This window comes from Aquarana catesbeiana, linkage group LG01 (genome assembly GCF_042186555.1).
Source record: "Aquarana catesbeiana isolate 2022-GZ linkage group LG01, ASM4218655v1, whole genome shotgun sequence".
Taxonomy (NCBI): Eukaryota; Metazoa; Chordata; class Amphibia; order Anura; family Ranidae; genus Aquarana; species Aquarana catesbeiana.
In genome coordinates this window covers 758,096,488-758,240,666 of record NC_133324.1, presented here as the reverse complement: position 1 = coordinate 758,240,666, position 144,179 = coordinate 758,096,488, and the positions used below count along the sequence as shown (strand labels likewise).

At 43.7% G+C, this 144,179-nt stretch overlaps 1 protein-coding gene across 1 annotated transcript; it reads left to right on the top strand.

Moving 5' to 3' along the window:
- Nucleotides 1–31,244: 31,244 nt before the first annotated feature.
- Nucleotides 31,245–138,986, top strand: NAF1 (nuclear assembly factor 1 ribonucleoprotein). The gene is made up of 9 exons (XM_073606032.1): nt 31,245–31,397; nt 34,790–35,246; nt 81,154–81,295; nt 90,219–90,312; nt 94,457–94,539; nt 112,225–112,385; nt 121,401–121,452; nt 125,283–125,385; nt 138,271–138,986. The coding sequence occupies exons 2-9, from the start codon at nt 34,801–34,803 to the stop codon at nt 138,723–138,725; spliced, it is 1,536 nt and encodes a 511-aa protein (XP_073462133.1). The 5' UTR covers nt 31,245–31,397; nt 34,790–34,800; the 3' UTR covers nt 138,726–138,986.
- The last annotated feature ends 5,193 nt before the right edge of the window (nt 138,987–144,179 follow it).

Below are 144,179 nucleotides of genomic sequence, written 5' to 3'. Positions count from 1 at the left end.
GCAGTGCAGAAACACACTACACAGGTCTCGCATTCCAACCTCCTGCACAAGATCCGGACTCTAGAACTATCTCACAAGCAGACACGGGCTCAACAGACTTATCATGAACTGACTAAAGCCAGACACCAACTTATGGAAGAGCTGGGTCGTAAAGTTCAACGCAAGTTTGTCCTATCACAGAAACTCTTTTATGAACAAGGAAATACTATAACCTTCTAGCGAGAGCCCTACAGGCTAGAAAAGCTTCTGCCATGATCCATCATATTCACACCCCTCAGAACAATGTAGTGACCACCACCATGGAGATAGCTACCCAATTCGAAAGATACTACTCTGAACTATATCACTTACCTCCAGCTGATCGCCCCTCAGGCAAAGACAAATCCCACTCAAATGCGTTACATGATTTTCTTACTCAGTACTGCCCTATGCCCATCTCCAGCTCGGTAGCCCTAATGATGGATGGCCCACTCACTCCTGAAGAATTTCACGTGGCTATCAAGCCTCTTAAACTAGGTAAAAGTCTGGGACCAGATGGGTTTACGACAGCTTACTACAAAACCTACTCGGACATCCTTGCGGAACCTTTCTTACATGCTTTCAACTCCTTGTCTACTGGTACACCTTCAATACATAACTTACTAGAAGCTCATATCACGGTCATCCCGAAAGCCAGGAAGGATCCCACATCTGTAGTTAATTATAGGCCGAAGTCTCTACTAAATGTAGATTCTCCACCATAGGCTTACTACTTCAAATCAGCAAGGCTTCTTCCTGTCCCTAGATATGGAGATAGCATTTGACAGGCTGGCCTGGAACTACATGGCAGCAGATCTTCATGCCATAGGACTCCGAGACCATTATTCAACTTTATCATGACTCTATATGCCGCCCCAGTGGCTAGAGTACGAGTACGAGTCAATGGCCACCTGTCGAACGCCTTCCCCATCCATAACAGAACGAGACAGCAGGGCTGTGCCTTATTTTGTACTCATGTTAGAACCCTTCCTGTGTCCAGTGGTGGCTGGTGTTTTTTTTTGGGGGGGGGGGCGGCAAACATAAATCCCACCCCCACTCCCGGAGCGGCACCCCGCTCCGCCGCTGTTTGCTGGTCAGTCCGGCACTTACCCCACTGGCAGCAGCGGGCAGTAGGCAGCGTGGTGCAGCGGCTCCGTGTCCTCGCCTCTATTTCTGCTCCTCCCCCCCTCCTCCTTGGCATCCAAAAGGATCGCCTGTCCTTTCAGCCAATCGGGTGACCGGTGTCAAAACCAGCTTTCTGATTGGCTGGGAGGAGGATCAGTGTTACAACAGCGAATATTTATTTGCTGTTGTAACACACCTGGGTGGGATCGGAGCGTACTCTTTGAGACCCAAACCCACCCTACATTGGAGTCTATTATAGCCTCTGGCTCTATTCGGTGCTTCAAAAAAACAGCCCCCCACATTGGAATCCATGTGCCGGTGTCCTGAAAAGGGACGGACGCATGGATGGGGGGGCAATGGACAGGGGGGGCTCCGCCCGTGCGGCCTAAATGGATGGACCCTGCCTGTGCCATATTCGAGTAAATGGTGATGTTAAAGGACTGACCATTAAGGGCCATACATGCAAGTTTGCGGCATTCGCTGACGATATCTTGCTATTTCTGTCACGATTCCCAATATACTGAAAGACTTCACCTTGTTCCAGTACATCTCCAACTTTAAGATCAACTTCAACAAATCTCATGGTCTCAAAATTTTCCTACCTGCTACTACAGTCTTGCAATGTCGGGATAATTTCCCCTTAGCATGGCAGTCAGAGGCTATCACTAACCTGGGTATCCATCTACCAGCTGAACTTTCCGAACTAAATGCCAGGAATTACCTGCCTATTCTTCGTACTGTGGCTGCTGATCCCGGTAAATTGGACAAACTTATGTTCTCCTGGTTCGGAAGAGCTGCTATTCTCAAGATGAATGCTGTGCCTCGCTTACTCTGTGTACTGGAGACAGTCCCCATCTGTCTTCCTCCTATATTTTCAACTCATACAAACAACTCTGTACTTCTTTTTTGTGGCGCCGGGGTCGCCTGCGAATTAGCTATGATCAACTAGCCTTGCCCAAACAGAAGGGAGGGCTAGGGCTCCCGGACGTGCACAACTAATATTGTAAAAAAAAATAAAAAACAGAGTGGGTGCAGCGCTAATGTTGATATAAAATAAAATATGATATCCTTATGGTAATAAAAATTATAAAGTAATCAACGAACTAGTGATACATACAATAATGAGTGAAACCATAAACCACTACGTTGAAAGAAGAAAAGAAGAAAAAAATATTCAAAAAAGAAAAAAAGGGAAAACTAAGGCAATGTCCCATAGTGATCAAATAAGAAAATCCATGTATATTGAGCCTCCAGAGGAGAAAAGATGAATTGCAAGAAACAAAAGCATTGACACCAATCTTCCCAAAGCAAACGTGTGTTCAGGTCAACACCCAAAATTGAGGTAGCTTGCTTACCAAAAAGCCATGACTGCTGCTAACAATCTCGCCCAGCACAGGGAATTTATAAGTCTCCCCAAAACTTAAGGTCATCCGGACCAGCTGATCTACTAATGATGAGATTATTGTAGAATATGTAGCCGTATCTGTGCGTGTTTCACAGTTTTGAGTTCTGCGACCTAATGAGAAAAAAATAATCATCACTGATCTTCAAAACACAAACCACAGCCACAGCAACCAGTATAAACAATTTCCTTTTCTCCTGAAGCCTGACTGGAAATCTCCTGGGGTGTTACCAAGACAGTCCCAGCTGTTATTGCTCAGAGCTACTGCATCAGAGGAGAAAGAGCATGTGAGGGGGTTTGAATCAAGAGAAAGAGATGGTGAACAGTAACAGCTAAGTGCATACCTCCCAACATTTTGAGACGGGCAACTAATATTGGGCTTATCACCTAGCCAGGATTGTAGACCGAAACGTTCATGATAGAGCTAAAGATTAGGTGGGACTTGAAGACTCCTTTTCGGACCTATCTCTGAGCTCATATTCCAACTGCCCTTCAAAACCACCTGATTATAGGGCACACTCTTTTCTGCTTTCGGGAAATCTGTACAAAGCTTGAGATCTCATTGATCCCAGGTCCCTTAACAGCAGTTCAGATGAATCCAGAATTTCTACCCGGTTTGACTAGTTCCTCTGTGAAGGACCCCAAACCTAGCCCCGCACTACGCACCCACCACTTCTATTGTGCTGGTAGTTTCATGAACTATAACCAATTCACCGCACAATGGCCAGATACCCGACTAACCTCTTGGACCTATATGCAAATGCGGAATTTCCTCTGATTTTCAGAATGCTCTTCTGCGGTATCTTGACCCCTTACCCCTTTTGAGAGCCTGTGCTCCAGGTCCTCGCCTCAACAACATGTCATCTCTACAGACCATAACTTTTTCTCTTTGAACAAGTCCCCAGGTGATGGGAAAGCATGCTCAGCCTGGGAGAAAGACTTACAAATCGACTTACCTCCGGAAGAGTTGGGACGTGTTCATTGCAACACTCACAAGGGTTCCATCAATTTCTCGGTTCAGGAAAATAGCTGCAAACTCTTGTCCAGATGGTACCGGACACCTGCTCTACTGCATAAATTTGACTCATCCACATCTAAATGCTGCTGGCGGTGCCACAAAGACATCAAGACACCGTTAAACACTCTAAATCGCTTCCAAAGCACATGGTCAGGAGCATACCTGTTCACTGGGGCTCCACCCATACCTCATCTGTGACAGAATGGTTTACTCTCCTACACAAAGTTGCGGATATGGAGGAACTAATTTGCATGGCAAAAGACTCCCCTTCCAAATCTGCTAATATGCTGGCATACTCGCTCCACTTTCAAACAACCGATAGCTACAACCTTTTCAATACCAGCACTTAACCAAATGGAGATTCTTCTCAACCTGCGTTATAATCACCTTACCATGATCACTACACCATGCTCTCTTTCCAGGAAAGAAATGGATGGGCTAGACTCCTGTCAGCGGGATCCTCTAGCCCCTTAAACCTCCTCTGTATTCACCCATGCACCCCCCTCCAACGCCCCTTCCTGTCTTCTCTCTTTTTTTTTATACTTGTATGTTTATTGAAGTTTTCAACAAAACAGGAAAAAACAAACACAATACAGAGAAATATCACTGTTATCTTATATTGAGAGGAAAAAGCATCTCTTAGTGAACGTCATAGTCAGAAAAAGAAAAAAAAAAAAAGAAACAAGGGGAGGGAGAGTACACCATGGATCCTGTCACATCATATATATAATAATAGTGGATATAAAAATAATAATATTCAGGTTAATCATTCGAATATGAAAGAGCTAGTGGCCTTGGGGACACTTGACAGCAGTTTAGGTTAATGATTCAGGATTGAAAGAGGAGTTATCCCAAGCATCCCATATCTTTAAGAATTGAGGCAAAGAATCATGTATTACCGCTGTCATATGTTCCATTCTACGTATCTGTGCTATAGCCAAGATCAATTGAGCTTGTGTGGGAGTGTTGGGAGACAGCCAGTGAATAGGTATTACTCTTTTGGCGGCTAAGAGAATATATGACAGCAGCTTATTGGCATGTTTAGGTATTCCAGGGACTGGAAGGCCTAGCAAGTAATGAACCGGGTCCTTTGGAAGGTCCATCTCCAACACAGATTGAAGCACTGATTGGATCGAGGACCAAAATGGCAAGATTAACGGGCATTCCCAAAAAATATGGTAGTGTGTTCCCATATCTCATGAACATCTCCAGCATTTCTGGGATATAGAGGGGTCGTATTTATGGATAACCTCCGGGGTCCTATACCAGAACATAAGGACTTTGTAAGCTGTCTCTCTCTGCTCCACGCATCTGGAAACTTTAGATATAGAAGTCCAGATCTTCTGCCATTGAGGGAGGGATATAGAGGTAGGAAGTAACTTGGCCCATTTTCGCATGTAAACATGAGAATCCATCATAAGCATTTTGGAATCATGGAGGATCTTATATATACAAGAAATGAGACCAGGTTGGTATGGACCTTGGGCACATATACTGTAGCTTCAAAAGCATTGGGTTTTTCTAAGGTCAAGGCAGGTGATATAGAATGGAAGTAGTGTTTAAATTGAACATAAGAAAAAAAGAGCTTTTTGGGTATATCAAATTTGGTTTGGAGTTCTTGGAAAGAAAGTAATTTGCGAGTTACAGGATGTACTAGGTGACAAAGCTGAAAAATGCCTACCTGGGACCATGGATATATATTATTATAGGAAAGACTATCCGGAATTTCTGGGTTGAAAATAACATTCAAGAGAGGTGGACATGGAGAAGAGAGAGAGAACCCCTTGTTACATTTTTTTCCAGATGGAGACAGTAAACAACATTGGTCCTAAACAAATATGTCTGAGCTGAGATAAAGAAGTAGTTAAGTTAGCCCATAGCATTGAACAAGGATGTACAGGGCTAGTAACACTCAATTCCAATTCCGACCATCTGCTTGTTGCAAAACGCGATGACCAAGAGATGATTGCTGTAAGATGGGTAGCATAATAGTATTTGCTAATATCAGGTGCTCCCAACCCCATCTGAGAAAGAGGAGCAAATACCACTGTGCCAGCAATCCTGTGTGCTTTATTGCCCCAAATAAATTTAGTGAAGGCCGTTGAATATTTTGAAGTTGTAACATAGGGAGTGCAATTGGCAGTGTTTCAAAAAGATACAAGAACTTCGGGAGTATAGCCATCTTGAGGACATTTATCCTACCCAGAAGAGACAGAGGACATTTCGTTCATTGATGGAGTAAGCCATGTGTTTCCCGAAATTAGGGAGGGGAAGTTAGCTTGATATAGATTGGAATAAGATGCTGTCAAATGTATAGCTAAATATTTAAGGGAAGTAGAGCACCAATGGTAAGGGAAGTTATTTTGTAACGTGTTAAGGAGCGTAGGGAAAATATGTATAGGAAGAGCTTCTGTCTTGGCTTTATTAACTTTATAACCAGAAAGTTTACTGAATGTATCTAATAAAGCATGGAGGTTGGGAAGAGAAATATGCGGTTTTGTTAGAGTAAGCAAGATATCGTCTGCAAAAAGAGACAGTTTGTATTCTCTCTGTCGCAAGAAGACCCTGCTTATATCTGGGTGTATTCGGACGGCTTCAGCTAGGGGTTCAAGGCATAATATGAACAATAAGGGAGATAGGGGGCATCCTTGCCTAGTGCCATTACTATGCGAAAAGGATGGGGACATAAACGACGCTAATTGAATTTGGGATGTGGGATGAGAGTATAAGGTCTGAAGAGCTGATATAAAGGAGCCTGTGAACCCAAAGCGCGTAAGTATGGCAAACATATATGGCCAGCCGAGCCTATCAAACGCTTTCTGAGCATCTAAGCTCAAAATAAGAGCAGAGAGGAAAGTTTTATCAAGTAAGTCTATCAGATCAATGGTGTGTCTAGTGTTGTCGCCTGCACGTCTGCCTGTGACAAAGCCTACCTGATCGTTATGGATAAGGCTAGGTATTATAGGAGAAAGCCTATTAGCTAAAATTTTTGTGAAAATTTTATAATCCGAATTAAGTAAGGCTATGGGCCTCTAGTTATCTGGTAACAACGGGGATTTGCCAGGTTTCGGGAGGACTGTAATATGGGCATGTAAAAATTGAGAATGAGGGATATCGCCTCTTTGCAGAGAAGTAAAAAGATCTATTAAATATGGGCTTAAAATTGGGAGAAAGGTTTTGTAATAGATATAGGGTAAACCATCTGGTCCTGGGGATTTATGCAAAGGCAGCTCCTTGACGACTGCAGCTAGCTCTTCTGGTGTTATAGCAGCGTTAAGGGTATCTACTTGAGATGATGACAGTTTGGGCAATTTCAAAGAGTTACAGAAGGAGTTAAATTCCTCTTGGGAGAATAGGTGTTTGGGGTCTGTGTTTAAGCAATTATATAGCTTATCATAGAATATCCCAAAGACTTTAGACATTGTTTGTGGACAGTGGGTTGGAGTTACATCAGCTTGGATAAGAAATTCGGGGTAAGAGTGAAACGGACACGGTTTAAGCTTATTTACTAGCATCCTATGGAGGTTTGTTAGCGAATTCGTAGAATTTCTGTTTAGCCCAAAGTAAGGATTTGAAGCATTTATTCATATCAATAGATTTTAACCATTCGCGTAAAGAAATGACTGTGTGCAGACGTGCCACCGTGGGAGGGGCAAGTAGCAGACCTTCTGCTTTTCATAGCTGGGAGAGAATATCGGATCTCTGAGCCGCAGAATCCCTCTTTAAGCGAGAGCCTGCTGAGATACACAGGCCTCTAAAGTATGCTTTGTGGGCCTCCCACAGGGTAGACACGTCCGCCACAGAACTGTCATTTAGTTGGAAGAATTCAGTTAAATTCTGGGCTAATTGAGTTTCAATGATAGGGTTTCGAAGGAGAGAGTCATTAAGGCCCCTTTCACATGATCGGACCGTTCAGGTCCGCCTGTCAGTTTTGACGGCGGACCTGAACGGGCGCTCCATGTTAGCCTATCCGACCTGGTCCGATCCGCAAAAAGCAGACGGATGGCCCTACGTCCAGATCCGTCGCTGGTGGATCGGATCGGGTGAGATCTGATGAAAAGGGACATGCTGTCCCTTTTCATCCGATCCCTACATAGGCGGCAGCGGCGCCTGACAAGCCACTCCCCGCTCAGTGAGCAGAGAGGGACCTGTCATCCGCCGGCTCAGCGGAGATCAACGGACTGATCTCCCACTGGGCCGGCGGACCGAGGCGGGCTCCGTGGAAACGGAGTCCACCTCATGTGAATGAGGGCTTAGTCTCCAATGGCAGGTTCCAGGTGTAGATGAGGAGAGTGTGAGATCAAGCTGGACAGAAGCATGATCTGACCAACTTATAGGGTTTAGTTCTGAGGCTACAGAGGATGTCAGTAAAGAGGCCGTGACAAACAAATAATCCAATCTGGAATACATCTTATGTGGAGGGGAGAAAAAGGAAAATTGTTTGTGGGTGGGATGTTTGATTCTCCAGATATCCAGTAAGTTATGTGATCTGATGAGTCTGCGGAAAGAGGTAGATTAACGTTCTACTTTAGCCGAAGGGGTGGAGGAGAATAGTGTGTGTCTGTCTCTTCTAGGGGACAGGGTCATATTGAAATCTCCCCCAACAATCATAAAAGGCTGAGTATATTTGCCTAGTTTCCCAAATACATCAGTGAGAAATTATAGTTGACCGGAATTGGGGACATAAACATTGATCAAGGTGAAAGAGAGTGAGAGATAATCGCAGTCCAGGAAAATATACCTGCCCTGAGGGTCCCTAAATGAGGATTTTACTCTTAAAGGGCAAGATTTTCTAATCAATATAGCCACCCCTGCTTTGCCAGAGGGGTCAGAAGCCATAAATGAAATAGGAAAATGTTTTGCAGCAAATTTAAAGGATCCCCCTGATCGGAAATGCGTCTCCTGGACTAGGATTATATCCGCCTTTGAAGATTTGAACTCCTTCAAGGCTAACCAGCGTTTATGAACAGAGTTCAAACCTTTCACATTATAAGTAAGGACTCATAAAGCCATCACTGTGAAGCATGGTTAAGCTATGGTGACCATAAAAGAAAAGCATCATCCACAAAAACATACATACAAAATGAGCAAAAAAGTCCATGGTATATCTTAAGAAGGGAAGGCATGACATAGAAATTATCAGTAGTGAGGATTGACAAGGTTAAAAGACATAAGTAAAACAAGTAAGAGGTGAAAAATAGGTCAAAAAAAGACTTAAAAAAATTGAAGTATAGCCTGGGGGGTGAAAACCACCCAGGAGTCCACAGAAGTGGCCGTGGATCAAAAGGAGGCACATGAGGAGCTCCAATTTCTCTGTAGTGATCCCCGCCGTCTTCTGACATAGTATAAAAAAAGAAAAAGAACAAACTCGGCAGAAAAATTGAACCATAGTTCACAGAAAAGTCATCCCATGTATATGGGTATAAACTCCCCAATTTAGGGGAAACTCAGTGAGGTAAGGGCCGAAGCCAAATTGAACAAACTGCAGAAAGGATATCTTTCAAGGTGAGAGTCTAGAGAAAGGGTGGCGCTGAGGTATGGAGTAGGTCTTCTGTAACTTCTGGCGAGCAGGGGTCCTAATCCGGCCTGGGATGTATGCGGGTTTAGGTGTTGTCGGGAGTGGCATGGGGTCTTCATCTGGTAGCGGTGGAAGACCAAGATTGCGTATGAATGCCTCACTCTCCTGAAGATCCCTCATGGAATATTGGACACTATCCTTTGAGGCAGACAGGCGGAAGGGGAATCCCCAGGGGTATGGAAGATGGTGGTTTTGCAAGTGTGTGGTCACTGGACGAAGGCTGCGGCATTTAGCAAGGGTTATAGGAGACAAGTCACTAAAAATGTTTATTTTAGCCACTTTGAATTCCAGCTGAGATCTATTACGGGTGGCCATGGTCAAAGCTTCCTTGCTATCGTAATAATGAAAGCGTACTATAATGTCCCTGGGGTTTGCTCCTGCTGGAGGTTTAGGAGCTAGTGACTTATGTGCTCTATCTAGTCTCCAATCAATGTCCGGTATCACAGGGGCCAAGGTGTTAAAGAGACTTTATAGATATGGTCGGATCTCTCCGTCTCCTATGGCTTCAGGGACACCTCTAATACGCAGATTTTGGCGGTGTTCCCTATTCTCCAAATCCTCTTGTTGGGACTGGAGATGGGAAATTGATTGTTTTAAACCAGCACTGTCTTCTTCCAAGACATGTACGTACTGTGTCAAGTCATCAAATTTGCTTTCTAGAACATCAGTGCGCTCACCAATATAAGCAATCTCCCCCCCTCAGTTCATGCGCCAGCTTCCCCATCTCCCTGGCGACATTACTGGTCAAATCCTGTAAAAGGGCTTGTAACTTGTTGTCCAGTATGTCTACTATAACGAGAGCAGGCGTTTCTGTGGATGGGTTAGGTATAGAGATCTGAGAAGTGTCCCTTATCTCACCACGAGTGTCTGCGAGTGCTGATGCGGTGCCGGGCATAGTCTGTGCTGGAGATTCAGGCCTACTCAAGAAACGGTCTAGTGTCTGTGAAGGCCGCAGCTCCAGTGCGTGAGATTGAGCAGATTGCTTCGGCCCGTATTTCACCATGGGATGCCCAGATAAGTTAGCGTTCAATTGTGGAGTCTTCTGTGATTGATGCAGTAGTCATCTACCGTGTAGAAGCGATGGAGGTGCCAGGGATCAGGGTGTAAGTTTACATAACCTCTGTCATCAGGCACCCCCAATGTGTCTCCCTCAACAGCAGCCGCGTCGTAAAGATCCCGGGGGGGCCCGCGGGGGCTCGTAAGGTATGTAGCTGTACACGGTCCAACAAGAGGGACCAGATAGTAAAGAGATGTGTAGATCAGGCCAGGGAAGGAGATGTGGAGGCCGCGGTCATAACCCACACGCTGGGACCAGGGGCAGGTCAGAGATCAGTTTATGCTGATGGTTTAATAGGTGGTTAACAGTCTGATCTTCTTATTGTGATGTGTGTGGGGGGAGCAAGGTGACCTAAGTACTGGGAACAGGGACCAGCCAGGAATCTGGGTATCTGAGCTGTCTGTGCAGGTTCAGGGCTTGCTTCAGAACCCAGTTGTAACAAGGATGGAGGAACAGGGGTGGAGGTATACCTTATATAGTAGGCCGCAAGATGGCGGAGTGCTGTGGGTGCCTGGATATCTCCTTTTATATATCTTCTGGTGACCTCTCTGGAGTTAGCTACAGTCCAGCTACATCCACTGAGGATATAGCTTAATTAGTTGTCCCCTTTTCCGCCAGTCGTGGTATATGAGCCCAGGGATGCTGGAGGCTGTATAGGCCGCAAGATGGCGGCAGGCCGCCGGTGTTCGGAGCTTGCCGCCGTGGACCCTCCTGTGGTCTCTCTGGTCTCCACGCAGCTCAGCCTCCTCCTGGGGATAATCCCCACAGACGTGGATGGGTCTGCCTTCCTCCGCTCTGCCGATCGCGGCACTCGAGCCCGGGGACGGAGGAGATCTCACAGGCCGCAAGATGGTGGTGGGTCTCTGTGAGTGTCTCCTCTCTTTCAACCCCCCCCTTTTTTCTCTTTTTCTTTTTGTTCCTCTTCTCTCATTTATACCCAATCTCGATTTTCCTGCTGGGCCTGATGGGCTTTACTCCTGGAAAAGTAGCATAGTAGGAGGACTACATTGGCAACAGCATGTCTATTTTTCCTCTGCCACCACTTCATACTCCCACAATCCCTTCACAAGTACCCTTTCCTCTCCTAGAGTAGAATGATGAGAGCCAGTCCATTAGTAGAATTACAAAGCTGCAATACTGCAATTGCATTACCCCCTAGGCTTTTGTTTCACTATCAGCCTATGAGCGTTTAGGTACACTAATGTATAATGAGAGTTTCTCTTTTCCTCATCCCCTTTCCTTGCAGCTACGCATTGTGTCTTACCCGCCCTTCCTTTTTTTTTCCATTATATTTCTGATTTTGCAAATGTATAATTATACTATACAAACTACGCTTCTTTGTATTGTACATGATATATATTTTCAAAAAAACATGTTTGGAACAGAAAATAAATAAAAAATACTGTCTAGAAATTATCTGAAGAGACATTATCCCTCAAAGATCAAAGGGTTCAGAACAAACCCTTTTAATACAAATGTCTGCAGCTTAACACCATAGCCAGGATACCCACTCATGAGTACTGTCAGGAGAACCATGCAATATCAAACTAGAAAGCTTTTAGCACAGCTGAAAATTAAAAATGACAACTAGTTGTCCATGCATACTTCATGGTTCAACAACGCATAATCACAAGCAGGAGCTGTCAATGCTACTAGTTTAAAGGATAAATCTGACAGTCACAAAAAGGAGAAAATCAATTCTCAGATGTGCGTTTAATACTTGTATCTGCAGAACAAAATCCTTCTGAATTATTGTTTTTTCAGGAAGGGCATACAGTCTACTTTAAACCACAGATTCATAGAGGGAATCTGATCTGAACCAGAGAAGCCCAGCTTTAAACTGGGTTCACACAATTGTGAATTTAGAAGCGGGTTCCCCGCATAGAATTCGCAATAGCAGGAGATTTTGACCGGCTCTCTATGGAGCCAGTTCACATATCTCTGCTGTGGCTCCGGTGAGAATTTGCACAGGAGCCCTGTGCCTCTTTTGGTCCGTTTCAGGTCCAAATTCAGCCAGAAATTTGGGCTGAAATCGGACCTGAAACTGTGAACCAGGACACACAGGACTCCTGCTGTGAGCTGCATGCAACGATGGTGTGAACCCAGCCTCCGAGTTGGATTTAGCAAAGGAGGAGGGAAAGTGGATGATAATGCCCCATAGGTCAGAAGCAGTCAGCTGAACCAGACCATAAGAAGCCTCCTTTACACAAAAGTCAAATGTGACTAAGTTCTGCAGTAAACAAATGGATTCAGTCAGTGCAAAAAAGCAATAATACTCCCATCATAAGCAGCTGAACACTTAAGGTCAATATGTTCTTTATTGCAATCCTTATAGAAATTATATCCTTTTAGAAATATGGTTTTTTATTTTTAGCGCGCACTATTTAGTATTTTTAAGTTCTGCAGTGGTTTGCATAAACGGAGTGACCACATTTCTCTTCCACAGACATAGAAGTGAAGGCCTAAACAAACAAACTAAAGGTTTGCCCAAATGTACTACAATACCAAAGGCAATGGGGAGGCTTGTAACAGGACTCCGACTAGTACCATACCCACTAAAAAATACAAAGTGGTCATAGAGAAAGCTGGGGGGAAAGGCAGTGGTTGCTCAGAAACAGGGTGAGCACTGGTAGCATTTTAATTGGGGCATGTAGTGTTGCAGGGGAACAAATGCACACTATAATCCACAATGGCAGTTGTATATTCCACTTTATGGAATATACACTGATTGGGACGCTCCTTTTGCCAGCAATGGGCTCTGATTTGACGTGCGATTTGACCTGTCAAATCGCATGTCAAATCGTGCTGATGTGAACGGGGACTTAATCCACGTCTATGTTCCCATTTAAAGGGGTTGTATACCCTTTACAACTGCTTTTTGCTACAGGTAAGCCTATAATAAGGCTTACCCGTAGCTACTGCGGATATCTCCTAAACCTGCACGGTTTAGGGTTTAGGAGATATCCCCTATATCAGTATGTGCCGTCATCAGGAGAAATTGCTGGTGCCAGCAATGGTCTTTGCGTGCATCGGACCGTTGAACAGAGGTAAGCATGTCAAACTTTAGTTCTGCTTTAGCAGAAGAATCTCAAACACAGCATTAAGAGGAGTGTTTAAAAAAACAGCCGAAGTGGAAAAAATGGCTGGCTGGAACTCAACCTGAAGAAACCCGAGCACCATGAAGAAGATGGTAAATGAGCCCACTGTAAATTTATCAGTAAAATCCTGCGCTCATCTGAATGGAGAAAATTTCAAGATTTAATATATCCAGCATGAATCTACCATTACTTCTTAACTAACCAGAGGGACATCCAGGAATTTAATACATCCAGATGGCATTGTCCAGAGATTTACTGCATTGGCTCTCCCATTTGCATAAAAGCTGCACCTACAATTGGCCAGGGTAGCTTTGGCATTCTTGAGGCAGAGTGCTTTTGGTTGGTTTCTATGGAGGGTAAGATACGTGAAAGTGCAGCCTTCTTTTATGGGTCTCCAGTTTGTTCATTTGGAATAGAAGTCCTGCTTTGCTTTTCAGTTTTTAGTGTAAGAGCCATTTATTGAGTATCCCACTTAGGTACGACTTACAGTGGAGACGGAAAGTATTCAGACCCCCTTACATTTTTCACTCTTTGTTATATTGCAGCCATTTGCTAAAATCATTTACGTTCATTTTTTTTCCTCATTAATGTACACACAGCACCCCATATTGACACAGAATTGTTGACATTTTTGCAGATTTATTAAAAAAGAAAAACTGAAATATCACATGGTCCTAAGTATTCAGACCCTTTGCTGTGACACTCATATATTTAACTCAATAAATAACCTTTATTTATCTATAATAGCCACATGTTGGAGAGTAGCATGCTGTTAGCCAATGACATCCGACTGAAAGACATCTGAACAGTCAGCATAGGGTTATGTAGAATGTCTATTAAGCAACTCTGTCATAATAAATTTGGGATGGAACAGACAGATAAATGGTTTCTAAAAGATTAGTTTGAATGTTTCTTCACGTATGTCTTTGACAGTTTCTTCCTGACATGATTATGTCTATCTGCTTCCTTGCATGTATTCATTCTTTCTAGAGTTTATGTTGGAATATGTGTATTTGACAGGTGATCTTGATATCTGCAGGAGGTATATTGCATATATGTACCTAACTGATTGAATCATAACCATGAACATGTTGTTTGTGGCTGAAAGTTTGGTCTGCATGCAATTATCTGGTCTTTTTTGTCATGGGGTTAATAGCAGTGTTTTCATGCTGTGCTGTGTGATGGGAATCCTGATTGCCTGTGGGGTTTTCTGACAGAATTTGGGTTTACCTACCCGTGCATGCGCAAGAGCAATATTTTTATATATATATTTTTCTTCTTATATATTTATATGTTTACATGAGAATTCTAATGCTAGGCATGCACGAGTGCTTCTGCTGGGAAACTCTACAGGCACTTTTATCAAAGTACAAAGAAAGCACCCACCCCCCCACGTTGAGGGCATGCGGCCTGGTACGGTTCAGGAGGGGGGCGCTCGCTCATCCTCACCCCCTTTCCTGACCGACCGGGCTGCATGCTCGGATAAGGGTCTGGTATGGTATTTGGGGGACCCCCACGGCGTTTTTTTCAGCGTGGGTCTTCCCCTGAAAATCCATACCAGAACGAAGGGCCTGGTATGCTCCAAGAGGGGGGAACTCATGCCGTTTTTTTTTTAATTTGGCGTGGAGTTCTTCCTAAAGATTCATACCAGATACAGTGCCTAGTATTGTCGGGGATCAAAGTTGGATCCCTGTTCCTTGAAGTCGGACGCATGGCGGACTTCAAGTCACAGGGCAAAGTCGGATCCAAAGTAGGATGACTGTCGTGTCGTACCAGTGTGAACCTGGCCTTAAAGCTTAATTGAACAGCTAAAAGATACCAATGTACAGATGCACCAGATTCTGAGTGCCTCAGTAGTAAATCTACTCCAGTGTGTTTTAGGTAGAGTCAAAAAAATTGTTTCCTGACGCCAACATGGCAGCATACTAGTGATAGAGCTCCGCCTCTTGACCACTCCCTCAGGAACAGTGAATAGCATAAATAAAGGCTAAGTTTGCCGCCACCCCATTCTTCTTTCTTTCCCTCAAACCTCATTGCACCAGTGATGATGTAAGCGATGTTATGTCCAAACCACTGCCTTCGCGCAGCATCCGGCTGGGTTGAGCCTCTCTCAGTAAGCTGCTAAATGCACTATAGCCTAGGAAGCCCCTTCTGTGGGTCTTGATGGGGCCTGCAGTGTTTCCTCACTAGGAATGAAATCTGCCATTTACTAAGTGACTGTGGGCAGAGGTGTGGGGGGGCCAGCTATTGAGTTTATTTCATTTGTTTTGGCCACGTGTGCTATTTAGGGTATGCTGTCCCTTTTTTTCTTTTGTTCCCCTTTTATCTTACCGTTTGTCTTTACCTTTCTTTTTCTTTCCCTCTCTGGTCCCTGGCAGGGGCTCAGCATTTGTGCCATCCTGGAGGATGGAGCCCGTTTTATTTGGCTGCTCCATCCACCCTATAGGGCCAGCGTGGCCATCCTGTGCTCCTTTACTTACTAGGGGGCCCTGTGATGACATCATCGGGCCGCGCGGGTCAAGCATGCTCAATGGCCGGTGGAGGCTTTCTTCACCAACTTAAGTGTGGGCAAAAACTTGGTATTTTGCCAGGAAGTGGGCGTATGGGTCTGGGGGGAGGTCCTTTGCCTTCCCCAGGTCTATTAATCAGCTTAGTCTGCTTAGAATGGCAGGCAGACAACTAGCCTTTGTCTGTTAGGCAGACTTCTCTCCTGTGGATTGTTCCCTACAGAAAAACTTCATTTGAGCGCCCACAGGTACTACAAAAAAAAAAAATCATTTTTTATTTTCTTTCATCTCAAGTATTTTTTATATTCTTGTGTGTTCTCTAAATGCTGTCCTTCTCTTCCTAGCTTTCCCTTTTTCAGCTGGCCGCCCCACTTACCCTTCAGCCATGAGTCAGTCACCATTTACACCCTCAAATGTTAAGGTAGGGGACCACTGTATTGGGTAAGTTTGCAGGTTGTTGCAAAAGGGGAAAAAAAAAGAGTGCATTCTTATAGCGGTTTGCTTTGATTCTTTCAGTCCCGCACGCTCATGCTCTCAAAGATTTAAAGGCAGAGAAGAAAGAGACTCCTCAGAAGAGCGCAGCCAAAGGCACTGCTCCCATTCCAAAAGGAAGTAAAAAAAGAGGCGGCACGCCTCCTCTTCTCCTGAGCAATACCAGCGCCCTAATAAAAAGACCTGCTGGGCCTGTGGAGCAGCCCCAATGCCCAACAATCTAGTGTGCAGGGGTTGCCTGGAAGAATTTGTTGTGGACAGAGAGCAGGAGACTGCACAAGTGTCAACCTTACTGAAGAAGGTGGTGCGAGACTCCATCTCTGAGGTCACGTCCTTTATTCCAGCCAGAAAGCACGTTAGTGGCCCCAGCCAGGGAGCTCTGATAGAGGATCAACCAGGAACCTCAGCAGGTAGCGCTCCTCATTTCAGCGCTCTCTCGGCAGAGTCTGCACAACAGGCGGAAGACAGCAGTTCCTCCTCTTTGGAGAGTGATCCGGAACAGCTCGGATTTAGCTTCTCCCTGGTGGATCCATGTATCTAAGCAATCACGCAAGCCCCCAAGAAGGTGAAATCTTATTTTCCTTTACTCCAAAAGCGCCAATCCTTCTTTCCTTTCATGGAGGAAATTAAAGGCGTCATTGAGCAGAACACTGAGAAAAGGTTCTCATTCAACAGGCTGCATCCTCTGCAGGAGGCAGATGTAGACCCTCTTGACTCCCCTCCTGCGGTGGACGCAGCAGTCGTCAGGTTGGCCAAAAATGTTACCCTCCCAATGGAGAATTCAACCTCCTTTAAAGATGCAATGGACAGGAGGATAGATCTAGATTTGAAGAGAATCTATCAAGCGGTGGGGCAGCCTGTCGTCCAGCTATAGCCCTCACCTCGGTGACCAGCACCTTGAAGATTTGGATTCAAAATGTTGAGTTAGCCATAAAAGAAGGGGTTCCAAGAGCTGATATTATTCAGTCTTTAGAAGAACTCAAGGTGTCAGCCGATTTCATTGGTGAAGCGGCTATAGACACAAGGGCTATGCTACACCCTGTCACACCTGAAAGGGCCCTATGGTTAAAACCTCGGCCGCTGATGCATCATTGAAACAGAATTGGTGCAAGATCCCTTTTGACAACAAGGCCTTATTCGGCAGTAAGATCGAAACTGCCATCTCAAGAATATCGGGGGGCAAGTCAGGCATACTTCCACAGGACAGGAAGCAGAGGCGAGCAAGATATTTTCCTAACCGATCTCATTCCTCCAGGTTCAAGGAGCAGAGACCCAACAGACAAAGCAGAGCATCAGGTGGTGGATGGAAGGATACCCAATCTACCTTCCTCAGGGCACAGACAAAAAGCCATGAAAGTCCCGCAAGAGTCTACCAAACCCTTTTGACAGTACGCAACCCCAGACAATCACAGTAGGATCCAGGCTGGCGGATTTTGCAGATGTCTGGGCGGAGAATTGCACAGATCTATGGGTGAAGGCAACAGTCACCCAGGACCATTTCTGGCAGTTTCACAGTGCCCCTTCTTCCGGATCATTTCTCCCACGCCAAGATCCTGGGGGCTTCACAGAAGGCAGCAGTTCTGCTACAATATGTACAAACCTTGCAAGCGCAGAAAGCCGTGATACAGGTTCCATCTTCAGAAAGATATACCAGGTTTTACTCCACCCTGTACATGGTCCACAAAAAGGATGGAGGCTGGCGTCCAGTCATAGGTCTAAAAAGGCTAAACTGCTTTATCCTTCTGGAAATATTCAAGATGGAATCCAGCCACACAATCATCCAGGTAGTACAACCAGGCAACTGGATGCTTTCCTTGGATCTACAGGACACCTATCTGCATGTCCCGATCCTGCCCTCTTTTCAGAAGTATCTTAGGTTTGCCATTGGTCGCACACATCTGCAATTTACCAGTCTGCCCTTTGGCCTATGCACGCCCCCCCAGAACATTTACGAAGGTTCTCATTGCAGTATTAGCCCCGCTCATAGTGCAGGGTCTTCGGGTCTATCATTATTTAGACAATGTCCTTCTATTGGCCAGGGACCGGAGAGAACTCCTGACACACAGGGAGATCCTTTATGGACACCTTACAGAAGTTTGGTTGGATGATCAACATCAAGAAGAGCAAGCTTGCCCCAACCCAGCAATTGGTATACCTGGGGGCACTCTTCAATACGTCCAATGCCTCGGTCTCAATCCCGCCAGCAAAAGCTTTGACAGTCACGAACAGGATCCTGAGAGTGGCAACATCCACCCACCTGTCAGCATCCCAGTGTCTCAGCCTGTTGGGCACCATGTCCTTGTGCATTCCCATGCTCCATTGGGCACATTGGCACACGCGGAAGTTTCAGCAAGGGTTCCTTGCACAGTGGAGGAAACCGTTCCTAACACAACTGATAACAGTATCTTTCAGCATGAGGAGGAGCCTACAGTGGTGGCTGAAGGAGACCCTGAAGAACCTGTGCCCCTTAGGTCCATTGGACTGGACCATTGTTACAACAGATGCCAGCGAGGTCGGCTGGGGGGCACACTGCAAAGGACAGTCCGTTCAGGGCAGGTGGAGATTTCCAGCCATAGGCATAGTCTCGAATGTACTAGAAGTCTGAGCAGCATTCTTGGCTCTCAAGGCCTTACAGCACAAGATCCAGGGCAAACCGGTCACGATGCAAATGGACAACAGGGCGGCGGTTGCTTATATACAACACCAAAGAGGAACCCACAGCAGCGTCTTGCTGGAGGTAGAGCCCATAATGTCCTGGGCAGACAATCACGTTCAGGCTCTAAGGGCAATCTATCTCCCTGGGAAGCTGAATCTGCAGGCAGACCATCTCTCGCGCGCATTTCCGGACCACAACAAGTGGGCTCTATACGCCTGAGTTTTTACCCAAATGGTTCATATGTGGGGAAAACTCCAAATGGATCTCTTTGCTTCTCCCAGCAACTGCAAACTCCTGAGATTTTTATCCTGGTTCCCGCATCCTCAGGCGGAGGGGGCGGATGCTCTAGTTGCGCCTTGGAACTGTGCCCCAGGTAGGAGAGTTTCTGAACTTCAGGCCCTGGGAGCATCAGATAGGAATATTACCTTTTTCCCAGATGGAGTGGAACTTCATCCAGTAGACCATTTTGTGCCAAAAGTAGCCACTACATTTCATCAAACAGGCATCTGGACTTTACCAAACTTCCCAGAAGAAGATTCGGGCAGACTACATGAGCTGGATGTTTCAAGAACCTTAAGGAAATACCTGTCAGCCACGCTCCCTTCAGATGCTCAGATAAGCTCTTCATAATTCCAGTGGGAAAACACAAAGGAAAGGAGGCTACCTCAAGAATCTTGGCGAGCTGGATCGTCAAGCTTAATCACAAGGCGTACAGGGCAAGAGGGTGTGAACTCTCTTCAAAGGTGACTGCACACTCTACCAGGGTGGTAGCAGCCTCTTGGGAGGCCCTTTAAAATGTGTTGATGGAGACCATCTTCAGAGCAGCTTCATGGTCCTCTCAAAATACCTTCTTAAGGCATTATGGGGTAGATCCGGGTGCCTTATCTGTAAAATTTGGGAAAAGAACAAACAAATCTTCTCTTACATTGTAAATAAAACTAAAATTGTTTAAGCGTACCCACCCTGTCAGCTAGTTATTTATCACTAGTACGCTGCCATGTTGGCATCAGGAAAATGGAAAATTGTATTAAATACTTACCATGATTTTTCCTTTTCTGACGCCAAACCATGGCAGCATACAGACCTTATACAGTACCTTTCGGTGTGCGGCTTGTTACAAAGAATGTGGTGGCGGCTAACTATGCCTTTGTTTATGCTATTCACTGGTCCTGAGGGAGTGGTCAAGAGGCGGAGCTCTATCACTAGTATGCTGCCATGGTTTGGCATCAGTCAAGGAAAATTACGGTAAGTATTTGATACAATTTTCCATACTATGGGTCCAAACAACAAATAACGTACACATATGTGGTATTGCTGCGATCATTAGGTGCAGAACAATTTATTTTGTATTATTCTTGCAAGCTAAATTATAGTAGTAGCAAGAAATATACAGTTAACTTTTTCTTTTTTTTTTTAAATGCTTTTTTTTTTCTATGTTGGTCCCATTTTCCTTTGATAATAAAAATAAATCAGGAGAAGTCCATTACCCTTTGCTACCAAAAGTAGGCCCAATTTGTGCTGAAATAAAGATATAATTCACCTGGATTAACACATATCAAAGTAGCAAAATTGTGTTCAGGCACTACAGTGATTCTAAAGGTTGCAAATGAACCCTGATCCTCCTCTTTGGGTCCCCAAAGCTAGGTCCTAGCTCCTTTCCCCTGCCATTGCCCCCATTAGCAAGCCTCTTGCTAAGGGGACACTCAAGCTGCTTACTCTATTCACACACAGAGCGTGGCTCGCCCCCCCCTCCCCACTCTCTCCTCATTGGCTCATTGGCTGTGACTGACAGCAGCAGGAGCGAATGGCTCCAGATGTTGTGTCTGAGCCAATAAGGAGAGAGAGACCTGGGAGAGCTGCTGTACTCATGCACATTGCTGGATTGAGATGGGTCTCAGGTAAGTATAAGAGGGGGCTGGAGGGAGCTGCACCCAGAAGGTTTTGTACCTTAATGCATAGAACGCATTTAAAATAAAAAAATATTACCTGCTCTATGCAGTGGTTTTGCACACAGCCCCCCCGATCCTGCTCTTCTTGAGTCCCTCGCCGGTGATCTGGACCCCTCCCCCTTGCCGAGTGCCACCATAGTAATCTACTTGCTATGTAGGGACTTGTGCGTGCTCACTCCTGAGCCATAAGATACAGAGAGCACAGCTCTGCCTCGCCCCACGCCTCACTTGCTGTGATTGACAGCAGTGGGAGCCAATGGCTCCGGCTGCTGCATCTCAGCCAATGAGGAGGGAGAAACTTGGGAGAGCCTCAGCTCTTGTGCACATCGCTGGATCGAGATCAGATTTAGGTAAGTATTACGGGGGCTGAGGGGAGAGCTGCACACTGTCACGGGAGTCACTTTGGGCGGGGGGGGGCTTGTGGAACCCAGGTTTCCTTGGAGAGCACTGGAAGCTCCTTGTCCAGCTCCCCCAGCCCCTCCTATGTGTAACTCATCCTGTGTCTATTAGGGGCACAGGGTGACCGAGAACCCCAGTCTGACCTCAAGAATATATGAAGATAAAGTCCACCGTTCATCAGAGACCATTGCTAGATGGTTTGAAGTTGGGTGGGGGTTGCTATGTGTTAGATCTTGCTGTATCCCATTGTTCTATTGTGTCTGTCTGGCTTGGGGGCAACCTATTATGGGATGTACATGTCTATGTAGATTCGCTGTGAGAGGGGAGCGGAGGGGGGAAATTCCTTCTTCCAAGCAGTAAGACCTGATATCTATATTCAGACTGGAGAGAAGCGGTATGAGGAAAGCACTCAAGCGGAGTGTGGAACGTTTCGTTACTATCACGTACCTGATCGGAGGCTGAAGTGCTGGGAGAGCTTCCCTTGCGACTAAGTGCAGAGCGCCCCCTGGAGGTGGTACAGGGGGAGCTATACTCAAAGCGGCAGGGGTTGCTGGCTGCGGCAAGCTGAGATGAAGCAGAGAAGTCCACTGGTGGGCAGCTGACGAGCAGGGTAGACTGCTAGGCAGGGGTACCTCGGAAGTACCAGATGAGATCGTACAGCAGGAAGTACCAGGAGCAGTGTCAGGAGCCAGGCCGGGGTTCATACACAGGACAGCAAACAGTAGCAAAGTCTATAGAACAAGCCAGGGGTCATACACGGTGCAGCGGATCAAACAGTAGCAAAGTCCATAAAACAAGCCAGGGGTCATACACAGTGCAGCAGATCAAACAGTAGCAAAGTCCATAAAACAAGCCAGGGGTCATACACGGTGCAGCAGATCAGAGCGGAGTAACAGGAATGAGCCAAGGGTCAAGCCGGGGTAAGTACAGATCAGATAGGTCAAGACAAGCCGGGTCGTTTAGCAGATAATCCAAGACAACAGGAACAGGAACTGAGGAATACACAGGAAGCTGAAGATCATGCAGCAGTTGGTGACTGCTGCAACATGCTTTAAATAGTATGCTTGGTGCCTGGAGTCTCTCCCGTGGTGTGTGTGCTTTGGCGTGCAGGTGTTCGCATTAGTGCTGGAGAATTTGTGTTAATTGATACAGGATTCTGCTGGCCATAGATGTTAGTTCTCCTGCGGGTTAGTCCCTGACAGTTACATTGGTGGCAAGCAGTGGGACATTTCCTGCAATCTGGAACATCCAAACCTCCACCTGGATCCAAGATCAGGATAGCAGACTTCAGACACCCCAGCAGAAATATGGATCTGGCATCAGAGTTCCCGGGGCTGCTGCGGATCGTCCTTTCAGCATACTCCAGGACTGTGTCTGGGGATGAATATCTGGAGCTCGCGCAGCAGATTCGGGTAGGACTCTGGATTGGAGCCTTCCAGGTTGCTGATATGCAACAGGGCAAGTGCTTTCCAACCCTAGAGCAACAGGAAAGTGACCAGCAGGCATTGCGGATGGCATTCCTGGGAGAGCGGCCCCAGGTGACTGAGTTGGACAGGCTGGTCTAGCAGGAGATGTAGCTGGACAATCGTTATCGGGCTCTGCAATGGCACACCGAGCAGGAATATTTAGGGGAGACAACATAATGGCGGCCCTGGATTGCTGTGGAAGAGCCTTATGCCCCGTACACACGGTCGGATTTTCCGACGGAAAATGTGTGATAGGACCTTGTTGTCGGAAATTCCGACCGTGTGTAGGGTCCATCACAAATTTTCCATTGGATTTTCCGACCCACAAAGTTTGAGAGCAGGATATAAAATTTTCCGACAACAAAATCCATTGTCAGAAATTCCGATCGTGTGTACACAAATCCGACGGACAAAGTGCCACGCATGCTCAGAATAAATAAAGGGATGAAAGCTATTGGCCACTGCCCCGTTTATAGTCCCGACGTACGTGTTTTACGTCACCGCGTTTAGAATGATCGGATTTTCCGACAACTTTGTGTGACCGTGTGTATGCAAGACAAGTTTGAGCCAACATCCGTCGGAAAAAAATCCTAGGATTTTGTTGTCGGAATGTCCGAACAAAGTCCGACCGTGTGTAAGGGGCATAACAGATCGTTTTGTGTTTGGCGATGAAGGGGAACCTACCCTTCAGGACCTGCGAGAATACAGAGAGGCTATGCTTAGTCTTGCCGGGGTCTCAGAGCTTAAACCTGATCTGGACTATTTGCTAAGGATGGAACAGCATCTGGAAAGGGTATACAAGAAACTGCTAGAACACGTTTAGCAGCTTGCCAGAAAATCGGCAGTGGAAACTCCGGTGATTGCTGTCTCCAAAGCTGAACTGCTGACAACAGGGTGCTGGGAAGAGATCTGCTAACCTCTGTCCAGCACCGATAACATCATCTGGGTTCTACGGACAGAAGATGGTGAACCTCTATCCCCAGACACCAGTTCCAGAGACTGGGGATTTAATAGACTTCTTTGATGAGGAAGGACAACCTGGTGAGCCTCCAGCAGAAGAGCTGGCATTAGGGTCAAACTTCACTGAGCTCTGCCCAGAACAAACAGCAGCTTCAGCCTCCCTGAGAGAAGAGGCAGTCGGCCTTTCTTCCACAATACTGACAGACACATGGGATTTTCTGCCAGCAGCATCTGTGAAGTTACCAGAAACTTCTCCAGCTGAAGCGCTGACACCTGGACAGAGTCCAAGACCTCTGCCCCACACCTGTGGCAGTTCCAGAGGCCCAGGGTGAGAAGGAGATGGTCACTTCCTAGCAGCATATTAAGATCCAGGGGGAGAAGGGAGAGGAGGTGTTTCCAACAGTTGACCTCGTTGGAGGAAGCAATCTTTCCTCCCTAGCAAAGATCAATGCACCTGGGAGACAGCACCAGAGACATGTTGTCCCAGCAGCCAGATGAGGGTAAGGGAGATTAAGCAGCCAGCTTCCCTTCCCAGCAGCAGATGGCACCCCAGAATGATGCCAACAACACAGCAGAAGGGCTGGCAACAGGGCAGAGTGCTGCTGGCCTCTGCCCTCAACTAACAGAAGATGGAATTCCTGTGGTATTGGATAGGATTTCGGTCTACACTGACCCAACCCCAGAAAAAGGTCTGGCATTGGGACAGGATGACAGCCTAGCTCTGCAAACATTGGGGGATGTTCATCTATTAACAGTGGAGGGGACGTCAGTCTCCACCTGTATACCCCAGGGATGCTGGGCAGTCGGCCCAGATCCCCAACATCCTGACAGAGTGAGCCCAGTCACCCCGTCTTCTCTCGAGCGGCTGAAAGGACTCCAGGGAGAAGGACTAGTCCGCCATTCTCCCCAATGGCAGGTATGTTCTATGAGAGAGGCAGAGATTGGCTGGGTGAGTAATGTTCTGTTTGGGACAATGTGTTTGGGGCACTGTGTGGGTATGGGCATTGGGGGACTGGAACTATGGACTAACTTCAAAGTCAACCCATTTGGGGTCTCCTCCTGTGCTAGTCTTCTGTCGAAAAGGGAGATGTGTGACGGGAGTCACTTTGGACGGGGGGACTTGTGGAACCCAGGTTACCTTGGAGAGCACTGGAAAGTCCTTATCCAGCTCCCCCCCTCCTATGTGTAAGTCATATCCTGTGTCTATTAGAGGCACAGGGTGACCGAGAACCCCAGTCTGACCTCAAGAATATATGAAGATAAAGTCCACTGTTCAACAGAGACCATTGCTAGAGGGTTTGAGGTGAGGTGGGGGTTGCTATGTGTTTGTTAGGTGTTGCTGTATCCCATTGTTCTAATGTGTTTGTCTGGCTTGGGAGCAACCTATTATGGGATGTGCATGTCTATGTAGATTAGCAGTGAGAGGGGAGGGGGGGAATTCCTCCAACAGCTCTCCCTACTGATTGGACAGTGTACTGATGAGAAGTTTGAATATCTCTCTGTGCCTGTGTTCAAATAAACAGGTCATGTTCAGCAGCCAAAACGAATACTGCCTAGTTTGTGCTTGCAAGCTGTTGGAAGATCTGATATCTATATTCAGACTGGAAGGAAGCGGCATATGACGAAAGCACACAAGGAGAGTGTGGGACGTTTCGTTACACACACTGAACATTTTTTTTACCTCCATGCATAGAATATATAAAGGTGGAGCTGCACGATTCTAGCCAAAATGAGAATCACATTTTTTTTGGCTTACAATAAAGATCATATATGCACTGTCACTGTACTGACACTGGCTGGGAAGGGGTTAAACATCAGGGGCGATCAAAGGGTTAACTGTGTGCCTAGCCAGTGTTTTTTCTGCAAACTGTGTGCTGCTTTTACTAAGGGAAGTGATGGATTTTATTCCCGGCTTTGCAGGCAGGAACACAAAGTCGATCCCTTCCCCCCTGTCAGAACAGAGATCTGTCTTGTTTACAGAGACAGAGCTTGTTCTGTGTCTCTGCCTGATGATCGACGGGCATCAGTGGACATCCAGTGCCCGGCACCCAGAGATAGGCTTCTGCTGTGAGTAAAGCATGTGTGCCTCCTAGGCGAAAGTGCAGAATCAGGTATATATACCAATAGGTAGGAAATAATAGCAGGAAATAACAGAAGTGCATTGTTAGTAAACTTATGAAAAAAAATAAAATCTTTCTCCCTGTAAGGTAAAGCCATAATGTGCTAATATGCATTGCATATTAGCAGATTTGAAAATACTTATCTTGAAACAAAGCCCTCCAGCGGCACGCTGTCAACGCTTTACCTGGTCTTCCTTCCAGGTTTGCGGGTTGCGGCTGCTTGAATGGCCGGCATTTTATCAGATTACCGCTACCCATCAGATTGTGCAACAGAAGTGACATTATGACGAAAAAATACTTACTTGCGCGATGCTTCCACCATGCGTTCCACAGTGCGATGCGTTCCACACATTTTATGATCTGACAGGTAGCAGTATTCTGATAGAACACCACCCCTCCTGCATTGAAGACACATTCTCCTCTCACAGGGGACATAGTGGTGGTTCTAACTCCGCACTGCAATAGACACCGTGCGGACACCTTACTACATCCAGTTACGTCTTGAATTTCAGAGTAATTTTAGCAATGGGTGAGCGTATATAAATCAATATAGTATATTGACATCTGTAATATTGATTTATATATGCTCACTTTATTGCTAAAATTACTCAGCAAATCAAGACGTAGCTGAGTGTACTAATGTCATGGTTATGCAGTAATGTTTGTCAGCTTACCTCTCTATGTGTTCAAATTAAGAGGCCAGCCACTCTCACCTGGCTGGAGAGGTCTTGGATCACTGCATCTGAGGTCTTTGAGCCTCATCTGTTGAGGAGGTTTCATCTGAAGTTTCCCTTTACGCCTGGGCCCAGGCGGGGGAGGGGGAGGCCTCGTAAGAGGGGGGTACTGTCATTGTTATGCAGTAATGTTTGTCTGTCAGCTTACCTCTCCATGTGTTCAGATTAAGAGGCCAGCCACTCTCACCTGGCTGCTTAAATAATCTCTCCTCAGAACATGGCTCCACCCCAGCCCCTATCAGGGAACTCTATATTAACCTGTGCACTGCAAGCCAGCTCTGCTGATCAATATTGTGATTTTCTCTTCCGTGTGCTCATTGCTCTGTGTCCTACGTCTGATTCTGTTTACCGATCTTGTTCTTGGCTATCCCTGCTTGCTTGTGACCCTGACCTTTTGGCATTTTCTCTGTCTATTTCTGTCTGCTAGTCACCCTGACCTTCGGCTTATCTCCTTACTATCCCTTGTTGTCCTGGACTGCTGTTTCCTCTCTGTCCTCCTGTAGCCTACCGTGAGCGTGAGCTGGGAGACCCTGGGGGCTGCGACCTGGAGCCAGTTGCAGCGCAGTCCATCCTCACCACTAGAGGCTCTGGTGAACACCTGCTGGCTCTTAGACTCCGCGCCCTGGGGAATCTTATGCTCTAGCTCCCAGTGGGATCTGTGTTGTTGCTCTAGTGGACTTGCCTTCCTGAACCACCCAGAGTTTCATCCGCAGCAGTCAGCCGTAGGGTCCACTACCTTGCGGTGCACTCCAGACCCCAATGGGGTGTATCTGTCACCTGAACTCAGGTGACTTGACAGTTTGATCAGCCATGGACCTGGCTGATGTGCCGCTTCCCGCAGATGATCCATTGCAGGGCATATTCTGCAGACTTGAGACCCAGGAATCGAATCAAACTCGGGTGATGCGATTCCTCCAGGATCTGCCTTCCCGCATCGAGCAGCTTCAGGCCTCCTTGGGAACCCCAAGTCAGCAACCTCAAGTACAATCAGCTGCAACTGCACCTATTCCAGTCGCAGTTGCAGCCACACATTCACTACAACTGCCAGCTCCGTCACGTTACTCCGGGAGCCCCAAGGCCTGCAGGGGGTTCCTTAGTCAGTGCACAATTCATTTTGAACTCCAGCCCCAAAACTTCCTGTCCAATCGGGCAAAGGTAGCCTATATTATATCCCTCCTGTCTGGCGAGGCGTTAGCCTGGGCTGCCCCTCTGTGGGAACTGAATGATCCAGTGGTATCTAGCCTGTCTGACTTCTTGAAACTTTTTCGGAATATCTTCGAGGAACTGGGTTGTGTCTCCTTAGCAGCCAGCGCCCTTTTACGTCTCCGTCAAGAGTCTGCTTCTGTGGGACAGTACGCTTTTCATTTACGTACTTTGACTGCTGAGCTGAGCTGGAATAATGAGGCCTTAGTTGCAACCTTTTTACAGCGCCTCTCTGATAGAGTGAAGGATAAATTAGTGGGAAGAACCATTCCTGCTGATCTGGACGGTGTCATCACTTTGTGTAACCAGATCGATATTCGCTTTCAGGAGAGGACCCTGGAAAAAAAAAAGAAGCCAGCACTCTCCGTTCTTTAGGCAGCCTGAGCTCCCTGTTCCCTCTCTTCGACCCGAGGAGCACCTCCTGCCACCTGAGGAACCTATGCAGCTGGGTCGGACCAAGCTATCTCCTGAAGAATGCGCTAGGCGCAGAACTCTGGGCCTGTGCCTCTATTGTGGGGCCAAAGGATCTTTTTCTTGACACTTGCTCTCTTTGTCCAGAAAGACGCTTGGGGCTAACACATCTGGAAGGTGGAGTATTGGACGCTGAAATATCACCTTCACCTTCTCGTCTTCTTCTTTCTGTGTTCCTTCATGTCGACGCTTCCTCTCATTCAGTCTCGGCATATCTGGATTCCGGAGCCGCTGGCAATTTCATGGACTGGAGCACTGCATCTTCTATAAGACTTACCCTTTTGCCCCTCACTACGCCATTGGTGGTCTTGGCAATTCATGGCACTGTTCTCCCAGGAGGCCCTATGCGCTTCCAGACCCTCCCTGTTAAGATGTCGGTAGGGACACTCCACCAGGAGTGGATATCCTTCCTTATCTTACCAAAGGCCTCATCTCATATCATATTAGGTCTTCCTTGGTTACGGCTCCATTCTCCACAAATTGACTGGACTGCTGGACAGATCTTGGCTTGGGGTTCCTCCTGTCCCTCATCCTGCCTACTCAAGGTTGCCCCAAAAGAAAAACTTCCTGTTGCCACCATCCCAGTATCTTCTGCACTTCCCGCTGCATATAGCGATTTCTGGGATGTGTCCTGCAATAGTCGGGCTGATGCACTCTCTAGGCCATGTGGCACTCTTGATGAGGAGCCCACCTGTGAACCTGAGCCGATCATTCACTCCAGTTTGCATAACCATTTACCTTTGCCTGTCCCTAAACTTCCTTGGACGCACAGCCAGGCTAACTTGTTCCTCAAGTTCCACAGTCGCTATGCCCTGTGATGCAATTGAGGTAGTCGCTACACCTGGTGATGTTATTCAGTCGGTCTCTGCACCAGCTATGGCAGTCCAGCCCATGCTCAGTGAGCTTCCTGCTTTTTCTTATTCAGGACCTTCTGTAACCTGGCTCATCTTTAAGGGTCTGGGGGACCCTGCTCAGACTCCTGATGGTCTTCTCATGTCCTTACCCATTCCTAAAAAGCCTTTAGTGCTCAATAAGTCCTCTCGTCCTCTCCCTACCTTGGTTCCGGTCTCTGAGGATAATCTAAAGTACGAGATTAGTCAAGTTCTGGATTCCCGGCTCAGTAAAGGCATTCTTCAGTACCTTGTACATTGGAAAGGGTTTGGTCCTGAGGAGAGGTCTTGGATCACTGCATCTGAGGTCTTTGTGCCTCGTCCGTTGAGGAGGTTTCATTTGAAGTTTCCCTTTAAGCCTGGGCCCAGGCGGGGGGGCCTCATAAGTGGGGGGGGGTACTGTCATGGTTATGCAGTAATGTTTGTCTGTCAGCTTACCTCTCCATGTGTTCAGATTAAGAGGCCAACCACTCTCTCCTCAGAGCATGGCTCCACCCCAGCCCCTATCAGGGAACTCTATATTAACCTGTGCACTGCAAGCCAGCTCTGCTGATCAATATTGTGATTTGGCTTCCGTGTGCTCATTGCTCTGTGTCCTACGTCTGATTCTGTTTACCGATCTTGGCTTGTTCTTGGCTATCCCTGTCTGCTAGTCGGCCTGACCTTCGGCTTATCTCCTTACTATCCCGTGTTGACCCGGACTGCCGCTTCCTCTCTGTCCCCCTGTAGCCTACTGTGAGCGTGAGCTGGGAGACCCTGGGGGCTGCGACCTGGAGCCAGTTGCAACTCAGTCCATCCTCACCACTAGAGGCTCTGGTGAACACCTGCTGGCTCTTAGACTCCGCGCCCTGGGGAATCTTATGTTCTAGCTCCCAGTGGGATCTGTGTTGTTGCTCTAGTGGACCTGCCTTCCTGAACCACCCAGAGTTCCATCCGCAGCAGTCAGTCGTAGGGTCCACTACCTTGCGGTGCACTCTAGACGCCAACGGGGTGCATCTGTCACCTGGACTCAGGTGACCTGACAACTAAGATGTCTGCACAGGTGTTCTATCTGAATACCGCTACCCGTCAGATCATAAAGTGTGAGGAACGCATCGCACATGTTCAGTATTTTTTCGTTGGAATGTAACTTCCGTTGCACAATCTGATGTGTGTATTCCTGGACTCTCTCTTAAGCCCCATGTCCAATCACTGATTAGACACAGCCGATCACATGGTTAAAGAGCCGCGGACGTGGCTCTTTACACAGATCGGGGTTGCGCCGTGTCCTAGCAACACGGTGCAGCCGCGATCGGCGCACGAGAACAGCCGTTCTGGGACACCGTCATATGACGGCATCCCAAAACAAGAGCCACACCGCCCTGCCGTCATTAATGTATCTTAAATAGAAAACAATCTTTAGATTTTTATCCACCCTGGTTTCCAATGGCATAGTTTACACCAGTGCAGTCAGTTCTGTAAAAAGAACATGCTGCATTTTATCTACACTGGACTGTACTGGAACGCAGTAAAACGCATCAAAAAAGCACTGAAACACACTGGAATGCATCAAAAACCCACTGGATCCTAATATACTTAAAAAAAAAAAAAAAAACAGGAAAAAAGAGCACCTGGAAATGAAAAAAAAAAAAAAATGCATTAAAATTGCACATGCAGTAACACATCCAAAACGGATCTGGAGTGCGTTTTTGTGCTGTGAACCGGCCCTCAGAGCGCATTTTTTGGTGACGTCCCTGGCTGCTGCTCACTGCAATATCTTCCAAATGGTAAATGGTACACGTTTAGGAGATATTCATTTTACCTACAGAAGAGCTTTATTATAAGCTATCTTGAAGATAAAAATCACATGCAGGAGTTTACTCCCACTTTACCCATCCTGCTCTCCTCAGTGGTGGTTTTATATTCACTAAGCTTACGGTGCCTAGAAACGTTCACCAGTAAATAGTGGAGATACAGAGAGGAGATGTGATCTGATGCTCTCCACATGCATGCGGGTGACCGACTGATATAGTAATCGGTGCCTATGTGAGCAGCACAGCACAGCACAGTACAGTTCTGGGTGAGGTCACCGGAGAAAAACAGTCCAATCATAGAAAAACATGGAACAAACTTCCGGCAAGTTCAACCAACCAGCAGACGAGAAAACAACTGGTTGAGAACGAGGCTTGGACCGCAAAACTGAGCGGCGTGGAGTGCACGCATGGAGTCAGAGAGTAGCCGGGCAGAGCAATGACGGACTGATCGCCGCTGTGTGGTGAGTGTTGTGCCGGTGTGTGCTCATTGTCATTGGGGGTCTATAATCACCCGTGCACGGGTCAGAGTGGGTAGACTATGGGATTACAATGTCTTTTACTCCCTATAGTATAATAACCAATTTAATGGAGGTTACATGTGAAGTTGTCCTTCCTTCATGAGAAGGTGTAGGCCATGTTTTTCCCTCTTTTAGATCTAATTTTGGGGATAGACATGACTTGTCATAACCTATGGGATTGTAATCCTATCACCTGTGTATTCTGAGCTTTTAAGGTGGACCGACTGTGCAAATGTCCTTTCCATACTCCCTAATCAGAGTTCAAGAGGAACTCCGCTTTGTGTTTACAAATCATGGCTCTTTCTGACTAAGGGACATTCCAGTCTCTGGAGTCCAGCACTGCCTTCCCACAGTGGCTTCCCTGTTCTGCCATATTGGGTATGTGAGCTGCTTGTGGTGCCCTAAAGAACCACAGCTGGCACCATGCTGCACATGTGCACACTTCTGTCAGTGATCCTGCCGCCTCCTGGGACATTTCATGTGTTTTCAAGGAGGGGGCGGGGCAAGCGGCATCATTCTCACCTAAGTGAAGATTGCAAAAGTGGCATTAGATACTGATTAGATTCTGTTGTAAAATGGTTACCTTTTTCTTGCTCTAAAAGTTTTGAAAAGAAGTAATTTCTATTCACCGATTGAGGCGGCACTGATGGGGCTGCACTGATGATCGGTGCCCAGATTATCAGTGTAAATACCCCTGTCCAGACAGGAAAGTCAGTTATCTGCTTTCCTTTCCTCAAACACTCACAGTGCTGAGGAAAGGAAATGCTGAAACCGGCATTTGTTTACACGTGATCAGATGTGATTGGACACAGCTGGTCACATATTAAAAAGCCCACATCAACGGCTCTTTACCACGACGGGTGATGTGCTGTCTCCTAGAGACACAGCGCATCGCTGATTGCTGCGCACCAAGAGGGGCAGGCGCGCGCAGTGGGAAAGGGCAGTCCCCCTGTCAAGACGCAGTAGCTCAGTGGGGAGATTACTGCACTAACTAACCCAGCATTACATAAATCCGTGAACTGACTGACCTAAGGTGATTCATAGAGATGAAACAAATCCTCCTACATAAGTTGTACCTTTTTATCTGCAGTCTTCTCTACATCAGTTAAAATTGCTGAATTTATACAGCATGTCTGAGCTTTTAGAAAGCAGGGGCCATGGAGCTAAAGGTACACTCTGCAGAGCTCAGAGAAAGCTGATTGCAGGGTAGGGACACCCCCTCCCCTTCACACAGCACACAGGAACAGAGCTGACACTGTCAATCAGGTGTGCTGGAGTTTCTTCTTCGTCTTTTTTTCTCTTGTTGTCAGGAAAGCTTGTCAGAAGTGACTCAAACAGATAACAGAAGAATGAGACAGCAGAGAGAAATTACACTTAGAGCTCTGAATTGAGGGATATGCTTTGTTCATATTTCATGTCAGATGGTACCAGCCACTTTAATAATTTTTATTTATTCTGATAGATAGGGCAGTATCAAAGTGTATCTTGTTCTATTGTATCCCTACCATTAAAGAATAACTTCACCTTTTAAAAAAAAAAATAAAAATAAATGCACATCTTTTTACCGGTAAAAAAAATGTGCATTCATTTTTTTTTTTTTTTTTACTTGGAGCCTGGAAAGCATTGCACCTGCGGGTGCCATGCAGGATCCCTGCAGACTTCTCAGTGTATCTGTCTGCTTGTGCCTCATACGGGCAGACAGATACACACTGAACAGCGCCATGGTAGTTCATTGAAACTACAAGCCGAAAGCCCCAAAGACTGTCGGGACTTGTCGTTTCCCATTCAGAGGACTGTGAATGAATAATGTGGCTGGGCGAGCAGAGCCCTGTGTGGCCATGTTATTTTGAAATGGTGACAATGGGCGCCCAGAGAAGATGCCCGCCAGCTGTTACTAGAGGGGAGGGGCTACAGCTGCTAGAACATGTTCCAAAGGTGAACTAATGGAGGCAGGTGTGTTGCTTTTGCACAAAGGAAAAAAAATTCTTTCCTAATTTTATAACTGTCAGACATGCCTTAAAGGGATTGTAAAGTGTTTTTATTTTTTTTTATCTTAATGCATTCTATGCATTAAGATAAAAAGCCTTCTGTGTGCAGCAACCCCCCTTAAGACTTACCTGAGGTCCCTCTCTGTCCAGCGATGTCCAGGAGTGTCTCCGCTTTCTGAGATTCTCCCTCCTGATTGGCTGAGACTCAGTAGCGGTGTCATTGGCTGCTGTCAATCAGTCGGCTAGCCAATCCAGAGAGACAGAGAGAGGGGCCGGGGCTGGGTCAGGGCTCCGTGTCTGAATAGACACAGGAAGCTGTGACTCTGCTCGGGCACCCCATAGCAAGTTGCTTGCTGTGGGGGTACTCAGCGGGAGGGAGGGGCCAGGAGCACAGAAGGGGGACCCGAGAAGAGAAGGATCTGGGCTGCTCCATGCAAATCCACTGCAACAGAGCAGGTAAGTATAACGTTGTTATTTTTATGGGAAAAAACATAGACATTACAGTTAATTTAATCACTTGCCCACCTCAATACAGCGCGGCTCTCTAGTTCTGGGGCACACATCGGGAAGTGTCTGTGATTGTTGTGTCCCTTGGACACAGCAAATCACAGATTGGGGCAGAGGGCCTATTACAGCGGCCTTTTACCATGTGATCAGCTGTGTCCAATCACAGCTGGTCACATGTAAACAGACTTGCTGGCTATCGGCTCTCCTTTCCTCACACAGATGGCGTGTGAGGAAAAATGAGCCAATCTGACAGGGCACAGTGAAGACATTATTTACACTGGAAATCAGGGCACTGATGATCGGTGCACATTCATGAAGAAGACAAATTACTTATATGCAACGTTTTGAAACCGAAACTAAATTTTCTCAATGTTTGGTCTTTTTTCATTTAGCAAGTAATATAAAAAACCCAGTGGGGATTAAATACTACCAAAAGAAAGCTCTGTGTCTCAAAAAATGATAAAAATGTCATATGGGTACAGTATTGCATGACCGCACAATTGTCATTCAAAGTGTGACAGCTCTGAAAAAATTGGCCTGGGCAGAAGGGGGTGAAAGTGCCCGGTATTGAAGTGGTTAAAATACAACAGACTCCCATTTCTGTTCTTTTAGCTGTGAGTACAGTAATCTTTGGAACATTGTCGGATCTTGTTTAGTCAGTCCAGCTTACCACCTAACATTAAGAAGCAATGGAATATTGACTGTATGTGGTGGATGCAAGTTTGTAGGGATCATGGTGTTAACAGCATTTAGTTGTTGCCCACTACAAGTTTACTGTCATTAAAGATAACTGCTGAATACAATGTACACTCATTTTAATGGCATTCTTTTATAATACAGAGCAGAATACTATGGATACACAGGAAGAAATTGCTGTAGCTGAAGTGGCTGTCAACACTCAAGAGAGCAATACCAGCAATTCTGATGTTAAAGTGGAAGAAGCAGCCATGGCAGGTTTAGATCCCGGAGAAGAAGGTCCATTGTCTGGATGTGGAATTGATGCTGAAGAACCTATAAATAATAATAAGGAAGGAATGCAGACCTCTTCCTCAGCAGCTGGAATCCCTAGGATTGAAGATAAGCCTGGTTCCTGTCAGTCTTGTGAAGTACAGCCAGAAGAACAAATGGAACTCGGTGAAACCTTGCATTTTGAAAACCATACAGTAGCTATGCATAATGGAAATCCTGGGGAATCTCAGCATATATCCGTCTCATTTCCACAAACGTCTGGTGAAATACTATCTGTATGTGATGACGAAGTGGAGGAAAGTTCTTCAGCAGACTCTTCTTCAGACAGGTAAGGTGTTCTTTTCGAATAAAGTGATCTTGGTGAAGTTATTCACTCTAAAGTGATGCGAAAGAAATTAAAAATATAACAAAAATGTCATGTTTGCTTGCTCTGTGCAGTAGTTCTGCACAGAGCAGCCCTGACCCTCCTCTTCTCGGGTCCCCTGCCGGCGCTCTTAGCTCCTGCCCCCTGCTGAGTGCCCCATAGCAAGCCTCTTGCTATGGGGCACTCGTGCTTGTTTGCTTCCTAGCCCTGCTCTGTGTGTCCATAGACACGCAGAACGGGGCTCAGCCCCACTCCTGCTCCCCCCTCCTGGCTGTGATTGAGTCAGTGAGGAGGGAGAGAGTCGGGAGAGCAGTGCTGTTGTGCACATCGCTGGAACGAGTTCAGGCTCAGGTAAGCATTGGGGGAGCTGCATACAGATGGAATGGACACAGAAGCAGGACACGCCCGCACGTGGGTCCACTGAAAGAGAGCGATTCTCCGACATGGTCACTCGATTCGGGGAGGAGCTACTAGTGCCACTGAGGGACCCCAGAAGAGGAGGATCGGGGCCACTCTGTGCAGAACGAACTGCACAGTGGAGGTAAGTATGACATGTTAGTTAAAAAAAAAAAAAAAAATGTGAGGGTTTAGTAACCCTTTAAACTTTGACAAAATCTATGCAGAACTACACCAGATTTTGCACACTCCAGTTTTAGTAAATCTCCCTGGGGAAGAGAAGTTTATTTGCATATATGGAAAGGCTTCTTCACAGTAAGAGCTGTGAAAATATGGAATAGACTACCCCAGGAACTAGTTGTAGCCAGCTCAGTCAATTATGGTAATAAAAAAAAAAAAAAATGCATTCCTTATTGCGCAGAATATAACTGCATATTTAACATTTAGACATAATAACACCAGAGATAGGTGATCAAGGTAAATCACATGCTGTTGGAGCAAATTGGATCATGCCTTAGGCCCCTTTTACACATGCGGACAGTATGTCCGTATTTCATCCATCCGTTTTCGGATGAAATACGGACATACATGCATCCCTATGGGATAGCGGGTGTCAACGGATGTACATCCGATAACACCCGATTCTGCGGACGGAAGAAAATCCTATTTTTCTATCCCTCTGCAGAGCGGATCGGAGGAACACGGACAGACGGTCCGTGTTCCTCCGATCCCCCATAGGGGAGAGCGGAGATCTGACAGGGCGGTCCCTGCACAGTGTGCGGGTCCCGCCCTGTCATCTGCCTGCTCAGCTGGGGAAAGCGAAGCGATCCCCGCTGAGCAGCGGATAAACACGGGGCGGATCAACACGGATCCGTCCCGTGTGAAAGGGGCCTTACACAAGTGTTTTTGCACTCCTCTGGATCAACTGTTGGTAAAGATTTCTGTTATGGAGTTTTTTTTAATTTGTTGAGCCTAAAGCGGTAATAAACCCAAAACAAAAATGTAATATATATTGCTGCTTAACAATCATTAGATGTGATGGCTGCATCATTGTGTTTTTATTTTTTTCTTCTACGGTGATCTGGTCAGTAACACACCTCCTGTATTGGAGTGCTTCCCCACTCTGGACGAATGAGCACAGGGGCACCTTTAGACAGCATTTGTTAGTCTGGGGGGGGGTTAGATGGACTAGCTGATCTAGATACACTAACAAATTAAAGTCAAACTTTGTAAGCAGTTATAGCAAACTTTTTTTTCCCTTTTGGGATGAAGATAAAGCCACACATTTTAAGCACCCCTGTCAATGGTAAATAGTTTGTTTCAGCCCTTGAACTGCTACCTCTGCGGGACAGCTTTTTCTGTGGTAAAGCAGCAGAGTGAGTGGCCAGATCACCAAATTAAAATAGTTGAAACGGAACCTAAAAAAGAAAGCTAATGCAGCTGCCACATCTAAGAATTGATAAGCTGCAATATAATTAATCTTTGTATTAAGGTAAAAAACCTGCGATTAGCTGCTCTCCTCAGCCATCCCTTCATACTTACTTACCCTGATCTCAATCTAGCTCTGCGCCTGAAAGCAGCAGCACTACTTTCACTTCCTACTCACAGGACACCGATGTAGCAGTGCGAGCCATTGGTTCCTGCTGCTGTCACACAGCCTGTGAGAAGGGAGCAGGAGCGGAGCCACATTGTGTGTCAACAAAAGCACACAGATTAAGCCCGCATGAGTGTCCCCCCCCATAGCAAGCATTTTGCTATAGGGGCTTTTTGAAGGCAGGGGGAGCCAGAAGTACTAGAGGGGTAACCCAGAAGAGGGAGATCGGGGCTGCTCTGTGTAAAACCATTGCACAGAGCAAGTAAGTATGACATATTTGTTTATTTAAAAAGAAAAAATCCAACATTTGCAATCACTTTAAGGGCTCTGTGCAGGGAAGATCAGCATCTGAACCCAGAGAAGCTGGAGGCTGATAGACTGGATGGTAATATAAGGCATTACCATTATATTTAAACTGAAAGTTTACCAGCATTGTGCATTATATTTAAAATGATAATATCCATACAAAAAAGTCTTGGCCTTGAGTACTAATTAAAAGTAGTACTGTAGTCAAAACTTTTTTTTTTTTTTTTCATTTGCGATAGAACAAGGGAGGGTTATAACCCCTGTCAGATCTTTTTTTTTTGTGTGGAGACTACTTCACTTTCTGTCCCAAGCCAAGGAAGGAAGTAAGAGAAAAGCCCTTCAAATTAAGGGAATCCCTTGGGGGTGGGGGATGGGGCAGGTAACCAGAACTAGGGTCCACATTGGAAGATTTCCCTTCTATTACTTTTCTAGGGACAAGCCAAAATTTGGGATCTTTTATTCCTTGCTGACAGATGTTCTAACTCTATCCAACACACACCCCTACCTACTACTGTCTTCAAGCTACCTGCCTATGACAAGGGAGTCTGTAATGCAGAATATTATAGTCCTGTCTGAAAATCTGCAAAATAGTGTTTTAGATGTGGTGTGTGGTGGATTTTTTTTTTTTTTTTTTCCTTAAATTTTTTTTTATCTCTGAGTCTATGTACCAGATTCAAGCTCTAATAGTATATACTGTACATCTCTTCTGTCTGTTGTTCTCAGAGTGAATTTGATATTTTCTTCCCCAACCATATAGCTGGCTATTTGTTTTATTACTGCATATAGAGGTTGAAGAAAAAAATGTGTGTGTGTGTGTATATATATTTTTTATATAGTTCACAATAACTAAATTACACCACACCTTTTTCTGAGGTTTTTATTCAATTATTCAAAACCATAACTGGCTAACTATTTGATTATAAAAATAATTGTTTGTCGCAGCCCTACATTTTGGTAATTCTGTCAGTGGCGGTATCTTCTGAAGAAGAAATGTCTGTGCCTGTGTGCATGGTCCCTGCATTAGGTGATTCTAATGGCAAATGTATTTATTCTTTTTTAATTAACCACTTGCTGACCGCCTCACGGCGATTATATGCACAATGGCAGCGGTGGGCAAATAGGCGTACAGGTACATCCCCCTTTAATTTGTGGGCTAGTGGGCGTGCGCCTGCCGTGTACTGCGTGCCCGTGGGTCCCGCGGACTCTGTCAGCCGGCGTCCCGCAATCATGTCACAGAGCGGCAGAACTATGTAAACAAGGCACTTTCCTGTTCTGCCTAGCAACATGATAGGGATCTACTGCTCCCTGTCATCGGGAGCAGTGATCTCTGTCATGTTGTAGTGAGCCCACCCCCCCCCCCCGTTAGAATCACTCCCTAGGACACACTTAACCCCTTGATTGCCCCCTAGCGTTTAACCCCTTCCCTGCCAGTGGCCATTTACACAGTAATTCATGCATTTTTATAGCGCTGATCGCTGTATAAATGACAATGGTCCCAAAATAGTGTCAAAAGTGTCCGATGCAATGTCGCAGTCACGATCATTTTTTATTTTTATATTTTACCAAAAATATGTAGAATATATATTGGCCTAAACTGAGGAAAAAATTTTTTATTTTTTTTTATTTTTTGGGAGATATTTATTATAGAAAAAAAGTAAAAAATACTGCTTTTTGTTATGTTTTGTTTTATAGTGCAAAAAATAAAAACCACAGAGATGATCAAATACCACCAAAACAAAGCTCTATTTTGTGGGAAGAAAAGGACGTCAATTTTGTTTTGGTGAAACGTCGCACGACCGCGCAATTGTCAGTCAGGAAGGGGGTAAATCCTTCCGGGGCTGCAATGGTTAAAATAATCGTGTTATACTTACCTGCTCTGTGCAATGTTATGGTCCCCTGCTGGCACTGTCTGTTCCTTCTCTTCTGTGTGCCACCTCAGCAAACTGTGTGCTATGGGGGTTCACATGCAGGTATGCTGCTGAGCCAGGCTGTGTGCATCCATAGACCCACACAGCTTGGCATCGCTTCCTCCTCACAAGATTTGACGAATAGCAGCAGGAGCCACTGTAGTGAGAGCAGGTAGAGAAGACCTGTAGACGGCACAGTGCCCGATAAGAGGATTCAACGTTTTTCACCTTATTGCAGGTAATACATTAAGGTAAAAAAGCATTTTAGCTTTAGAACCACTTTTAGGGGCTGATTCTCACCACATGCAGGCCAATGCATTTTTTTTCCTTCTGCATCAAAAACGTCAGGATAGTAGGTTACATGGATTACAATGGCACAGTTCTCACCATGGCAGTGCATTCCAGTACAGTCAACAGTCAAGTAGAACATGCTGCCTTTTTTCTGCATTGAACTGTACTGGAACATACCAAAATGCACATGTCACTAGTTGGCTTCCTTCACATTCTTTTCAATTGTGTCCTGGGATTTCAGCCCCATAGACTTCTATATTAAAGATGAACAGAAGTCGCATCACATTAGATAAGCCAATCCTATGCAACTTTGGTAAGATATGTGTTTTGTGTGTGTGTTTTCATTTTTTCTCCTTGTCTCTCCTTTCAGGTCAACCTTGCTGCCTCCTCCCAAGCACATTCCGTTCACACCCAAGCGTATCAGAAACACGCGTTACCTTGCCTGTTTTTTTTACATGTAGAACACCATCATGCATAGGGCAGCCCATTCACATGCATGGACTGACCTACGTGCAACAGATGCTCTAAAGTATTGATTTTTTTTGCTTACCTGCCAGGTAAAGCCATAATGCGCTTGTATAAATCGCATACTAACACGTTATGTGAAACTCACCTGAAACAAAGCATTCCAGTGGTGTGATGTCATCGCTGGAGGCCGCTTTTATCTTCACCCGTCTTGCTTCCAGGCTTGCAGACTCTGGCTCTTTGACTGGCCGGAGCCACAAAGACGTCACTACCGCGCATGAGCCCATTCACAGCACAGGGCTCTGAAGGAATGGCACATGCCATTGATGTCACCTGTTGAAAGTACACTAAATATCTCCTAAATGGCACATGTTTAGGAGATATTTTCACTACCTATAGGTAAGCCGTATTCTAGGCTTTCCTATAGGTAAAATTTAATGTTGGAAGTTTACTTTTACTTTAATAATTAGGCTGCATTCACATCTGCATGTTTCCGAAGGTGCAGCATCCCTCAAAGAAAAAGCACGCTTTGCCAATTTTTGTAAAAACGATACAAACGGGCATCACCCTTCCATTTCCATTATGGCAGACCATCTGCAATATGGATTTGCAGCACATTTCTGAAACACACAGCAAAGTGTGCCTTTTCTGTGCAGGTTGCCATGCATTTGGAAACACGCAGATGCAACCTTTGCCTAAATGGCAATGCAAGAGCTACACACGTTTGTGGCACATTTTCTGTGCGAGTTGCCATGTATTTGAAAACATGCGGATGCGAACACACCCTAAATGGCAAAGCAAGTGAGACCCACTTATGCAGCGCATTTCCGTGCAGGTTGCCGCGCATTCGGAAACGCCAAGATATGAATGCAGCCTATTCGTTAATGACACCCCAATCATAGTTTACAGACGTGCTACAAGTGAGCCTAAACCGTGATGCTCCATAGCTGGAAAGCATCTTTGGGGTGTGTGTGGTGCATAGGGCAGCCCATTCAAGTGAAAGAGCTGCCCTATGTGCCATGCGTGTATGCACATAAAAACGTGCAAAAAAACCAGAGCAGGAATGTGTGTTTCTGCTACTCTCAGGTGTGAATAGTATGTGCTTGGGAGGAGAGTTTTTAGCACGCAAGGATAACCTAGGAGGAGAGGTGAGGGTTAAGGAAAAAGCCACTCTTCCATCAGTCGCCTAGGAATCGCTATGTGAGAGAACACAGACGACCCTTTATCGAAGTTGCATTGATCAGGGAAGGCACCGTTTAAAATAATGTAATTTCCCTTGAGGGGAAAAACATGTAAAAAATGCACATGCAGAAAAGCATCTGGACTGCGTTTCTGTGGTGTGAACCAGCCCTCTAATTATACCCTGATTGTGCTAAAGTCAGACTGTGCACTCAGTTCACCTTATCCGAATGCTGAAACACAAATAAAGAGGCAATACTGTATGATGGAAGGGTATCTGCACTGTGAGTATTCTGGCCAATTGTTTAATTGGAGTTGCCCAGCCCTCTTGTAACGAATACGGTCTTTTTTTTTTTTTTAATGTTGGCCAAACGAATACATTGTTGCACTGCTCATACAGAATTTCACTTATTGGTAAAGGAAAGTTTTATGATTACATAGTATCAAGATGATTCCTTTCAACATTCTCTGATGTTTCAAGAACAGCGATAGCAGGAATCTGTTTGCTAAGGGCAAGTTACATATTTTCGTGCGCTTTTAAGCCTGACGTGCCCAAGGTCATATCTCTGTGCAAGAGTACAGAAGCACAAATGGTAACGTTGATGATGAGTAAAACCATATGAATGCTTGGGCAGCTTTGTTAGAAAACGTTCTCTTTTTGGTGGCTTGTTAATGTACACAGAACAATTCTTTTTAGCGCAGCATTAAATTTAGAGTTGTTATTGAACTCTTCGTGCTTCAATAATAGTGGTGTGGCATCCAGTACACAATCCTTTTTATATCTTTTTGTGAGCCGGAAATTTGTTTTTAATAACCACAGTTGTTTTTTGATTTTTTTTTTTTTTTCATTTTTATAAAGGAAAAACCCCAAAAAAGAAAAAAAAAATGACAGTTTTACTTTTTTTTTTTTTTTTTTTTTTTTTTTATGTTTAAAAACGTAGCAAACAAAAATTCCAGGACAGTACAAATACCCCAGGAATTATCCCATTTTGAAATGTAGACTCCATTCTCAATTTTTTTTATTTCCAACTTTTTAAAAATGAAGCAACATGGCTGTATTGAGAGGGTTAAAACATGACGTCTGTGGCGCTGTGATGGCTCTAAATTGTAGTTCAGAGCTATTCTTTTTGGCTCTGTATCTATTACCTGTGATTAGATGTGTCCAATCACAGCTTGATCACAGGGTTGTAGGTGTGCACAGGAGGTTAGTGCCCAGAAGACATACTGGTACATCCTCCCAGCACAATAGGTGAGGGCACCAATGTACAGTGGGCAGTCCACAAGAGGTTGAGTAAGGTCATCTGTAAGAGTCTCCGTATTCGATTTAACCACTCGTAGACCAGGCATTTTCTGGCACTTTTTGTTGTACATGTGAAAATCTGTGTGGTGTGTGTTTTTTTTTTTTTTTTTGCTAGTAACTTTTGCAGGCCATACATTGTCGAATTTCGAAATAATTTTTTTGTGATTCAATGGTGCTACCATTGATTTCGGAATTCAACCAACCAAGCCTTCAATTTCACCTCATGATGCTACAGAAAATAATTTCTCTCAGCCTCTTCCAGGACTGCCATGAGACCTAGGGCTCCTCCTACCAGGACAGGAAACATGTTAACCCCCATCCAGATAAAAGGGCGGTCCTCCAGGCTCCAGTATTAGTGTTTCCTCCGGACTGTGTGTGTGTGTGTGTGTGTGTGTGTGGGGGACCATGTTTCCTGGAACTGGTTCCCCTAGGTCTCATGAGCATGGCTCCTGTGGCGTTTCGGGGTTGTATTCCTACCTTCTTCTTGGTTCCAGGGTGGCACATCCACTGCACAGGGTGTTATGGAGTGTATGTGGCATAAAATTCATTGGGGTAATTTGTTCTCTTGCAGGCCACGACTCCGGACAAGGCCCAAGCGCAGCCACCATAAAGGCAATGTGCGGTTTGCGGAAACAAATTGGGCTTCTCATGGCACCTGTATAGATAGCCTAGTTAAGGATCACCCAGTAGTCTCCCTTCAGGAAATGCCGACTTCTGTTAGAGATGAGCTTGCGTCTACGTTTTAGCTCGTTTAAAACTCTAATTGACAAGTTTCAATTCCCCTCAGAGGGTCAGTCTCCAGTTAGGACTTCATCCGGTCCTAGCGATCCACAGCAGAGTGCAGAGAGTGAAGACTGAGGCTGAAGCCGGTTCTGCCCATTCTTTGCCGGAAGAATCGGGGTCAGATACAGGGCCCAGGGATAGAGAATCCATAAGGGGCTCGAGGTATAAGTTATCATTGGAAGATGTAGGTGACTTATTAGAGGCTATCTATACAACACTTGATATAGAAGAGAAGGTATTGAAGAATTGTCTAAACATGACCTTATGTACAAGGGTTTGCATAAGAAAAAGGCTAGAGTGTTTTTTTTTTTTTTTGTTTTTTTTTCCCGTGCATAGTTCCCTTCTTGATACTATCAAGCTGGAGTGTGAAAATCCAGAGAGAAAACCCTTCTTTTCCAGTAACCTAAAAAGGTTTCCATTTGAAGAGGACACAGCGCAGCCATGGAGCAAAAATTGCAAGTTAGATGCACCTCTTTCAAAAGTTTAAAAAAACTCAGACCTAGCGTTTGATGATATGGGCACGCTTAGGGTTCCGATGGATAAAAGAGGAGATATCCTTCTTCACAGAGCCTGGGACTCAGCCATTGGGAATCTTAAACCAGCTCTGGCCTCCACTTGTGTAGCCAGAAATTTAGAATTATGGTTGACACAAATACAAACACACTTGTTGGCAGGTACCTCTAGAGAACAGATTCTGAAATCTTTCCCTCTCCTCTCTCGTGCAGTGGGGTTTTTGGCTGATTCTTCCACGGAATCGGTAAGAATGACAGCTAGGACCTCGGCCAGAAGAAGCCTATGGCCTAAAACCTGGTCAGGTGACGCTGCCTCAAAGTTACGCCTATGTGGTCTTCTCTTAACAGGCGATCATCTTTTTGGCCCAGGTCTGCAAGAGGTGCTGGAACGGCCGATAGAAAAAAGGCCTTTACAGAGAATAAAAAAAGATGACAGCCAGAACGTTTTTTCATGGCCAAAGTAGGCAGCAAGGTCCTAGAGAAAGGGACAATAGGCCCAAAAAGCATTGGACAGGGCACAATGGCAGAGGTAGAGGGGCCGTCTTGTTTAACCCTCCAACAACCTGCCAAGCTCATGTCTCCCAGTGGGAGGAAGATTGAGGGTTTTTCTCCCACAGTGGGCAGCAGTCACCTCAAGTCCATTCATCCTGCACCTAGTGACCAATGGGTACAGGCTGTAATTTTCTTGCCAGCCACCAGAACGCTTATTGGTCACCTTTCCTCCCCAAGATCGGGTAAAAGCAAGGGCCCTGGGTCTCCAAATTGGAGACTTGATAAATCAAAAGGTCCTGATCCCAGTTCCCCGGTCGGACCAGGGCAAGGGATTTTATCCCCATATATTTGTCATCAGAAAGCCGTCAGGAAAATATCGGCTTATCCTGAATCTCCAGTAGGGTTCTCCCGATACCACTTTTTTAGGACCGAGTACAAGTACCGATACTTTTTTTCAAGTACTCGCTGATACCGATTACCGATACTTTTTTTTTAATGTCACGTGACAGTGTTTTTGTTTTTGTTTTTTTTTTTTTTTTTTTTTTTCTTTTTTTTTTGGGGGGGGGGGGGGAGGGGGTGAACGGTGTGTGTGTGTGTGTGTGTGTGTGTGTGTGTGTGTGTGTGTTTTTTAATCAGCCCTGTTGGGGGGCTTTGGTGAGATATCAGGGGTCTTAACAGACCTCTGATATCTCCCCCTTGAGACAAAGAGACAGAGGATAGAGATTCCCCAGTCCCTTTCTCTGCAGCCTCAGCTGCACTGAGAATGAATGGAGAGAAGACAGCGGCTCCTCTCCATTCATAAACTGACACATCGTAATCACAGGAGATTACAATGTATCAGTTATGTGAATGGACAGAGTCAGCTGACTCTGTCCATTCACACAGCGGAGAGAGACAGCAGAACGGAGGGGACAGAGAAGGAGAGGGGAACGGAGGGGACAGCGGAGAGACACAGGGAAGGAGAGAGGAACGGAGAGGGACAGCGGAGAGACACAGGGAAGGAAAGAGGAACGGAGGGGGACAGCGGAGAGACACAGGGAAGGAAAGAGGAACGGAGGGGGACAGCGGAGAGACACAGCAGAACGGAGGGGACAGCGGAGGGGGACAGAAAAGGAGAGAGGAACGGAGGGGGACAGAGGAACGGAGGGGGCATGGAGGAGGATGCAGTGACAGTCAGCGGTGACCGATCACCGCTGTATGTCACTAAAGCTGCTGAAAGCCGCTGGGGGAGAATCTTGTAACTCCCCCACGCGCCAATCACAGCTGACTTCCAGGTATCGGGGGAAGCATCGGGAGCATTTGCCCGAGTACAAGTACTTGGGCAAATGCTCGGTATCGGTGCCGATACCGATACTGGTATCGGTATCGGGACAACCCTAATCTCCAGTCTGAACCGTTAGATCAGGTACAAGCACTTTCATATGGAGACGATATTCTCAAAAACCTGCTTTACCCAAACTGCTTAATGGCCACTTTGGATTTGAGGGATGCCTATCTGCACATCCCTATTTATCCAGCCTTCTAAAGATTATTGAGACTAGGGGTCAAGATGGGAACAGAGATCCGGCCCTTTCAATTTCAAGGTATCCCTTACCTGGACGACCTCTTAGTGGTGGTGGAATCATGCCAAAAGTTATTAGCGGATCTCCAGACCGTACAGGACTTCCTTCAATCTCTAGGCTGGTTAATAAACAAAGAGAGGTCTTCCTTAATTCCGGCCTAGAAGGTGACATATCTGGGATACGAATTTTGCTCAGTAGATCAAAAAGTTTTTCTCCCGTAGGAAAAGGTCTCAAGAATGTTCCAATAATGTCAGCCTTACAGACCAATCAGTCGGTCTTGCTGAGGGAAGTTTCAAGAGCAGTGGGTTTGATGACCTCTTGCTTTTCCACAGTGCCATGGACAACATTTCTTCAATGCCCATTACAGCTGTTTCTACTAAGGAACTGGGATGGAGACGCAAGTTCCCTGAAGTCAAGGGTCTTGTTACCCTCCAGGGTAAAAAGAAGCTTGTGGTGGTGGAGGATGCACCTTCACCTAACAAGAGGTCTACCATGGCCCATTCCTATATCCCAGAGGATCACAACGGATGCGAGTTCCTGGGGATGGGGGGGCCCATCTCAGCAACACATTGGCACAGGGAGAGTGGTCCTCAAGGGAAGCAAGAGCTTCATCGAATCAGAGAGCTTCTAGCTGTTCAGAGACCTTTGCAGGCATTTCAGATGGAAATCAGGGGTCACAATCTACAGATTCTATCCGACAATATCGCTACTGTTGCGCACCTCAACAAACAGGGAGGTACGAGGAGTCAAATATTTCAATCTATTGCCCAGGAGATTTTATCATGGGTAAAAGGGAATCTAGCCTCAATTACAGCAGTGCACCTAAAGGGGACACAATTGTCTGGCAGATTATCTCAGCCGCTACCGAGTATGTCGAGACAATTGGTCCCTTCATCCCGAAATCTTTGCGGGTCTCACTGACAGATGGGGATGTCCCGAAGCGCACCTGTTTGCGGATCGGAACAATTGCAAGACAGAAATTCACACATTCACATCTATGCTTTTTTCAGTCACTGCGTATTTAAGGGTCAGGGAATTTTTTTTTTTAAACGCAAAACGGTGCTTTTTTTGGTTCAATATACTTCAATAGAGAAGCTGCAGAAAAGCATGTAATGCGTTTTTGCAGCAACTTGTGTTTTTTAATCAGCTCAACAAGAAATTGGCCAAAAAAAATGCAAAAACGCAAATCGCAGCAAAATGACGTACACAAAAATCAAAACGCACAGCAAAAAGCACTGCAGAAACAGATCAAAAGCAAACTGCATAGGTGTATACCAAGCCTTATGCTGGCCAAACGGATCAATTTTCAGATGAGAATATTCAGATGGAAAAAAAAGGAAGACATTGTTTTTTTTTTTTAAATAAAAAAATTTGATCTCTGAGTCTGATATTTACCAGATTCACCCTTTAATAGTATATACAGTATATCTCTTCTAATAGTATATACAGTATATCTCTTCTAATCGTATATACAGTATATAGAATAAATTGCCTTTTTTTTTTTTTTTTTTTTGAAACTTTACATATTAACTAAATTATACACCACACTTTTTTTAAGGTTATTAATCAAAATGATCGGCCAACATCATCAATTATGAAAAAAATCGTTCGTTGCAGCCCTAGAGCTAACCATCGGCTCTAACACTACTGGGGTAATGGCTGCAGCTGCAGGCATCACCCTGGTACAACCACCTAAAATCAAATGATGTACCAGGTACGCGATTTGGTGTCAAATGGTTAAAGGTTTTCTTTTAAGGTAGCCACAGGTAACCTTAATTAATTTTTATTTTATTTTATTTTTTGCAATATCCTGAGTGTCTGATAATATATGTGTCCTGCACTCAGTCTCGTGCTGAGTCCTGTTAGTTTGAGTCATATCTGTCCTGGCCCTAAAGGGGATAGTGCGTGTGATTGACCTTTTATAATTTAAAGACTAACACCACTTCTGTTGAGGGGGAAAAAAAACATTCCCCCCTGGGTGATCTATGTACATTACAGGGATTTTAACAAACTTTGTTGCAGATTCCAACCTTTTGTTCTGAAGATATCACTATGTGTTTTGTCTGTGTCCATGTTGAAAGTAGGTCTAATGGGAGTGGTTTCATAATTCTCAAGTTGCTGCTACACTTGCAGGGCTCTGGGGAAAGTGGCAGGGTCTTTTTTTTTTTTTACCTTCAGTGTAGACTTCTGGTCAGCCAATTAGTCACGAAATGATGTTTCTGGGGGGCGTTGCCTCCAGGTTGCCATATTGCATTTTACAGAAAATTTACAGGGCTGCAGATTGGAAAGGTAATTTTTGAGTCACAATCGTATAAACTACAGTATATTATTGTTTTTAATCTATTTCCCCCCCCCCCCCCACAAAAATGGAGTTACCCTTTAGGCCTCTTTCACACGAGGGATCCGTATGTCCGTTTTTCATCCTTCCGTTCTCGGATGAAAAACAGACATACATGTATCCCTATGGAGCGTCGGATGTCAGCGGTGACCTGTCCACTGACATCCGACCCGCTCCGATCCGAAAAGTGTAACGGAGGAAAACCCTACTTTTCCATCCGTTATCGGATCGGGTGACGATGGACACTACGGTCCGTCGTCACCCAATTCCCCATAGGGGAGAGCGGCGTTCTGACAGGTCAGTCGCTGCACAGTGTGCAGCGATGGACCTGTCATCTTCCTGCTCAGCGGGGATCGGCGGTGCGTGTGAAAGAGCCCTTAAAGGGGTTGTAAAGGTAAAATTTTTTTTTTTTTTGAAAAATAACAAACATGTTATACTTACCTTCACTGTGCAGCTCGTTCTGCACAGAGTGGCCCCGAACCTGGTCTTCTGGGGTCCCTCGGCGGCTGTTTCAGCTCCTCCCCGCAAGCATTAACCACCTTAATGCGAGCTCCCTCGCATGGTGGTGAGTGCTTGCGGGCGCGCTCCCGTGATACAGCCGGCGGCTATAGCCGCTCGCTGTATCACTCGACCCCGCCCCCGGCGCGCCGCGTCATCGGATGTGATTGACAGCAGCGCGAGCCAATGGCTGCGCTGCTTTCAATCCATCCACTGCAGCCAATCAGCGACCAGGCTGAGCTGCAATGGAGATGACGAGAACGAGCAGCGGAGATTCGAGGCGTCAGGTAAGTAAAACGGGGGGGCTGGGGGCGGCGGTATTGTCAAAAGTTTTTTCACCTTAATGCATAGAATGCATTAAGGTGAAAAAATTTTTACCTTTACAACCCCTTTTAAAGGTCCAACAAGTTAACACTTCAGCCCCGGAAGAATTTACCCCCTTCCTGACCAGGCCATGTTTTGCGATACGGCACTGCGTCGCTTTAACTGACAATTGTGCGGTCATGCGACGTTGTACCCAAACAAAATTGACGTCCTTTTTTTGGGGGGAGTTTGCTTTAAATATAAAAAATGAATGAATTAGTGTTTTTGGTTTGTGGTGTTCATATGCAGTGAAGATTCGCTTTAAGCTGAGCAATGGTCCAAGTAGGTAGGTGGTGGTTCCGCACATTGACTTGTCGTTCACAAGCACCAATCAAGTGAAGTATTGTGGCAGTGGAATATTTTATTAGGAATTATGTACATTGCATTATATAAGCGCTGATATTTTGAGACTTTTTTTACTAAATATTTTAATTTTGTGCGCTGTGAGGACTTTTTTTATATTGGTATTGTAGCGAGGTGGTCCATTTTTGTATAAAAATGTTTGTGCTGTGATTGTGGAGGCAGGTGGGGAGGGCCATTCTTAAAGTGGTTGTTTACCCACATATATAAAATCATCTTATCCACGCTGTAATATACCAATAAGTGTCCCTGTGTTTTATATGAAAAAATGTGATTATCTGTAACTATATCAGCGCAGCTCCCAGCGCTCAGATGACTCTTCGGCTCTCATCGCTTTCCGGCTCACAGTTCCAGGGGGCGGGACCAAGCACTTCCGCTGACGTCAGCAGAGAGAGAGACACATACGTGTCAGCTGATTGCTATATGAAATATGAGCGCAGCAGGAGCAGGCACTGACATGCAGAGAGGGGAGGAGGACAGAGGAGACAGATGGAGGTAAGTAAACAGACCACGGGTTCAGCCCTGATCATCGTGGTCAGGGGGGAGGGCATAGCCAGGCAGGATCAGCCAGGTTTTACAGGGGGCCAAATTACACAGCACAAGCACTGTGCTGTATAACATGCTTTAAAGGAACAGAATCTATTTTTTTTTTTTTTTTTTGGGGGGTTAACAAACACTTTAAGATCCCTATGTTATTTTTATCAGTTTAATAAAAAGTATTTGTTAATTCATCAAAAGTAATACAAATAATGCCTCTTCATTCATGCAATTCATAGATATTTTGTTTGCTGTAGGAATTTTTAATATGGTCTCTGACAGGTGTGGAAATATTAATGATGCCAGCCTAATCAAATCTAGTACTTAGAAGGATATTTTAATGAGCAAAGGAAGTTTTGAACATTTTATTGGCATCAGCATAAAAATTTGGGCATGTGGAATAATTGGCTCTTGAGATTTGTTGTGTGGTGTTTTTTTTTTTTCTCTGTGCTTTAATTTTCCCATATTCCCTTTGAATGCTGCTGCCCATGAACTGTGAGTTAGAAGGTGAAATGAAGTGTAACAAAAGGGGAAGGGCTCTCAGCTGAGCTGGTTGCTTTTGGACGAAATGTTATTTTATTTATATATATTTATTTTGTGCTCATAAGTTTGCATACCCTAGCAGAATTTTATGATTTCTTGGCCATTTTTCAGAGAATATGAATAACACAAAAACAGTTCTTTCACTCGTGGTTAGTGTTTGGCTGAAGCCATTTACTATCATTCAACTGTGTTTACTCTTTTTTAAATTATAATGGCAACAGAAACTACCCAAATGACCCTGATCAAAAGTTTACATACCCTGGTGATTTTGGCCTTATAACATGCACACACGTTGACACAAAAGGGTTTGCATGGCTATTAGATAACCATCCTCACCTGTGAACTGTTTGCTTGTAATTGGTGTGTGTGTGTGTGTGTGTGTGTGTGTGTGTGTGTGTGTGTGTGTGTATAAAAGGTCAATGTGTTTCTGGACTCCTGACAGACCCTTGCATCTTTCATCCAGTGCTGCACTGACATTTCTGTATTCTGAGTCCATGGGGAAAGCAAAAGAATTGTAAAAGGACCTGCGGGAAAAGGTAGTTGAACTGTATAAAACAGGAAAGGGATATAAAAAGATAACCAAGGAATTGAGAATGCCAATCAGCAGTGTTCAAACCCTAATCAAGAAGTGGAAAATGAAACCAAACCATGGTCAGGTAGACCAACTAAAATTTCAGCCACAACTGCCAGGAAAATTGTTCGGGATGACAAGAAAAACCCACAAATAACTTCAGATGAAATACAGGACTCTCTGAAAACATGCGGTGTGGCTGTTTCAAGATTCACAATAAGGAGGCACTTCAAGAAAGATGGACTGCATGGTCGAGTCGCCAGAAGAACAGAAGAAAGCCATTACTACGCAAATGCCACAACGTATTCCGCTTACAATACACCAAACAGCACAGAGACAAGCCTCAAATCTTCTGGCACAAAGTCATTTGGAGTGATGAGACCAAAATTGAGCTTTTTGGCCACAACCATAAACGCTACATTTGGAGAGGAGTCAACAAGGCCTATTATGAAAGGTACGGAGGAGGATCGCTAATGTTTTGGCGATGTGTGAGCTAAAAAGGCACAGGAAATTTGGTCAAAATTGTTGGCAAGATGAATGCAGTATGTTATCAAAAAATACTGGAGGAACATTTTGCATTCATCAGCCAGGAAGCTGCGCATTGGACGTACTCGGACATTCCAACATGACAATGATCCAAAACACAAGGCCAAGTCGACCTATCATTGGCTACAGCAGAATAAAGTGAAGGTTCTGGAGTGGCCATCTCCGTCTCCTGATCTCAATATCATTGAGCCACTCTGGGGAGATCTCAAACGTACAGTTCATGCAAGACAGCCCAAGAATTTACAGGAACTGGAGGCTTTTTGCCAAGAGGAATGGGCAACTTTACCATCTGAGAAGATAAAGAGCCTCATCCACAAATACCACAAGACTTCAAGCAGTCATTGATGTTAAAGGGGGAAATACACGGTATTAAGAACTGTGATATATAATGAAGGTTGTGGTTATAATACATTTATAAATTGGAACTAGTGCTTACATTGCGTTTGCATAGGCTGCCTAGTCATCTGCTTTTTACCTTGTTCACATTAGTGTGATTTCAGACACGACTTGATTCGCACTGAATCACATGACAATTGAAATCACATTGATTTCAATAGTACCCATTTGCATCAATGCAATGCAACTGCGATGTGACTTTGGACAAGGTACCTGTGCCATTTTGGTGCAATGCAGCACGATTTGATGGCCAATAAACTTTAATGAAGATGCACCAAAAACGTACAATTGTACATGCATTTTTTGCCTGCAATTTGTGTTAGTTGTCAACCCCTAGGTGCCGATGGTACACAATTATGCGGCCTCCTGGAGGCCTTGGCGCAGAGCAGCCACATATTTGTGTGCCAATTTGCAGACGTAGCTGTGCTGAGAGCGCTTGCCCTGCGCACTCCTGGCACAGTTACCGGAAGCTAACGGAAAGCTCCGGATCGCTTCTAGCTTTTTGATCATGTGACAGCCAATCACGGCGGTCACATGATCATAAACACCGCGTCACCTCCCATCATCTGAAACCTCTTAAAGGACCGGGAGGTGCTAGCGCAGAGGGGTTAAGGAGCTGGCACCCGCTGGTGTACTGACAACCAGTGACTCATCTTTGCTGTCAGCCAGGGATTTCTCGTTTGATGGCAGAATGTAAACAAATGAGCTATGGATATGGAAAGGACCTTGCACCAAAAAAAACAAATGGTTTGAGGGTACCCCCCCCAATCCCCAGACCTATACTGGACCCTTATCCGAGCATGCAGCCCTGCATGGGGGGGTGGGGTGGGGTACACTCCATTTTTGTGTGTGGGTTTTTTTCCTGATGGCTGACGGCTCCTTTGTGTACATCCCTCTGTCAGCATGCCAGTATCTTAACCAGTGACAATGACCAGTGTCAATAGAGTAGCATCAAAAATGCAACCACAAACACACTACACAATGGCACTGAATCGGATCAAATCACAGCCAAACTAGTGTGAATCTATCCTTAAAGTCAATGTGTTGCTTTTCACATTTTGGGAGCAAAGTGACCAGTTGCACCCTGAGGCCTGTTCACATGGACCCATAGTCCGTGAATAGGTCATGTGTATATGTGGCCTGAGCGGCCAGGTGTTTTGTGCAGACAACCCATTTGTCTGTGGGAATGCAGCAGTTGCATAGACACTGGGTCCACATTCAGGCCACCCACCTGCTTGGCTGTAAAATTGAAACAAGTGTCTGTGTAGCCGCTGCCTCCAAATCGGCATGAATAGGCTACCTGCACACAGTACCTGGTGTCTTGAGCCACATAAACATGGCTCATTCACGGGCTATGGGTGTCAGTACCCATATGAATGAGGCCTTAAAATAGTTTTCTTGATAATTGCAATTCGTAGCAGTGGAGGTGGGTTTTCTCCCCTGCTATCAGTAGTTGCCTTCCATGAGCTGTTCCACTAGGCCATTTGTCTGCCAGAGCCTTGTGTGGAAAGCCACTTCCGGAGGTCAGCGTTAAAGTGACTCTAAGGCCCCTTTTACACTGGGGCAGTGGGTGCGTTGGCGATAAAGCACCCTTATTTTTAGCGACACTTTGCCGTCAATTTTGCGACGCTATTCGGCCGCTAGCAGGGTGCTTTTAAACCCCCCCCCCCCGCTAGCGGCCGAGAAAGTGTTAAAAGCGCTGCTGCAGCAGCGTTATAGCGCCTGCAAAGCGCCCCAGTGTGAAAGGGGTCTAAATTATTGTTTAGTGCTCCTTGGTGCACAACACTACTTGTATAGACTATTTTCTAGTTGAAAAGTGGGCAATTCTGACATGGAAGCCATAACTTGGTCTGACCATGCTCCCGTCAGTATTACCGTAACCAACCTATTTTCCCCTCCACCCTTCAAAGTGTGGAGAGCAAATACCAACATAATGAAAACATCCCCATATGTTGACCTCTTGAAAAGCCAACTAGAGCAGTTTTTTTCACAACTATGTGGGTTCTGTGTCGGCCTCGACCACGCTATGGAATGCTCACAAGGCATTCATACAAGGTGTTTTAATACAGCTGAGCTTCCAAGCCAAAAAGAGGTAGACGCAGCTTATAGAACAAATTACGAAATTAATTTTCGTCACTTGTTTCCCAAAACCAATCTAACCCTTGCCAGACAAAATTACGTAAACTCTTGGCATTACGCCAAGAACTGGGAGCCCAGTTATTAGATTAATTTGATAAACTGTAGCGTAGACTGAAGGCCACATACTATGCAACTAATAACAAAGCTGGTAAAGCGATGGCACTTAGCATTTGAGGCCATCACATTAAATCAAAAATTCCCTTTATCCTGCATCCGACCACCAAAGTGAAATTGACTGACCCAAAAGCAATTGCTGATCCATTCAGTAGCTATTATGATTCCCTTTATACCATCAAAAATGACACAACTACACCACAACCCTCCTCTGGAGATAGGCAAATCAGTGTCACGTTTGGCACCTTTCAGGGGGGAGCAGATACCTGTCCAATCCAGGCATTTGCCCCCACTTCTGGCGAAAGAGCGCTGCAGAATCCGTGTTGAATTACGCCATGGCCGCTCCCGCTGTCTTCTGGAAGACAATAGGGACCATTCAGAATGCGCAGTACAACATTTCTATTTAGCAGTAACTTCGTCCCATTTAAACAATCTCTAATCAAATTCGAGCCTTCCTGGGCAGACCGCCTAGCGGCATTTAAAATGTTAGTCCTCCCAAAATTACTGTATCTTTTTAGAACTCTCCCTATCCACATTCCAAAATCCTACCTTTAAAACACTACAAGCTAGCTTAAATAAATACATATGGCAAGGGAAAAAACCCAGGAGCGCTCACGATATCTTAATCGTACACAGATCTATAGGGGGCTCCACAATGACAAATCTACAAGACTGCTATCCGTGCATCAATACTGGCACAACTAAAGGATTGGTTCAGGCCGTTCCCAACTACACTCTGGAGAGATATTAGAATGTGACACAGTTCTGTTCCACAACTTGCAACTTTTGGCTTTGTAGTATACGTTCTGGCTCTACTATCCCTTCGCACTATTCACCTACTATTAGGCATCAGCACGGGCATGGTGGAGAATCGCAACAAATACATGGACTGAAACTCCATTAATAAAATTTAAATCACCCAATCGTTATCCTAAAAAACCTAATCCCGGATGCCAGCGTAGCTAACTCGTCTAAGGAGTCCAATACATCATTAACAGTTTAAAGACCAGCCTCCATCATGGTACGTCGGGCGCTTTAAGACCACTAGGGGCATGTGCCCGTGGCGCAGCGCCAGAGCCGATGCCCGTGGCCAGCGACCGCAATGTCCGCCGGCCACCCGCGATCGCTCTTTACACTGACAGATCCCCGTTCTGTCTCTCTTAACACAGATCCCTGTTTTGTCAGGGGAGGATAGACCGATTGTCTGTTCCTAGTGATTAGGAACCACGATCTGTCTCCTCCCCCCAGTCACTACACTGTCCCCACAGAAACACCTCCCTAGGGAACACAACCCCTTAATCCCCCCTACTGTTATCCCCGTCCCTCCCAATGACATTTATACAGTAATCCTGGGCTATTTTTAGCTCTGATCGCTGTATAAATCCCAAAAAGGTGTCAAGTTACTGATCTTTCTGCCGTAAGGTCGCAGTTCCGCTAAAAATCGCCGTTCACCGCCATTACTAGTAAAAAAAAAAAAAGAAAATTTTAAATGCCATAAATCCCCTATTTAGTAGACGCTATAACTGTTGCGCAAACCAATCAATATACGCTTATTGCGATTTTATTTAAATTTTTTTCAAAAAATATGTAGAATGGATATTGGCCTAAACTGATGAAGAATTTTTTTTTTATTTAGTTATTAGATATTTTATTATAGCAAAAAGTAAAAAATATATATATATATATTTTTTTTTTTTTTCAAAATTTAAATTTTGTTTGGGTACAGCGTCGCACAACCGCGCAATTGGTAGTTAAAGCGACACAGTGCCATATCGCAAAGAATAACTGGTCATTAAGGGGACAAATTCTTCCATCCTTAAGTGGTTAAACATGCTATTTGATAAATTGGTCTTGAACCATAACTTACCCCCCCCCCTCAGATTACTACCAAAATATTTAAATACACAACTGTATTAGACGTCAACATTCACAAAGATTCCCCCCCCCCATGCTTAAATGGGAGAGAGATCTACAATGTCAGTATCCAGTAGACCAATGGAAGAAGGCACTAAACGCTCTATATACAAAGCCACATCATGTACGGCCTTGTGGGAGTTAACCCAAAAGCTAACCCAAAGCTGGTACCTAAAACACCTGAAAACTGCCTTAGTGTGAAAGGGGTCTAATAGTGTGAGTGTAGACCAGCGAGTAGGGGGAGGAGTGAACAGTTCAGGTAAAACTGTCCCATTGTTGAGCACACAATAAAAATAAGCAGAAAAGCGCAGTTTGAAAGAATTTAATGAGAAATCGATTACAGGGCCATTAAGTAGTAAATGCGTATGCATTACTTTTGAATAAGGATCTTGATTAAGGTCCCTTTTTAATGTTCTTTTGTGGTAAGTGTTTGCCTGGTTATTTTTAGGTAGCTTTAGAAAAAAGTCCAGATTTAATCACCATTACCAATTGCAGCTAGCAACACAACTGTGCACAATGAATGAATGGCCTGAAAGGAAGCCATTCATTGTTTACAATTGTCATGCGATCTTCTGTGGTCACAGCGATCGCAGCGGGCCGGTACACTAATCAGTCACCCGCGATTTCCGGTGGGCACAGCGGGTAAAAGATTGCGCCGGAGCACGCCGGCATGCTTTCTGGGGAGGACATCCCAGGAAAATTAGGGTTCCCACTCAACCGTCATTTTAAATTGCCCAGGCGGGAAGCAGTTAAAGGGGAACTACACCGCATCTGAGCACCACAAACCATAAATGTTATTCTATTTTTAATATTCAAAGCAAACTCCCCCATCCATCCATCCATCCATCCATCCATGTCTCCATGCTTTATTTTGTTGAGAAACCACTTTTGAAAAACACCCCCCTAGCAATTTTGGCTGTGGCCATCTTGAGTAAGGGCAGATAATTCATGTAGCATTTACTTCCTGAAATCCATCTGCCCTTAGCTCAGGCATGCAGGCAGGTGGGTGTGCTTAGCTGAGAAAACCCCTCCTCTTCTCTTGAAGACTCCTGGTATGTATGATATAATTTGCATAGACCAGATAAGCAGGAAGTAACTGAGTAAATCTATTTACTAATACTAGTAATATAAGGCTTAAAAATTGTCAATGTTGGCTGAGAGAGTGAAGTTCTGTTTTCCGGACCGCCCACCGTCGTTATGCGTCAGTACTTTGAAGGAGGATATCGTTGTTATGGCAGCAGCTAGCTGCCATAACCCCAGTATCCTCCTTTTCAGCGGGTGGTCCAGTTTAAGATAAAAATGGTCTCTGCGGCGGATCGCCGCAAGATCACTTTTATCGGCGGTGGGAGAGGGGCCCCCTCCTCCCGCCGCGATCCGGTGCCCTCCGCCGCTTACCGGAGCCGTCGACAGCGGTGGAGGCGTTCACGTCCTTCTCGTGGCCTGACATGGAGACGAGTGTGGGGAAGATGGGGCCCCCGCTCGTCTCTATATCATTGCAGGGCAGAAGCGACGTCAAAACATCGCTTCCGCCCATATCTCTTAAAGGGCCATTTATTTTTTCATTTTTTTTTTTTTTTTTTTAAATGACACAATTTTTTTTTTTTTTTTTATTATTGCGTTTTAATGTAAATATGAGATCTGGGGTCAAAAAGAGGTCCTGTCATGCTTTTTTTTCTATTACAAGGGATGTTTACATTCCTTGTAATAGGAATAAAAGTGACAGGTTTTTTTTTTTTTTTTAACTTTACACCTTTAAAAAAAAAAAAAAAAAATTTAAACGCGCCCCGGGCTCGCGTGCAGAAGCGAACGCATACATGAATAACGTCGGCATATGAAAACGGCGTTCAACCCACAAGTGTGAGGTATCGCCACGATTGGTAGAGCAATAATTCTAGCCCTAGACCTCCTCTGTAACTTAAAACATGCAACCTGTAGAATTTTTTAAAATGTCGCCTATGGAGATTTGCCATTCCACCAGCGGACGCAATTTTGAAGCGCGACATGTTGTGTATCAATTTACTCAGCATAACATTATCTTTCATAGTATAAAAATAAATTGGGCTAACTTTATTTACTGTTGTCTTATTTTTTAATTAAAAAAAGTGTATTTTTAGTAAAAAAAAAAGCTTGTAAGACCAAATACGGTGTGACATAGTATAGCAACGGCCACCATTTTATTCTCTAGGGTGTTAGGAAAAAAAAAGTATAATGTTTGGGGGTTCTAAGTAATTTTCTAGCAAAGAAAACTGTTTTTAATTTGTAAACAACAAATCTCAGAAAGAGGCTCGGGCCTTAACCACTTGCCTGCTGGGCACTTAAACCCCCCTCCTGCCCAGGCCAATTTTCAGCTTTCAGCGCTCTCACACTTTGAATGACAATTACTCAGTCATGTAATACTGTACCCAATTAATTTTTTGTCCTTTTTTTCATACAAATAGAGCTTTCTTTTGGAGGTATTTGATCACCTCTGGGTTTTTTATTTCTTGCGCTATAAATGAAAAAAGACTGAAAATTTTGAAAAAAAAAAACGCATTTTTCTTAATTTCTGTGATAAAATTTTGCAAATTATTTTTCTTCATACATTTTGGCCCACGATTTATACTGCTACATATCTTTGGTAAAAATAACCCAAATTAGTGGATATTATTTGGTCTTTGTGAAAGTTATAGAGTCTACAAGCTATGGTGCAAATCATAAAAAATTGATCACACCTGATGTACTAACAGCCTATCTCATTTCTTGCGACTCGAACAAGTCAGGAAAGTACAAATACCCCTCGAATGACCCCTTTTTTTGATAGTAGACATTCCAAGGTATTTAGTAAGATGCATGGTGAGTTTTTTTATGTCATTTTTTCCCACAATTCTTTGCAAAATGAAGATTTTTTTTATTTTTTTTTCCCACAAAATTGTCATTGTAATAGTTTATTCCTCTCACATGGCATGTATATACCACAATATACCACATCCCAAAATACATTCTGCTACTTCTCATGAGTATTACGATACCACATGTGTGGGACTTTCACAGCCTAGCCACATAGAGAGGCCCAACATGCAGGGAGCACCATCACGTGTTCTAGGAGCATAAATGACACAGCTAACTTGTTGACTACCTATTACACTTTTGAAGGCCCTGGAGCACCAGGACAATGACACGTGGCACTGATGACACTGATGTGGCACTGATGACAGGTGGCACTGATGACAGATGGCACTAATACGTGGCACTGATGACAGATGGCACTAATACGTGGCACTGATGACAGATGGCACTAATATGACACTGACAGATGGCACTAATATGTGGCACTGATGACACGTGGCACTGATGACAGATGCACTAATACGTGGCACTGATGACACGTGGCACTGATGACAGGTGCCACTGATACATGGCACTGATGACACGTGACACTGACATTTGGCCCTGATGACAGATGGCACTAATATGTGGCCCTGATGACAGATGGCACTAATATGTGGCCTTGATGACAGATGGCACTTATATGTGGCCCTGATGACAGATGGCACTAATATGTGGCCCTGATGACAGATGGCACTTATATGTGGCACTGATGACAGATGGCAGATGGCACTAATATGTGGCACTGATGACAGATGGCAGTGGGGACAGATGACAGAGGGGACGGATGACACCGACGTGACTTTTTTTTTCTTCTTTTTTTTTTATTTTTTCCACTGACCGCTGCAGCGGCTCGCTCTCCCTACTCGCACGCTGTCTCTGTGTGAGGAGGGAGAGCCGGCGATGAGCGATGATCTCATATGTTTACATATGACATCTCCCATTGGCACCGCCGATCGCACTGTAAACGGCAGCTGTGATTGGCCAGCACAGAACTTCCCCGATGCACGCCCGCAGGAGCGCGCATCGCGGAAGTAAACAGCAGGATGTCCAGGGACGGCCACCCGGCAGATAGTGTCCGCGCTGCAGCCGTCTTTCGGCTATAGCACGGGCATGAAGTGGTTAAGGTGTCCGTTTATGAAGCAGTGATCAGCGGTGATCCCAGTCCATAAACAGTTTATGAAACAGAGATAATCAGGGGGAGAAGTGTTTGAACTTGTTCTCATGCCGATGATCTCTGCACATGGAGAATCCTCATTGAATGACACAGTAACGGCCAGTTTATGAAGCTGCGATCTCAGCGCTTCACTGGTGACCTGTGTCAGAATTCACCCTCCCCAATTCACCAGCTCAAAGGTGGAGAATCGGGGAGTGAAGAGGGAATGTGGGGGGATCTGAGGGGGAAGGAGGAAGATTTTTAACTTCCTTTTACCTCGTTCAGACCCCCCAACACTGTAACCATGTCCCCCTGTCATATTTATGTGTGTGTGTGTGTATGTATATGTGTGTGTATGTATATGTGTGTGTGTATATGTATATGTGTATATATATATATATATATATATATATATATATATATATATATATATATATATATATATATATATATATATATATAAATGTGTGTGTATATATAATGTAGGGGGACTCGTTATTTTCCCCTTTCGTCTTTCAGGACAGCCACCATGAGAGATAGTCTCCTCCTCTTCCTCTTAGGAAACACTGCGCCAGCCCATAAATTCTCACTTCCCCCTGCCAGACCTCAGTATTAGTGTTTCCTCCGGTGGGGAGACACTGTGCAAGGAACCAGGCTTTTCAGTCAGGGGACTGTGGCTGTTATTTGTTTTTTTGAGCCTGTAAATGGGAGCAGGGGCTTCCTATGGGCATGGGGGGGACTTACCCCTCGATTCGGTGGCCACCACTTCCTAGCTGAGCGCAGCTTCAGGCTGTGGGGGTTCCCTATCGCGGTCACAGGGCTGCAGCAGGCTGGCGTCCGCCCTTCCTGTATACTTTACAGGCCGCTCTCTTTTTGGAACTAGGCGGGCCGGACGACGGGCGACGTCATTTCCGGCGGAAGGGCGGGGGCTTGCCTTTGACCCGCGGCTTCCGGTTCCGAGTCGCAAGGCTGATAGGGAAGCCAGGCACAGGCTGGAGACGAGTCTGGGACGCGCACAGGCAGCGTTGGACTCGGTAGTAGCAACCACCTGCAAGTCATGTCGGAAGCGGATGCTCAACCAACGGACACTACCTCCAGCCTTCCTAAGGTAAGAGTGCCTTGGGGAAAAGTACTCTTTACCTAGGATTGTCCCTCCATGTATGGTTCCTGTCATGGGGGGGCAGATACCCTGGGTGGTCAGGGGAGGGAGGCTCAGATCCCCATAGATGAAGGAGGGTCTAGTGCACTCCCAGGGTTGTATCCTTGTTTTTTTTTTAAAAAAGAAAAAGAGAAAAAAAAAAAAAAAAAGTGACAAAAATGTTTGTTTTTCCTTTCTTGTATTTCAGAAAGCTACAGAAAAATCTAAGTCTACCCATAGCTCTAAGAGGAGGTGTGCCTCTTGCAGGGACACATTAGGGGAGGCATGGACAAAGGTCTTGTGTAGGGAGTGCATAGACTCCCTTGTTAAGGAGAGGGACTCTGAACAGGAGTCAGGACTTGCAGCCTCAGTTAAGGAGCTCTCGTCCACCTTTTCTTCATTTAAGGCCTTATTTGAAAGGTTTCAACCTCCCATTAGTCCAGCTCCCCAGGATACAACCCCGCCTCAGGCGCAGGGCTCTGCTCCTGCCCAACCTGCAACTTCAGTTAGGGCAGAGGAAGCTCCAGGGCCTTCCGGAGTGGAACTAAGACAGCCAGATAGTTCCTCCTCCGATTCCCAGGATGGTTCAGAGGGGGAGGACCAGGACGGGGAGTCCAGGAGATCCTCCAGATATAAATTATCCCTAGAGGAGGTAGAGGACCTCTTAGGGGCTATTTATACAACCCTCGGTATTCAGGAGGACAGGAAACCCCTGACCCTTCATGACCAGATGTACAGAGGCTTGGGGGAACAAAAGAGAAAGGTTTTTCCAGTTCATGAAGTACTGGTTGAAACTATCAAAAAGGAGTGGCAGGATCCCGAAAGGAAATCCTTTTTTTCTAGATCCTTAAAGAGGAGATTTCCGTTTTCGGATGATCCTACATCTATCTGGAATAAAAATCCCAAGTTAGATGCTGCTTTCTCCCAGGTTTCCAGACACACTGACCTGGCTTTTGAGGACATGGGGGCCCTGGTGGATGTCATGGATAAGAGAATAGACTCTCTCCTTAAAAAGACGTGGGATTCAACAATTGGTAACTTGAAACCTGAGTTGGCTGTCACAGTAGTGGCTCGCAATCTGGAGCACTGGCTCTCTAAGATTCAAGAGCATATTGAGGCTGGAACGGCAAAAGAAACCATTCTGTCTTCTTTCCCTACGATTCTGCGGGGTATCGCCTACATAGCTGATGCCTCGGCAGAGTCAGTACGTATGACGGCCAGATCAGCGGCTCTGGCCAATTCGGCCAGGAGAGCCCTCTGGCTAAAAACCTGGCCGGGCGATAGCGCCTCTAAAGTCAAATTGTGCGGCATACCGTTAACGGGAGACCTTCTCTTCGGCCCAGGCTTAGAGACTGTCTTAGACCGCACAGCAGACAGGAAGAAATCCTTCCCGGTTAAGCGGAAAACCCCTGCACCTACAAAGAAGGGGTTTCGTCCGCAAAAGCGTAAAGAGACTCCAAAGCCGGAAGGGCAAAGGAAGTTCTGGGGTCAGAAAGGCAAGGGCAGAGGAGGGGCGATTTTTCGCCCTCCTGAACAGCCCCGTAAAAGTCAATGACTCCCCAACCATGGTGGGGGGAAGATTGGGGGCCTTCCTCCCACAGTGGGAGGCAATATCCCCCAATCGCTTTATCCTAGGGATTATAAAAAGGGGGTACCATATCGATTTCACAAATCTTCCTCCTCGGAGATTTTTGGTCACGCACCTACCCAGGTGTACGGCAAAAGCCGAGGCTCTGTTGGAAGCATTAAGAGATCTGGTAGATCAGAATGTGGTTCTAAAAGTTCCAAAAGCCGAGGAGGGAGAGGGGTTTTATTCACACATCTTCGTAGTGAAGAAACCCACAGGGAAATTCAGACTGATTCTGAATCTAAAGCCCCTGAACAAGTCAGTGACATACAGGAGATTCCGTATGGAAACAATTTTCACGGTGAGAACACTGTTGCCCCGCAACTGCTTTATGGTATCCCTGGACCTAAAGGACGCGTATCTACACGTTCCCATAGCAGAAGCCTCACAGAGGTTTCTCCGGCTAGCGGTAGATCTAGGTGGAACAACGGTACATCTACAGTTTCAGGCGCTGCCTTTCGGGCTATCCTCCTCGCCCCGCATCTTCACCAAGGTCTTGGTGGAGGTGATGGCCTTTCTTCGGCTCCAGGGAATATCAGTGATAGCATACCTGGACGACCTGCTCCTGTTTGCAGCGTGTCCACTGCAGTTAGTCAGGGATCTAGAACTTACAAGAAGAGTTCTTACAGGTCTAGGGTGGCTAATGAACTTGGAGAAATCCAGTTTGATTCCCTCCCAGCGCATTACCTACTTGGGCTACCAGTTGGACTCAACACTACTGAGAGTGTTTCTTCCAACAGAAAAAATACTAAAGCTGGACAGGGCAGTGGCTGGTCTCCAGTGCAGCAGTCGGGTCTCCGTAAGAGTTCTGATGTCGGCCCTGGGTCTTTTGACCGCGACCCTCCCAGCAGTGCAATGGGCAGGTCTGCACTTTCGTCCCTTACAGTCCTTTGTCCTAAGGGTGTGGGATCACAGCCAGAGAAATCTGGATGCCTTGGTTCAGGTCCCATCCCAAGTAAAGAGATCCCTCTGGTGGTGGAGGAGGGTCTCAAACTTGTCGCAGGGTCGTCTGTGGTTCATCCCAGTCTCTCAGGTGGTAACCACAGACGCAAGCGGCAGAGGTTGGGGGGCGCATCTGGGTTCCCTTGTAGCACAGGACACCTGGGAGGGAAACGAACTCAGAAGGTCGTCCAATTGGAAGGAGCTGAAGGCAATCGGGCTAGCACTCAGGTTCTTCAAAAAGGAGCTACAGGGCCACCATGTACAGGTGCAGTCGGACAACTCGTCCGCCGTAGCTTATGTGAACAAGCAGGGAGGCACAAAGAGCGGAGTACTGCTGGCATTGGCATCAGACATTCTGAGCTGGGCCGAGACTCACACTCTCTCACTCTCAGCAGTCTACCTGAGAGGAGAAAAGAATGTGATAGCAGACTTTCTCAGCCGAACCAAGCTGAGAGAGGGCGACTGGATCCTCAACCAGGAGGTTTTCAATCTCATCTCAGAGAAGTGGGGTCCTCCAGAGGTAGATCTGTTCGCGTCAAGAAACAGCGCGAAAACCCCTTGTTTTTTCTCCCTAAACAGAGGGGAGGGAGCACGAGGGGTCGACGCATTGATCCAGGACTGGCATTTCAGAATCTGCTATGCCTTCCCGCCCCCAGCGTTATTACCAGCAGTTCTCAGGAAGTTTCAGATGGAAAACACGTCCCTGATTCTGGTAGCACCACATTGGCCAAAGAGGGCTTGGTTCTCAGTACTCAAGCAGCTAGCGGTCGAACCTCCCTTATTCCTGCCACCTCGAGAGGATCTCCTCTCACAGGGCCCAGTCCTCTGTCCACAGGTTCACCAATGGCAGTTAGCGGCCTGGCTACTGAGGAGGGTATGCTGAGAGCTAGGGGTTTTTCTGAGAAATTAATCTCCACCCTCCTCAATAGCAGGAAGAAGGAAACACGCCAGATATATAAAAAAATCTGGGTACGTTTCAATAAATGGTGTGCAGAAGGCTCCCTTGCGGTACATAGTCCCACAGCTGTGTTGGAATTCCTTCAGTGCGGGGCAGACAGGGGTTTATCCATAAGTACCCTTAAAGGTCAGGTGTCAGCACTTAGTGCTTATTTAGAGAAACATCTGGCCACCAACCCCTGGGTGGTCAGATTCTTTAAGGCTCTGTCTAGACAAAGACCGGTTCAAGGTCCTCCCTTTCCCAAGTGGGACCTATCGTTAGTTTTGCAGGGCCTGACGGGAATCCCCTTTGAACCTTTAGAGGAATGTCTACTAAAGGATCTTACGTTAAAAACAGTTTTTTTGGTAGCAGTGACAACTGCCAGGAGAGTCAGCGAGATTGAGGCCTTATCTGTTAGACCTCCTTTTTGCGTTATTTTTCCAGATCGGATCATCTTTAAGACCGATCCAGCATTTTTACCTAAGGTTGCTTCTGGTTTCCACAGAAGTCAGGAGGTAGTTTTACCCTCATTTTGTCCCAACCCCTCGGGGGAAAGGGAATTAAAATTTCATTCTTTGGATGTAAGGAGATGTATCCTTAGATACCTAGAGCTGACCAAGATGTTTAGAAAGTCAGACTCTTTATTTGTTTTGTTTTCTGGGGCCAGAAAAGGATGCAAAGCGTCTCGACGCACTATTGCCAGATGGCTCAGAGTAGCCATTGGCCAGGCCTATACATTGGCAGGGAAAGAAATCCCAATGGGTATAAGAGCACACTCTACTAGAGCTATGGCAGCTTCGCAGGCAGAAAGGGCTGGAGCAACGCCAGAGCAAATATGCAGGGCTGCAACATGGTCCAGCTACTCCACTTTTGTAAAGCACTACAGAGTGGACCTGGTGTCGGCTAGTGAGCAAGCCTTTGGGCGAAAGGTATTGCAAGCGGTAGTCCCACCCTAAACTGGTAAGTGCTCGTTTATCCTCTCATGGTGGCTGTCCTGAAAGACGAAAGGGGAAAATTGGAGTTACGTACCGGTAACGTCTTTTCCAGTAGTCTTTCAGGACAGCCCTAGTTACCCACCCGAAATTTTTGGGGGGTCTTACAAAAGACCAGAACGCAGCATGATAATGATATGGAATAGTATGTTATTAATGTGTTCTTGTGTCTCCCCAGCTGACCGGAGGTAATCTCGGAATATACTGAGGTCTGGCAGGGGGAAGTGAGAATTTATGGGCTGGCGCAGTGTTTCCTAAGAGGAAGAGGAGGAGACTATCTCTCATGGTGGCTGTCCTGAAAGACTACTGGAAAAGACGTTACCGGTACGTAACTCCAATTTTTTTAACATTAAGCACACCGTCTGTCAGTGTATTGAGCGGTGATAACTTATCACTGCTTAATAAACTGACATCTCTGTGTTTTGGTGAATTTCTGGTACTATAATCTCGTAAAGTCTCACGAGATTCCAGTATCAGGGGCCGTTCTCCACTGTTTGAAGCGTTTGTAGATCGCTTCACTCCTCCAAAGGTGAAGCGATCTACTCTGCTTCATAAACAGGCACACAGAGGAGAAAGATCTCCACTGTGAATGCCGGAGAACGAAGCCGTGAATAGATTTCACTGCTTCATAGTAGGACACCTATGTGGTTAATGCATTCACTGCATTAGTTCTGTGCCTGGCTGCTGTTCTTCTTCCCTGTCTCTTTCTCTTCTTGCAGAAGGATCGGCAGCAGTGGGAGACATTGGCTCCTGCTGCTGTTAGTCAGAATCCTGTGAGCAGAGAGTGGGGGAGGGGAGACAGGACCGAGCCACGCTGTGGACACCCACATGTTGAGCTCGGAGCAAGCCCACATGTCTGCCCCTATAGCAAGTGGCTTGCTATGGTGACAGACATAGAAGAGGGGGGAACCAAGGTTACCGGTGGGGAAATTCAGAAGAGGAGGTTCGGGGTGAGTATAACCTATTTATTATCTTTAATTTTAAAAAAAATGGGGTTTCACTGCTAATAACCAGAGCATGCTGATTTTGTGTGGAAACTTTTATTTTTTTTCTCTTTAATTCCTAAATCTCTTAAGAGACTTGAGCTACTTCCTAAATGAACCCATAAATAACAGAGTTGAACTTGGCTACCGTTCAGTTATGCTCTATTTACTTTGTACATCTACTACTATAAAAAAAGCATATTGTAGAAATATTTAGACCTCATCTAAAACCTGCTTTTGATTTTTTGTGAGCTGATTTGACAAAAAAATACAATTACAATTAGTTCTGCTTGACTTGAACCTCCCAAGGAGATGCTCCTGGCCATTGACTTAAATTATTATATAAATGTTGCAATGTTATTTAAAGCAGAACTTCAGTCAATTTGTCAACTTTCCATCTATTAAATCTTCAGGTTGTTTTAACCTTGAATAGTTAAACCTTTTTTTTTCCTGCCAGTAAATACCTTATACAGCCCATACCTGTTTCTTGTCTGGTAAAAAGCCTAGGCTTATGATATCATCCACAGCTCTCACTCTTGTGAGTTTGCCAGTAAGGGAGGGGGGATGAGTCATAATAGGGCCAATGAGAGCTGCAGAGCCGGAGGTGTGTCTCTGTGTAAAAACAGGAAGTGAACAGGCAGCAGCTTCAGCTGCCCACAGTTACAATGTTTGCAGCCAGACATAGTGGAGGGAGATTTCTGCAGCATATTTGTTATTATTTATAATGTATACAGGTGATACTCGAACAATGTGTATATCGGGCAAAAGTTAATTTATTTCACTAATGCAACTTAAAAGGTGAAACTAATGTATGAGATAGACTCATTACATGCAAAGCAAGATAGTTCAAGCCGTGATTTGTCAAAATTGTGATGATTATGGCTTATAGCTCATGAAAACCCCCAAATCCACAATCTCAGAAAATTAGAATATTACATGCAAACAATAAAACAAGGATTGTATATAGAACAATATCGGACCTCTGAAAAGTATAAGCATGCATATGTACTCCATACTTGGTTTGGGTCCCTTTTGCAGCAATTACTGCCTCAATGCAGCATGGCATGGAAGCTTTCAGCCAGTGGCACTGCTGAGGTGTTATGGAGGACCAGGATGCTTCAATAGCGGCCTTCATCTCTTCTGCATTGTTCGGTCTCATGTCTCTCATCTTTCTCTTGGCAATGCCCCATAGATTCTCTATGGGGTTCAGGTCAGGCGAGTTTGCTGGCCAGTCAAGCACAGTAATCCCACGGTCATTGAACCAGGTTTTGGTGCTTTTGGCAGTGTGGGCAGGTGCCAAGTCCTGCTGGAAAATGAAGTCAGCGTCCACATAGAGCTTGTCTGCGGAAGGAAGCATGAAGTGCTCCAAAATCTCCCGGTAGACGGCTGCATTGACCCTGGACTTAATGAAGCACAGTGGACCAACACCAGCAGATGACATGGCTCCCCTAATCGGCACAGACTGTGGAAACTTCACACTGGACTTCAAGCATCTTGCCGTGTGTGCCTCTCCATTCTTCCTCCATACTCTGGGTCCTTAGTTTCCAAATGAGATGCAAAATTTGCTCTCATCAGAAAAGAGGACATTGGACCACTGAGCAACACATCAGGTCTGTTTCTCTTTAGCCCAGGTAAGACGCTTCTGACATTGTTTGTTGTTCAGGAGTGGCTTGACAAGAGGAATACAACATTTGAAGCCCATGTCCAGGATCCGTCTGTGTGTGGTGGCTCTTGATGCACTGACTCCAGCCTCAGTCCACTCCTTGTGAAAGTCCCCAACACTTATTAATGGCCTTTTCCTGACAATCCTCTCCAGGCTGTGGTCATCCCTGCTGCTTGTGCATCCTTTTCTTCCACACTTTTCCCTTCCACATAACTTTCTATTAATGTGCTTTGATACAGCACTTTGGGAACATCCAATTTCTTTTGCAATGACCTTTTGAGGCTTTCCCTCCTCATGGACGGTGTCAAGGATGGTTTTCTGCACAACTTGTGATTCCTACTGAACCAGACTGAGAGGCCATTTAAAGGCTCAGGAACCCTTTGCAGGTGTTATGGCTTAATTAGCTGATTAGAGTGGGACACTTTCAGCCTAGAATATTGCACTTTTTCACAATATTGTAATTTTCTGAGCTTGTGGAATTGGAGTTTTCATGAGCTGTAGGCCATAATCATCACAATTATGACAAATCACAGCTTGAACTATCTTGCTTTGCATGTAATGAGTCTCCTATATTAGTTTCACCTTTTAAGTTGCATTAGTGAAATAAATTTAACTTTTGCACGATATTCTAATTTTTCGAGTATCACCTGTATATAAAATAATACGCAAAGCAGTTGGAGGGAAGCTTCAGAATGGCAAAGATTAGGGGTGCACCAAATGGATTTTGGTGCCGAAACCAAAAATGCACTTTGCCAAAAACTGAAAGTGACAGTTTTTAAAAAATATTTATATTTTTATATATATGTATTGTATTATATTCAACTTTTTAATATTATCAATTTAATCTTTATTGGTGGCCATTTTACTGCAAGAAAAGCTCAAGAAAAATAAATGCAGTCTGTAGTCTCTAATCAACTCTTGTATCGTGCCCACAGTCTCTAATCATCTTTTGTATCAGCAGCCTTGCCAGTGCATGTTAGATGCACCCTCTCACCAGTGCCTGTGGATACAGCCTGTCTGTCAAATGCAGCCTCTCACCAGTGCCTGTGGATGCAGCCTGCCTGTGCCCAGAAGATACAGCCTCTCACCAGTGTCTGTTAATGCAGCCTATGTGTGCCTGGATCAGGGCAGCGATCTCCTGCTGTGTGAGGGAGCTGGATTTGAATTGCCCGGGCTGCAGTAACAATGTCCAGCCTTCTGTGATCACGTCACACTGATTCAATGTCCCGACATTGGATCAGTGTGATGTCTATCACAGGAGGTGGGACATTGTTACTGCGGCCCAGGCAATTTAGCTCCCTGACACAGGGAGATTGCCGCTCTGCAAGGAGGGGAGCACAGGACCTTGAGCCGCCAGGATGACACCCCGCAATGGGTGGCAAGGCCACCGCTACTGCACAGGCGCAATTATCTGCATTTTTTTTTGTTCGTCAGTATGACAGAAACACAATTTTCGGCCAAAATTTCGGTGCATCCCTAGCAAAGATGTTTTTTATTACAAATTATGTGAGAGGACTGCATTTTCTCTTTTAAAAGCATCAGCTGTTGGATCCCATTAACTTATAAATTTGAACGGTAATATATAGACTTTACCGTGAACAAATCTGCATATTTTTAAAGTTGATGGCTCGTTTTTGTGACTTTGAGCAAGAATATCATTGTATTTTGTTAAATTGGATTATTCTGGTTGATGAGGACTTTACTATACAGACTACTGCTCTACGCTACTGCTTCACATTATTCAATCCATTTTTCTATTGTAACACTGTAGGCAGGTGCCCTCATCAATGACAGGTTGCCAGAATATTCCTCCCTCTTTACAACCCGTTACACTGGTGGTCAGTCTATAATGTACTATTTGGCCTCATGCACATACAGTGTGAACAGTGGGTGTACTGAGGCACAGGCAGCAGGTACAGCCCACTGCCAGCAGCCTGTGAAAATCAATGACAGGCTAAAATATGCAGCGGCTGTAGGCTTTTTTTGAGAGATACCGTATATACTCGAGTATAGGTCGACCCGAATATACGCCGAGGCACCTAATTTTACCACAAAAAACTGGGAAAACATATTGACTCGAGTATAAGCCGAGGGCGGGAAAATGCAGCAGCTACTGGGTAAACAATGCCCATCGGCAGCGTCACTGTGCCCATCGGCAGCGTCACTGTGCCCATCGGCAGCGTCACTGTGCCCATCTGCAGCCGTACCTTCCATTAGTGTAACAGCGTGTGTCTCCCGCTGTGTTATGCAGTCTGTTCTGCCGTCCATTGAAAGAAAGCCCCGCCTCCTCCTCGTCTGTGCTAGAGGAACACTGAAACAATGCTGGGAAACTGTATCAGCGTTCCGTCTATCAGAGACGAGGAGGAGGCGGGGCTTTCTTACAATGGACAGCGGAACATACTGCATAACACAAGGTACAGCTCACTCGAGTATAAGCCGGGGGGGGGTTTCAGCCAAAAAAATGGGCTGAAAAACTTGGCTTATACTCGAGTATATTCGGTACTCTCGTACAGGAATGTATATACAGTCCTGTATGTATGTACTCCTTAGGACATCTCACAGCAAGCTTGTATTTCAGCCTGTCATTGACTCTTGCAGGCTGCACATGCCTCCAGGGGCCATCGGGTCATTCATATTTTTTTTTTTTTTTTTTTGCTGACGTCGGCACATGCAAATTCAGGTTTAGGCTCGGTTCACACGGGGGCGACTTGTCAGGCGACCTAGCCGCCTGACAAGTCGCCTCCCGTTCTGTACAATGGAACCGTTCCGTCGCTCCGACTTAGAAGAAAGGTTCCTGTACTACTTTGGGGGCGACTTGCATAGACTTCTATACAGAAGTCGTCTTGCAAGTCGCCCCGGCAGTCGTGTGCAGGTCGCCTCGGTGAGGCGACCTGCAAGTCGTGCCGCCTCTGGTGTGAACCGAGGCTCAGGTGATATCCGGGGTAGCTACAGGTAAGCCTTATTATAGGCTTACCTGTTGCACAAAGTGATCTGTAAGGGTTTACAACCACTTAGAAAACAAAATGTAAGTAGCAAGTTCCAGTGAGTGTCGTTCATGTTTGAGAGAGAGGCTATGCCTTCTAAAGTAGTGAACTGAATGTGCCTGTGGATAGCAGGACCCACCTAAAGCGGTCACCTGCCTCTTTGACTATTCCTGAACCTAGTTTTAGTGATTTTAGAGATATTGTTTCAAATTTCAGTATTTATGCTTAATAATTTTGTTGGTCCATTTTAAGGTAGAACCAAAGGCAAAATCTTTTTTTCTTTCATTTTGGATATCTTAAAGTGGATGTAAACCCGAATTATTTATTTTTTATCTCATACTGTAGAGTATAATATTTCCTATCATTTGAGCCCAGTCTTGCCACACAGAGTTAATCCATCTCTGAGCAATCCTCTTTTATTGTTCAGTGAGAAAAATCTTGACAAACTGAGAAAAACTTTGTCAAATACTCCCCCTTGCTGTGAGTGACAGCCTAAGACACAGGCATTTATTTTTTAAATCCCTCCCCCACTCCTTTCTTCAGCAGCTCTGCAACGATTGGCTGTTCCACACCTCAGCATGATTTGGCATGTTGAAGTCATGTGGTTACTTTCCTGTCTTTTCACTGGATGTCAGAGATCATAGCAGAAGTTCAGCAGAAGTTCAGTGTTAGAAATACACAGGAGAACATGCATATTGACAAGGGGAGTGTAGAGGTGGGCGGGGAGTCTACTGACATCATGACTCCACCCACCGAGCTCCAGACAACAGACCCACCCACAGAATATGCAGTTTTTCAGGTCTAATAGACAGAGGGGAGACATTTGACAGGTAAAGATACATGCAGGAGGCATGTATATCCTTATAGATAACCCCTATGGCAGTAGTTTAGAAAGGATGACATTGGGTTTACATCCACTTTAAGTGTTTGTGGTTTGTTTTTTTGCCTTCTTGGGGAGATTTCCCTTCACTTCCGGTCCCATGCCCTAAACAGGAAGTGAGGAGGAAATCCCTCCAAAGTGAGGGAATCCCAGGCGTCACCAAAATGAGTGTCCCCATTGGAAGATTGTCCCTCTATTACTGTTCTGGTGTTAACCCAAAATGTAGGATTTTCTTTTTCACTTTATGGTAAACGTGGACAAATGAGGATTGTGAATCTCTGCACAGACAGGGGTAAAAAACAGATAGATGTTCTAATCCATCTCTATTCTATCCAAAACTTTTTTTTTTTAAATAGTTTTGCCTTTTTATAGTTATATTTTAAGTAAAGTCAAATTAAAAGTGCTAGGTTGATGAGGTAAAATAATTACACATTTTTTAATTATACATTTCTCGCCTATTGTGTTATTTATCACCACAGTCTCTGTCTTTATTAACTTCTCACAGCAAAACGGTGTTGGAAAATTGTGACTATCTGTATGACATTATTAACTAATAACATTGAACAAGACTGTACCTTATACCTTGCCCTATTGTAATTTGACCTTTAATTGTTTATCACAGTTTCCTGCCAGTAGGGGCTGAATTCATGCTGTGATCAATTTTGAATGATCTCATTTATTAGCAGTGTTGTGCTATGTAGCTCCTTTTATAGCATTAGATGCCAAGTACCCTGATGGATTTGAGTGAATATACTCCCAAATATTTGCATGTACTGTTTTATTGTCAAAGCTCCAAAATAAAAATAAACACATTGAAGTGTTTCTTGTAAATCCTAACATGTATTTTTTCTATTATTAAAATAAAAAATATGCTATACTTGCCTGCTCTGTGCAGTGGTAGAGCTGAACAATCAATCGTCAAGAATCGTTATCGTGATTAATCGTCAAGACTCGTTATCGTGATCTTGACCTAAAGTGTTTCACAATTCTTTCTATGCAAAGAATTCTCTCTGCTCTTCTGAAGCCACAGCCCTCAAAAGAAAGGAAGAGAAAAACTGGGCAGTCTGCCAAGAAACAAAACATTCTTTATCAGTTGAACTTAAAGTGGAAGTAAACCCTCCTATCGTTTTCAGCCAAGGAAGCTGCCATCTTTGCCTTTGTTTAATCTACAACTGCCATGATGCTGCACATGTGATCAGTTATGACACCAGCCATTGGATGGCTTGACAGTTTGGTTGAGAGCACAACCAATGGGAGTGTTACATTTCCGGCACATGCCGGAAATGAAACAGTTTTATGGATGGGTTTACTTTTGCTTTAAGTATAAACATTGTAACACTTTATCAATGGAATAAACTTCCTGTGTAAGTGAAAAAAGTTTAACCACTTAAAGCGGGGGTCCACCTATCTATCGTTTTTTTTTTTTTTTGAGTTCATTCACAAACTTTTCTTCTCAGCATTACATACTCACATATTGTGTGTAATATGTCCGCCTGTGTCAGATTTCGTCGGAAAAAATAACTTATATTATTCACTGCAGGCGGTTTCCATCTTCATTGTGGGCATTTGAAGCCCACAAGCATTTATTTCCTGGATGTGGTGAATGCTGTGCTCCCAGCATTCACCGCTCGTTCGCGCACATGCTCAGTGGCATCCTGGGAAGCCTGAGACTAGCTCCCAGGAGTCCGGGAGAGGCTAGAAACACGCCTACTCCCATGGGAGGAGAACCAGGAAGTGCAAAGAAGAATAGAAAAATAAAAGGTAATTACGGCGTTTGAAATTTTTTTAAATGGCATGTCAGCATCTAGGCAAGGAAGAGAATACATACAGATATTGTTCAAAATTTGGGTGGAACCCCGCTTTAAACACTAAACCTTTTTCTGACGTTTGTTGGTTTCAAGTTGAAATCATTTTTTTTTTTTTTTTTTTTTTTTTGCTAGAAAATTACTTAGAATCCCCAAACGTATATATTTTTTTAGTAGACACCCTAGAGAATAAATTGCAATATTATATGTCACACTGTATTTGCGCAGCGGTCTTTCAAATGCAATTTTTTTTGAAAAAATTACTTTAATGAATTAAAAAAAAAAAATCTAACCAGTAAAGTTAGCCCATTTTTTTTTTTTGTATAATGTGAAAGATTTTACGTCGCGAGAATCGTGATCTTTTTATTCTAAGCAAAAAAAATCGTGATTCTCATTTTGGCCAGAATCGTGCAGCTCTATGCAGTGGTATTGCACAGTGCGATCCCTTACCTTCACCGGTGCTGTCCGTTCCTGCTTTCCTGCCCATGCCCCCATAGCAGGCCCTGTGTGGGGGTGCTCTCGACCTGCCGGGCTGTGTGCATCCATAGATGCACACAACTCGGCCACACTCGCCGCTTCCTTCCTTACAGAATTTTACTGACAATGGCTCCTGCTGCTGAGTGAGTCTACTTTGGGACCAGGAAGTGAAGAGAGAAGACCTGCAGCCAGGCACAGTGCTGGGTCACGGAGGCGTATTAAGGGGAACAGTTAGTGGGGAGATTTTCACCTTAATGCAGGAAAAATATTAAAATAAACTTGGACTTTAGAACCATTTTAACTTAGTTTAGAACCCAATAATTTGTGATTTGTGCATTCCTACCACACAGCACCGCTAGGCAGCTGACATCTGCATATCCTAGAGTAGTGTCACTACTTAATTTGTCACCTCTCTGCCTCATTTGCAAGTGTGAATGAAGCCCTAGATGATTTGAATATGGTATATGTTGGAAATCGTTTTACAGTCTAAAACTAAACCTAGATGAGCAAGCATACACAGGATATCTAATGTATAAAGCAGGAATAGAAAAATTATAATGACTCTTGAAAGAAAAAAAAATTCTTAGTTGTATAGTATGGGGCACAGGACTTTAGTATTAACCAATTGCCTACTGGGCAATTTTACCCCCTTCCATCCCAGGCCAATTTTCAGCTTTCAGCGCTTTCAGTCGCACTTGTGTCGCCATGCAACAGTATACCAAAACAAGATTTTTATCTTTTTTTTTTTTTTTTCACACAAATGGAGCTTTCTTTTTTGGTGGTATTTAATCACCAATGTTTTTTTTTTTTTTTATTTCTTGCTAAATAAACAAAGACCGAACATTTTGAAAGGGGGGGGGGGGACATTCATAGTTTTGTTATAAAATTTTTTAAACGGGTAATTTTTTTTCTCCTTTGCTGATGTGCACTGGTGGGCACTGTTGGGACTGCACTGATAATCAGTGTACATGTTCCTTTTAGAGAAGCCGGTTATCCGCTCTATTCTCCTCGTGCTCTCAGCATGAGGAATGGAGTACCGATAATCTGTTTCTGTTTACATCTGCGATCAGCTGTGATTGGACACAGCTGATCCACGTGGCAAAGAGCCACTGATTGGCTCTTTACCACAATCTGTGATCAGCAGTGTCCTCCGCACACTGCTATCACAGAGCTATAGCATGGTCAGTAGTGGTTAGAGTGAATTTAAAGCCAAAAATGTTTTTTTTTTTTTTTTTTATTAAAATGGAGGTTATGGTTGCCCAGCAATATCGCACAGTGCTGGTTCCCTACCTCTTCTTTGGAGGTTCCCCCGCCAGAGCTGTCCTTTCCTTCTCCGTGGGAGTGCTCCCATAGCAAACCGTATGTGCCCCTGGGGTCACCCATGCCGTCACACTCATGAACTGGGCTCTGCGCATTCATAGATGCGCTCAGGATTTGACTAACAGCAGCTGGAGCCTATTTAATCACTAACCGCCTATACGGCGGAGCGGGGCAGCTCTCGTTCTGGACCGTCATATGACTTTGGCCCATTCAGATGGAGCATGCGCACCATCGGGAGCGTGCGGCGATGTCGGTGGCAGCGTGTCCCCAAGACACAGCTCATCGCCAACAGTGGTAAACAGCCAATGACAGTGGCTGTTTAATACGTGATCGGCCGTGATCTATTCACAGCCAATCACAATTGTAAACACAGACCGGTAACTGGCTGTTTCCTGCTCATCTCTCCTCACACACACCGTTTCCAGTGTGAGGAGAGAAGAGCCAGTGAGTTACCGATCTGTGTTCTGTCAGTGTATGGAACATGCACAACAATAAAGCGAACCTGTCACATCTCCCCATCAGCGGTGTACAGTCCTCATCAGTGCCCAGCTGTGTTACTGGGTGCCCAGCTGTGTTACCGGGTGCCCAGCCTACATGGACACAACTGAAAAAGTCGTACAGTGTATGGAACATGCACAACAATAAAGAGAACCTGTCACATCTCCCCATCAGCGGTGTACAGTCCTCATCAGTGCCCAGCTGTGTTACCGGGTGCCCAGCCTACATGGACACAACTGAAAAAGTCGTACAGTGTATGGAACATGCACAACAATAAAGAGAACCTGTCACATCTCCCCATCAGCGGTGTACAGTCCTCATCAGTGCCCAGCTGTGTTACCGGGTGCCCAGCCTACATGGACACAACTGAAAAAGTCGTACAGTGTATGGAACATGCACAACAATAAAGAGAACCTGTCACATCTCCCCATCAGCGGTGTACAGTCCTCATCAGTGCCCAGCTGTGTTACTGGGTGCCCAGCTGTGTTACCGGGTGCCCAGCCTACATGGACACAACTGAAAAAGTCGTATGGGACCTGGCATACCCACTTCTGCAAAAAGGGTATCACATATATTTTGATAACTTTTATATACCAGCCTGCCCCTTTTCAGACACCTACACGGTGCAAAAACCCTGGCCTGCAGAACCTCCAGAAAGAACAGGAAGGGCTTCCCACAAGCTTTAGTGAACAAAAAAACTGCAAAGGGGGGGAATCAAAGTCTGAGAAATGAAGTGCTGGCCTTGAAGTGGAAGGATAGGAGGGATACATGCTGTCCGCCATCCGTATTGACACCTCAGTCAAGATTCCTGAAAGACACGGTCACATTCAAAAACCTACATGCATCCAAGATTATAATCTGTACACAGTTGGGGGGGATTTTAATGATCAAATGCTTCAGCCCTGTAGTTGCAAGTATGTTTATGCTATGTGAGAGAAATAACCTATTTTTTTTTTTTTTTTTGAATTGTGGGAAAGAATTACAACTTTAAAAAACTCGCCATGTCTCTTAGTAAATACTTTGGTCTGTCTGCTTTCCAAAAATGGGTCATTTGGGGGGTATTTGTACTTTCCTGGCTTGTTATGCCTCGTACACACGATCAGATTATCGGATGGTAAAATTCGCTTTCAGATTGATCGTTTGATAATCTGATCGTTAGTACACAGCTTTCGACAGCCGATCACAACAGTCCGTCCAACAAAGTCCGAAGGGACAAGCGCAAATACTTTGCTCGGACGATAGCCGATTGTACGACAATCGTTTAATCAGTACAGTATGCGTCCGCTAAAAATTGATAGATGTACACCACGCATGATCAGAAACCTGAAAATAATCCGGAAGGAGATGGGAGAATGTAAACAATGTTCGTACCGCGAAAATGCCCCAACATACGAACAGAAACTCGCCTGAAGTCGATCATAATATTCCTCAGCAATCAATGAACAGATAATATTATTGTAGTTAATTATCAGCATGTAACATGAAAATATGATATAATTATATTATATAATGTTTTAATTGCACTTTAATTCTGCTGCATGTCTAGAAATCCAATTATGTAATTTTTACCAAAAAAAAAAAAAAAAAAGAATAAAGACAATAATAAAGCAAGCAGAGTATTGTTAAATCTGATCATGTTTATTAAAGTGTTTCATATAAAAGTGAAAAAAAGAAAACTCAGGGCTTCTACATGTGCCCAATATTTTATATAATAAACACTATATTTAAACTTATTAAACGCAATTTAGTATTTGTCATTCACTAGTGTGTAAAGAACTAAACTAAGCAAACTAAAAGGTAAATTTTTAATGCTGTCTGTGCTCCCATTTAGGAGATTCACCCTCTCTATTTGACATGTTTACCATTATCAATAAAAGTACACAGGGGTCACACGTATTTGACATCATTTCCAATACGTAGCTACACACACCGAAAGGTTTTTCCAGAATCGTACGACAAAAATCATACTTTTCGTAGAGCACATTATGCACTGTTGTATTTGATACAGGGCTGAAATAACTAATCAATTTATGAAATGAATCGTTTACCATTTTCAGAATTGATGAATCGACCAGTAACAACATGGGGTTTAAAAAAAAAAACTAAAATGAGCCCTTTATAGTACAAAAAGAGCAAATCTCTACTGTAAGGCCCCTTTCACACAGTTCACACAGGCAAATAGAATTCAGCTTTTAGCTGCGGATAGATGAAGTTATCTACCGCACCTAAACTCACACAATGCTTTCCTATGGGCCCATTCACACACTGCGTTCAGCAACGGTTTCGTTACATGGGGTTTTGTGCGGTTATAAAAAATAAATTTGACTGCATCCAGGTCCGATCTAGCGCAGCTATCTACATAACTGCAGGTAATCCCAGTGTAATATTTCACCTGCGGATAGATATGGCAACAAGGAAAGAAAAACAACAGGAAGCACATCAGAAATGGCAAGAATGTTCCACCGCAGCTAAAAACAGCCGCATGTAAACACTTCTAATCGCAATGTAAGTGATTGCTGTACCTGGAGTCTTGGAATTTCAAAATAACAAAACATGCTTTTAACAGCGGCAAAACAGCCGCCCATGTGAAAGAGGTCTAAATATTACTTTCACAGTTCTACAGTAAAAATTAAATTAAATGAACCCCTTACAGTAGTGATTAGCTGCTTTTTTTTTTTTTTTTGTACTATAAAGGGCTAATTTAAATTTTTTTAACCCCATTATGTCAATAAACCTCTTAGACCTGGTTCACATCTATGTGTTTTATGGTGCTTTTTGCAGAAAAGCACTACAGTTCATTTAAATGGTTTTCTATGGGACACGTTCACATCTATGCTTTTTTTTTCAGCCGCTGCGTATTTGGAAAGGGTCAGGGACTTTTTTTTTAACACAAAACTGTGCTTTTTTGGTTCAATATACTTCAATGGAGAAGCGGCAGATAAGCATGTAATGTGTTTATGCAGCAATTTGTGTTATTTAATCTGCTCAACAAATTGGCCAAAAAAAATGCAAAAACACAAATCGCAGCAAAATCACGTGCACAAAAATCAAAACGTACAGCAAAAAGCACTGCAGAAACAGATCAAAAGCAAACTGCATAGGTGTATACCAAGCCTTATGCTGGCCTCACTGATCAATTTTCAGACGAGAATATTCAGGCGAAAAATCTTTGTACATTCGCTGAATGAAAGAATGTTGTTTGAAATTTTCACTTGTTTTTAACATTCTGTTTTTAAAATAATTGTAATTTCTGAACGAAAACCACATACACTGTCTGAGAATTCCTTTGGCCAAGAAGTTTTCTATTTCCAAATTTTCTCGTCAGTGTGGTTGAAAATAAACGTTGATTTGACCCCACTAACGATTAGAAAATCGAACAAACGTTCAAATGACTTTTTTTTTGAAGGAAGACTTTGTTTTTTTTTTTTAAATAAAAAAAATGTATCTGAGTCTGATATTTACCAGATTCACCCTTTTAATAGTTTATACAATATATCTCTTCTAATAGCATATACAGTATATATCCTCTAATAGAAGAGATATATTGTATAAACTATTAAGGGGGGGATTAACAAACACTTTAACCTCTCCTGAACGATTTAACTTGACAGCTAAAAACTGAGGTCCGAAAATGTCCGTTTAGCCGGGTTTACATGCCACATTTAGCCACGCTTGCGTCTAGAAGCGTTTTCTTTTCTAAAATGAAAAACGTCTAAACGAAATGCTGCTAAACGTGAGTTACTGCGTTTAGCTGCGTTTACAGGCATTTGCCGTTTTAAATGCCTCTTAACATCCGTCCTGAACGCATTTTTTTTTGTGTTCCAAAAAATGCTTCTAAACTCAACTGCCTAGAAACCACTATAAACGACCCTGTGTACATGTACTTATAAGATAACGAGAGTTCAGGGGCAGCTGAAAAAAATGCACAACTGCTCCTAAACATCCGTTTACCAGCAGCCGTGTACATGAGGCCTAAGTATTTTACGCCAGGCTAGTCAACCAATTTTCCCCAAAAGCCTCTCAAACGTCCCTTTACTTCTCCTCCTGTAAATACAGTTTTACATATTGAAGATGCATGTCCTCTAGCCTCTTTCATATGGTCTTGCTTTTTCTTCTCATAATTACTTTCTGGAACAGAAATGGATACCTTTTTAACATTTTCCTCCTTCTTTTTATTGTAATATGTGTCTCAGATTGCACCCTGTATCTAGGAATATTTGAAAGTATCACTACAGCATGTGTATTTTCGAACAAATCAAAAATAAGAAATATCAAACTTATTTACATAATAAATACAAATATGCAAATAGATGTTCTAAAATACTTCTAAAAATGATGCACATTTTGGGAAAAATGTGCAGATTGCTTGATTTTCGAACTGAGCTACTTTATAAAAAAAATAAATTCCTGCAGTTTTTGTGTATTATGAGGTTCATGTTCATGCAGGTTTCCTGTTAAAATGGTTCCTTTAGCTTACCAGTCATGTTATCCCTTGCAGTGAATCAGAGTCATCATCTTCCTCCTCATCATCTTCATCGTCCTCCTCAACTTCCCTGTTTTCAATGCTTAGAGCTGTCGAGGAAGAACCACTGGACAACAGTGACATACCTGTGAAAACCAAAGATGAGGTTCTGTTAAAGGTGGGCAGCAGTGTTTTAGACAATTTTTCTATGTTTTGTACTGTATACAGAGAATGCTGTGCATTTATTTTACATTTGATGCTCATAGCTAATTTACATGCTTTTTATAGTTCCTTCTTCCTCATTGCCTTCAGCTTGAAATGTCTTTTGTTGCCTAGTAAATGATTTTGAAGCTAGATGGGTTCATTCCCTGCTCACTTTTTTGTGTGTCAGTTGCCTAAAGCATGATCATTTTCTACTTTGCAACTTCTATTTTCACCAGTCTCAAAAGACAGAAGATTTAAATGAATGCACCTTAGAAATTGTTTGCTTGCGCCTCCTTCAAGAATAAACTTAGATCCTGTCACCTTGCCAGTTCAAGGGCAAAGTGACGAGGTCTTGTAAAAGCAATCCAGGAGCTAGTTAGCCACTAGGATTGCTTTTACAAGTGAGTCGACCGTCGGCTCTAAAAACAATACCACTTGTGGTCCAGCGACATACCGTTATGTCGCTGGTGGTCAAGCCCACGCCACCGCCTTATACTCGCCTTCACATTGCTCTTTCTTACCACCCTCTTCTGTCACAGCTACTGGAACATTCCTTACCTCTGGTTAATGCGTGAGCTTGTAACTTCATCCCATAATGAAGTTCTCCTGCCTACCAACTGTTTATATCAAAGTGGGTAACCTCATTGCAAGCTTTGAAACCTGTTATTTTTTGCTTGCTGTGACATGGGTAGGCATGGAATAGGAGTACTGTAAATGAGAATATCCGTGTGCTGGAGGGTGGAACCTGTCAAGAGTGAAACGTGGAGGCTTCCGTTTCTGACCTCTGTTGGTTGCCTGTTTTAGGTCAGGACTCCTAGTTTTGACTGTAAAGGGTACGTATAGCAGCCAGACCAGGTTTACTTTTGAAGAGTACTGCTTTCAAAGAATGTTTTTTTACAGCAATATGTTATACTCTGCTTTCACTAAGCAGGACTATTCTAGATGTTATTTACATGTTTGAATGTTTCTGCACATAGTAAGGGTGTATGCATTTTCAAGCTGCCTTCAGAAGTGTGGCAAAGAATGTTGAATCAGTAGCAAACATGCACATGTGGTGCGATGTTGATTTTTGCGATCTTTCTGACACATGTTCACATAGACTAGGACTGCTGTTTTGCCTGAGTGTTGCTAATCCCAGGTTCAATGTGAATCTGCGGCTATAGGAAAACTGTGGTGGCAGCTGCCAATGCAATCATGAAAGTAAGTTCAGCCAGCACTCCTGGCATTTCCTGTTTGGTGTGCCACCGTGCTGACTGCGTCCATAGACCTAAACAGTGTAGCTCGCCCCTCCCCCGGCTCTTTCATCTCATGATTTTACTGACCGCAGTGGGAGCCATTGGATCCCGCTACCTCAGCAAAGCCTTCGAGAGCAGGAAACTTGCTGCAGACGGGCACCACGTTGGATTGAGTGAGGACTCTGGTAAGTATGAACTAAAGGCATAATCTTAATGCATGAAAATCACAGTAAAGGCAAAACTCAAATTAAAATAAAGTCCATATACAAAAATGAAGTGAATCCACCTCCAATGTGACTGATATTCTTCGTATCTTCCAGCTCCTTTTAAAAACTTTCTGTGTTGTGCATGTAGCCACCTCGTGCTTTTATTAAACGCTCAAATCAGTTTTGACCCCCAATGTGTAATCAAGGTCAAACAAGGCTTTTTGTCCCTCCTTGGGCTATCTGATCCACTGCTCCACTGATGGCTCCTCTCCTCCTCAAGTAATCACCACACTCATAAGTAAGTTGCATGCAAAAAACCCGAATGGGATCAATAGAGCTTTCTGTATTACAACTACTTTATTAAAATGGCCAAAGAAGGGGGCGTGGCCGGCAGCTGAGGAGATGGCAGCCTAAAGAGAGAGCTCAGTGAGAGTCCAGAGCCATCTAGCAACAAGGAGCAACACAGAAAGGCAGCAAGAGGTGATATCGATAGCCCAGGCACTCTGCTATCATCTGATATCATTCTGTTCAAAGGAAAGCCCGAGCGGGGCCCCAGAGAGCTGACGGACTTTTTTGGCCTAGCGGAGGATCACAGACCTCAAGATGGCGGCGCGGCCTACACCTCGAGGCGCGGCAGTGGAAGCATCTGGCATCCTCCCCAGGAACAAGCAGCAGATCCTCACCGAGCGGAACCCCTATGCATAGCCCACAGAAGGCATCACAGAAAAGGTCAGTGGAGCTTACATATCCAGGTGACCTGGGGGAACATGACACTTCACAGGAAAGTACAAAAGAGTTCATAGAACAAATGCATGACTTCCCCACCCTGGATCAGTCAATAACAGACACCATGATGAAAGATATGCTGGTAACATTAAGGGGCTCACTGCACAGGGACCTAATGGAATGCACAACTCAATTGTAAGCTGAAGTTGCTGCTATTGGGAACAGAGTCTCTCATGCAGAGGATAAAATAAGGGAATTCGCCACAGCCCATAATGAGCTGATTGATGCCTATAATGGAGTGGAGGATGAAATACTAGAGATTAAAAACAAAATGGTGGACTTAGAAGACCGCTCAAGGAGGAATAATGTAAAGCTGAGAGGGGTGACTGAATCTATAGCACCAGCAGATCTCAGGAAATATGTTCAGCAATTTATCTCTACATTGCTACCAGATACAGCAGAGGGGGAGGTGATTGTAGATCGTGCACACCGCCTGCCTAAACCCAAGCATTTGCCCAACAAGGTACCACAAGACGTCATTGCATGTATTCATTTCTCTCATGTAAAAGAGGACCTGATGAGATATACTAGGAAGAACTCCCCCCTACCTGACCCCTGTGCAGACATTTCTGTGTATTCTGACATCTCACAACATACTATGCTGGCTAGGAAGAACCACGCCACGCTGAGAAAGCTTTTTCAAAACCACAAAATACCCTATACATGGGGGTTTCCAACCAAAATCCTCATAACAAAGGAAAACAAAACCTACGCCATCACCCATCTGGAAAACATCCTAAAACTAGCCAAGCAGTGGCAGCGCATTCCAGAAGGAGAAGCCCCCTCTACTTTACTGGATGGCAAAAAGTTAAAATGGCCAAAGAAATACACTCACTCTAAAATAGCACTCCCAAGTGCTATGGTAAAAAGCTTCATAAAAACATGGGTGCATCAGGTCATTACTATCAATATTCACCATATTGATTCACCAAACTCACAGCAGATGACTCCTTGACCGATCCAGCGTGGTTCCGCCCATATACACGTCTGCTTCATCAGGCCTCAGCCATAAAGTGCAGAAGTTGCAAAGAAGGGGATAGATGCAGTAAAAGTTTTCTAAGCACCTAAACAACCAACCTTCCAAAGTTGCACAAATAGCTGAATAGAGTCAACCTTTGATAACTAATGTAAGGCCCCAAAGTGAACATATCTAAACTGCATAATGAAGACCAAGTAGCTATTAAAACAGAATTTTCTGTAAGCGTCTTCCAGGACAGCCATGAGACCTAGGGCTCCTCCTACCAGGACAGGAAACCTGTTAACCCCCACCAGATAAAAGGGCGGTCCTCCAGGCCCCGTGTCTGTATTAGTCTGGACGGGGGGGTAACATGTTTCCTGGAACTGGTTCCCCTAAATCTCATGAGCTTGGCCATTTGGATGGTATTTCCTACCTTCTTCTGACCCAGAGCTGCACATCCACCGGGGGAGTAGGTTTATGGCTGCTGTCCCTGCTTCTCAGTGCATGGGGAACGCCAGCACCACGGTGCACATCTGAGCTCCTGCCAGCAAACTGCATGGCAGCAGATGGCTTGTTTCCCTGCTGAAAGCCTGGCTGGAGTGTGCAGAGGAAGAGGGGAAGCCGCTCGCGTGGAGGGGCGGAACTTATGCGGTCAAAGCTGGCCCACAGGAAGTACCCAACGTGGTCACTTCCCGGCCTGTGATGTCATCAGCAGGCGCCAGATATGCTAGTTCCGGTCTCTACACAGCATGAACTGGGAGGCTGGTATTTTAAAACAGTAAAACCCAGCAGAGGCTGCAGACCAATACAGGGGCAGGATGGACTCCTCTGTGATAGCGGTAGCAGGCCCTAACACCAGCACCTCACAGGTAAGCCTGAAGTGTGTTTACTTGCTTGCACGTCCTGAGTGTTTTTCCCCCTTGTAACCAGTAGGGACTAGGTGAAGGGGGCACATTTTCCTTTCCTCCTGCACGAGGTGTTATGGGAATGTATGTGGCGTAAATTACATTGGGTTCATTTGTTCTCTTGCAGGCCAAGACTCAGGACAAGGCCCAAGCGCAGCCACCAAAAAGGAAATGTGCGGTTTGCGGAAACAAATTGAGCTCCTCATGGAGCAAAGCAGATTGCCGCACCTGTATAGACAGCCTAGTTAAGGATGACCCGGTGGTCTCCTGTCAGAAAATGCTGTTAGAGATGAGCTTACGTCTACGTTCAGTTCATTTAAAACTCTGATTGCTAAAATCCAAGTCCCCTCAGAGGGTCCATCTCCAGTTAGGACTTCAGCCACTCCTAGTGCTCCACAGCAGAGTGCGGAGAATGAAGACTCTGAGGCTGAAGCCAGATCTACCCGTTCATCTCCAGAAGAATCGGGATCAGATACAGGGCCTAGGGATAGAATCCGTAAAGGGCTTGAGGTATAAGTTATCATTGGAAGATGTAGATGACTTATTAAAGGCTATCTATATGACTCTTGATATAGAAGAGGAGAAAGTATAATTATCTAAATATGACCTTATGTACGAAGGTTTGCATAACAAAAAGGCTAGAGTTTTCCCCATGCATGGTTCCCTTCTTGATACTATCAAGCTGGAGTGGGGAAATCCAGAGAGAAAACCCTTCTTTTCAAGTAACCTAAAAAGGTTTCCATTTGAAGAGGATGCAGCGCAGCCATAGAATAAAAATTCCAAGTTAGACGCACCTTTTTCAAAAATTTCAAAAAACTTGGACCTAGCGTTTGACAATATGGGCGCGCTTAGGGATCCGTTGGATAAAAGAGGAGATATCCTTCTACACAGGGCCTGGGACTCAGCCATTGGGAATCTTAAACCAGCTCTGGCCTCCACTTGTGTAGCCAGAAATCTAGAAGTATGGTTAACACGAATACAAAAGCATTTGTTGGCAGGTGCCTCTAGAGAACAGTTTCTGAAATCTTTCCCTATCCTCTTTCGTGCAGTGGGGTTTTTGGCTGATTCTTCCGCAGAGTCGGTAAGAATGACAGCTAGGATCTCGGCCTTAGTGAAATCGGCCAGAAGAAGCCTATGGCTTAAAACCTGGTAAGGCGAATCTGCCTCAAAGTTACGCCTATGTGGGCTTCCCTTAACAGGCGATCATCTTTTTGGCCCAGGTCTGCAAAAGGCGCTGGAACGCACGGCTGATAGAAGAAAGGCCTTTCCAGAGAACAAGAAAATACCGACAGCCAGAAAAAAAAATTTCATGGCCAAAGTAGGCAGCAAGGTCCAAGAGAAAGGGACAATAGACCCAAAAAGCATTGAACAGGGCACAAAGGCAGAGGTAAAGGGGGCCTCTTGTTTAACCCTCCTCGACAACTCGCCAAGCCACAGTGACTCGTGTCTCCCAGTGGGAGGAAGATTGAGGGCTTTTCTCCCACAGTGGGCTGCAGTCACCTCAAGTCCAATTATACTGGACCTAGTGACCAATGGGTACAGGCTGAAATTTTTGTTGCCAGCCAACCAGAACGCTCCCTCCCAAAGATCGGGTAAAAGCGATGGCCCTGGTTCTCCAAATTGGAGACTTGATAGATCAAAAAGTCCTGGTCCTGGTTCCCCGGAAGGATCAGGGCGAGAGTTTTTATACCCATATTTTTGTCATCGGAAAGCTTTTGGGGGAAATAATTGACTTATCCTGAACTTTTTGTCTCTAAACCGTTCGATCAGGTACAAGCACTTTCGTATGGAGACGGTGTTCTCAATCAAAAACCTGCTTTACCAAAGCTGCTTCATGACCACTTTGGATTTGATTTTTTTTTTTTTTTATATTCTTTATTTTATAATGCAATATATATAGTATCAAAACTTTAAAACATCTTTATCCACTTCAATACAGGGCACTTATATACCTTCCTGCCCAGACCAATTTTCAGCTTTCAGTGCTGTCACAGTTTGAATAACAATTGCGCGTCATTCATCACTGTATCCAAACTAAATTTTTATAATTTTGTTCCCACAAATAGAGCTTTCTTTTGGTGGTATTTGATCACCTCTGCGGTTTTTATTTTTTGCTAAACAAATAAAAGACCGAAAATTTTGAAAAAAATAAAAGTTTTGCTTTTGTTTGTTAAAAAATTTTGTAAATAAGTAAGCTTTCTCTTTCACTGATGGGCACTGATAAGGTGGCACTGACAGGCACTGATAAGGCGGCACCAATAAGCGGGCACTGACGATGGGCACTGGTAGGCGGCACTGATGGGTGGTACTGATAAGCAGCACTGATGGGCATTGATAGGCGGCACTGATGGTCACTCGTGGGTGCCACTGATAGGCGACACTGGGCACTGAAAGGCTGCAAAGTTGGGTTCTTATGGATGGCACTGATGGGCACTGATAGGCGGCACTGATACGTGGCATGCACGTCCACTTCACGGAGGATTTATCATCGCACCTGGAAGGCTTACATCTCTTTGTGCGAGGCTGTGGGGTGGCATCCACTCTCCTATTCAGTATCTAAGATCCTTGTGTTCCTGCAGTGTGAGGTTAATCAGAAGCTGGCTTTGAGCACTATCAAGGGGCAAATATGGGCTCTGGCTATCTTTTTCATTAACGTTACTTCCGTTACCTAATCTGATGGGTCGCAGATTCAGATGGCACACCGAAACAAAGTAATAGAAAATATATACAAAGTGAGCAGAATTTCTCTTAGATTATTCTAAGTGCCAGTGCTAAACTGTTTGATTTCCCCATTACTTTCTATCTCTGTTGAAATGGTCACCAGGACAAATGGGGTGCTACCCAGCAGATGAAAATTTAAAACTTGTCAGTCCTGCTTTGTCCAACATTTTAAAATGTTTTGGCCACACATACACTTTAAAGTTCATTTTTACAACGATATGGAGGCCGCCACCTTTCCTTTTATTGGTAATTGCCTGGCTGTCTCTGGCCTCATTTATTGACATTTGTATTCTAAATGTATGAATGTTTGGGTCCTTATATACTCCTTTAGAGTTGATCTTCAAACGAGGTGCATTAGCTGCATCAATAATGCACCTGTTGCGTTTTTGATGTGGTTTTTGAGTCACATGACCAAAAAAAATGCACCAAAAGCAGAGTAAAATCTCGTCAAAACCGTGTAATTTTTGGTGCCATTTTTGGCTGATATGCTTCAGCCCATCTCCAATGAGTAGGGGTACGGGGGGGGGGGGGGGCGAAAGCACAACCCCCCCATGCTGAGGGCATGTGGCCTGGTATGGTTCAGCTCAAGCTCACTTGTCAACCCCCCCCCCCCCTCCTTGCCTGCCAGGTTGCATGCTCGGAGAAGGATCTGGTAGGGATTTTGGAGGGAACACAAGCAATTTTTTTTTTTTTTTTTATATATATATTATTATTTTGGTGTGGGGTTCCCCATCCCTACCCCCCCCAAAATCCATACCAGCCCTGAAGGGCCTAGTGAAGATCGGGGGGAACCCGCACACTGTTTTTATTTCTCAGATTTTCATTGCTGGCAATTCTTGCCGGCCCGCTCCTTGACAACCAACTTTGCACAGACTGTTAAGGACACTGGCGGGCGCCGCTAAGAAAAAAAAAATTCAGGAAACTGGTTCTTAGAAGTGGTTGGCATTGTTTAGGAGCATTTTTTCCGCTGGCAAATCACTCTCAAAAATACAAAAAAAGGCATTTTATTTTCTGCTTCTAGAAGCTAAAGCTCGAAAAACGCTTCTAGCCTACAATAGTGTGCATGGACAGATAGGATAACACTATTTTTTTGCTTCTAGTGGCACAAGAAAACAAAAAAAAGCTCATAAGAAGCTGCTATGAGCTTAAAAATAAGCTAGTGTGTAATATAGCCTTCTAGAGTGTGTGTGTGGATTTATATGTATGTGTATTTTATGTATCTGGATTAGATATTTTGTTAGAGCCGATTATTTATAGTTATCGCTGCATATAAAGTTATTCAAGAATAAATTGTTTTTGTGTGTTCTTTTTTATTAATTTTTTTCCTTTACATATTAACTGAATTATATACCACACTATTGTGATATGCGATTAATCAGCGAACGATTCATAAATGACTAATTGAACACAATATTTTCCCCTCGTAATTACTATTTAGCAAAGCTTTTGAATGGCTGACATCCAAAATCTCCTTTTAGAAAGCATGACTACAAATAGGCTTTTACAGGCAAAGTGCAAAATATCTGGACCGGATATGTTCCTATTTTGGAGTTCTGCACCAAAAGCAGTCAGAGGGTCAAGAAAATATGGTGCGAATTAAAAGTTTTAAAAATATCAGGCAAGGTGACAATAACTCAAATATTTACTTATTGAAGATAATTTATAGCCTTCTTATAATACAATAAGATTCTTATTAATATTATTTTGATGGTATTGTTGTGACCTTCCAGAATGTAATTGCTGTATATAAAAAGTTCTGTTAGTACTCCACTAGAGATTCTAATGACCTTTTCTAATATTGGCACAATGGTTGGACTTCTAAATCCTACAGACTTATGTTCTTATCCACGCTGCAAATAAGATTTGACCTTTTATTGCATCTGCCAAAAGTTCATCATTAGAAGATTTTAGGTCTCCAAGTTTGTAATATGCATTAGAAATGTACTTTGGAGCGCACCGCTGTCAACACACAGGTGAGTGTAGAGCTGGGTAATTGCTTGATTGTTTTTACCCTTTTTTTTCCATGTTGTACCAAAGTAAGGTAGTTTGTGATTGCTAAAGTGTTTATTTTTTTTATTATCACCAGGAATTGCCTGCTGTTGAAGAACTGTCCATAAACCTACCAGAAGATGTTGAAATAAAACCATTTGGAATAGTTTCCAGCATCATTGATCAGCTAGGTATGATGCTTTTCTTTTAGTTGTATAAACCAACCATAGCGTGTAAATCCTGGGCCATTCAACTGCTGACAGGGTCTGTTCTATGAAAAATGCTATACATGATTGACCAAATCCGTATATATTTGGCACTTATGATGAAGTTTTGTGTCCTGATGTACATTAGAACCCGATCAATGTACAGTGTTTTAAATCTATGCTATTGATGACCTGGTAGCAGTTGAACCAGAGACAGGCTGGGCAGCCAGTTATAATTAAGCCTGGCTATTAAACCAAGTCATGCATGTTTCTTCATATTCTTTCCCCTATAGCTTTTCTTTCTAGTTTGCCGACTCTGTTGTAGGGTTTAATACTCTGATGGATGTAGTACTGTTAACTCTTATTCTAGCGTTGTTGTGCTGCCAATCCTGTGCTGCTTTTAACTAACAGCATTTATTTTATTTTTTTTTCCCCTAAAGATACTCTATGCATCTGACTGGCTGCACTGCTCTGGTGACGATTTACTGTTGTAGAGGTGATGTACAATATGGCTATTTGCTCTGATATCACTATATGTCAGTGCAGCCAGCCATGTCTCTGTTCACCTCCACAGCAGAAAATGTTACCAGAGCAGTGGAGCCAGTCAGAGGCATAGAGTATCTTCAGTGCAGCAGTCGGTGTCTATGAGCAGCACGCAGAATATATATAGAAATATATACAGATCTATATCATTAAAAAAAAAACAAGGGGTGATTAAATGCCAACAAAATACAGTTCGTTTGGGTACAGTGTTGCATGACTGAGGAATTCAAAGTGACTGAAAGGGGCTGGACTGGATGGGGGGGGGGTGAAACAGTCCCGTCTGATTTTAATACACTTGACATTGAAGACTATCTACCACATCCTTCAATTCAATGCAGAATTGTATGTTGAAATCTGGTTTGATTTATTTTTTATGAGATGTATGTTATGGTTAAACATCTCTTCAAACCTCAGAATTGTTCCTTAGCAACAGTGCTCCCACCGTTTATTTCGTTCAAATGAACTTTCAGTATCAGAGTTCAGATATCAGATCTCGCTTTTAGCGCATGTTGTTGTTTGATGGTGCATGTAAACAAAGTTGACAAACTCGCCTCCATTTTTCTTACATCATGTTTTTTTCTTTTAACTTATTTCCTTGAATGATTTCTTTTTAACAATGACTGGACACACAAGCCTCACTTCTAAGCAAGCCATGAAATGAAAAAGCTTCTAAATTTACCTGTACTTTATAGTTCTAACCTGCAAGCAGTAATTACAGACCACAGGGATGGCTCAGCACTGCCTGATATGTAACACAGTGTACATTTCTTACCATTGCTCTAATTGTTCATTTATTTTGTGCTGAACAGTACGCAGTACTTTTCTATTGCTTCATTTGGATGCTTTATTCATGTTTGTATTGCTTGCCCTAATTATGTGTACTTTTCATTCCATTAGACCAATCCTGTAGTTTTATTTGATGGTTGAAAATGCTGGGGAGAAAGTCCTGTAAATGTGTAATTAGCACAGCTGGGTGAAAGAAAGATTAAATGCTGAAGGTGATTATAGTAAACCTAGTTTCAGTAAAGGTAATCTTTATTGCCCATTGCTACCAGTAAGGCTCCCAAGCTTTGTTTTATGGGGTAGGTTTACGTGGCTAATTCAAATGAGAGGGCTATTTTTTGTTTAGGTATCACAAAGCAGGTCTTCTGTGCATCAGATGGTAACCTATCAGTTGTTCCAAGGCTGTACACTGGTTCTAAAGCAGTAAATTCCCTTTTGCTCAATATTACCCAGAAATAAAGGCACTTGCCTTATACAGCCAGTTGGAGGGTACAGTAAAACTGTACTTGCCTACGTGGAAGGTACCGTAAGACTGTGCTTGCCTACATGGAACACAACACTGCTAACAATTCTTTAAAAATGTTTTATTTATACTGTAACACCATGCTAGTAGCGTAGTTCACAGAATTGCATTACTGGTTTTGCCTCTTGGAATCCCTGGTAGAGATGAGCAACAAGTGACTCAACCTATTTATTTTTATTGAAATCTGTTAGTTTCAGAAGAACTTATGATAGTCAACAGGAGATTCCATACTGTACAATCAGGAAATATAGGGACACAGGCATCTTAGTCAATACAACTGGGTTATATGCCGCTGCGATTTAAAGGATTGGACGCTGGTGAAAAACTGCTGGGACATCCCCCATGTAACTCCTTCTACTTCCAGATAGTTTCAACCTGGTTCTGGGCTCTTTAGAAACTGGCTTTTGAACTTATCCATGACATTGTGTTGTCAAACCTTTCATGCAAGGCGGCTTTTCTGGTTGCTGTTACATCTGCAAGAAGAATCTCTGAATTGGTGGCCTTATTAAGGCACCTTTCTTGATGATGCCCAATAAAAATGGTCTTCGGACCTAAAACCTCCTTACTCCCCAAGCTGGTCTCTGCCTTCCACCTTATTCAGGATATTGTCCTCCCCTCCTTATGTCCTGCTCCAAGGCATCCTAAGGAGCTTGCTCTGAACTGCCTGGATAGTGTGGGCTGTGAGTTTACCTTTTATGCTTTCTGTTAGAAATCCGATTCCTTCTTTGTACTGCTTAAAGTGAGTATATACTCCAGTTTTGTTTTTTTCAGTCTCTGCATGAAGGTAAACCTTCCAATCCCTGTTCCCACAACCCTAGCTATTCCCCTCACTTACCTGAGTCCTCTCTCGATCCAGTCCCCTGCTGCAGCACCACCGGTGCTCTCTTGGGCTCGCAAGAGACTCTAAGAGCAGCAGGAGCCATTGGATGTCAGACACACCACCCCCTCACACAGGATTTGACTATCGACGCACACAGCCTGGCTCATGAGCACACCCAAACAAGTGCCCCCTCAGCACGCAGCTTGCTAAGGGGGCACCCTCAGGAAAGAACGTGTGGACAGCACCGGTGGGGGGCTCTAAAAAAAGGAGGTAAGGGGCTGCCCTGTGCAATACCATTGGACAGAGCAGACACGTCTAATCTAATTTAAAATTTAAAAAAATGCCTTTGTAACCACTTTAGGAACTCATACCCTTAGGGTCTCTCTGCTTGGAATTGGCGTTGTTTGCAGTGTTGCCCACCTCTGTTGGACTGCTTTTGAATGTCCCATCTGGGAGTGGGAGAGGTTATATATGGGATCTCCCAGCAGATTTTTTGCTGGCTGCATGTAACCCAGTTGTAAAGACTAAGAAGCTAGTGTCCTGCTCAGTACTCCAGAAAATAGATACTGGCAATTCAAAAATCTTTTTTTTTTCTTTTGCTCTGACAGTCATTTATCCGGTGTCTGTACTACATGTCGAGTCACTGACCCTGTTAATGACTAACCAAATGGTTAAAGACAGCAAGTTCTAGACATTTGGAAGTTTCTATTAACTTTTTATAATGATATCTTCACTTTAACCTTTCTTTATATTTGTGCACTTTTGCTATAAGGCTTCATTCACATAGGCAGTGGTAAAAACAGTTGGTTGAGCCATGGTTTTACAGGCCACTTAAAGTTGCTCGTCTTTGCGGCTGCAACAACCGAGACCAAACATGACCCATTTAGCTGAATGGGTCCACACCACAACTGCTAGCTAAGCACTTTACATGCAGTTCTGGCGTGGTATTTGCATACAAAATTCCCATTCAGCTGTAAAAAAGCCATTCAGTTGGTGACATTGTTGCATCTTGAATGCCTGCCAGCCTCTGCTCTGCCACCTTCTGAAAACAATCCACCGTGAACACTTTGAGTGAGCAGCAAGAGGTGCCACCGAGCCCCAAGGCTACCTTCACACCAGCGATTATGGCCAATGTGAACAGTAGTGGCATGAATCCAGATTTCTGCTGTGGCTGTCAGAGGTTAGGAGCAGCTGCTGACTCCGTTAACAAAGGACAGGTTGGCAGCAGCCAAAGCTATTTTCAGCTCTGCACAGCCCACAATTACCTGTGGCGATTGCTGCTTGATGCACACTAAATTTACCTAATTGACCGTGTGAATGTAGCCTAATAGTGTGGACCTAGAAAGGTAGTCTTTTTGCATTTGTAAAGAGTGTACCCATGATTACTTAAGAAAAAAACGTTTCATATTCTGGTATGCAGCATGCGTTTTAATTGACTGCTTGTGTATTTCTGCCCTCAGTGATTGTTGAATCATTACATGACATTCCACCGCTGAATGAGGACACTGTTGTTTTTAAAGCGAATCGACTTGCTGTTGGGAAGGTGAGTTAAATGCTAGCATGCTAACTGCATTTTAAAATTTCTAAAATAGTTTGTGAGGGCACTGCCCAGCTGTGTTTAATAGAATTCAAATGAGTACGGTCATGAGGGCAAGACCACAGGAGTGACTTTGGACACTGATATTTCAAAGTGAAAAACGTTTTTTATCGTACATCACGGGACACAGAGCGCCATAGTAATAACTATGTTGTTATATAGGCCGCCTTTAGGTGATGGACACTGGCACACCTTAAGACAGGAAGTTCACTCCCTATATAACCCCTCCCATACCAGGAGTACCTCAGTTTTTTCGCCAGTGTCTAAGGTGTTGGTCACGAGTAAAGATGTACTATGCAGAAGCTCCGCTGGCGTAATCCTTCCTGGAGCAAGCTATGCAACTGGATCCATTCAAAGTGCCATTGATGCCAAAGTGAATGGTACCCGGGCCTCATGGCGAAAGAAACAAGGTTTTACCTGTAACGCTTCTCTTTGAGAGCTGGACCCTGGGATTCAGTGCTTTGGTCATGCTGCAATACCATAAAGCTTTCTGGCAGGGTGCTATACAGGTCCAAGGGAGTGGAACCACCGATAAAAGGGGACCCTGGTCCTTGAAGGTTTTTTTAACGGAGCCCGTCGTGATGGGTTAAGATTGGGTCTGTTTGGTTGTACCACAGAATCCTGCGGCGGGATAAGGTAAGTGGAGATTCCTAAGAAATGTAAAACTTTCATATGGATTTACTCCTTGCAGTAAATGTTGTCATGCCTATAGTCGCCACCCGGGGCTGTAAAGAGCACTTACCTGTTCCATGCTTTCCAGGTCTCGCTGCGTGTCAGCAGAAGCCGCCAGGCTTCCTCCAGCTAAGCAGTCCTAGCCTTAGATGTTGGAGGGGGGGATTTTGGCAGAACTTCCCCCACCTGGGCAGTGTTTCCTCTTCCCCTCTCCAGGAGCAGGCAGAGGGAGTCTAATATGCCCGCTGTTCTCCGCTCCCTCTTCCACCGCCCTTAGCAGTGGCGGCTCTTCTTCCCTTCCTCTTTGCTCTCCTTCCCTCCCCTGCCCCCACACGCATGTGTGGGAATTGGCTTTTGAAAACTGGGGAGGCGTGATAGGGGGACAGGGGCGTGGCGATGGCGTGGCTCAGCATCACAGCGCAGGACTGCAAAGGCTATAAAATCTCCATTGCAAGGTCTTTATTTGGCTGACGGTGGGACACAAGAGCAGACGGGGGGCATTGAGCGTGGTGACACAGGCATTCCCAAGGCACATTTAGGCTGAGCATTAATAGCGGCAATTGCTGGACTATTGCTTAGCAGTGCATGCGTTTTGTTGGCATTAACTCTGCGTTTGTGCTTAGAACTATGCCTTCCAGAAGGGGAGGTATAAATACCCCAAAAAGGGGACCAAAGGTATCACCCACGGGCTCTGAGGACCCTAATCTCGCCTCAGCAATGCCATCCTCCCCTGAAAGACCAGGGGATGGCTGGTCAGGGTGAGCCATCGGATCTGTCAAATGTTGCAACTGTTTCCAACATTTCAGCCCCTGTCTATATTACTAAGGACGTTTTCTCCTCAGCCTTGGTGGGGTTGGAAGAAAGGTTGACCGCTCTAATTGCATCTTCCCAGAATGGGTCTCCTTCTACCGCCCAGGACCCTCAAGCAGAGGAATGGTGGGTGGGGGGGGGATGAGTCCTCTTTTAGGGGACTGTGAAGAGGCTGATGACTCCTCTTCTGAGGAATCAATTGTGGAAGAACCCTTTTCAGCTTCACAATCTGAAAAATTGCTGGTACAATCTCTTACAAAAATGGTCCGCTCCACATTTAAGTTACCCTTAACTGAGTCAGCTGGAAGGCCCACTTCTTCTTTGGGTTCTCTAAAGCCTCCTCAAGCTTTACATGTCTTTCCTGTCCATCAATTACTGGAACAGCTTATATATTCTGAGTGGGATCACCCAGATAAACATTTTCTTCCTTCTAAGAAGTTCTCAGCACTTTATCCTATGGAGGAAAAATTCACTAAAAAAAATTCTACCGAAGGTGGCGTCAGGTTTTCATCTAAACCAGGATATTGTTCTACCTTCATTTTTTCCAGAACCCTGTTCTACGAAAGAGAAGTCGCTACATTCTCTTGATGTAGTGAGAGCAGTCAAAGTCTACTTGAAAGCGATTCGAAAAACTGATGTTTTGTTTGTGTTGCCTGAAGGTCCTAGAAAAGGACAGGCATGGTCAAAATCTACTATTTCTATGTGGATTCGGCAAGTAATTGTTCAAGCTTATGGTTTAAGAGGAAGATCCCACCTTTTCAAATCAAAGCGCACTCCACCAGGGCTGTTAGTGCTTCGTGGGCGGTGCATCACCAAGCCTCAATGGCTCAAATCTGCAAGGACGCAACTTGGTTTTCAGTCCATACATTCACTAGATTCTATCAGGTGGATGTAAAAAGGCATGAGGATATCGCCTTTGGGCGCCGTGTGTTGCAGGCAGCAGTATAGGTCCTCAAGTCTGATGGCGCCCTGCTTTGTGTCTCCCCCCACTCAGATAGCATTTCTCTGGGACATCCCACATAGTTATTACTATGGCACTTTGTGTCCCATGATGAACGATAAAGAAATTAGGATTTTTATAACAGCTTACCTGTAAAATCCTTTTCTTGGAGTACGTCACGGGACACAGAGGTCCCTCCCCTCTTTCTGGATATACGTATAGTGCTTTGCTACAAAAACTGAGGTACACCTAGTATGGGAGGGGTTCTAAAGGGAGTGGTCTTCCTGTCTTGGGGTGTGCCAGTGTCCATCACCTAAAGGAGGCTTATATACCCACATAGTTATTACTATGGTGCTCTTGGTCTCGTGATGTACTCCGAGAAAAGGATTTTACAGGTAAGCTGTTATAAAAATCCTATTTTTGTTTCCTCTGCAATGCAGAAAAATGAAATGTGACAATTACAGAAGGATAATGGAAACTCTATACTATATACATATATATTTTATTTTTGTCTATATTCATTTTAATGCTTATTAATTACTTTTTCACCATATTGTTCAAAATATTGGGACGCCTGCCTTTACACGCACATGAACTTTAATGGCATCCCAGTCTTAGGCCGTAGGGTTCAATATTGAGTTTGGCCCACCCTTTACAGCTATAACAGCTTCAACTCTTACTGGGAAGGCTATCCACAAAGTTTAGGAGTGTGTCTATGGGAATGTTTGACCATTCTTCCAGAAGCGCACTGATGTGGACGAGAAGACCTGGCTCGCAGTCTCCGCTCTAATTCATTCCAAAGGTGTTCTATCAGGTTGAGGTCAGGACTTTATGCAGGCCAATCAAGTTCCTCCACCCCAAACTCGCTCATCTGTATCTTTTATGGACCTTGTGCACTGGGTCAAATCATTTGGGGGGAGGGGGATTATGGTGTGGGGTGGTTTTTCAGGAGTTGGGCTTGGCCCCTTAGTTCCTTAGGGTGTCAGCATACCAAGACATTTTGGACAATTTTTTGCTCCCAACTTTGTGGGAACAGTTTGGGGATGGTCCCTTCCTGTTCCAACATGACTACGCACCAGTGTACAAAGCAAGGTTCATAAAGACATGGATGAGCGTGTTTGGGATGGAGGAACTTGACTGGCCTGCACAGAGTCCTGACCTCACCTTATAGAACACCTTTAGAATGAATTAGAGCGGAGACTGCGAGCTACGCCTTCTCGATCACATACGTGCCTGACCTCACAAATGCGCTTCTGGAAGAATGGTCAAACATTCCTATAGACACACTCCTAATCCTTGTGGACAGCTTTCCAGAAGAGTTGAAGCTGTTATAGCTGCAAAGGGTGGGCCAAATCAATACTGAACCCTACGGACTTAGACTGGGATGCCATTACACTTCATGTGCGTGTAAAGGCAGGTGTCCCAATACTTTTAACAATATAGTGTATTTGTGCAATGTGTACTTTACAAATTAACATACTGTATAATACATGAAAGGATACCCAAAGGGTTATTCCAAAGGAAAGGATCACAATGAGGTATTCAAAGGTTCTTTGTCAGGTTTACACTTCAGACCGAGCAGTTGGATATGGGAGGATGAGGAGCGTGAGGTGTGTGGTCTATTCAGTAGCACTTTAGTCCCTGGGACCCTTTGACATAGTCCCTGAGAAATCATAGAAGGAGCTTGTAAAACAAGAGCTACCTCACAGGACACTTAAGAGTGAAGTTACTCTTTTTGTTTTTCAAGCTTTTTCAAAGATATGGGATACATTGTCACAGGGAAGATTCAATCTAGATGAGTAGTGTGTAAATAACTTTCATCAACGAATCAAGCTGAAAGCCTGGAAAATGTTAACTGCTCGACCAGCAGACTTAGACGTTGAAAGGAAAATATGCATAGGCTATATTTCATATTTACCTAAAGGGTTGGCTCACTTTTGCAAAAAACAAAAATGGCTATGCAGTTAAAGGTTGCCAGTGGATGACAACAGACTGCTGCCATGAACAGTATTGAATAATTTACCTACTATAGCTGTTGGCTATTTTCGCCACATCCAGCAGTCTGACTGTAAAACTCCCAACAGACAGCATTCCTCCGTTCTGTCTCGTTACTTAGGTTGTTGCTATGATGCTTCAGCCTATGCTCCAGCCATTGATTCTTGCCTCTGCCATCACAAGAATGCGCTCTCTCGGATTTAAGTGATGCACATGTGTAGTGCCCTGTCTGTCCTATCGCTGCGGCACTGAGCTTTATAACTACTGTGGATGAGAACACAAGCGATAGTTTTGAATTTGAGAGTGTGCACTCTTGTGAGGTTGGGGGCAATTTTGTTCTTGGGTTTAGACACTTTTTAAACAGGTTTAAGAATTTGCTTGATTTTATCTAACAGCTCTTGGCCAATCATCAAGCACCTAGGCTTGTCATAAGCAACTCTGTACCCGAATGCTGATTCTTTAAAATCTTGGAAAGTGAATTCCATTGCACATCGAGCGCACCTCAAATCTCATTTACACTTATCCTACACTTCACGTCACTACCAACAAGGCAGCAGCTAAATCCCCATGAGGACTACATTTTTCCCTTTACCTACCCATGGGATCCCCTTGAAGAGCACCATATCATGGATCACCTCCAGGGATACCAGGCTCCATATAGGTACAGCGCTGTCTTATACATATGTTTTCCTCTGTTGCACTTTAGTCTTTCATTTTATCCTGGTTTTCTTTAACATTAATGAAAGTTTAGCTTATGGTATTGCCAGTGTCCACATACATTTACAAGTGAGGAATGAATAACTTGCAAGTGACGAATTATGTAAACAGGCCTTTCAAGTGAAAGTTCACTTTATAAATGTTAGTAAATGGGATTAAATTATGTGTCGGGGGGGGGGGGGATTGAAGGGCATGATTTGGTGAAGTTGATCAGTGTCCCCTTATTTACCGTGTTCATTAAACATTCAATTTGGTAAGTAATCCGTCTCTTTTGAATATATAACCGAATTAAGTGGGGTGGACTGGCGCTGCAGTTCATTCTCCATTGTAGAGCTAAAGACCGTACATGGAAACGCCTTTACACAAACAAGTAGAGGCCATTAATCAGGAAAATTTCATGATGGTCTATATTTCAAGTGCATGTTTTTATTAGGATATCTTTGTTTGAGGAGTACATTATTTTATCTGCACACGATTGTTTATACATAGTGCAGACAAGGTAATAACACACTATTTTGTAATCCGAAGCATAGAAGACCGTTTTTACTTGTGCTTAGGAATAAATCAGCCATTTCTCAGCTATCATCCTACCCTTTAGTAAAAGGGGTCTGACGTTTTCAGCAGGTATAAATCAAGCTGTAATCCCCTATGGTTTCTGGGAACGTGTACAGTTTTCTTCCATTCTCTTTTTTTTTCTTATGGTTTTCTGCTTTATTTCCAAGGACTGAAATCTCATGTGAATCAACTGCCACTAGTGATTGACACCAGTTTTCTAAGAGCATGTCCAGAGTTCCTGTTAAATAAATTAATTTTAGGAAGAGTGTTTTCTTGAGAGGATCTGTGGTTTATTATGACTGCTTCTTTTTTCTATCTATTTTGAGAGAAAAAAAAGAGTCACAGCTGGGACTTTATTCGAAAATGTAAAAACCCATTTTATTAGGGAAAAGGGGCAAAATACATATGACGTTATTAGAATTGTTTAACACACGATCTGAAAATCGGACGACAGATCGTCTGACTTTTTTCGCTTACTAGTCGCAAGTAGAAATTGAATAGTTTACTAAAGTCACAAATTCTCCTACGACAGAAAAAAAAATCGGAAGTGATGTCATGTGTTGTAGTGTATTTGTATTGTATTTTCGGATGTCAACTGTACTGAAAATCGTACGATCTGGTATCATACGAGGAAAATGTTCGTGCTTGTCCAATCAAATAATATCGATGAACTATAGTGATCGGCTCTCGAAAGCTGTGTACTAACAATCCGATTATTGTACGATCGCGTGGAAAGCGGTATTTTTCATCCGATTTTCGGATCGTGTGTATGGGCCATTAGGGGCATATTTATATAAAAAAAAAACTTTGCAGGTGTTCTGTCAAATGAAAAATCCCAAGACGAAAAATATAGGACCATCATAAACTGCAATAGCTACACCTATTGTTAGGACACATCCAGCGATTAATCAAAGTTTCTAGGCAGTATTGTATATATCATGCAGCATACCAATGGCTGCAAGTGTAGGGTTGCAATAAAGTCTCACTCCAGTGTGTTCAGTGTTGCCAAAGGTGGAGTAAAAGGTACTAGGAAAAAGTCCACGTGTGTCTACACAATGACCTCCTCTAGTGCACTAAAGGATTATAGAGACACATGAGCATTTTGCATATTCTACACAATACTACTTAGGAACTTTGACTCATTGCTGAAAGTGTCTTAAAGTATAACTAAAAGCAAATGTTTTTTTTTTGTTGGATCGAGGGGAGAGGGATTAGAACATTTGTAAGATTTTATTGCTGTCTGTGCCTTCACTAGGGAGATTCACCTTCTCCCGTTTACCATTATTGTCGAAAGTAAAAAAAAATCCCAAATTTTGGGTTGTTCCCAGAAAAGTGATGGAAAATCTCTCTATGGGGACACTTTTTCTGATGACCTGGGGTCCCCAAGGAATTCCCTTAATTTGCAGAGACTTCCTCTCACTTCCTGTTTGGCTATAGTGCAAGAAGTGAATGGAGATATCCCCCAATGGGATACAGATGACAAAAAAAATAAAAAATCATAGGGGTTACAACCCTTCCTTGCTGTGTCAAAATTAAATAAAAAAATGCCTATAGTTCTAGTAATAATAGGTTTATCCATTGCGGAGTTATTTTTTACTACATATACAGTTGTGCTCAAAAGTTTGCGTAGCATGGCAGAAATTGTGACATTTTGGCATGGATATTGAAAGTATGACCGATCATGCCAGAAAACTGTCTTTTAATTTAAGGATAGTGATCAAATGAAGCCATTTATTGGCTCACAGTTCTTTGGCTATTTTTAAATCCTAATGGTAAATGGAATGTTTGGCCTTGGTACAGACACACAAGGTGACGTACATAAGTTAAAATAGCAATTAAAGGTTAATTTCCCACATCTATGGCTTTTTAAATTGCAATTAGTGTCTGTGTATAAATAGTCTAATGCGTTTGTTAGTGCTTATGTGGATGCACAGAGCGGGCTAGACACTGAGCCATGGGGAGCAGAAAGGAACTGTCAAAAGACCTGCGTAACAAGGTAAATGGAAATTTATAAAGATGGGCAAAGTTTATATAAAAAAAAAAAAACTATCCAAAGTCCTGATTATGCCAGTCAGTACTGTTCAATTTCAATTTACTTATTAAAAGTGGGAAATTCAGGGATCTCTTGATACCAAGCCATGGTTAGGTAGACCAAGAAAGATTGCAGCCAGAAGCATTGTTCTAGATACAAAGAAAAACCTACAGGAGAAATACAGGCTGTTCTGGAAAAAAGACTGTGGTTCTTTCAAGGAGCACAATACGACGATACTTGAACAAAAATTAGCTGCATGAATGAGTTGCCAGAAATAAGTCTTCGCTCCAGATTACAGTGTGCCAGAAGCTGTGAAGTGTGCCGAGATGTAGCCAGGCATTTTGTAACCAGACTTTTTCGTGACATTGGCACAGTAAAGGCTTCTTCCTGGCAACTCGACCATGCGGCTAATTTTTGTTCAAGTATTGTGCTCCTTGAAACAACCACCCCGTCTTTTTGTATGTCATATTTGATTCTGTGAGAAATCTTCACAGAAACACAACTTTGCATGCAATTTAATTTTTTTTAAATTTGATTGCCTCATACATATGAAATACACAAAGTTAGAATAACGTAAATAATCTTAACAAAAAACACACTCATCAGTAATCGCTAATGGTTTTACCTTAAAAAGAAAGGGGAAATGGGGGGGGGGGTGGAGAAAAGAGGTAGATAGTGGAGCCTGGTGGTCGAGAGAAAAGGACTCGCAACCCTACGTCCCTCCCCCCCCCCCCCCCCCCCCATAAGTGTCAGGAAATTTAAACGCCAGATTTGTGTGTGTGTGTATAGTATGGGCTCCATGGCCTACATATGCTGACTACAGTCAGTGCCCACAAGCATATTCTGGTGTAGTTTGAAAATGTTTCTAGCAAGTACTGAATTTAGATAGGGTATCATGCGAGATGGCAATGAGTTAATGAGTTCCTCCATCTCAGCTTGAACCACTCTCTCTAAGAGATGGGGTCAAGTAGTGCCCCAGAGAACAGGAATGCAAAGCTTGGCTGTGTTTAACCTGTGGATGACCAATGACTTGAGGAATGTCTGTCTACATAGTTAGGTTGAAAAAAAAAAGACAAGTCCTTAGTCCATCTAGTTCAACGAATAAGGGGGGGGGGGGGGGGGGGCATAGACTCCCCTATGCACAATCCTATACCCACATTTGCTCCAGAGGATTGCCAAAAAAAAAAGCAAAGCATGGTCCAATTTGCTCCAGCAGGGGAGAAATTAATTCCTAATCCCCCAAGAGGCAATTGGATATTCCCTGGATGAACTTTACCTATAAATGTTAGCATCCAGTTATATTATGTACTTTTTGAAAATAATCCAGGCCTTTTTAAAGCAACCTGCTGATCTGGCCAGAACCACCTCTCGAGGGAGTCTATTCCACATTTTCACAGCTCTTACTGTGAAAAAACCTTTCCTTAATTGGAGATTAAATCTCTTTTCCTCCAGATGTAAATAGTGCCCCCTTGTCCTCTGGGATGACCTTAAAGTGAATAACTCACCACCAGGATCACTTCTGTATTTATACATGTTGATCATATCCCCCCCCTTATCTCCTCTTCTCAAGAGAATAAATTCAGTTCCTCTAATCTTTCCTCATAAATGAGCTCCTCCATGCCTCTTATCAGTTTGGTTGCCCTTCTCTGCACTTTCTCCAGTTCCCCAATATCCTTTTGGTGAACTGGTGCCCAAAACTGAACTGCATATTCCAGCTGAGGTCTTGCTAATGATTTGTACAGGGGTAAAATAATATCTCTCTGGAGTCCATACCTCTCTTCATGCAAGAGAAGATTTTGCTCGCTTTAGAAACCACAGCTTGGCATTGCATGCTATTATTAAGCTTATGATCTACCAGAACACCCAGATCCTTCTCCACCATTGATATCCCCAGTTGTACTCCCCCCCCCAATATGTATGATGCATGAGTATTTTTAGCCCCCAAGTGCATACCTTTTACATTTATCAACATTACACCTCATTTGCCACATAGTTTCCTAATTAAACAGTGCATTGAGGTTGGTTTGTAAGTTGGAGACATCATTTAAGGAAGTTATTCCACTGCATAGCTTGGTGTCATCTGCAAAAACTGAAATGGTACTTTTAATCCCAGACCCTATATCATTTATAAATATAGTAAAGCATAATGGTCCCAACACTGAACCTTGGGGTACACCACTGATAACCTTAGACCCTTCAGAGTAAGAATCATTAACCACTACTCTCTGAATTCTGTCTTTTAGCCAGTTTTCTATCCATTTAGAAATTGATCTTTCCAAGCCTGTAAGACTCTACCTTACACATTAGCCGTGTGTGGGGAACTGTGTCAAAGTCTTTTGCAAAATCCAAGTATACCACGTCCACAGCCACCCCTCAGGGTTAGGGGTCTCCAAACTTTCTAAACAATGGGCCAATTTACTGTCCTTCCGACTTTTTTTGGGGGGGGGGCGCAGACTAAATATTACATAGCACCTGTGGTAGATGTGAGGAGGAATACTGCCCCTTCATTGGTGTTGGTGGGAGGAATTATGCCTTATCATGGGTGTCAGGGGAAGGAATAGTGCCCAATCGTTGTGTCCACGGAAGACATAATGCCCCAATGTGGATGTCAGTGGGAGGAATGGTGCCTCATCCTTGGTGATAGTAGAAGGAAAACTGCCCCAGAGCTGTTCAGAGAAAAATCCTTGGATCTGTGTTTTCGAAAACGTCAAAAGAAGTGGCTACAAATAAACAGGTACAGTGCATGTAGGAGGATTTTTTTAATCTGAAACCTGAGACCAGTCACTTCACTGTGTATATGTAGGGATTTACTACAATCTTAGTAGAATTCTACTTTTGTATAACAATCCTTATTCCCTTTACTTGTATAACTATATCTTGTACTTGCCTTAGATGACAGGGCTGCCTGGTTCAGGAGGTGTGGCTTATGCGATACCAGGCAGTGTTCTGGTATTTTTCTCAGTTGTTGCAGTTCTGCACATGCGTGGCTGTGGATGCCTAAAAACAATCTCAATGCAGGCTTGTGTTAAGGTGTTATATGGAAGAAGAAACAGCAGGTCTTGAAGCTCTATTAACTCAGGGAATATTCTTTTTCTTGATACAATGTCATGGACAGTGTGATATTCATCCAGCTGTAGTCAAGCCCCAGGGCCTGATGTCTCCTTGCATGGACTGTGGAACCTGAGATACCTATTGCAGCAATTTATCGGCCTCCTGGACCGGTATCACGATTTCTTGATGACTTTGCTGCCTGGCTACCCTACTTTCTCTCCTCTGAAATGCCCATGATCATTCTTGGTGACTTCAACATTCCTGTCAATGTTAACAGCCGAACACAATGGACACCTACTGCCACTCACTCCAATGGTAATACCCTTGACCTTGTATTCTCCCATCTCTGCAAACCTGGCAACCTCACAAACACCCCCTTTCCTCTCTCTGATCACAACCTCATTAGTTTCACTGTATCCTTGCCTCCAACCATCCACCCCTCCATGCAGCAAACGATTACTTGTAGGAACCTTCGCCACCTTAACCCTTCTCTTCTCTATTCTGCTACTGACCACCTATATGACATAATCTCTCCCCTGTCCTGTCCTCACCTGGCCACCTCTGTCTACAACAGTTCGCTCTCATTATTACTAGATGCACTTGCTCCTCTAACCACACGCAGAATCAGGCCCCGGCCATTGCAACCCTGGCAAACTGACAATAGTAGAAATCTCAAGAGACATTGTCGTGCTCTTGAACGACTGTGGCGTAAAACCAAATGCCTGCAGGACTTCACCCTATATAAAATTGCCCTTCTAAAATACAGTTCCTGCCTCCATGCTGCCAAACAAGCCTACTTTGTTTCTCTTATTAATACTTTGTCATCCAGTCCCTGTCAGCTCTTCTCAACCTTTAACTCCCTGCTTCGTCCCCCAACCCTGCTACCCACTAACTCACTGCCCAAGAGGTTGCCAATCACTTTAAAGACAAGATTGATGCAATTCGTGAGGACACCTCCACTGTGCGTACATCTTCCCCACCCAACATACCTTGCCTAACAGCACATTCAACACTCTCCTCTTTTGAATTGGCTACTACTGAAGAGGTTACAAAACTTTTCTCAGATGCCCACCTAACCAATTGTCCCTTGGATCATGTTCCCTCACAACTACTACAGTCACCCTCTTCTTCTATCCTATGCTCCCTCACTCACATCTTTAATCTCTCCCTCTCTAGTGGCACCTTCCCCTCCCCTCTAAAACATGCGCAGATCACTCTCATACTTAAAAAGCCCTCACTGGACCCCACCAATCTAAACAGCTTAAGACCCATCTCATTGCTTCCATTCACCTCTAAACTTCTAGAACGCTTAGTGTATAACCATCTTAGCTCCTACCTCAGTGAAAATAACCTTCTTGACCCATTACAGTCTGGCCTTCGCTCTCAGCACTCCACGGAAACTGCCTTACTAAAACTCACTAACAATTTACTAACTGCTAAAACCAACAGCCAATACTCCATACTCCTACTACTTGACCTCTCTGCGGCCTTTGATACTGTTGACCACCCGCTGCTTCTCAATAAACTACATTCCCTTGGCCTCCGAGATTCTGCTCTATCCTGGTTCTCTGCCTATCTATCACAGCACTCCTTCAGTGTCACCTACAACTCTGTCTCCTCCTCCCCATTGCCCCTTTCTGTGGGGGTCCCCCAAGGCTCTGTTCTTGGACCCATTCTCTTCTCTATCTACACCTCTTCTCTTGGTCACTTGATAACCGCCCACGGCTCCCAATACCACTTATACGCCGATGACACCCAAATCTGTCTACTCCTCACCTCACTCCTACAGTCTCCTCTCGCATTACTAACTGACTTATCAGCATGGATGTCGCACCACTTCCTTAAACTAAATCTCTCTAAAACTGAGCTATTATATTCCCCCCTGTACGTGCCCCCCTCCATGACTTTTTCATCAAAATCAACAATGCAACTGTTGGTCCCTCCCTTCATGCCAGGGTACTAGGTGTAATCCTAGACTCTGACTTGTCATTTCAGCCCCAAGTCCAATTGTCAAAAGTTTGTAGAATTCACCTCCGTAACAACATCTCTAAAATTCGCCCCTTTTTAACAAATGAAACCACCAAGCTCCTCATTCACTCCCTTGTTATCTCTCGCCTTGACTATTGCAACTCCCTTCTCATTGGCCTGTCTCTCCATAGGCTATCCCCTCTTCAGTCTAGCATGAATGCCGCTGCCAGACTTATCCACCTTACCAATCACTCAGTGTCTGCCAACCCTCTCCTCCAATCCCTACACTGGCTCCCAATCACCCAGTGAATTAAATTCAAAATACTAACCACAACATACAAAGCCATTCACAAATCTGCCCCGAACTACATCACCAATCTTGTCTGCAAATATCACCCAAATCGTACTCTTCTCAAGACCAACTCTCAAGCTCTCTCCTCTTCTCCTCCTCCCATGCTTGTTTCTAGGATTTCTCCAAAGCCTCTCCCATCCTCTGGAACTCACTACCTCCACTGGTCCGGCTATCCCCTATTCTTGCTACCTTCAGGCGATCCCTGAAAACTCATTTCTTCAGGAAAGCCTATCACGTCTTCAACTAATCTCCTACCACTTCCATCAGCTCATTCCCCACAGTTACAGCCTTTTGTACCACTTTTCCCACCCTATTAGATTGTAAACTCTTCTGAGCAGGACCCTCTTAATCCTCTTGTATTTTATTGTCTTCTTTTATATTGTAAAGTGCTGCGTAAACTGTTGGTGCTATATAAATCCTGTATAATAATAATATAATAGTAATAATAATAATGTGCAGCTGAGCAAAGGTTCATTAAACTTTGTGTAAATATCCAATACTATACTTGTTACTTGAGATGCGCCAAAATTTCGGCTGCTGAAACATTTCGGGCGAAAATGGTGTTATCGGCATTCGGCCAATAAGAGAAAAAGCGCAATTTTACTGTGAATTTGCGCATATTTTGCCACAATTTTACCACACGTTTCTGTGCTTATGGTATGTTTTTCATAGGTCACTTGACTCAAAATCTGCATCAAAAACATAACACGGGTGTAGTAATGATGCATTCTTGCTGCGTTTTCAATGCATTTGAACTGGGAGGTGCTTATTTTATTTTTTAACCCCATAATGCAGCAAGCAGGATTTTGAACACCATAGTGGAAGCCCAACGGACCAGTGTGCAGACATAGAATTTAAATGGATACATTTTTCTTGAGCTTTTCTTGTGCTAAAGGTGCCAATAAAGGCCGACGATAAATTCATTTAAATTTGATATTAATTTAAGTAAAATATAATACAATTATATATAAAAATATAAATATATTTTAAAAACTGTCATTTTCGGTTTTCGGCCAAGTGCATCCTGCATTTTTGGGTTTGGCACCAAAATTTCCATTTAGTGCACTCTACTTGTTACTGCTTAGTGGATGATGATGCCAGGGTATTGCACTTAAAATGGGATCTGTGAGGATGTGTGTTTTTTTTTTTTTTTTTTTTTTTTTTTTTTTTTGTTTTTGTTTCCCAAGACAGACATTTGGTATTAACAAGACCGATACTTTAGTGTCTGGTTGCTTAAAAAAGTCAACACTATGAAAAGCCAATAGTAAGGTGTATTTTGATCATAATAATTTTGCTGCTGATAGTGATCTCTTGATATGGCGTGCATGAGATATGTACAGTACAAACTAAAGTATTATGATGATTCATAAAGATACCTTGTGGTCTGGCCAGTAGTGAAGAGAGGGAAGTCTTTAGAGATTTGTCCAATATAAACATCTTGATATCCTGCAGACAGTCTGCAGACTTGGAAGAATCATATGGGTAGTTTGTATTTGTATTTTATCTACTGGGGCCGCTTTAGAAACACAGTCATTAAATCTTCTTTGCAGTTCTGTGTTGTGTTCATATTTTTTAGCTGCATCATTTCAGCGATTTTTACAGTATTGATAGTCTTTGTGTAATATTATTTTTTCCATTCTTTGACACTGGTGCCATTTGTTCCATGGCTACAATAAAGTGAAGTCATAAAATGAGCTCATGATAAAGCTGTAAACTATCCTCCCACTCTTATCATTCACATAACAAAAGGCACTCGAGCCCAGTCACATTAACTATTGTTGTTCATGTATGTTTCCCATGCTCCTAAAACAGTGCCAGATGGCTGACACCAAACACTTGTTCAACATGCGATATGATTTTGTTTACATCCAGTAAATTTTCTAATTATCTTTATCGAGTTCATCGGCCGAAACAGTTTGTTGTTCTCAGTCATGATCTTGAGGAATATATACATTATATGTTTTCCTGATCGCATCTCCTAAACATTTTTTTTTTACATTCATGCATTCCCTGCATTAAGGTAAAAAATGTTTTAGCTGACAAACATGAGCCAAGGAACATAATTACACTGTGAACACAAATTTATCATTTGAGGAAAGTAATGCTCTAGGTTTTTTTCCCTGCCAATGAATCGTTGGGCCTTTGCTGAATTGGCTGAACTGACTCAGGCAGTGCTGACTAATCTGCAACTCTGCTTGAACACCGGTCCTCCCTCGCATTATAGATCCACTTATCTGGAGTATTTTTTTCTTCAGATAATTTTGTCATGAGGGAACTATGGACTCTCTAACTAAACTGCTAGTTCCTCGGCTGTCTTGCTTACATTGGTTTGCCAATTCCAAAAAAAAGTGTTGAGGTGAGGTCAGAAAACCTGAGCTGCTTACTTTATTCCTGGTCAGTGACTTAAGTAGAAATTAGCATGAAAGCTAGGGAATAGATCTTTTCACTGGAAAATTGGTGTTCAAGTGCCGCGCAACAAGGCACTAAAACCGCTCCCCCACTGCGCTTATGTGCAAAATCAAAACAATTATTCTTTAAATCTGCCAACTAGTGTAAATAAGATAAATGTTCCCAATGGAAATAGTGGCGCTAAATAACAGATTAACTTAATAATGTGTAAAGGTGAGCCAGTATGAAAAACAAATTGAATGTGATAGACCACCCACTGATGCTAGTGAGTATGTGTAGTAATCATCCAATATTCCCTCCCACTGAGGGTGGGGACCTGTTTAACTTCATATAAAGCAGGGATCCTCAAACTACGGCCCTCCAGCTGTTGCGGAACTACACATTCCATGAGGCATTGTAAAACTCTGACATTCACAGACATTACTAAGCATGATGGGAATTGTAGTTCCTGAACAACTGGAGGGCCGTAGTTTGAAGACCCCTGATATAAAGTGTACAAATTAATAGTGACAACAATCCATACAAAATAAATAAATAAATAAAAAATGAAAAATAAATAGAAATAAATGAAACAAAGTCCATGCAAGATATTCAGTGTCAAAAAAGTGGATGAAGCAATTTTTCCATGCAATAAAGCGTCTTCCACCACACCACCCGTGACTGTGATCCACTCTTATGGAGCCGCACTCACCGGAAATATTTGCCTTGCATTCTCATGCTCGGCCAATAGGTAGAAATTTAGCCTCCCAGGGGCTAGCCTGTCCGGAGGAGGCTCTTCTGAAGAACGCCTGGAAGCTGTGGGTGACCGAGACCTCCAACCCTTACTTCGTGCTGCAGAGGAGATGGGGCTATGGGTAGGACAGAGGGGGCCTCACAGGTCTTCTTGTGGGAACTCTTGATGCAGTTTTAGATTCCACTGCTAAAGTAGTGCCATTCAGGATTCTTCACCAAACCCCTGACTCTCAGGTCTACTGGTCCATTGCTTGTGCATTATCATTTCTTTCATGTGAATACACTTGATTAGTATTGCTGCTTATTGAAGAATTGCACATGCTGTGAATACAGTTTCATTCACTTTGGCTAGCCCCTGGAAGGCTAAATTTCTGCCTATTGGCCGAGCATGAGAATGCAAGGCAAATATTTCCGGTGAGTGCGGCTCCATAAGAGTGGATCACGGATGGTATGGTGGAAGACGTTTTATTGCATGGAAAAATTGCTTCATCCACTTTTTTGACACTGAATATCTTGCATGGACTTTGTTTCATTTATTTCTATTTATTTTTCATTTTTTATTTATTTTGTATGAATTGTTGTCACTATTAATTTGTACACTTTATATGAAGTTAAACAGGTCTCCACCATCAGCCGGAGGGAATACTTCATGATTACTATACCGACTCACTAGCATCAGTGGGTGGTCTATCACATTCAATTTTTTTTTTTTATACTGGCTCACCTTTACACATTATTACGTTAATCTGTTATTTAGCGCCACTGTTTCCATTGGGAACATTTCTCTAATAGATCTTTTCAGATGGAACTAATGTGTAAGGTGACTTTTGAGAAGAGCATTTCTCAAAGTGGGTGTACACCCACTTTGAGAGAAAAAAAAAAACTAACACCTGCAAGACAAAGGCAAAATGAGCTAGTATGCATAGAGATCGAAGCCCTCTCTGCGGTGCCCGGACACAGCACCGGCAGGCGACATCACTCACCGGGGGTTACTTCTGGGTATCGTGGCTCCGGCGCTGTGCTTGGCCGGAGCTGCGATGACGTCACTCCCGAGCATGCACGCAGTAATGGCACACTCACTGAAGCAACGGCACATACGTGCCAATGCTTCAGTGCACATGTGCTGATGACGTTGGCACATGCAAATACAGGGGATATCTCCTTAACCGTGCAGGTTTAGGAGATATCCTGGGTAGCTACAGGAAAGCCTTATTATAGGCTTACCTATAGCAAAAAGTGGTCTGTAAGGGTTTACAACCACTTCAATTGCAGTTAGGAGCACTATTGTTACTATAACATTGCCTTGTAATTTGCATATAGCTCCAGCAAAGATTTTTACTGTAACACTATGGTGGGTTTTTGCGTTTGTTTGACATTTCCTTTTTCTTTGTCCCACAGATATTTGAAATATTTGGACCAGTCCCACATCCATTTTATGTGATCCGCTTTAATTCAAAGGATCATATTGAATCCACTGGAATTGAGATAAAAAACACTTTGTACTTTGCTCCAGCTGTTGAGGACTTCACACAATATATCATACCAGATGCTTTAAAAAGGTACACTGTTTTTTATTTTAAAGCCAGATGTAAACTGTTAAAAATGTTTTCAACTATATTTAGGTCTAGGTTGGTTCTTCAACATATTTTGAATAATTTTAAAGTTTTCCAGAGTTGAACTGTGCGATATACAACAAACCACTGTGAAGACTCAGTCCTGGCCTACTTTTACTCCTCACCTAGTTTTGTATTAACTTAGGAGGTTCTCAGCTCCCTCACAATCCTGGCGCATCATTCCTACTTCAAAACATTTGCAAAATTAGGATGCAAGTATATACATGTACATGTTTGTTATGGCTAACAAGCTAAGGGCCACAAACTGCCCCTCCACTTTTTGACCCTCAGCTCTGTCTAGGTTATCCTCCAGCATTTTTAATCCTACAGCCAGGTGACTAAAGTTGGCCTTAGAAGGTTGTTTGATTTTTTTTAAATTCAGCCAATGAGTTGGATTGGCTGGGAACGTTCCAAACCCCCACCCCCCGGGGATGTTGTGTTGTGACATAGGCTCTCGCTGCTGTCAGAATACACTGATCAGCAGCTGCAGCCACTGATCAATAAAAATTTTCCAACTTTCTTCTACGGCAGCAGAAAAGAAAGAAGATATAAACAAGAAAATTAGAGCCCATCATACTGCTTAATCTATTTATGATTGACAGCATAAAACATTTATGCAATGTGAAAGAATTAGGCTTTCTTCTGGTTGCCACATATATGCATTCCTGTGTTAATGCTGGAGGTACACTCAGTCAGGCTCCTAACACAGAGGCCGAGCTGTCTGTGACCGCTCTGGGTCTCGTACTAATGATCAGGAGCCTGGAGAACCAAATCCTGCTCGTGTGATTACTATGATTGGCTGTTTACTAGTGCAGTTGCTCCAGAGTTAAGTAAAAGAGGGGATGCTTCACTTTACAACTAAAACCCAATCCTATGCAAGGAAAACTAACGCATTTTTGCTGGCACATGATTGGATGATGAAAGTCAGCAGAACTTCCCCTCATTTACTAAGCTCTGGAGCAACTTCTTGCAGAGTGCAAGGTGCACAGTCTATTTACCTTTAGTAAATCACCCCTGTTGAAAAGAATAAAACAAATATCAACTATTTTAGGGCTTGATCAAGTTTAGTGAGTGTTGGTGCAAGTATCAGTGAGTGTCTGTGTGTTTAGGTAGGACAATAAGACAAAATGTGTGCTATTTCTTGGCCTTACTACAGATTTGAAGAACAAAAATGCACACACATATGGTCGTGATTGTCAAGAGTAGGAGAATTTTATTTTGAAGAGTTTTTATGTGGTAGCCTAAAAGTTTACCGCAATAAAAATATACAGCTATTTTGGGTCATTTTATACTTTCATAATTGACCACTTCAGCCCCAGAAGGTTTTACCCTCAAATGACCGGGCCTTTTTTTGTGATACAGCACTGCGTTATTTTAACTGACAATTGTGTGGTCATGCGACGCTATACCCAAATAAAATTGTCCTTTTTTTATTTTTAATACTCACAAATAGAGCTTTCTTTTGGTGGTATTTGATCACCCCCGCGGTTTTTATTTTTTGAGCTATAAACAAAAAAAAGTGTGACAATTTTGAAAACTTTTTTTTTTTTTTTTTTAACCACTTCAGCCCCGGAAGAATTGGCTGCTCAATAACCAGGCCATTTTTTGCGATACAGCGCTGCGTCGCTTTAACTGACAATTGCGTGGTTGTGCGACTCTGTACCCAAACAATATTGACGTCCTCTTTTTTCCCCACAAATAGAGCTTTCTTTTGGTGGTATTTGACCACCTCTTTTTGTGCTATAAACAAAAAAAAAAAAGCTATTTTTTTCCTCAGTTTATGTATTCTTCTACATATTTTTGGTAATAAAAATCGCAAAAAGCATATATTGATTGGTAGGGTTGTCCCGATACTACTACTAGTATCGGTATTGGCACCGATACCGAGCATTTGCCCAAGTACTTGTACTCGGGCAAATGTTCCCGATGCTTCCCCCGATACCTGGACTGTCAGCGGTGATCGGCGCGTGGGGGAGTTACAAGCTTCTCCCCCCCGCGGCTTTCAGCTGCTTTAGTGACATACAGCGGTGATCGGTGCTTGTAACTCCCCCACACGCGATCACCGCTGACTGTCACTGCATCCTCCTCCATGCCCCCTCCGTTCCTCTGTCCCCCTCCGCTATCCCCCTCCGTTCCGCCGTTCCCCTCTCCTTCTCTGTCCCCTCCGTTCTGCTGTCCCCTCCGTTCTGCTGTCCCCTCCGTTCTGCTGTCCCCTCCGTTCTGCTGTCCCCTCCGTTCTGCTGTCCCCTCCGTTCTGCTGTCCCCTCCGTTCTGCTGTCCCCTCCGTTCTGCTGTCCCCTCCGTTCTGCTGTCCCCTCCGATCTGATGTCCCTCTCCACTGACCCCTCTGTTCTGCTGTCCTCCTCCTTCTTCCTTTGTGTATGGACAGAGTCAGCTGACTCTGTCCATTCACATAACTGAAACATTGTAATCTCCTGTGATTACGATGTCTCAGTTTATGAATGGAGAGGAGCCGCTGTCTTCTCTCCATTCATTTTCAGTGCAACTGAGGTTGCAGAGAAAGGGACCGGGGAATCTCTATCCTCGGTCTCTTTCTCTGTCTCAAGGGGGAGATATCAGAGGTCTGTTAAGATCCCTGATATCTCACCAAAGCCCCCCAACAGGGCTGATTTAAAAACAAAAAAAAAAACACATATTGCAATAAAGAATAAAAAAAATATTATTGTAAAAAATTAAAATTGTAAATTAAAAAAAACAAACACACAGACACCGTTCACCCCCCCCTGAAAAAAAAGAAAGCATTGTTTAAAAAAAAAAAAAAAAAACACTGTCACGTGACATTAAAAAAAAAAGTATCGGTATCGGCGAGTACTTGAAAAAAAGTATCGGTACTTGTACTCGGTCCTAAAAAAAAAAGTGGTATCGGGACAACCCTATTGATTGGTTTGCGCAAAAGTTATAGCGTCTACAAAATAGGGGATAGATTTATGGCATTTTTATTTTTTTTTACTAGTTATGGTGGCGATCTGTGACTTTTATCGGGACTGCGACATTATGTCGGACATATCGGACACTTTTGACACATTTTTGGGACCATTTGCATTTATACAGCGCTCACTGCTATAAAAATGCACCGGTTACTGTGTACATGTCACTGACCAGAGAAGGGGTTAACACTAGAGGGTGATTAAGGGGTTAACTGTGTTGCCTATGTGTGTGTTGTAACTGTGGGGGATGGGACTGACTATAGGAGATGAGAGATCGCGGCTTCTCTCATCTCTCTCTCCTCACAGAACTGGGATGTGTGTGTGTTTACACGCACACGTCCCTGTTCTGCCTCTCATGCCTGTGATCACTCGTGTCCGGTGGTCGTTGCGCCCGACAGTCATGAGCATCGGCACCCCCGCTGTGCAGCGGGCGCACGCCTGCTATCCCGCTTAAAGGGAGGGACATACAGCTACGGCGCTTCGCGGGATCGTGCCGACCTGCAGCAGTATGACGGCGGCTGGTCGGCAAGTGGTTTAAGAGCAACTGTCATCTGTCCCGCAGCGGCTCCTCCTTTGACCCGCTGTTGACTCACCGACAATCCCATTCACTTTAATGGGACGGCTGGTGATGCTGCAGTGACACAACAAGGTGAGGTATGTGGGGGCAGCAGATGAGAGTATGCCCGCTAACAGGCGCTGCCCCGATGGATCTGAAATGACAGGTATTCTTTAACCACTTCCGGACCAGCTGCCACAGTTTTACTGCGGCAGGTTGGCTTGGCTGGGCAAATCGACATTACCTTACGTCACTTTTCCTTTTGGCCACTAGGGGCGCGAGTGCCCGGCAGGCACGATGACCACCGGGCACCCGTGATCGCTCGTGACAGAGCGAGAACCGGGATCTGCATGTGTAAAGGGGAGTAGAGACAGATCGTGTGTTCATACTAAGTATGAACACAGATCTCTCTCTCTCCTCCTATTTTTATCGGGACTGCGATATTGCGGAAGACAAATTGGACATTTTTGATTCATTTTTGGGACCATTGACCATTTTATACAGCGATCAGTGCTATAAAAATGCACTGATTACTCTATAAATTTCACTGCCTGGGAAGGGGTAAACACCCGGGGACAATCAAGGGGTTAACTGTGTTTTCTCACTGTAGGGGTGATGGGACTGTCTAGGAAACTGGGTCTCTTTTTTTTTTTTTTTTTTTTTTTTTTTTTTAATATGGCCTGCTGCTATTTTACTCCTCAAGAGAGGAATGAAGCACTTCAAGCTATGTGCAGAAAGATAACAAGGTTCCTCCTCACACTTAGAGCCTGGTACAGATGCATTATGCAAGCATACAGTTTTTAGTGTACATAGATTTGCAAAACAATGGGATAAAGGAATATTCCTGAACTCTCATGGTTACTGTGAAATTGTGTGAATGCATCAATGCAGTGCATGTTATCTCAGCTTGCCGAGCTTGGATTCATTGAATGAGTTTACCAAATATGTAAATATTGCAGAATATACAGCCTAATGCTACGTAAGCTCCATTCCATGCTGAAATAAACACATTTTTTATTATAAATAGAAAAGTATATTTACATAGATTTTTACTCCAAAAGCATTTTATTAAAATTTGATCAAAAGCTGAAAAAAAAATAAGATTAAAATATAAAAAAAGAAAAAAAATCGATTTTTATCCACCCTTCTCTGACTGAAGACCGAGGCAGTGCGCGCACCACCCAGTGGCTTTTGCATGAAATCCCTGTCAGGAACCATGGATCAGACGGAGACAGAAAATGCAGTAAAAATCTCACCTTTTTAATATGGTGGTAAAAATGGTGCAAATAGTAAACATAGTTAAAACATAGCCAGAGTTCAGTAATCAAAGCGGGTAGTCAGTGCAAGCCAGTAAATCAGGAAGCCAGAGAACAGCGCAGATGGAGACAGCAAACAGGATCAGGAACCAGAACTATATCAGCCAGGCAAGTCTTTAACAGGAACACAGCAAATAATCTTCAGATATGTTGACCAAGGCGAAGGCATGGGAGATATGAACCGGGCAGTTTAACCACTTGCCGCCCGCCCACCATCAAATGACGGCAGGGCGGTGCGGCTCTCATTCTGGGACGCTGTCCCAAAACCAGCTAGGACACGGCGCAGCCCCGATCTCTGTAAAGAGCCGCGTCCGCGCTGTGTGATCGGCTGTGACTAATCACAGCCGCTCACATGTAAACACAGAGATGCTGGTAATCAGCGCTCCTTGCCTCACACTGACAGTGTGTGGCGAGGAAGGACGATCAGCAGCATCTCCTTGCAGGGGACAACAAAATATGTAATCAGGGCACTGATCATCAGTGCCCTGATTACATTATAGCGCCTCCAGTGTCACCAATCCGTGCCCACCAGTGCCAGCAATCAGTGTCCACAAGGGCCACCAATGAGTGCCCATTAATGATGCCAGTCAGTGCTGGCTATCAGTGCTGCCTATCCATGCCCACCAGTGCCACCTATTAGTGCCCATCACTGCCGCCTATCTGTGCCACCTAATCGGTGCCCATAAGTGGCACCTCATCAATACCTACCAGTTCAGCCTATCTGTGCCGCCTCATCAGCGCACATCAGTGAAGGCGAAAAATTACTTATTTACAAAATTTACTGACAAACTAAATAAAAAAAATTCCTCATTTTATTTTTTACAAAAAAAAAAAAAAAACAGCAGTGATTAAATACCACAAAAAGAAAGCTCTGTTTGTGTAAAGAAAATGTTAAAAATGTCATTTGGGTACAGTGTAGTATGACCGCGCAATTGTCATTCAAAGTGTGACAGCGCTGAAAGCTGAAAAATGGCCTGGGCAGGAAGGGGGTGTAAGTGCCCTGTAGGAAGTGGTTAAATAGCCAGAAGGGTTGATGAGCAGGAAATGATCACCAGGTGAGGCACTAAGGAACGATGAGTGCTGGCAATTAACCCACAACTGTCAAGGAAGGGCTGAGCCCACCCCTTACAGTACCCGCTCCTCAACGACCCCTCACCCTTGGAGGGCTACTACATTAAGGGAAAACGTCTATGGAAAGCACGGAGGACAGGAGCATGTACTTCCGAGGATGAGGCCCAAGAGGGCTCCTCCGGACAGTACCCTTTCCAATGAACCAGGTACTATATGTGCCCATGGAACCTACGGGAGTCAATGATTGTATCTCATACTTCTCATGGTTCTCAACCTGAACTGGGCGAGGATGTGATATCGAGGTGGTGAAGCACCCACACCAAGGGTTTTAATAAGGAGACATGAAATACATTTGAAATATGCATGTTAGAAGGAAGGTCTAATGCGTAAGCCACTGGGTTGATCTTACAGAGAATACGGAAAGGCCCAATAAACCGTGGTGCCAGTTTCTGTGAGGGGTAACACAGAGTCGCTCACATCCACTTAATCATATGAAAAGCAGGTAGCACAAATTTGCTGGTGACACATGTAAATACAAAAACATATGTTAAAGTGCAGCGCTTCTCTAACAAAAGTTGTTTAAGAGAAGCGCTGAACTTTTATATATGCGTCTAAGTCTCCCTTGTCTCTGAAGCCCGGTTTGCATTCATATCGCACTCCAGAGGCTACTGACAGGCAATGTCAGGAAGGGATGTAACACCTTCTTACCGCCTGTTTTAACACCATTTTTGCACACAAACATGCCGCAGTGCATGTGGTTGTGGGTTGTTTGCGGGGGATTCCCCATCTACTTGAATGTGTAGCATTCGTCAGGCTTGCCGTCTGCGACTTGCTACGTGTCAGGTGAACTTTGTTGTGGGCATGAAGTGAAGCTTCGCAGCCCCAACTTGTATGCATACTCATCTGCGGCCTTTTGCAGTTTGGGGGAGGCAGTTTGCAGGCAGCAACAATGCGTCTCAACCACACATTTTTGCTGCCCCAAAACTGCAAGTCTAAACAAAGCCTTGGGTGGTAGTTTGAAAAGTAGTGTGTGCATTAGGGCTCGTTAACACTAGCTGTTGGGGGGCAGTAATGGTTGAGCCGCAGTTTTACGACCTCCCAACCACTCCCCCTTTAGCTGCAGAGGCAGCGGCCAGGGGTGTATACATACTGCAGCCACAATGGTTTGGTTTGTGGCCTTGGCAGGAATTCTCGCTCCATACTTATTATTTTGGTCTTGTTAGTAAATTTCTTTTGCTAGAAAAAAATTAAAAAGGCACACCTCGGTGATCTTTGATCTCTTCCACGTTGTTCAGGTAGATCTCCACCACATCCAAACATAGGAAGAAAAAAACATTTCCTTTTAGTAAACTTGAACTGAACAAAGGGAAAGAACAACAATATCTGGATTTAGATGAAAAGCAGAAACTACCTAAAGCAAGGAGGAAGTCCTGGGCCTCAACACTACCGTGTTCTTATGCAAATCCAAAGCAGGTTCTTTGCAGTATAACGCTGCCTGTTTAGACACTTGGCTCTCAGCGGTGATGGATACAATGAATGCCACCTTTATGTGTGAGTTTAGAGAGTAATGGCTCTTAATGGGTTCAAACAGTGGTTTCTGAAGTTCAAAGGTCATCATTTTGCTCTTCACCATTCGTGGACGTGACCTTTGCTTGCGTCCATCACTGTACTGCTCTTTCCAATAATTTTATGAAAGAACACATACCCAGCTTAACCTTAGATGTGCATCCCTGCTGGCCACTGGAGTGCTACAGACCTTAGCTGTGCAACCTGCTGATCACTTGCATGATTACAATGTATTAGAGTGCTTTCAACACTTGACAGCCTGAAGCAGGGTGAAGGTAAAGACAGAAAATCTAGTTAGTCTCCCCTGCGTACTACAACTTTTACTAAAGTATCAGAATATTTTTTACGGTTTCGTTTGTGTGCCTTTGATTTGGTGGCAAACGTTAATGTATATCTGATTTGGTTTAACCACTTGCCAACAGCGGTGGTAAAGAAGAAATCGTGACATCCTCACACGAGCTGGTTTCTTCACCGGTTTGCAATCTCAGAGGCCAGCATGGGCAGCTGGCTGTGACGTTTTCCCAAAGTTTCCAGAGGGGGTGGAGAGAGATTGGAGGAGGGGAACTTCTACTCAGATATCCTAGGTCAGGGGTAGAGAACCCTTCAGAGCTTGAGATCTACCTGGACAACATGGAGAAAATCAAAAAAGGGGGGGGGGGAGGATTTATGAACTGCACGCTTTAAGAAAATAAATATAAAAAAAAAAAGAACCTATCAAGCTTCTAATAAGAAGACGACATTCGACATGAACACACAGTATGTCACAGTAGCGTCCTCTGCTATCACCCCCCTCAAAACAGTGTGTTCTGCCCCAATTCACCTTAGCCCACCTACTGTAGTTTCCCCGGCCCCCCACAAAGTATCATCTACCCTCTGAAAGCAGTGTCCTCTGCCTCCCCATCCCCCAAAGCAGGGCAGGAGTGGGAGCTGCCAGAGTTAACTTTTCATTACAAGCTGGTGATTGGTTGCTAGGACCGACCAGTGTCCTAGCAACGAATATCCTGTTGGTTATTCTGAAAAGTTAACTCCAGCGGCTCCCGCTTCTGTCCTCCATCCAGCATTTTGCTGCCTCCCACTCTCTGCTCTGAACATGAAAGCGTTGGAAGCAGAACCACGTTCACAATCTACCTGCCGGCTGCCCGTGGTCGACCGTTAGATCGCGATCAGAGACTTGCTGAGCCCCGGCCTAGGCAATTTGAGTGGGTACCTGTCAAAACTATGTATCTGCTTCCCCCAAAAAAACTTCCAAATATGGGAGAGAAGGGTGGGGAGGAAAAGGCAGAGGGGAACTTCCCCATATGGATGAAGTTTCTTGCTTTAAACTTTTCCTGCTCGTACCAAAACAGAAAAAAAATTTGGGGGGTCTTGTGAACTTACTTTGTTTATGGTTAGCTTTTCTTGCTTTTTTTAATTTTATACACTTTCATGTATTCATGTTTTATTTATTTTCATCTCTTTAAACCTATCATTTCAATTTTATTTCTTTTTTTTTTTTTTTTTACAGGGATAAGGGGTCTGATGCTTCTTGGACGAATGATCAAGAACCACCAGCTGAGGTAAATTAAAAACATATCTATATACTGAGGAGCTGGGCATGCATTCAGACTGCTCAGCTAATTTCTGTCATTTGGAAGTAAACCTGAAAAAAGGAGGAACCCCCTAGGGGTGGGACTTTGAAGGCACTACCACATCAAGTTATAGAAAAAATATATTACATTTATTGGAAAAGACATAATAAAAAAAATATACAAATATAACACATGGTCCAGGATGCAATACAATGCACAGAAAAATGGCAAAGAGGAATGATACAACTCTTTGCCACTTTTACGAACATTGTATTGCATCCTTGACCATGATGCTACCAATGATGCCCTGGGCCTGCCCTCCAGCTTCTCTCAAAGCCTGAGCCTGCAGACTCAGCCTAGGCCTAGAATGTCAAGGGGGTGGGAGGCAAAAGAAAAATAATTAAAGTGAAATGGAGAAAAAAAAAAAAAACAGCGTTTCTGCTTGTTGGGGTTGAAACAGAGCAAACTCTCTTCTGGGAGTGAAGTTCTGCTTGAGGTGTTTGGATCAACGTTGAGGTGGCCTCCTCTGTGCCCACAATTACTGCCTGCCAGTGCCCACCAGTGCCACCTATCAATGCTCACCTGTGGTGCCAATCAGTGCCTCATCAGTGCTGCCTATCAGTGTAATCTACCAGTGCCAATCACTGCCACCTATTGGTGCCACCTATTATTGCCACTTCTCAGTGCCCACCAGTGCCACCTATCAATGCTCCTTCTCAGAGTCACCTCTCAGTGCCCACCAGTGCCGCCTTATCGGTGCCCATCAGTGCAGCCTCATCAGCGTACATCAATGAAGGAGAAAAATTACCTGTTTGCAAAATATTATAACAAAATATAAAAATATATCTTTTTTTTTTTTTTTTTTTTTTATTTTTTTAACAAAAATAAAAACTGCAGAGGTGATCAAATACCACCAAAAGAAAGCTCTTTGTGGGAAAAAATGATAAAAATTTTGTTTGGGTACAGTGGTATGACCGCGCAATTGTCATTCAAAGTGCATCAGCGCTAAAAATTGGTCTGGACAGGAGGGGGGTTTAAGTGCCCAGTAAGCAAGTGGTTAATGTATTTAAATCTGCTGGTACATTTAACACTACCCTCCCACCAGACTGACAGTGCTACTGTGCCTCCTCTGCTCATTCCTCCATAGTTGTGCCTCACTAATATAGGAGGTGTGTCACTGGCTAGTTTAAGGAGGTGAAAAAGACCAAAGAAAAGAAAACTGATACAGCCACCACATCTGATTGGTAAGCTGCAATATAATACATTTCGGTTTTGGGTTTAATACCACTTTAACTGCTGTTCAAAACCTACTGTATATACCGGCGTATAAGGCGACCCCCTAATTTTCCAGTTAAAACACAGGTTTTGGGCTATGCTCGCCGTATAAGACTACACCCCTTCCGAGGCACGCCATTTAAAAACATAACCATGTTGACGATGCTCATGCCCCATATCTGCTACATGATTTTCCAGTTCTGGCCAATGTGGGGTGCCTCTTCTTAATGCACACTTAATCCTTGCCATACTCTAATGCATCTTCATTTGCTTTCCAGTCTCGGACCATCTTTTCTGTTACTACATAATGTCTTGCATCAGCACAGTTATAATTTTCCTTGGCAAAGTTTCCGACTTTAAAGCGAAGCTCCAGCCAAAAGTGGAACTTCCGCTCATCGGATTCCTCCCCCCCTCCAGTGTCACAATTGGCACCTTTCAGGATACGCCACTCCCCCCCCCCCCCCCCCCCCCCGCTATCTGCTGGGAAACACAGGTCCCAGAGACAGCAGGGACCATCCGTATTGTGCTGCACGACTCACGCATGCGCAGTAGGGAACCGGGAAGTGAAGCCGCAAGCCTTCACTTTCTGATTCCCTTACCGAAGATGGAGGCGGCAGCACCCGAGGACCGAGAGACGGTTCGGCCTTGGGTGCCGACATCGCGGGCACCCTGGACAGGTGAGTGTCCATGTTTTAAAAATTAGCAGCTGCAGTATTTGTAGCCGCTGACTTTAAAAAAAAAAAAATTTTGGCGGAGCTCCGCTTTAAGCCTGAAATTTACTTCATATTTCCTTCTTTTTGCTGGTGGAGCCATGATGGGTTCTTGTCTACCAGCTGTTTTGTTTACACCCACATGGTGACGTAAAACTAATGTCAATCATTATCCACACAGGCAACGTCAGGATTTAAGGTTCACATTTTATACTCCGCGTATAAGACGATCCCCTTATATTTGGGGGATGTTTTTAAGTTAAAAAGTCGTCTTATACACCGGAATATACGGTAAATGATTAATGACTTTGGAAATATAGTATAAAAATACAAGCTTAGTGTAAATAACCTTAACATGTGCAATAATATACATCTACGTGTAAAGTATTGGAAAGCCTATAGTTTTTCTTTAAAACTTTTAGAAAACTTGCTTTATCCATAGCCAACATGGCCAACTCTTCTTTTTTTTTTTTTTCTTCACAATTTAGTTGGTCAACTCTTACCTAGAGGGGAAGAACATCTCCCAAAAGACTCAGAAGCACCATGCGGCTTCTGAAATTTTAATTTCTGCACACTTTTGGACATCAGCTCTAGCTTTTACGCACACATGCACTTGTTCCCAGAATCCTATAGCCCACCAAACTCAAGTCAAAGAGCTTATAATAATTAAAAACCAGCAAAGGTGGATTCTTGCCAATATAAAGTCTTGGAGATGTGTGGCATGTTGATCATTGAAGACTTTAATTCTGACTATATACAATTTTCAGGCAATTGCAACCTTTAAAACCAGCTTTTCCTGGATTGTGGTTCACTCCTTTTTTTTAACTCCTTTATTTTTATGATTTTTACAAAAACATATACCGCTGATCGAGAGGCACCTTGAATCGTATACATACTATTATAACATCTTTACAATGTCGTGTATAAATTCTCACTTAAATAACCTTCAATACATTATTATACCCAGTTCGTATTTACTTCCTTTAAAGAGGGAAAAAAGGAACATTTAGAAAACGCACAACTACTACCAATACCTCAGCTCCCTCTCCTCTGTCATTCTCTATCCTTTTGTGACCCCTCTATCCTTTTATAACCCCTCCCTCCCCTCTCTTCCCTCCTAATCTCCCTTTTAATAAAGGGCAATCTGTCCCTTCCATACACCATGTCTATTTGAATAACAGATATATTGTGTATTATTATTTCTCTGTTCTCACTCTTATTTGCCACTTCCCTTCGTCCTCTGCACTCCCCCCTTATTTTCCCGATAATATCCTCCTAGTCTTTGAATATGAACTCCTCTCCCTAATTATTGTGGTTCACTCCTAGTCCATTTTTCTGAACATGTCCTAAAGCCTCGTACACACGATCAGATTTTTGGACAACTGTTTGTCCGTTTTTTGTTGCATGCTAGTCTCATGTCGCAAGCGAAGAGGTTACTCACCATACGAAAATTTTCATGTAACAGAATACAACTTCAGAAGTGACGTAATGTGTTGAATAGTTTTGTATGTGTTCTTTTGTTTCTGAGCATGCGTAGTCCTGCTCTTACAATTTTTTGAGGACAATAATTGTGCTAATTAAACAAAATCTGATGTTGAGTTCACGTACGACAAATGTTATAGTCTGCACATCCAGCTTTTGTTGGATGAAAAATTAGAATTGGCTGTGGAAAGCACCGTACGAATGATCCGAAAATCGGCAAATCGTTGTACAAAATTTAACTTCCGATTTTGGGCCTAAAGCGTACCCTTTCCAGTGTGTTTTGGATGCCTATCTGTGATGAGATAAAAAAAAAAAAAATACTTTTTATGCAGCCAGTTTCATCTTCTGTAGGCATTGGATTACAGTGATGATGAAAAGGAAAAAGCAGCAAAGCAGAAGAAGAAATCCCAAAATCCAGGGAAAAAGAAGCAGAAACCAGAAAAAGAAAAAACATGTAAGTGTTACAGTAACTTTAAAAATGATTATCCTATTAAAGTAGTTTATGTGTCTATTTCTGTTATAACAAGGATAACACTGCTTTTTATAAACTAGCAATGAAATTTGGGGTGGGGGGATGTTTGTTTGCAAATTTAAAGTGATAACAAAGTCTCCTGTTTATTTTTTTGTTAAGAATAACAAACCTGTTATACTTGCCTGCTCTGTGCAGTGGTTTTGCACAGAGCAGCCCTGTTCCCCCTCTTTTGGGTCCCTCTTCGTTGCTCCTGGCCCCAACCTCCTGTTGAATGCCCTCACAGAAAGCAGCTTGCTATGGGGGGCACCCGAGCTGAGCCACAGCTCCCTGACATGGAGCCGAGACCAGGCCTCACGCCATTTCTCTCCTCATCGGCTGATTGACTTTGATTAACAGCAGCGGGAGGCAATGGTGCCACGCTGCTGTCTCGGCCTATGAGGAGGGGAGTTCCAGGCAGCTGAGATACTCCTACAACATCGTTGGATCTAGATGGGGCTCAGGTAAGTATTAGAGGGGCTGGGGGCTGCTGCACACAGGCTTTCTATCTTAATGCAAAGAATCCATTAAATTAAAAAAACCTTTTACCTGTACAATTACTTTAAGTATTTAGGAACAAGCAATGCAGCACACTGCTGTACATTGCCATGAATGAAGTGTACACTTTGTATGTTTTAAATAAAGTTCATACAAAAAATGGAGCCATGTAATGCGCTAAAATGCCTACCACAGTGAATTGTTCCAACAGCTCTGAACTAGGTGTCAGGACCTTTAGCAAAGAACTGCTGAGTTAAAATTTAAGACCCATAGCATGTCTATTGGACAGCTCTAGAATGCAATAAATTAACTAATACATACAAAAATCTGTAAAGCCTTAACCTAGAAAAAGATTGTACGTAGATAAAGTTCACATGGATTTGAAAAAAAGATGTTTTGCTGTAAACTGTTACCATCAGTAGGTTTTCTCTACAATTATATGGCTTCCTATTAGGGGTGCAACGGATCGTCACCGATCCGTGATCCGAACGGGCCAGGCTGTTCGGATCGGTACACCCGCGATCCGCGGAGCGCTCCGCGGCCTCGGGTTTTAGGAAAGGCCGCGGCTTCGGCCTAGCTCCGGAGCCGCGGCCATCTTGGTACACCCGGCGGGCTCAGCTGCGTGCTGACGTCATCACCCCGCCCTCAACTCGTGGGTCCGGCGGCTGGCTTGGCGGCGCCGGCTTCTCTTAACAGGTCAGACTAACAGCACTGTAATGTATACAGTGCGGGGGGGCGTGTGGCTGTATTACAGTGGAGGGGGGGCGTGTGGCTTTATTACAGTGGAGGGGGGGGGGGGGCGTGTGGCTGTATTACAGTGGGGGGGGGGGGGCGTGTGGCTGTATTACAGTGGAGGGGGGGCGTGTGGCTTTATTACAGTGGAGGGGGGGGGGGCGTGTGGCTGTATTACAGTGGGGGGGGGGGGGGGCGTGTGGATGTATTACAGTGGGGGGACATGTGGATGTATTACAGTGGGGGGACATGTGGATGTATTACAGTGGGGGGGACATGTGGATGTATTACAGTGGGGGGGACATGTGGATGTATTACAGTGGGGGGGACATGTGGATGTATTACAGTGGGGGGGACATGTGGATATATTACAGTGGGGGGGACATGTGGATATATTACAGTGGGGGGAGATGTGGATATATTACAGTGGGGAACATGTGGATATATTACAGTGGGGGAGATGTGGATATATATTTTTTTTGTTGATCCGAAAATGATCCGAAAATGATCCGATCCGTGACTCTGATCCGAGGAACGATCCGAACCGTGATTTTTTTGATCCGTTGCACCCCTACTTCCTATGTCTAGAGAGATTAATCTAAAGATGCTTTTAACATTTTTATTAAACAATTAAATTAACGAGTGCATAATTTCTTCAAGTTCATCCATAAGTTTACATATTGTCTTTCTTTTCAACCAATTTACCCAGCATACAATTCAAGAAAGCTTTGTCTTGTGCATTTAAAAAGAGAAAAAAATCTTGACAGGAAAACAGCCCTGTCATCTGGAATATGAGTATTTTAAAATAGAAAGTTGTGCATAGATGTCATATTGCCATGGTAACTACATAATGTGACACATTTAAATGATGCATTTTTAATCTGTTTGTACAAATTCATCTTTATTTAAATGGGAGATTTTCTGTGCATATTAATATGTACCCTTTGAAATATCTTTTCAGTAACCAATACCTTGTTTCTGTATGACCGTAACCTGCTGATTGTTAGGGATAAAACTTTTTTTTTTTTCCCTTGGACTATTGTATATATTATGAACAGATATTTGTGCCTTGCACTCCATCAGATATAGAAATGATACAGGAAACACACTAAGGATAAAAGCTGCAGCTTTCTGTAGGTTTCACGCTGTTGTAGAGACTCAACACCATGTCTATTTAATTTTCTGTGACATCCAACTAAAGTGTCGTCTTGACAGTTTCAGATTATATTATCGTCAGTTTGTCAAGAGCCATATTTGTATGCCAGGAATACAAATGGTTTAGAAAGATTCATGAAAAAAGGATTTAGTACAGTACTTGCCTATCGCTGTCCCCATGCTGCTAACTGCTGGTAAAAAAAAAAAAAAATTCCTGCATCAGAGACACTTCTGGGTGTACCGGATACCTGTTTCTCTGCTGTGTGCTGTGGTTCCACCTGACGGCCTTGACATTTATCTCTGTCCTTTTAGTGAAAGGTCAGTGGATGGAACCGAAGAGTGCAGTGGGGATCCCAGGCATCCCACCCTCCCAGCAAGTGTAGGGTGCAAAAGATTCTTTAGACAGTGGTATCTCCCAAATACAGAAAAGATTGCCAGCACTGGGAGCAGGACAGGTAGGTGTAAAATTTACATAAAAACAGAATGCAATGATTTTCAAATCTCGTAAACCCATGTTTTATTCACAATAGAAAACCTATCAAATGTATAAATTGTACCAGTTTACGAAAAAAAAATATTTTGAAGTTGCTGGCAGCAACACGTCCCAAAGTTGGGACAGGGCAACAAAAAGCTGGCAAAGTAAGTCCCCTTTCACACTGGGCAGAATCTGATTTGCTCAGTTTCCGCAGAGCAGACACGGACAAAGCCCACTCTGCTCTATGGGCGGCCAGGTGTAAACAGACTGGCTGTCAGTTTACATCCAACTGCCTTCTGATCAATCCACTTAGACTGATGGGGCAGATCCCCTTATTTTTGATTTTTTTTTTTTCTTGACTGGATCAGATTGGATGTAGGCAGGTATAAACTGACACAAGTCTGTTTACACCCGCTGGTCCATATGGTTACTTGGACCATCTAAAAAACTGACGGACGGACCTGATTGGATCACCTATGTAGTACCGCATGTAAGTGGTACTTTTGTAACTCACTCGGTTAATTGGAAACAGGTCAGTAACATGATTGGGTTTAAAAAAACCATTGTACGGAGTCAAAATGTCTCAGATGGGCAGAGGTTCTTCAATCTGAAAAGCTGCATCTAAAGAACAATTCCAGAATAATGTTCCTCACTGTAAAATTGTAAAGATTTTAAATATATCATCTACAGTTCATATTATCAAAAGATTCAGGGTATCTGAAAAAGTCTCTGTGGACAAGGCCAAAACAAAATATTGGGTGCCCATAATCTTCAGGCCCTCAGATGGCACAGGCATGATTCTGTGATGGACATCACTGCATGGGCTCAGAAATGCTTCCAAAAATCACTGTCTGTGAGCACAGTTTGCTGTGCCATCTACAATGCAAGTGTATGCTCTATGATGGAAAGAAGCCATATCCAGAAATAGCGCCATCTTCTCTGGGCCAAAGCTCATTTAAAATGGCCTTTTGTAAAGTGGAAAAGTGTTCTGTGGTCAGACAAATCAAACTTCGTCATTCTTTTTGGCAGCTTTGGGGCACCACATCCTCTTGACTAAAGAGGAAAGGGGACCTATCGACTTGTTATCAGCACTTAGTCCAAAAGCCTAAATCTCTGATGGTATGGGGATACATTAGCGTATGGATTGGGCAGCTTGCACATCTGGAAAAGCACAATTAATGCTGAAAGATATATCCAGGTTTTAGAGCAGCATATGCTCCCATCAAGACAATGTGGTTAATTTACTAAAGGCAAATCCACTCTGCACTGCAAGTGCAGTTGCTGTAAATCTGAGGAGAAGCTCTGCTGATTTTATCATCCAATCATGTACAAGCAAAAATGCTGTTTATTTTCCTTGCATGTCCCCCTCAGATCTACAATGACTGTACTCCCAAGTGCACTTGCAGTGCAAAGTGGATTTGCCTTCAATAAATAAATCCCAATGTCTGTTCAGGGAAGGCCTTGTGTATTTCAGCAGGACTATGCTAAACTGTATTTATGACAGCAGTATGGCTTCGTAGTAGAGGAGTGCTTAACTTGCCTGCCTGCAGTCCAGACCTTTCACCAATTGAAAATATTTGGTGCATCTTGAAATAAAAAGTATAACAAAAGATTGAGGAATGTTGAGCAGTTAGTATATCGGGCAAGAATGGGACAGCAATCCTCTCACAAAACTTCAGCAACCGATCTCCAGTTCCCAAACGTTTACAGAGTGCTATCAAAAAAGGGGATGCAACACCGTGGTAAACATGACCCTGTCTCAACTCTTTTGACATGTTTCTTCTATTAATTTCAGTTACCGAGTTCTTTTTCTCAAAATGGTACATTTTCTAAGTTAAAACATATCAAATGTTTAAACTTTGTGAATAAAGGAGGGTTTATGAGAGAGAGCATCCCCAATATTTGTGCAATTGGGGTTGTACAATTCTTTTTCTTGCTGCAATTTTTATTTTAATTAAAGTTGTGACATTCTCTTGTAAACCTTTCATGCACCTTGGCAATGCATTCTAATGCATATATTGTAACAACCATACATCACTAGATGTTAAATTTTGCTTAAAACTGTATGTCAAAATTAGTAGATCTAGGAACAAACAGCTAAAGCAAATGTACAAATATCTATTATTCCTGTGGGTCAGCCTAGATTGTTTTTACCTCCAAAGATTTCCCTAGTACTCAGGGACTCCACCTGTCACATGACAGCACAAATAGGGAGTGTTGTGGTTAAGCTTGACTTAACCCCTTCCCGCGTACCGTACGCAGATATGCGTACTCGGCTTTCTTGGGTTATACCGGGATGATGCCCGCAGCTGCAGGCATCATCCCGGTACCGTTGTTTACAGCGGGCGATCGGCTACCCGTGTATAACAACTGATGCGGCTAAAAGCCGCTCGGTTGTTATACCGGAGGAGCGGGAGGGGACATCCCCCCCCCCTCCTGCCGCTGTTACCGGGCCTCCCGTGTGATCGGGAGGCCCGGTGTCCAATCGGGTACCTTCGGCGGCTGGGAGTGGGCTGGAACGAAGCTGTGAGCGGCTTCGTTCCAGCCTTCTTGTTGTAAACGCGGAAGCGACGTCATGACGTCACTTCCCGTTTACTCGGCTGCCAATGGCGCCGAATTTTAAAAAGTACACAGTATTCAGAATCACCGTTTTCGGCGATCTGAATACTGTGAAGTGTAAAGGAGGGATGGGGGGTCTTTTAGACCCCCCATCCCTCCATAAAGAGTACCTGTCACCACCTATTACTGTCACAAGGGATGTTTACATTCCTTGTGACAGCAATAAAAGTAAAAAAAAAAAAAAAAATTTTTTAAAACACAATTTATAAAGTAAAAAAATAAATAAAAAAAAAAAAAAAATTTTAGAGTGCCCCTGTCCCCGCGAGCTCGTGCAGCGAAGAAAACGCATACGGAAGTTGCGCCCGCATATGTAAACGGTGTTCAAACCACACATGTGAGGTATCGCCGCAATCGTCAGAGCGAGAGCAATAATTCTAGCCCTAGACCTCCTCTGTAACTTAAACCTGGTAACCGTAAAAAATTTTTAAAGCGTCGCCTATGGAAATTCATAGGTACCGTAGTTTGTCGCCATTCCACGAGTGCGTGCAATTATAAAGGGTGACATGTTTGGTATCTATTTATTCGGCGTAACATCATCTTTCACATTATACAAAAAAATTGGGGTAACTTTACTGTTTGGATTTTTTAAAATTCATGAAAGTGTCCCTTTTCCAAAAATTTGCGTTTAAAACACCGCTGCACAAATACCGTGTGATAAAAAATATTGCAACAATCGCCATTTTATTCTCTAGATTCCCTGCTAAAAAAATATATATAATGTTTGGGAACTCTAAGTAATTTTCTAGCAAAAAATATCGATTTTATCTTGTAAACACCAAATTTCAAAAATAGGCTTAGTCATGAAAGGGTTAATATCAAAAAGTAGAAATTTGCATTTAAATTCAGATGCCTGGATCTACACATTTGGTTTTGGTAAGTGTGTTTTTTTTTTTTTTTTTTCTGAAGCCAACTTCTACTTCTGCAGTTTCTTTCATTTGTTCACTATGTTTTGCCTGAGTTTGTGACTGGGTTACATCTGAAGTAGCGCTGCACAATTAATCGTTAAAAGATTTTTAATGTCGATTTGACCCCCCCTACACACAAACACACGATCTTAATCCAGCATTTTCACGATTCATGTAAAAAGTGCAGATTAGTTCCCCTGCTCACAGCTGTCAAAAAAAGCAGCTAGCAATATTTATCAAAATTATATGCAAAACCCTGCGAGCCACTTACGGATAAATGCCTACAGAATGATAAGTGAACAGTGGAGACCAGCTGCAAACACTCAGTCACGTTCCATATTCGTGCAAAGTATTAAGGATAAAAACAATGTGTCTGCGCTAGAAGAAATCGCTACACTCAAAGTGCAGTATTAATAAACATAAACAACATAAGTGTTGATATAAATGTGCATGCGTGAAAATACCCCTAGGTGCTAAGGTATAAAGTGCACAGTGCTATGTAAAACACAGAATGTGAGTGATCAAACAAAACAACATATCAATTAAAATATCAAATAAAAATGCAAGAGGATATAACAAATAGTGAATAAATGAAGTCCAAAATCGTGTGTATCCAATGATATAAAAGTGCCCAAATAAATTAGTCCAAAGATTTGGTGAATTTCACATATCCTATCTTCCAAAATGTGCCACCAAGAAACATGCTGTGGTGTCTTCCAGCCGCCCCCACAGGTGTATATGCTCACCTTCCTATGTGTGACACAGCGATTAAACTATGTCAAACAAAGCCTTGGAGCCACTCCTGTGCTCATTAGGAACCAGCTGTGCAAACTTCCAATGTTCTCAAATGGAGATGGTTTATGCAAGAGAAAAAAACTCCATAGCGCAATATGTAGGTATAAAGGATTTTAATCAAATAATTAACTCCCTTAGCTGGGGTACTCACATATTGTGGGTGCGTGAGTGCACCATCCTTAACAAGCATAAAACGGTCAATCTCTCGGTGTGGCGTGCGGTGTGGCGTATGTAACGAAAAACTCCTTCTCTCTCTCTGCCGACAGCTCCGTCCAGGGGAGGGGCCTGGACGGAGCTGTCGGCAGAGAGAGAGAAGGAGTTTTTCGTTACATACGCCACACCGCACGCCACACCGAGAGATTGACCGTTTTATGCTTGTTAAGGATGGTGCACTCACGCACCCACAATATGTGAGTACCCCAGCTAAGGGAGTTAATTATTTGATTAAAATCCTTTATACCTACATATTGCGCTATGGAGTTTTTTTCTCTTGCATAAACCATCTCCATTTGAGAACATTGGAAGTTTGCACAGCTGGTTCCTAATGAGCACAGGAGTGGCTCCAAGGCTTTGTTTGACATAGTTTAATCGCTGTGTCACACATAGGAAGGTGAGCATATACACCTGTGGGGGCGGCTGGAAGACACCACAGCATGTTTCTTGGTGGCACATTTTGGAAGATAGGATATGTGAAATTCACCAAATCTTTGGACTAATTTATTTGGGCACTTTTATATCATTGGATACACACGATTTTGGACTTCATTTATTCACTATTTGTTATATCCTCTTGCATTTTTATTTGATATTTTAATTGATATGTTGTTTTGTTTGATCACTCACATTCTGTGTTTTACATAGCACTGTGCACTTTATACCTTAGCACCTAGGGGTATTTTCACGCATGCACATTTATATCAACACTTATGTTGTTTATGTTTATTAATACTGCACTTTGAGTGTAGCGATTTCTTCTAGCGCAGACACATTGTTTTTATCCTTAGCAATATTTATCAACAACATTGCTCAGTGCTGAAAGAGACAGATGAAATGAAACATTGTATCTTTCGGTTTATTCATTTACAGGTCAAAGGGATGAACTTTGTTCTGCAAATTAAGTCAGTTTAAAACAACCTTGTCAAGTAAAACAAAAATGTATTTATTTTTTTTATCAAATTGTTCCTCTGTTTAAACCCTTATTAACTCTTAGGGCACTTTCAGACTGGGGTGTTGGGGGCGTCGGCGGTAAAGCTTTATTGTCATTTTAGCGGCGCTTTTTGGCTGCTAGCGGGGCCCTTTTATTCCCCGCTAGCAACCGAAAAGGGGTTAAAAGCGCCGCTGCAGAAGCGATTTGCAGGCACTACGGTGGCGCTGCCCATTGATTTCAATGGGCAGGGGCGCTTAGAAGCGGTGTATACACCGCTCCTAAAGCACTGCAAACATGCTGCTTGCAGGTCTTTTTTTTTTTTTTTTACGTTCCACAAGCGCACCGCTCCAGTATGAAAGCAGAGGTGCTTTACAGGCACTATCTTTAGCGCTATAGCACCTGTAAAGCGCCTCAGTGTGAAAGTAGCCTTAATTTACTCCTAGTCAGCCTTAACTCCTTAATCACCTTCTCCATGTAATTATTATTTTCCTGCTGATTTTTATTTTTTTTTTTTATTCACTTCTGTTTTATAAGCTATTAATATTAAAGCTTTTTTTATGCTTTGTTTGTTATTTTTACAGCTTTAACATCTATTTACACGTTTCTCATTTAAAAAAGTGCAAAATAAAAAATATTTAATTTGTAAAATAACTGTTCAATGCTTTGTACCATTGCTGATTACTGAAATGTAAACAAAGTTGTGGTAGGTATCAGTAATCGGCGAGTACTTACAAAAAAAAAAGACCCTGATATAACTTTAATGGTAATTGTTTTATTTCTTTACACATTAAATTATTTTTCATTACGTTTCTTTAAATTTAAAATTGGAGCAGAGTATTCTGTCTTTATTTTACTGCCATGTTGTTTGAAAACCAAATGTTCAGGGATTGTAAATCTTTAAAGTTATTAATAATTGTGGGAGAATCGTGATCTTTATTTTAAGCAAAAAAAAAAAAAATGTGATTCTCATTTTATCCAGAATCGTGCAGCTCTAATCTGAAGTAAACCGGTCATGTAGAAAGTACAAGTGTTTCCTCCTGAAAATACTAGTTGCATGGCTGCCATAAAAACATTGATTCAAAGCAAGGTATACAAAGGAAGTTCAGACTTTACTCTGGGCTTTGATTGGCATAAAAAGAATTGCTTGCTAGCACTCTATACAGGCAGTCCCCGGGTTACAAACAAGATAGGGTTTGTAGGTTTGTTCTTAAGTTGAATTTGTTTGTAAGTCGGCACAAGTACATTTTTTTTTAAGTGTAGCTCCAGCCAAAAAAATAATTTTTAAGTTTTTTTGGCCAGCATAGGGGTGTATGTTGATGAAAAGTTTAAGTTGGTAGCATTCAAGATGGGAAAAAAAAAACACCCAGGGATGAATGAACTAATTTATCTGAAAATGTGTCTGTATAATTAATTTATGTAATTAACAGTCTAGCCTATATAAGTAACAAATTATGTTTCACACAGTTGAATAATAGTAGATAACCGCACCAGGATAACACAATTAAGCGCTCATTTAATGTACACACAGCACCCCATATTGACAGAAAAACACAGAATTGTTGACATTTTTGCAGATTTATTAAAAAGAAAAACTGAAATATCACAAGTATTCAGACCCTTTGCTCAGTATTTAGTAGAAGCACCCTTTTGATCTAATACAGCCATGAGTCTTTTTGGGAAAGATGCAACAAGTTTTTCACACCTGGATTTAGGGATCCTCTGCCATTCCTCCTTGCAGATCCTCTCCAGTTCTGTCAGGTTGGATGGTAAACGTTGGTGGACAGCCATTTTTAGGTCTCTCCAGAGATGCTCAATTGGGTTTAAGTCAGGGCTCTGGCTGGGACATCCAAGAACAGTCACGGAGTTGTTGTGAAGCCACTCCTTCGTTATTTTAGCTGTGTGCTTAGGGTCATTGTCTTGTTGGAAGGTAAATCTTTGGCCCAGTCTGAGGTCCTTAGCACTCTGGAGAAGGTTTTCATCCAGGATATCCCTGTACTTGGCCGCATTCATCTTTCCCTCGATTGCAACCAGTCGTCCTGTCCCTGCAGCCGAAAAATACCTGTTGGGACTGTATTGGACAGGTGATGAGCAGTGCCTGGTTTTCTCCACACATACCTCTTAGAATGAAGGCCAAAAAGTTCTATCTTGGTCTCATCAGACCAGAGAATCTTATTTCTCACCATCTTGGAGTCCTTCAGGTGTTTTTTTAGCAAACGCCATGCGGACTTTCATGTGTCTTGCACTGAGGAGAGGCTTCTGTCGGGCCACTCTGCCATAAAGCCCCGACTGGTGGAGGGCTGCAGTGATTGTTGACTTTCTACAACTTTCTCCCATCTCCCGACTGCATCTCTGGAGCTCAGCCACTGTGATCTTTTGGTTCTTCTTTACCTCTCTCACCAAGGCTCTTCTCCCCCGATAGCTCAGTTTGGCCGGACGGCCAGCTCTAGGAAGGGTTCTGGTCATCCCAAATGTCTTCCATTTAAGGATTATGGAGGCCACTGTGCACTTTGGAACCTTAAGTGCAGCAAAAATTTTTTGTAACCCCGGCCAGATCCTTGCCACAATTCTGTCTCTGAGCTCTTCAGGCAGTTCCTTTGACCTCATGATTCTCATTTGCTCTGACATGCACTGTGAGCTGTAAGGTCTTATATAGACAGGTGTGTGGCTTTCCTAATCAAGTCCAACCAGTATAGTCACACAGCTGGACTCAAATGAAGGTGTAGAACCATCTCAAGGATAATCAGAAGAAATCACCTGAGCAGCACCTGAGTTAAATATATGAGTGTCACAGCAAAGAGTCTGAATACTTAGGACCATGTGATATTTCAGATTTTCTTTTTTAATAAATCTGCAAAAATGTCAACAATTCTGTGTTTTTCTGCCAATATGGGGTGCTGTGTGTACATTAATGAGGAAAAAAATGAACTTAAATGATCTTAGCAAATGGCTGCAATGTAACAAAGAGTGAAAAATTTAAGAGGGTCTGAATACTTTCCGTCCCCACTGTGTGTGTGTGTGTGTGTATATATATATATATATATATATATATAATCTCTATCTATCTATGTGTGTATGTATGTATCTCTCAATTGCATGCATAGATGGGTTTAAACAAATCTGTCTTGCAAAAAAAAAAAAAAAACACCCCTTACTATACAGGCAGTCCCTGAGTTACGAACGGCCTCAAATGCCGGCCACTTGTGCTCCACGCTGGTCCTGGATACCTCCGGACACATCCCATACTGCAGTACACTTACAAATGCAGTGTTGCGACTTAAGAACAACTTCGACTTATGAACAAACCTACAGTCCCTATTGTGTTCGTAACTCGAGGACTTCCTGTACAATGAAAAACTAGCTCTAGTGCTGAGAAATCAGATACAGCCAGCTGGAAACATTGCAGAAATGACCATAAAAGGTATCTGAATAACAGTGTAAAAACTGCAGTGAAGGAGGGCTTTCGTAGTGGAGTAAGTAAAAACGATTTATTAAATAAAAGCATAATAAACACTCAATAGGAGTTGCACTCACAAAAGCAAGGCCAGCCCCACATGGATCAAATTTCGGCCGATTCAGCAGGGCCCGGCCGAGATTCATTTAACATATGGGTAGGCTGATCCATAAGTCGACTTGGGTACAACAATTCTATTGGATTTACTACATTCCATTTAATGCCTGCAGCTGTAGCCGCTAGCAGTAATCATTGCGTTCTGCTGGCCAGGAAGGCTTCCCACGGTGGAGAGTAAGAAAGTAGTCATCTATGGGCTGCTCAACACTACATATCCACCTTAACAGGATAATGTTTGTAATCAGTCCAGCGATCAACACTCTCAGAAGGGTAGTGAGCACCTCTAGGCTGTGACAGATGCTGCTTGTCAGTAGCTGTGTTTAACCCTAGTAGTTAACAAATAGTCTTTTGAACTTGAAGAGAATCTTTTCAGTTCGAAACACAGGTAGCACAATTGTTTGGTTTTAATGACGTGGTTTCCAAATTGATTGGACGTTCACATTTTGTTTTACTACTCAACAAGACAGTCACTTGGAACAATTTTGCAGCTTGTAAAGACTGAACGCTTTCCTTTTTTTAAGGCCAGGGACTGTGTAGGGATGCCCCAGAGCCTCCCCCTTTTAAAAACAAAAAAACACTGTGACATCACTTATAATTCTGTCCCCATGGGTTCCCCTCAAAATAACAGCTTAAACCCCTGTTTAGTTTGCCTGCAAAAAAAACTTGATACTTAACTCGGCCTTTCTGAAATCAGTCCTCCAGGGCAGGTTTTCCAGGACCCTTCACAAACCTAAAAGATAAAAAAGTTTTGCAATTGGTGGTTCGCTATACACTCTAGATGTTCTTTCCTAGAAGTGTTGAGTGTGTGTACTGTTGGTGGTATGTTGAAGGATGCAGTTGAAAAATTCTGACTTCGTAGTTGCGTTTTTAAAAGCACATTCCTAAAATATTGTTAACAGTAAGTTTTTTTTTTTTTTTTTTTTTCCCTTCAAAACAGCATCTTCACAGGAGTCTAACCAGAATTATGGGGGCCAGAAATTTTCAAGACCCTACTCAAGAAATGGTTCTGCACCACGCTTCTCCAGTGGGCGAGGTTCTCACATGCATGTAAATACATTTAGACAACATCAAGAGCAGTACTTTCCACCGCAGTTTCCGGGACCACATATGCACCAACATTACGCCTACCATAATACTGGTCCTCAAGATTATTCTATGACCTATGCAAATAATGGTCACCAACCTCCACCTCCTCATTTCTATGGACACTATCAAAATATGCAGAATTACCCTACTCCTCCTTTTCCTCCTCCGAACATGGTTTGGCCTGAACAAAATATGCATTTTTCCTATATGCAGAATTACCATCAGCCCCCACCACCTCCCCCTCCTCCTCCCCCTCCTCATCCCAACCAGGGAGAGTCAAACTATTCTAATGGGACTCATTCCTGAACTGAAAAGTACTTGGTACTTGTTAACTGCCATTATTAGCAAGATGCTATGAGATTTTTATAGAGTTTTTCTTCATTTTTTTTTTTTTTTAATACATGTAAATAGCATCAAAGTGGTTTAGAGGAATTGTCTAATTTTGTAATCCTGTTATAAATTCAGATTTTGTATTTAAATAATAACACTGATCAATGGTTTTCTGTTAAAGCCCAATTCCAGACATTTTTTTTGTTATCTTGGGAAATAAATACTTACTGTCCATGATATTGTTGGCCATATTTTATCTCTGCCTGTCTCTGTATAGCAGGACAAAAATAACGAGCATCTATCGGGGAGACCGGAAGACACCGTAATGATCTGACAATTTTATTTTTACCCTTGTGCATTTTTACTGTAAAAAATAGTGTTTTGTATCAGTTCGCCAACTGGATATTCTCTCATCACTTTCTGCTCTTACAGTAAATTAGGGTAAATATCGTTCATGGGAACACAAACCACAAATGAAAAAGAGGATCTATTCCTTCAAAAACGAATTAAAAAAAAAAAATTGGGTTAGGCTTTAAAGTCAGAATGTCCAATCTGCAGTTGTTTATAGCTTATACAGCACTGGATAGTTTTTGGTGTGTATCTTGGCAACATGCAATTTTTACTGAGTATTTTATTTAGAAAAGACAACTTTTCCATGTCTGGGAGACATTCTGCTTACATCATACTTTCATTATTGTAACAGCAAGATTTATGGTAAAAAATATGTTTACAAAATATTCTGTTACAAAAAAAACACATACAAATATATTTGTGTAACAGAATGTTATTTGCGTGTTGCATAAAGTGAATCTGGGAAAAAATATTAAAATGTATAGGTCTCTTTTCTTTGTTCTTTTTAGAGATTTCTTCTTTCGGAGCAGTAATAACTGCCTTTTTTTTTTTCGGCTAGCCTGCATCCCATATAGATTGTCATCCCATACAGATTAAAGTGGTTGTAAACCTCCAGTAATGAAATCTGAACAAAACACATATCTGTAGTGTTTTCCCGGCACATGAGATAACTTTGTGAAGGGAGCTCAGCACACAGCTTGCCTATTTAGAATACAGCTCTGTATCCTTCCTTTGCAGTGTGTGTCCCTTTCCTCCAGTCAGCTCTCACACATTAACTGCAGCTCTCCACCCCCTCCTCTCTGCTCCTCACAGACGCAGAAGGACTTGGCTACAGGGATGAAGGGATAGCTGCAGATAAACAAATAAGTAAAACTTATGTGGAAGGATTGTGTAACACTTGAAGCTATTCACTTCACTGGGTATATGAGAGGGTTTACAACCACTTTAATGTATACTTGGTGCTAAAAGCAATTCTGTACTGAACTTTAAGTTAACAAACTAAAAGCAGAGTTGCATAGTATGGAACATGAGGTATCTCAACTTAACTTAATCATTATGCTACGGCTACATATAAAGAGAGCTCTACTGTGTAGCAGTTTATATTTCCTTATATACAGCTACCTTCACGCGACTGCTAGAAAAGTGGCTACAGCAACGTCCAGCTATATAACCCTTCCCATTTCCAGCTAGCCTCCATTTTTTTTGCTTGTGTCTTAAGGTGATGGACCTCTTCTCTTGCAGCTTTTTATGCAGCTTCCATATCAGTGGACTCCTCAGTCCTGGTGGACCATACTCATAGGCAGACCCTGCCTAGTGAAAGATTTGGGCCAGCTTTTAATGTTGCTGTGCACTGGATCCTGCTGTGAACATTCTCCCTTGGCACATAGTGTAGCATGTGGAACAAACCACAGGGTTCTTTACAGGTACAAAGCCTGGTGTTCTTCATAGTACATAGCCCAGTTTCTGAATAATCCTGCAAGGGTATGCACACCACAGGGGGTCAGCCAGAATGGGGCTAAAACTCCCTCTTATTTCTGCTTCTGAAGTGGAAAGTATAGAGAAAAGGCCCTTTAAACATTCACCCACAGTGCCCATTTAATCTTTTTGGGTGTAAAAAGGCTGCTGTCAGCCAGTCGAGGTTGGTGGGGTTAATGGAGTTTCACACCAGTTTACTTGTCTGCTGGAGGGCATCTGGCGTGATGTTGTACCAAACTTTGCCCTATTGGCACTGTACTCCTGTACCTGTGAGGCCTAAAGTCCATGCGCAAGCATTCCCTGCCTCTTCCTCTTTTGATTCAGGATGCCAGTTAAGCAACATCTTGTTCTCCTTGGTGGAATATTTCATAGCAGTATATGTCTAAATTAAAGCAGCATCCTGTACCACTGCTGTGTGGAGTTCATGACTACCCTATAGGGTACATTTTATTTACGAAAGGATCAGATGGTCTCAATAGCCTGGTATACATCCCAACAGGACCTTTATCCGCGCCCACCTCATCCTTCCTGTCTAGAAAGTGTGAGTTCATGGGCAGATATTCTGATCCTGTTGAGGCCTTGAACTACATGAGTCAGTTGTGTGCTTTGCCCCTCTGGCATCAGTCTTTGATTTTGCCTATGAGTCAGCCATGATACTGGAGGGAGAGGCATCACCCAAAGAAGATTCTTGCATGCCATTCCTGCTACGGAAGTCTCGACTTTCAGATAGTTTATTGCTATGCTGAGTTTTGCCCACCGATATCCCATTGAGGAAAGTTTTTCCTTAACTGCTTAAGAACAGCCCCATGTACATATACTGCAGCAGGGCAGCCCTTTAGCACAAAATCACCTGTACCTGTATGTGCTTTCCTTCATCGGCTCTGGGGTGCGCAGGCCAATCAGCGGGTCCGGCGGCCACCCGCGATCATTCTCTGGAGAGACAGAACGGCAGTCTGCCTATGTAAGCCAGCAGACCGTCATTCTGTCAGTGAAAGGGAGAGAGAGATCTGTTTTGCCTGCTAATCAGAAACACAGATGTGTTTCTTCCTTAAGTCGGTCCATCCCCAGCTCAGTAAGAAAGCACACCCAGGGAACACCGTTAATCCTTTGCCCCTGATGTTAACCCCTTCCCTGCCAGTGTCATTTATGGAGTGACAGTGCATTTTTTTTATTTTTTAGCACTGATCACAGTATTGGTGTCACTGGTCCCCAGAAGTGTCACTTAGTGTCAGATCTGTCCACCGCAATGTCGCAGTCCCGCTAAAAATCGCTGATCGCTGCCATTACTAGTAAAAACAATAAAAGAAATAAAAAGTCCTTAAATCTATCTCATGGTTTGTTGGTCCCATAGGGCTGTGTCTTTGAGCGCACAGGACAATAGGGAGAAGGGACAAGGATGTCAATTCTCGGGTATGTGTTGTGTGGGTAGGAGTAATGGGTAAAATCCCATCTGGGGTTCGGGTCCCCGCCAGACATCTGCTAATCCCTCGGCATGAAGTAGCTTGGCTATTTTGTGGCTTAATTTGGTAGGTCGGGTCAATTGGGCCTTAAGAGGCTTGGTTTTGTCTAACCCCTGGTCAAATACCACATTTGAGTCCCCCCACCCCCCCCCCCAAATTACTGTACCTTCCAAAAGGGTATTAAGGGTGTCCATGAGGAGCTGGAAGAATTGATCTCGTCCTTTTATTGGGGGAGTAATAGGATACTAGGGAGTATAGGTGACCCTCTAGCGTGCCCTTCACTAGAATAAACCTGCCTTCAGGGTCTTTCAAGCTAGAGAGACTTTCAAATTTACAGGATTTGGAAATGAGAATTGCAACCCCTCTGGTTTTGTTTTCAGCATTGGGTAAGGGAAAGTGGGGAAAGTGAGAGTGGAGGAATTTGGGACTGTACCGTATAGGAAAACGAGTCTCCTGCAGCATGAGAATGTCCAGGTTAAGAGATTTGTAGCAGTCAAAAACTTTCCTCCATTTGAAAGGGGAGTTTAGGCCCTGGACGTTGTGGGTAGCTATTTTAAGAACTTTGTGGGGTCGGCCATGGAGCTCAGGAGGGGCCATGTTGCTGCTTCTACTGTCACTCTGACAGTAGAAGCAGCAGACAGGTGTCTTCTTTCAGGGCATCTTTGAGGAGGGATTCTTGTCAAGTCATCTGACTTCCCATAGCAAATCGCTGGATAGGTACCTGGGTGGGCTGTAATAGATGGTGGTGTTAGGCACATATGAAAATAGTAAAAAATAGGAGGTGGGAAGAGTGTAGAATGGGACAGAGTAGATAGATGAGTCTCCTAGCATGAGAGAACTGGGTCCTGGAGAACCACTGTATAGAAAAATAAGGCTCTGTCCTATGAGGGATCAGATAACCTAGCCCCCAGAGACCACCTGGGATCCGAGGGGTAGGTGGAGGCACATGGGGACCACCCCAAGCCGGGGCACCCCTGGTAATGTATCATATGTAATACACCGCATAAAATAACAGCTATCGGTATCAGAAATACAGGGATATCTTATGGATCCAAGGCTTGTCTGCAGTCCTGCCTTCCCTTTCCCCTGATGGAACAAAGAAAGGAGGATGCCCATAGGTTTTACTGTTAAACCTCCCACACCAAGGTGGGATCCCCTATAAAAAAAAGGGGGTAAAAATTTTAGTGTGACGCAGGGTCCCTGAGGTGAGTACGAGTCTGAGTCATTCCTTCCAAGGACGTCGACTTCTAGAGGGTAGAGATCGGTGATTCTCTAAGGAGGTCAGCTAGGATTCCTCAGGGTAGTCCTGAATCACTGTTAAGGCTAAACAGACAAAAATTGCACAAGAGAACATTTGTAGAACTGTGGAACTAGGTCAGAGAACATCCAAAAGTGAAACAAGATGAATCTCTAATTAGTGGGTTCAGTGGAACCCAGAACCCGTCTTTGGGTAGTAAGAAAGCAAGGAGCCAGATTAGATGAACGGTCAAGGGGGACCATTATCTTTAGCCTTTTTAACCACTTCAGCCCCGAAAGGATTTGCCCCCTTCCTGACCAAGCTCTTTTCTGGGATACGGCAATGTGTCGTTTTAACTGACAATTGTGCGGTCGTGCGACGTTGTACCCAAACAAAATGGGCGTCCTTTTTTTTCCCCACAAATAGAGCTTTCTTTTGGTGGTATTTGATCACCTCTGCGTTTTTTTTATTTTTTGCGCTAGAAACAAAAAAGCGACATTTTTGAAAAAAAAAAAGCAATATTTTTTACTTTTTTGCTATAATGAATATCCCGAAAAAATATATTAAAAAAAAAACTAATTTCTTCCTCAGTTTAGGCCAATATGTATTCTTCTACATGTTTTTGGTAAAAAAAGCGCAATATTGATTGGTTTGCGCGTCTAGTTATCGCGTCTACAAAATAGGGGATAGATTTATGGCATTTTTATTTTTTTTTTATTTGTAATGTTGGCGATCTACGATTTTTATCATGATTGCGACATTGCGGCGGACAGATCGGACACTTTTTTGGGACCATTGACATTTATACAGCGATCAGTGCTTTAAAAATGCATTGATTACTATGTAAATGTCACTGGCAGGGAAGAGGTTAAACGCTAGGGGGCGATCAAGTGAGAGTGTGTTACC

Coding starts and splice junctions, on each gene's coding strand:
- NAF1 (XM_073606032.1), top strand. CDS start 34,801: ATGGATACACAGGAAGAAATTGCTGTAGCTGAAGTGGCTGTCAACACT. Junction 35,247..81,153: donor GCAGACTCTTCTTCAGACAG/GTAAGGTGTTCT, acceptor TATCCCTTGCAG/TGAATCAGAGTCATCATCTT. Junction 94,540..112,224: donor ATCGACTTGCTGTTGGGAAG/GTGAGTTAAATG, acceptor TTTGTCCCACAG/ATATTTGAAATATTTGGACC.